This window comes from Aulostomus chinensis, chromosome 20, assembly GCF_037954235.1.
Source record: "Aulostomus chinensis isolate RoL2024-O1b breed Wild chromosome 20, RoL_Achi_v1.0, whole genome shotgun sequence".
Lineage (NCBI taxonomy): Eukaryota > Metazoa > Chordata > Actinopteri > Syngnathiformes > Aulostomidae > Aulostomus > Aulostomus chinensis.
In genome coordinates this window covers 14515934-14660112 of record NC_141339.1, presented here as the reverse complement: position 1 = coordinate 14660112, position 144179 = coordinate 14515934, and the positions used below count along the sequence as shown (strand labels likewise).

The window sequence follows — 144179 nt, the reverse complement described above, 5'->3', positions numbered from 1 at the left end:
CACACACACACACACACACACAAACACAAGCAATGTCAAAAACTTACACACACACAATCAGGCATACACATAAAAATGCATATTGCAGCTCTAATTAGAAAAGCTTCTGTCAGCATTGTGTCACACCGGGATACGCAAACGCACGTTCAAACAAATCAGAAAAACAGTCAACCAAAAAAAAAAAGCTTCATCCAAAAACAACAACAACAACAACAACAAAATAACAAGAATTCAAGGGCAAGTATGTCAACAGTGATTTGCATAAAGCAATTATCTTTTTTGTTTAAGAACGTGAAATCCATTCTGTTTTGTTTTTGTGTTGCAGTTATATAAGCCCTGAAGAAACAAGCCCCCGTGAGCGTCCACTTACCAATTAAGACTTTTTCTATTCGGCAAAAAAAAAAAAAGACTGAGGCGAGAAAAATAATGCAATGTTCCTGAGTTATGAAGGTATTCTGCCGTGAAGAGTTAGACAAGAGAAAAGTTATGACATATTGAGGGCATGAGATGAAAAGTCAAGTAGTCAAGTCTCATCTATCCATGTTCACATTCACTGCTAGCAAAGAAACTTGAAGTTCTTTCTCTAGAGATGATTGATGATTGCGCCCATTATGACAGAAATCCGTCCAATGATTTGACATTTTTCGGCGGAGAAGAGACCTCTTGCTTTACAATTGAATCCCAACAAAATCACACATCCAAATTTTTGCTGGGCATGACTTTACTGTACAAAAGAAACTGACCGACAAGTTTGTACAGTCAGGATTTACTTGAGAGGCAGACATATCACTGGGAAGGTATCATCTAAAGTTAATGCATATAAAGTATATTCCTGGGAATTCAATCAATTTAAATGAATCGGCCACCCATGGAAGGCAGGCTTCTGTCTTAATGCTAGCCTGTTGCTAGTACAGAAAGTACTAACAAGTACTTTTTGAATAGATCGCCATTTTCTTCCCACATGTTGAGCGGCTCTATTTCACGTTATTTCCAAGTAATTCCAGGTGTGCAGTCAGTTTGAGCCCCGCCCAATCTCGCAAACACTTTGCAATATTTGTAGAGCGGATGACATAAGCGTGTTAAATTGCTTTTTTTTTCTTTTTCCTGCCAGGCCCAACCTCATCAGACAACTTTTCCAAGTGACTATATTATTAAAGTTTCACAATTAACCTTTGCATTGCACACATCTCCCTCGGAGAACGATGCGCGAGGGGGAAGCCAGTCATGCAGAAAAAGAAAGTATGCAGCATTGTCTGTGGGTTTTCTGAGCAGGCACACACTCACCAGTAGCTTTTTAAGCAAGACAGCAGATAGTGGAGGATTTCTATGAGACACGTCTGTATCTTATTACTGACGGAGCCGGAACTGATCGCGGCTACATCACTCAAGCACACCGAAAAGGACATAAAGTAACCCTGCACTGTACATGTGTACACATGGTATAAACAAGAGAAAATGACAAAATCAGCAGAATCTGAGCAAGACCAGGTGGCCAAATCATGTCTGAAACATTGCCAGGGGGAACTGCAGCTGTGCAGAAGATGGATGTGATCTGCAAAGTTGCTGTGAGACGATGCAGCCGCACCTGGTGGAAAGTCCGCGTAAGACTCCTCACCTACAGCAGAAAGGCAACTAGAAGGCCAACATGGGTTTTTACGAATAATTTTGTAACAAAATCATGAATTGTTAAAAGTTGGCTCAAATCAAACAAATCTGACTGAAGTGATATTTGTCTCAGGAAATCTGGGATAACAGGCTAGCGCAACACACTGCCGTTTCCAACTCACTAGGTCCTGCTGGCTTGTGCAGAAAAAAGCCTCACATGTGCAACTGATTACACTGGAACTGTATTCCTAAAAATGTGTGCCTTGTTGCTCGCTCACCAACAAAGACAACTGCTCTCATCTGCACTGTTGATAGATTTCGACCGAATTTTGTGCCACTCAAGCCAACCAATCTGGCCCCCAAATGTTCAATAAAAGAGCAGTGCAAAGAGTAGCGGCCTCTCTGAGACTGACAATCACATTTCAAATATTCTATCCAATAATGGACGTTGCACCAGACTTGCCAAATGACTCATCAGCTATGAATATTACAGTTGTCCGTCTGTATTATTCTCAACAGGTCTTAGGGGTGTGGTGAGTTTGCTGTTTAGAGTTTGATAAATCTTTTCTTTAATTTTCTTTGACGACCGGATGGAAAAAGGATTTCTTACACAAGGACAAATCTGACGGAGAGCTGTCTGTCAAAAAAGATTCAAACAAGAACTTTCTAATGTCTGTATCTATATCTCTATGTTCAAATGTATATCCACCCAAAATTTGCTCATGGCAAACAAAAAATTCTCCACGGTCACAAACACATTTTTGGCAGTTACTGTTGGGCTTCAATAATGGCTCTAAAAATTGCAGTATGCTCTGATGCTAATACAAGCAGTCATTCTGAACTGTTATTACAAGCGACTGTCAATGCTAGTTTTGCCGGTGTAAAACTGGGGATGAACGTCGTGCAAACTTTGAAAACAAAAAAAACCCTTGTTTCATTATCACAATTTGATGCATGTGGTCTGATAACATTCGGAAACACCATATTCAAGTTAGCAGATGGCTAACAAATCACTTATTTGGAACAAGCAATTTTAATGGGATGAAATTAAAAAAAACAACAAAACATTTAATTCATGCATTGATGATGCAAGTAAGTCAGTAGGAAGGAAGGGAGGTGGAAGAACTCCAGATCAGATTCAACAGATATCCTTCCCCACGCTGGACTATGTGTTGAGTCACACCGAGGAGATTGGAGGAGGGTCAGGGTTGCTCTCTCTGGCTAGCGCTCAGTGAAAACCCACACTGCTGATAAACAGCTAATGACACACAATCCACTGAAAGACGGAGTGGAAGGTATACTCTCCCAGCTTCTCTGGAGCTTGTAAGTTTAATCGGCTTTGCAGTTTGTCTTAACTCTCTCTGAAATAGTGTTGTTGTCTGGAAGCTAGGTTTAACTACCTCACTTGCTGATACTGCAATGGACTCTGACATCAGCTACATTCACATCAGATGCACCTGAACAGAGTCATGCAACCTGTTGTGAATTCTTACATTTTATTCATTTTGTTGGCGCTGTCACAATACTCTTGGTATGCACATCCTGACACATTTCAGTTAATAACATCCAGACTGCACTTCAGTCAATTCAATTAGCTTTGGCTGCAGTTCCAACCATAACAATAATATTAGAGAAGTCATGCTGTAATGGTTACAGCATCCCACTGGTGATGCAGCACAGCAGCTGCACACAATAACTGCCCTCAGTGTCCTTGCAAGGCTGGTCTGGGGCCAAATTAAAGATATGTGACTACAGGAGGCCTCTGGATGTAATGGCCATGGGAGATGTGGGGGTAGGGGCGGGGTTGGGGGGTAACCCCAAGACATTCCTAAAGAAAGAACATTTCTGTCTTTCGGGCTCTTTCACTTTGTCAGCGTAAATGATAGCGAGCAATTTGAGAAAGCGGAAGTTCCCCCCTTACACTCTTTCCTAAGCCCCTTCCCTCCAGTCCCCCGAGAGATGTAACTGAAGGGGTTAGGAGAGAAAAGACGAGCTCCCTCGGAGGGGATTCAATACTAGAGATTGTAATGCCCCGGGAGCAGTGGGAGGATATTAGCTTATCTGAGAGAAGGCATGAGAGAGAGAGAAAGAGAGAAAGATCTCTACATACGACACATACTAAATCCGGCCTGTTTTTGGCGTCTATGTAGTCCTCGGTGTTATCGCAGCAAGCTGGCAGTATCGCAGCTATGCCAAAGAGGTGACCCCATGTTACAATAATCTCATTATCTTAAACAGGCAGTTTAGCTCTGTGTCGAAGTATTACAACACTGTTGAATGTCCATGTTGAGTGTGTCAATATTTCAGTTGAAACGGCATTTAGAGAGCTGAACTGGGATGTATGGCTGAACTGGGATGTATGTCCCAGTGCAAACGGAAAGCCGTTGGGAGGAATTTAACTCTCCCTCCACTATTATCAAGAATTTCTATCATTTGTGAGACAATACTTTCCTGGCATTGATGGAATTGGTTTGGGCAAACAGTACAACGCTGTATGTCAAGGTCCATAAACTAGCTAAGAAGACGTGGACGGGTCGATGCTTCAGGTTCGGTAGCGGACTTGTTGCGCAACTTTGGAACGCCTTCCTCAGGTATTCTGGGCTTCTTGAAAGTTTAGTGGAAATGTTCAAAATAGTTGGTGGAGGAAGGATTAACTGAAACACAGTGTGTAACAGTCATGGGATACAGTGATGGGACAGCAGTATCCATCAGGGGAGGAGAAATTAATTTGAATACCTTTGAGTCCCAAGGCCCGTAACTGCGGTACAACCTGGAAAAACAGTGTTTAAGATGTATGTATGTGTCTTAGCTTGCAGCAAATAATTGAAACTTCATTGGGGGGTGGATTTCGTGATGCGCGCATGCGTAAGCACGCCTCATTTCCTGCTATACGTGCGTGAAACAAAAGTTGGAAATTGATACAAAAATGCAAAGAAATAAGATTCTTTTCATACTAAAAATCTCAAGTGCTGCGAGTGCTCAAGCTGTAAATGAGCACCCATCAATAGAATAACAGACTACGGGAAGCCGGCTGAAGCAGAAGCACGTCTCAGTTGAATACAGACCTGAGATTTTTTTTCAATATTCTACTGGGAAAACCTCTGTTAAGAGAAAAGCTCACAACCGTATGATCACTGACAAAAATGCAAAAACAATCTGAGTACAGCAAAAGACGATTCAGTAACAGCTTAGGAGACGAATTATGGGTTTCATATGTATAGAAGAGTGCAGGTTTAACACGTGCCAAGTCCAGAGGGCACCCTGGACTGTCTAACACAGTTTCTCTTTTTTATTGTTGTGTCTTCTTTTATTTATAGACATACCCTATTGCCTGCAGGGAAGCCAATAAAACCACATGACTGAGTGCTTTAGAGAGGAGGAGCTTTTACAAAATGATGTTGCAGTTTTTACAACAATAATACTGAAACCCTGCAGCCACCGAGTTCTACTGCATGAATCCAAGAATTGTTAAAACATCCAAGTGTGGTTTCTCATGATGTGAGAATCCTTTATTATTCAAGCTGGGACAGCAGTTGTAGCCAAACAGACACAATCCCCCCCCCCCCCCCCCCAAGTTTTGTGAAGTGACTCACATGTCAGACAAGAAGCAAACTATTTTTGATGCGATTTTCAGCTGAATAGCACAAAATCCAGCGTGCGCTACAGCCACTGTGAAACTCCCTGCGAGCAAACCCAATTTTCAGCTTAATCATCATTAAACAACACATTAAGAGCTGCTCCGTCCCGTGAAGACGGATCTGTCACCCGCTGCCCTTCTGAGATGAAACAGGAAGTAAAAAGTCATATTCCATCCCAGTCAGCAGTCTTTTTGTACAATCATCAGTTTTAAAACTCAAATGAGGAGACTTTTTTGGACACACGCACTCTCGCACAGATTGGGGTTGCTCTGAGAGTAAACTAACACACATACTGTACTATACGCACACAGCTGTATACAGTTCATTTGTTCATGAATATGTGATTTCATTTGCAGCTTCTGTATTAAAAGATACCGTGTTGATGTGAGGAGGAGGAGGGGGAAGAGGAGCAGGAGGAGGAATGACTGAAAGCTATTAGAGAGGAAGGGGAAACAGGGGAAAGATTTGCCTACCTCATCATAAGTGTAGCGATAGTCGGCCTTCTTTGATTTCAGATCCCACAGGACCACGATCCCGGACTCAAATCCAATTATAAGCTGGAGAGGGAGAGCAAGTCAGTGAGATAGGTAGCAGAGATGACAGAATAGCGCCCGCGACGGCTGCTAGGGGAAAAAAAAAAAGTAATACAGTTGACATTCACGCACGGCATAAAGGAGAGGAGAGGTGAGAGCTGACGGCTAGCGGCTCAGGAAGAAACATGTCTGCTGAGGTTCACAGGAGATTATTTTTAGAACATTTGAAGTCTGGATTATAAAATGTTTGAAGACTTATTTATAGAAACAATTTCTGCTTCTTGGACATCGTGGGATCTATTTTAACTGTGAAGATAAGTTTTCAAACATGTGTGTCAGAACAATGACGTTCTACTATTCCAGAGGCTTTTTTTTTTTCAATTATAGACACGGTTTATTCTCAAACTGTGAGCTAGGGACAAAAAGAGAAAACCAACCAGCAACTGTAGGAAAATACTACTGAGATAATGACAAAAATAATCCACTAATTTTAGATTCACTGAAACATGATGTTCAGTACAATGATGGTCAGTTCGTAGTGTTACTTCATTCGAGAAATGTCATCATTTGTCAGGAATGTCCGATGTTGTTTCATTAACAATGAAACTGCCAGCTATTATCTTCATCAGTTAATCTGGAGATCATTATTTTAGTCTAGGAACTGTCACCAAATTCTGAAGAAAAAAAAAAGCTCGAACACTCACAATCTCTTATGACCCAAAACAAGTAGACTCAAGATACCGGTTGTTTATTATATCACAAAGTGTACGCAACAATAACGATCATGGCTTGTGCAGCACCACTCTAGATGTGAAAACGTGTGTGTTTGGTGTCCTTTACCTTTCCCTCGTCCATGGGGTTGTCACTTATGTGGACGACAGGTCCAGGGTGAGCCTTGGACGACCTTATGACAGACAAAGAGACAAATAGAGATACTTTATCCAGTCCATCTATGATGCGGTGATCATACCAAGGCCGGGGATGTATAGGTGAGCTGCGTGGCGTAGCGTATGAGAAGGTTAACGCGGGGAGCAAGTGTTCTGAGCCTATGGAGGAGGACAGAGCTGCCAATCACTCCAAGACTCTTCAAGGCTGTTCAAAGAGTCACGTAAGCTTGTGATGGATGTGTCTGTCAGTCCCAGCAGTCCCTCGTGGTCATGTGCGTGTATGGTGTGCGTGTGTATATGTGTGAGTGTTAGGATTTGCATATCAGTGAAAAAGGACAGCAAAAAAGAAAAATAAATAAAATAATCTTGCCTTGCCTTCCCTCCCTCTCTCCCTCTCTACCATTTGTGCTTTACCCTCCAGACAGCCTTATGTCAAACCTCCTCTCCCTGAGCCACGTGGCAGCAGATTTTTACTTAACCTGCCCTGCCTGTGAGACACGATGCGTGCTTGAGGAGCACCGGGGAAGGTCACGGCTGAAAAGGAGTGACTGTTAGAGCCTGAGACGTAACCCGAATACCAGTAGTGAACAAGGGCAGAGATGCCTAAAAAGCAGAGGGGGTGGGTGGGGGCAGGGCAAGGAGCTGCAACCAAATGCAAGTAATGCAAAAGGGAAGTGAGGCCAAGTACTGCTGGGGTTTTTAAGTACTCTGACGATCTCACTCTGAAGGACGGGCCATGGAAACTATAAATATTCTACTCCCTCTAAGCAGGGGACGAGCAGCCTTGCATCTCTGAATGGATCTATATTGGAAAGCATCGACAGAGTGTGTGTGTGTGTGTGTGTGTGTGTGTGTGTGTGTGTGTGTGTGTGTGTTAGAAGGTAGTGGGCAGACAATCAGTCAGTGGTCTCTATATTTAGTCTGTTAGTGTCGGAGCCTTATTACCTAAGCTCTGCTGCAGCTGGAGCTGTTGATTTATCAACCCCCCCCCCCCCGACTGTCTCCCAGCTAACAGCCGTCCACAGCACACACACACACACCCTGATAAGGTTTGTGTTTACACTAGAAAAGGTCTCCAATAGCCAACCAAAACCAGGTACGCACGCACGCACACACATGCACGCGCACACACACACACACACTTGCATATCAGCACAGTCATGACACATTTTGTTTATAAACCCAAAATAAACAATAAGCCTTTTTTACCGAGCACAAAACACAATTGGCCCTCTCGTCCTGCCTGATTTATGCCCTTTTTTCTTTGTTTTAAGAAGTTCTCCGTGTTCTCTATCGTGAATTTGTTGTTATTTTGTGTATAAATCCTACATGTGTCATATTACACACAAATAACACACTCAGGTTGGAGATAAATGAATCACCATGGCAACAAGAGGCAGGATGGGCAGGCGTGTTAGACAACCTCCCCACCCCCCCCCCCCAAAAAAAATCATCTGCCACAAACACACAAAAATAAAAAAATCCTCCGAAACACACGCACACACACAAACAACACACACACACACAAAACGCCTGCTTAACTACTTCAACACGCTCCTGTAACCACACATTTTGCCGGTGCTCTGCTAATGACTCTATGTGTTTGGAATACAGAGCAAAAAGGGCTTCAGGGACAAACAAGTTTGGGTGAGTGTGTGCACGTGTGTGGGTGTGCACATGTGTGTGTGTGTGTGTATGTGATAGTGCTTAATGTTCACACAAATATATGTTTTACTGAGCATGCATTTTCATGGGTGTGATATTGTTTTTCTTCAGCCACTGAAACAAACAAACAAACAAACACACACACACACGCACGCACGCACGCACGCACGCACACATACTCACACAACTTATAGAACTAAACTAAACACCCCTTGACAAATTTGGTCCACGATCCATTTCTTTACCCCTCGGCGTCCTCTGATCATATGTTCTTGACTGCACCAGGCTCTTCTCTGTCCATCATCTACTCCTCCCACCCAGTGATGCTTCCCGTGCATTACAGAAGATGGAGAATGACTGTGATGTAATGTAATCTATGTACTCGAGCACACACAAAGACCTGAGCGCGCACATATGCACCATAAAGCAATTGTCTCAGGGTGTGTAGCCGTCAAGGGGGGGATGTTAAACCGATAGGAAGAGTACCACTTCATTAAATTTGAAAGCAGCACTTCAGAGTGGGGACTCCTACATGGCTGACACACACACACAAACACACACACACACACACACGGATAATAAAAAACATAATCATAACAGGAAAGGCATGTGTGTTGAAATGATGGCTGTATGCATGAAAGCATGGGTGTTCATTCAGCATGCCTATAAGAAGGATTAACTGCGCACGCACACACACACACACATACACACACACACACACACATGTTCTGAACATATAATGTCAACACTCTTTCGGGAACAAATACAGTCACAGACATTCTGGCCCTCAATTCACCTTAGTAGACAGTCTATAGGCCTGTTACCACGACTATTCCTACTTCTAATAATAATAATCATAATAATAATAGTGACAATGATAATAATACTAATGATAATAATAATAATCATAATAATAACAGTGACAATGATAATACCACGAACGATAATAATAATAACAAAGTATATTCAGACACTGGAATGCTGCAAGAATGTTTGAACTCATTTGAGCTTGACAACATACTTGTAGTGGCAAAGTAAAAAAAAAATAAAGAGGTCTTTCATCCTTCAAAATGCCTCTTGATGTTGGCAGGAATGCAGTCTGGGAGATGTATGTTTTTTTACGGCTTGTCACACATTAACAGGATATTTTTAAATGCAGAGATGGTTTTAACATGGAGCCTCTGACAGTTGACCACATGATTTATATTTTGATGTCTCATGTTCGAAAAAAGGGCTGCACGGTGGTGCAGTGGTCAGCACTGTGGCCTCACAGCAAGAAGGTTCCGGGTTCGAGTCCCGGCTCGGGCGCAGGATCTTTCAGTGTGGAGTCTCCATGTTCTCCCTGTTCCTGTGTGGGTTCTCTCTGGTACTCCAGCTTCCTCCCACCGTCCAAAGACATGCAATTTGGGGACGAGGCTGATTGATACTCTAAATTGACCGTAGGTGTGACTGTGAGTGTGAATGGTTGTCTGTCTCTATGTGTTGGCCCTGTGATGAACTGGTGACCATCCAGGGTGAACCCCGTTGCTTGCCCGTAGATGCTGGGATAGGCTCCAGCCCCCCTGTGACCCTTACTAGTAAGGAATAAGTGGAAGACAACGATAGAACGATGTTCGAAAAAAGTGAAGATAAATGAAAAAAACCTCACACTCACGTGATGCGGTTTTCACCTTTTTTGGGGAACAATGGATGCAGATTTATCAAGGATGGGAACAGATTTTGCAAATAAGTTTTGATCCTGTGGCCTTGAACTCACATTATAATACATAAAAAACAACAACAACAAAAACCACTTCATTAAAAAAGTACCAATTGCAGTTTTTCTTGGCAGATTCTGACTTACCCATTTGAATTTTGGCTGATCCTGATTGCTTTCCTGCCAAATAAATCTATTTTACAGCATTAACAACTTTTCCGTAATGGAGCAGGACCTTACTCTCCCAACGCTCACCAAAACAAATCTCAAAAACGAAGTGTTCTAGGTTACTGGACAAAGCTTGTTGCTAACAAAATACATTTTAATATATCTGACTTTGAATAACACCAGCATTCGCTCACAAACTTCAGAGTCAGCTGTCAGTGCAGGCTTCTGGAAGTTGGCTCAGTTACGCAACCGGATTAATTGTGTTGTTACAGAGGTTTAGTGTCTTCTTCACTTCCATACAGCGGACTGTACCGCCCACAAAATACATCACCCCTGTGGCATTCTATGTTACATTCTTCCAGGTAATATGTTAAGGATGTGTTAAGAGAATTGTGAAATTCGGTACAAACAGTACTTTAAAATCTGAAACAGTCAAAAGGATTTGAGTCAGCAAATGACCCGTAATTAGCACCTCTAAGTCCATGAGGCATTGAAAGGTCAAAACTTGGACCCAGTGGCCCGGGGGACGGTGCTGCGGACAGCTTTGAGGCTACTGAACGCGTAAGCCACCAGCTGAGAACCTAACACATGCATAAACATGAGGTATGCGGGAACATACGGAAAAGCATGAAAGATTCAAGCATGTATTTACACTAGCTTCAGGGGTCCTGAGTGGGAGAGCGGTAGGAAGAGAAGCAGGACAGAACAGGAGAGGCCCGAGGCCAACATGTTCATGTGAACTATGTGTCATCAGAAGCTGTTTTTGTCACTCCTGTCCCACTTCTGCACTCCTCTCGCTCTCTTTCGCTCTCTCTCTCTCTATCCAGTGACCATCTAATTGAGTCAAATCAGAAACAAATGCATAAAAAAAAAACATTTTATCACACATGCACTGCATATATGCAGATGTGAACACACTCGATGATGCCCATAGCGTTGGTTGAACTTTATTGCCAGTTGGTTATGTTCTGTGAGATATGTGTTTGTCCAAAGTCTTTCCAGTACAGTAGCTTGGGAACAGAGGTGTGAGTCATACAAACACACACACACACACACACACACATATATACACGGCCAGGCCTGGCCCGGGGCCACTGGCTCAGCTAATGCCGCTTGCCTCCAAATAGCAGGGCCCAAGGGATGATGACCCCAGTATAAACTATATCCTAGCCTCATTACGGCCATCACAATGGAGGAGGGGTTGCAGCGGGACAACTCTTCAATAAACCGCTTCAATACTAGGTTGATAAATGTCCCAGCAGGTCACTAATGATACGATCAGGTAGTGTCAAAATCAGCCAGGCTGTACCACAAAATGTCAAACTATTATGATCGCTATTTACTTTTTCTACGGGCGGCAGCTGTACCGTCTCAAAATAACCGAAAGATGCAGCAGGTATGACAACTGCACCGTTTCTGACACTGCAACTACTAACTTTCAGCGCATTCAGGGAGTTGATTTTCAGTCACTGTTCTGTTGTTCATCGGAACACAACATCAGCTGCTCTTGTGCCTCGACAGCAACCCAACAAATGCATCAGCAGGTATTAACATGCATCCCTTCCAGTCTTGAGTGACCGCTTGTGTCCAAATCTCACTCTTTGAATAGAAACCAACAAACACGCTGCCTTGCTTTCTTCAAAACAAATTGTATTTGCTTTTTATATCCTATACGTCAACATTTCCAAAGAACGTCACCACTGAGGTTAAAAGAAAAAAGTGACAGGGAGTAAAAACATTTCATTTATTGAAAGCATAATTTGAAATACGGTAAGTATTAATCCCTTGCATTTAGTGATCGTATATATAAACAAAGTATATTTGGAATTTGCAGACCGCATGTATTCTATCTGAATGTTATCAGGCCCAGGGTCACATTTGCCTTCACACTCTTACGTGAACATGGATACGTGACGAGCAGATCCCAATGAGTGTTTTCACACGTGTATTCCATCGTGTCTGCTTTGATTGGATCACTCAGAACTCACGCACGTTCACACCAGACAGGAACAGAACCAGTGAGACACAATAAAGGAAAACAAGAACTTTACACCTCCCTGATCTGCATCAAAGAAAACCAACACACACACACAAAAACACACACACACACACACACACACACACACACACTCAAACAGATATGCAAACTGCGAGCATCTGCAACAAATCAAAGAAATGATTCTTGGCATTGCTTCCATCTTCAAGACATAATAACCCAAAGAATGTCTGTATGAGTGATTGAGGCCCGAAGCAAAGATATGAAATTTAATTTGCTCAAACTAATCACGCACGGCAACAGTCGTTCGTTAGAAACAACATGCCAAAGAAAACTTTTTGCAGCACAACAAGAATGTTTTTTAGCAGTTAAACTTAAACTGTCTTTGTCTTTGACATGATGGAAAAGTTGCTAAAGAGAGACCTGTGACATTTGAGATAATCATCAGGAACTAGCAAACATTAGCTTGAACTGATAACTGCTAGTGAAAGCCAGCAAACATCCATCCATCCATCCATTTTCAACAGCTTATCCTGTTTAGGGTGGCGGGGCAGTGTTGTTTTCGTCACGCTGGACTAAAACGAAAATGACGACGTCAGACCCCTTTTTTCCATGACGAAAATGAGACGATGACGAACGTCACCATAGCCTTGTAAAGACAAAAATGTGACGAAACATCAGAATGGAGCCAGCTGTAGCTGTTGGTCCTAATGGTCACGCCCCCATAATCAGTACACACGCACTCGAAGCCTCTCGCGCGCGCGCACACACATGCACACACAGGGACAAGTCTGGGCCTGTCTGCAGCGGACGAGACACACACCACGGCAGCAGCAGCGGTGTCGGGTGGTCGTAAAAAGAGGGATGATTAAAACATAGCTTTAGTCTATGTTAGGCCGGCCCTGTGATGCATTTTCTTTTTGTATTAAGGCTTAAGTTTTGTGGTAGTGGTGGTGGTTCCACCTCCACCGTGGTGCAGAGACCGCTTCCTAGTGCTACATGCTAAAGCTAGAATGAATGGGGCTGCCAGGGGCCCCGCTAATGTTGGCTCATTTAAACCAGCCCTTCTATTAATTTAGCATGTTATGAATAAAACCCCTGTCCATTTGTGGACGGGTGGCAAGTGAAATGCTTTGACCCATGTTTGTGGGACTGGGGAACACGGTAGTCTTCAGACCTGTTGCTGTTCCCTATCGTAAGCAACACACGTGGATGCTTTAACCAATAACAGCAGCTAAAGCCAATATGGAGGACATATGGTCCTTCATATGGAAGTCAAGTGTGCTTTTATTTTTTGTTTAATCATATTTCATTGTGATGCAATACTCATATTGTGTGCCAGTGTGTTGTCTGCATCTGCAACAAAATCATAAAAGTAAAAGGTAGAGAAAGAAAGAGAGGGGAAAAAAACTCACCTTTGAAAGTTAGATCGGTCTCAGTGTGCTTCATTCTAACACCTGTATTGGCCTATTAAGTACATACACATATATCTTTTATTTATAGGTATCTTTGATATTTGACTAAAACCTTTGAGTTTTCGTCGACTAAAACTAGACGAAAACTACCAAGGATAGAAATGACTCAAATGTGACTAAAACTAAGAAGCATTTAGTCCAAAAGACTACGACTAAAACTAAATCTAAAATGCCTGACAAAAAAAACACTGTGGCGGGGGGGATGGAGTCTATCCCAGCAGCCTTCATGAGTGAGGTGGGGTTCACCCTGGACGGGTCACCAGACCATCACATATAGACGGACAACCATTCACACTCACAGTCACACCTACAGTCAATTTAGAGTATCAATCAGCCTCGTCCCCTCTTGATGTCTTTGGACTGTGGGAGGAAGCTGGAGTACCAGAGAGAACCCACACAGGAACAGGGAGAACATGCAGACTCCACACAGAAAGATCTTGTGCTCGAGCCGGGGCTCGACCCGGAACCTTCTTGCTGTGAGGCGACAGTGCTGACCACTGCACCACCGTGCAGCCCAGCTAGTAAACAGCAATTGTTAATTATTGCTAGGCCTAAGAGTAATGTCTAAGTTAGTTAAATACATGTAGAGATGCTCTGTTTAGTAAATTTGTGTATTTGAAACTTTCAGAGGCCACATTGACTCCAGCAGTCTATATCCAGCTGTCAAACTTCTAAAATCAATACGGTAATTCTGTTTGATTCCAAATAGTGACGTAATACCAAGAAGGCAGAAACATAGTTTGAACTAAAACCAGTATGCATCTTTACTTCTACAGTTGGTAGGTTTAACGACAACACAAGTTTTTCCATAAGCGATACAAAAGTAAAAGTGGATTAACATGATCTATCTGGACAAAAGGTGACGAAAATTATCCACTTCAACCAACTTCATATCAAAGGCACTTTTTCATGAGACCACACGTTGCTGTTGAGCAGAAATTATTCTACAAACTGAAACATGTTAATACCCAGGAGGAAAAATTGTGATATTTGCATAAAACAAGAACTATGAAAGTTACTGTCTGTAAGAGAGAAGTAGTACCAAAGAAAACTTTAAGTTATTGCTCGTCCTTCGATCAAGCAGTACATCTCCCCTCTAGCTCATCATTAGCTCTCCATACTTTTGCCCCTTTTTCTTTAATTGGACACCTTTGCTAACTCTCTCGATCCTCACATATCCAAGCACTTGCATCCTCCCAGGATATTCTAGCTCCCTCTATACTGGGATAGGTCGGACTTGTCTCACATCCGGCTTGTCCAACATGCGACAGACCAAAATTGATCCGACCCCAAAAGAGATCCAGTAGTCTTGGTCCAGATCATGATGAACCATGCTTTGGTCTGTTTAAAGTGGGAAAACAGTTGTTTTTTTTAAGTTTTGGACTTAGTCAAAACCAGCCTCGGTGTCATGGAGAGGAATATCCAACTGAATGGATCGCTTCATTCACATCTCTCCATTCAGAAAGGCTCCACTAACTTGATGAACCTCCGATGAAAAATGCCGGCCAATCGATGCCACGTGCAACAAGACGCAGTGGTGATGACGACAGGAAGCCTGCTTGCAAAATTGAAATGTGGAACCAAATTAGCTGCAATAAATTGATAAGCACTTCCACAGACTGTCAGGTGCTTTTGCCGTCACGCACACCAGGACTGCCATATTTTTTGACTCCTCCAAGGCTCAAAATATTCCACCTCAGCCTTCTGCTTTTCCCTGTGATCATCAATAACCTGCTTGACTCCCGCACACATATTTTTTTGCCTTTCCTACTCTTAGCGTTGATGTTAAATTTTGTTCTGATTTTATTTATTGATTGTGATGCTGCGCTCTGGTTTTTAAACATGCTCTATAAATAAATCTGATTTGATCAAGGCAACTCCTTCAGTCGGGATCATCTGCTGCTCTGCCCTCTGTTACCTGCATTCATCCCTCTGTCATCAGTCCATCCTCTCCTCCATTATTCTTCCTCTCTGCATGTCCTTTCCCTCAGGCAGAAGCCCTGTCTCATCCATTCTAGTCCCGTCTCCTCTCTGTCATACACTCCCCCTCCCCTCCCCTCCTCTCCCTCTCTCCCACCACTCACTCTCGCCTCCCCTCCGCCTACAGCCCTGTCGGCGAGACGTCTATGTGTACCATACACTGATCTTGGCAGACACCTGTTCCACCCCCTGTCTCCTGCCTCTCCGCTTCCCACTCTCTCTCAGCGCACATATACATGCATAGAAGAGGGGAGGATGAGGACGGGGAGGGGGGGGGGATGTGTGAAGCAAAACGCTCCGGTGAATAATTTAAGTCTCTACAGCAGGGAACCAAAATGGAGCCTGTCAAGCTGACGGATCCTGTGAAACAGCAAAGAGACAGTTGGCTCACTACCTGGAGTCCGATACTCCTGCCTGGAAATGATAGACTGACTAATCATGCTTTCGAATCTCATCACATTTAAACCACAATAACCTTTGGAAAGGTAAAATGCTGATTACACAGCAGCCTTGCTTTATGTGCTATAAGGTGGGTCAATATAGGCCCTGAGTTCTGGGCCGGAGTGCAGCCAATGAGAGTTCCTATAGAGATCAAATATTAATTCTCTGTTGGATGCACATGAAATCTTTATAGCTGCATGTTAAACCGTAGGCTTGTCGCCAAAAGTATTAAATGGTCATTATTATTACCATTATTGTCATTTTAAGACTATTTGCTGCCACTGCTACAATGATTATATAATATCATGTTCACGCAAGTTAATTAGTCAAATACATCTTGTTTCTCTGTTTGGAGTCACGGGCTGTTTACATGGTGCAGGTTTTGGCATTTCATTCACTTCACAATGGCGTTTCGGCGGCCGGAAAACGTTTGAAACCTGGTCCCAGAGTGAAATCTTTTGCAAACGCAACCGTCACTGACCTCCAATGTGTTCACAACATTTATTTTCCCGCTCTCTTGAGTGCAACGCCACAAACCTAATTTTATCTGGTATTTTAGATAAGCGGAAGCACAATCCTGGCAAAAAGCAAGTTGCGTTTCTGCGTCCGTCCTTGTTGCCCTAAACTCCGGCAACAGAATTAAAAATCATAAAAGATGTTGGATGTCACTGTGGATTTACTGTGCAGAAACTCAGAAAACACACCAAAGTTTCAAGCTGAATTATGAAGCTTCTGAGAGGGATATATTCACTGCGGACCGGCTTGAAATTGAGGGTAATGTTTGTACGATGTGCGTGTTTGTTAAGTACAGTGCTAGCACGGGTTACAAACAGAGGAGTGGAATTAGAGACGCAGGAGTGGAGCGGTGAAACGTGTCTCTTCTTACATCATGAATACACGACTATCGCTGCAATTATGCGATCTCGACAGCTCAGTTAACCCTTCCTCTGCCTGCGAAATTCCGATGTATTTTAAGAAGACAAGAGGAAACGCAAAGGTCTCTGCAGGGGCAGTGAGGGTGGGTGGCACGTGGGCTGCAACACTCACAGTTCAATGGCTTTGTTCCACATGATGACGTAGCCTGAGAGCATAAAGGACTCCACGTTGACGATGTGGATGTTCCCTCGTTCTGTGCCGATGTACAACCATTTACTCTGGAAGGGCAGGTGGCAGAAAGTTATCCTGCGGAGGAAAAAGGAAAAAAAAGTTCAAAGAGCAAAGAAGAGACGGGGGACAGGGAGGCGTTCACCATTCCGTCAGAGATTTCATTCATTCAACATTTCGCCGCAGACCTACAGGACACACGCGGGTATCATCACCCCACCCTCCTCCATCGTCTCCTCCTTTCATCCATCCATCCATCAGACTTAGGTTTAATGAGAGGTCATAAACCCTTCCCTCTTTAACTGGGGCTATCCATTCATCTTCTCATCCCTTTTTTCATCATTTTGTTCTTTCATCCATCCTCCCGGTTTAACCTCCGCTCTGTCTGAGGAATAATAATGTGTAACCTTGGTAATCCGCCTTGCTAATATTTCAAGGTTGTCCTGTGCTGTTAGTGATCCTCCTGTATCTTTGTAGTGGTTTAAACTTCATCTCCTGCTGTTGAAAAATCATCCAGATGGAAAACAAATACAGTTCTGTTTTCTTTTGACAGCTTCTTTGTGCATTATTTCCACAAAAAAACAAGGTACACTGGAGTATTTCCAATGTGATCCTGACAGATGAGCTCGTATTTATTGACGGAAACACTTCAAGTTTGCTGTCAAAGGGCGATTAAAAAGATATAAGACATCATAAAATATGACACAACTGGGATAAAATAAAGAATGTTCCCTCTTACAATCAGATTAAATGTTATCTTGACAAACTTGACGAAATAAATCTTACGCCAAAGCACTGTACTTGGTATTCTCAGACTGAGCATCAGACCTACCAAGAATGTAATTAAACTCTATCTCTCTATCACCGGGATGAGAGAGAGAGACAGAGAGAGTGTGTGTGTGTGTGTGTGTGTGGTATAGTCCCTAAATATCGAAAAAGGCTGAACGTAATCCTGGAAGTAATTATATTTCTTTTAATACTTGGAAAAGCAATTAAATAATAAAAAAAAACCTGCACTACGTAGACGTGTAGTAAATCACAAATCTGTGTAAATAAATGTGTACTGACTAAGTACATGTGCTGTGTTCGTGCAGAGAAACTTTCTCTCTTAATGTAAAACTGTTGCTGTAGGGCTGTTTTAAGAGCAGGGGTACCTACTGTAACACACACACACACACACACAATATCCCTCTCTGGCCCATTGCTTTGCTCTAACACATGAATATATTCATATTTTGGGAGAGCTGTCAGACTACTTGATATGAATCTAATCCGTTCAGTCCAAAGTGTCCACAGTGATGCGCGAATAACAGCAGCAGGAATTTCAGTGAGTTTCATCAAACATGGGTCTGCACACATTAAACTGTCAAGGTGACAGAGAGAAAATGGACACTGCCAGATTCTTCACCAAACTCTGGGAACTGTGATGTCGTTACACTACCAAAGGTGCCATTGCAGATGTTTCAAACTAAGAGCCCATCGGCTATGTCTGACGACCGGACATCCGATTCAAGACTTCCTTGTTCTGTCCTCCGCTCATTGTTTGTAGTCGGTCTCGCAAGTTGAGATGTTTGCACTGAGACGACAAACGCAAGCAGACTGGTTCAAAAGTCGCCAGTTTACACTCAGTTAACAGCTTAAAACCACTACTTTGTTCAGTTGTCTGACTACAACCAATTACACCACCTTCCATTACGTCCAGTGTGTTCTGTTTCTTTTACACACAACCGAGGCCAGCTCCTATGTGATTGGTCAACGCTACTCAAACGGAAACCAGAAGCTACCCTGCCCAAATAGTAGGTTCTGTATTTACATGCACGATCTGTTCATAGAGATTAAGTGAATCCCAATGATGGTTAAAAACTTAAGAAATTTCCTGTGTCAAGTCAGAGGTGATTTGTATTGATTGCCTGGTTAACTAAAAGGAGTTGTTTATCCCAGCAAGAAAACCAAGAGGTGACAAAGAGGCCCCTGATGTGTATTCAGTAGGCAGATCGGAGCGTGGCGTTGGTTCACATTCTTACTACATCAGCTGATCATCAGCTGTTCCAAGCCAGCCCACGACCCACTTATCTCCTTCCTCACATCCAATTATCCAGCTGATTCCCTCCCGTGCACTCTAATGGCAAATGTCAAGGCACTATATTTAAGCTGTCTACTTCTTCTTGATTCCCACCTTACAACCCACCTCCACCCCACTTCCGAATCCTTAAGTCCTGCTTAAATCTCCTTTTCCATCTGCACAAACAAAGTAACACAGTCTCATGTCACTCCCACAACAAAACTCATGCCCTAAAACTATGACAAAATAAGAAAAAAAAAAACCCTCACCCCCAATCCCAAAATGCAATAATTTCCGATATGATCTTCTTGCCACTCGTTCTTAATTCTCACATTTGGCAACTCCTGCCCTGACTTTTAATTCTGCAATGTCCCAGTTACACCTGATGACTCATTTTATTGACTCCCATCTTGCAGGAATGCAATAGAAACCGACAAATTGTCAGTCTCCAGTGTGTGTGTGTGTGTGTGTGTGTGCGCGCGTGTGTGCAAAGCTCACTGGTTAAATATTCAATACGACTGAATAAGAGGCATAATTAAAGATAATTATACAATTTTACTTGCAGTTTTTAAAACAAGTGTGTTTGTGCGTCCATACAAGCTTGAACCCAAGCGTCACTTGGTTCACACTTGTCGTGCAAGTAGGCGAGTCTCCTGGTAAAATCTCCAGATTCAAGTGGTCACGACACACAAAGGAAGGCAGTTGGCAGCTTGCTGACTTGGGGCCAAACACACACTGCCGCGGAGATGACCGACGCTGGCCTGCCCACCCCCCCCCCCCCCCCACACACACACACACGCAAACACATACACACGCAAACACATACACACACATCTCTGTGGCTAACTATGCTTTCGGCTAGGTGTTCAAGAGCATGGCTGACTGCAAATTAATGAGGGAGAGGGAATACTTTGAAAAGTGCTGATATGTAAAGCCTCATTTTATGTGATGTTTCTACTAAATGAGCATCATTGGTACACATGGAGTGATCTGTGCTTGTGTGTCAATACACACTCATCTGAATTTACCATCTGTCTCCCAATCAACCTCAGTTAAACTGATACCCACGACGCAGTGAAGTTTGGCAAGAACAAGGATTCTGTCCCTCTCAATGAGTTGTGTCATGGCTGCAGCAAAAGATACAAAAAGCCTACTTGATGCACCATGTGGAAACGGCACGCTTGGAAATATATTGCAGTATAATTCTAGATTCATGCTGATGTGTTCAATCGCACAAGTAGAACATGTAGATAGTTTGAAGGTTGATCTGGATTCTGTACATGAACTGGTATGCATCTGGCTAAACAAAGTTTTCATTATTTCTACTACTTTTGCACTTTAACAGATTTTTTTCCCCAATCCTTATAAAGGATTAATAAATTGAGATAAGTGAGTTATTAATTGTATTGTAAATGCTTAATAAACCATTTATTAACCGTTGCAAACTTAATTTCCAATAAATCAAGGGTTAGTATTTAGCAGGATGGAAGAACGCTACATTGCTGCATTTGTATTCATCGAGGTAGCAGGAGCTGAGGAAAAATGCAGTGGTGTAGCAGATCTTCAACTTGCCAAATAATGACCCAGCACTGATGTACGGGAAATTAGGTTCTAATCATTCACAACGATTAGTTAATGTCTTATAAAGTTTACAATGCAAGTAATAACACACATTTAACTATTTTTTTGGAATTATTTATATTATTGTCCTACAGGCCAATGTATTTGTAGAAGTACAACTCATATACATAAATATATATTCTTCCTTGTGATCTTATCCATCCTCAACTCCACTGACCCCACTAGGACAAATTATGTAATTCCTGATCCGTAATCCGATCTGAGATTGTAGATATCCCTTGCTGTATTGCTTGGATTTTGTAACAGGGATCCAGATAATTTATAGATAGATGATTGACATTGTTCCTGGAAACATTTCCCATTACTGTTGAAATAAGACAGAACTAATCAAATAGCAGTCAGTGATATATAGTATCCCAGGCCCCAGACTGGAAGGGGGAGTCTGTTTTAATCTGAAAGGCCACAGACCCCAATCTGCCCACAGGGTCTCAATTAAGAAGAATTCAATCTGATAACAGATTGTGCCTACGCACACACATGCACATGCATGAATGGTGTCCCCTGCCAAAATAACTGAAAAAGACAGATCTAATCACAGATGTAGCAGCCAATCTCTCAACTAAATAATTGAATTGTTTAGGAGCTTTTTTTGTTGATGCACAACTAAGATCAACAAACAACATTTAACAGTTTAAAGGCATCCGTCCTGAAGCACTTGGCCCACGAGTCCTGCAGCGAGTAACCCGGAGGTTCTGGCATTTGTCTGGAAATCTTCAAGAGGCTCATTTAGCAGCGGAACTCAAATATATCAAGGACATAATGAGTTGTTTTTTTGCTGGGATATTGTGTGTTTGTGTGTGTGTGTGTGTGTGTGTGTGTGTGTGCGCGCGCGCGCACTGACCCCAATCCCCCCTCCGTATTTATTATCTCCTATCATATCACCCTGCATTGACGATAGCATCTGCATCTGCAGTGCATTCCTGTGAGGCCAGGAGGTGACGAGAGCATCCTACGCCAGAATGACTCGGCAGGATTTCTTTTGTGCTCCCTCCATCCCCACACTCCAACCCACAGACTGACTCACTGCTCCCTGGCTGAGGCCCAGTCTGTCTCAGCTCCTCCTCTCCTCTCCTCCCTTCTCTCCTCTCCCTCTACCAGTGCCTGTGATCTCATATGAATGGATGCCAACGCTGGAGGGTTTTCTGCAACACTGCTTTCACCCATCTACTCAAATTCTGATCACAAGAAAACAGCACAGGAGTGAGAGGGAGGGAATGCTCTGCCTGCGGTAGAGGAAGGGTACGCACTCGACGTCATAGAAGAAGGAAGTTAAAGTGGTTACACACGCTGAGTGGCAAAAAGATGGAATACCAAACACTAGCTACTTACTGAGAGGCTAGGTTAGCATCCAGGTTAAATTCAGCTTGAATGTCACGACAACAATAAAATCATCTCCAGCAGGAAAGATCGTTTATGAAATTGACTGTAATGGACACATTTACATCTAGAGATCACACATTCACAACTGGGAGGAGGGGCTGATGCTGGTCTAATTGGAAGTAAAAGGGAACACGTAGTGCCTTTTTCATAGTTTAATGTGTGCATTTTGGGGGGTGTATTTACCAAAAGTACCATTTATTTAAGTTCAAAAAGCTCAAAGTTACAGCTCTACAGGTCATAACTATGCACACTTTTGTCACACCGTTAGAAACAAATTTTTTGGGGGGGCTCCTCCAAACTCTGAGAAGTCCACTATGTTGTCACTGGCAAGCTGCTTAGAGTGTGTCGGATACTTCGCCCCCCTTACCATCCACAAAGTTCCCCTCCCGAGGTAAACTACAATGGAAACATACTAAAGGCTGGATGATGCACAAGAAAAAAAAATACAGGGTTAATTATAATTCCAGTGAAGCCCCTTGTGATGCGTTAAGTGGCGTCAAATCTGAACAGCTGGTTGACTCGCAAGACTACAGGGAAAGCCAGCCTTGACTGAAATGGCTGGGTTCTCCTGTATCACAGTTGGTGTGTCAGTAAACACATCAGAGGCTTAAATCTACGTCCAAAAACACAGACAAAGTGACTTCTCCTCATACGGCCCCTACAATGTTAGCTAGCTTTCAAATAGTGACATCATTGGGAATTACATCAGACGACTTTAGCAAGCACCCAAGCAATGACACATGGTTTCCTCAGCAGTGAAAGCGCTGATGTTTGAGGGGATATCTCCAAACTGCCATTATGAGAGTAAACTGCTATTGGCTGCTTTCACTACGAGATGATGGTCCTCTCTTCCCATGATTACCTACAGTTTGCTTTGGGTTTTTTAGAAGACCAAACAGACGTCAGAGACCGAGCAGCAACCTAAGCCCACTGTTGTAGCAGAGTGGTTCTTTGGGAAGTTCTAAGAATCATTGTTGAGCTCAGTTGCCTTTCATCAAAGGAGCAGTAAAATCAGTGCCTTCAGATGATAGGCAGTGTAGACATTCACACAATGAATTAGGATTACACGAAGAGAAAAAAAACACAGCCTTTTTGATTGGTACTGATTCAGTACATAACACAAAGCATTTAAGAGGTGTTAAAAGGCATTTTTTTAGCTCTAGAAAAAAGAAAGGGGACCAGTTTCTCCTCTGCCTCCAATCACTGTGAGAAGTTTAACACCTCCGTGCTCTTACTTACTTACGTAAACAGCTACCAGAGTGGTGTCTCCTCATTTTAGTATCGCCAAGAGATCAAAATTGAAAAGAATATATTATTGCTGCTGAATATCAAATAATATCACGCAACTCTACAAGAATTTGTGGGGGAAAAAAAAAACAGATTTCTAAAAAAAAAACAAAAACAAAAAAAAACAAAGCGACAACAATTCTCAGTGCCTGGATTTATTTTTGGCGTTAAAGTAGGAGGGTCTCATTTGGTTTGTGATACCCTGTTGTCTCCTTTGATTATGTTGCACCCTGCCAGCGCCAGTCTGTCATGGCTGGGTGACTGTCCTTTTGTTGACAGAGGTAATGGCTGTCTTGTCCTCTACGCCCTGACAAGCTAAAGTCAAGCTCTGAACAAACAAAGAGAGGAAATAGTGAGGAGTAAATGCAAAAATTGGGAAGGTGGGACTGAGTGGCAGCCGGTGATGAATTACCACCCATTTTCGTCCATCTCGAAAACCACAAACATTGTTTCTTTGGGTCTCTTTGACACCCTCATTTCAGCTGTGCTCTTCTGGATTGTAATCGTTTGTTTACTATATTTGGGGCTAATAGCCATGTATCACTGCTAGAATGTCACACGCTAACAGGAAACCCACTGGAATAACACTTGGGGTCACGCTATCAAACCTCATAGTTTGATGCCGTGTAGGATCATGGTCATTGATGAGGAGGTGATTTCGCATTTTATTCCCTCTAGTCCCCTTTAACCATGGGAAGCTTTAGCTTAAATAACATGACCTTTGCTAACTCACTATTAGGCGAGTACACAACAGCGAGTGCAGCTCATGGTATGAATGAAATTCAACTGCGGAATAGCCCAGGACATTTCTCTGTGGCCCAAATGATCAAACTAAACATAACTTGTTGAATACCCAAGTGGAAAGCATTTAAAACAACTCGATGAGGTAACAGGGATAGAACACCACTGACAGGTGACTTAATGAAACACACCTTTACCTCTGACTTGGGTTTAAAAATGACAGGACATTTTTAAGATATTGTGAGTGCGCTACAATTGATTTAAAAACTTCAATCTAAAACAAAGTCACCATCATTAGCACTTTTCACAAACATGCCAGGTGTAATTGATCAAATCAACTGTGGTCCGATTTATTTACTGTCACAGGCATTCAAGTGAACAAGCACGCACAATTCCAAAGGTGTCTCCTCCCCAAATGGAACAGGGCCATCACTAACGCTCTTAACTACACCTGTGTTACCTGCAATGACAAATCAAAACAGCTGCTGTGAGAAGGGTCTGCCGAGTATCTGGTTTATGCCGTTTATTCAGTGGAATTCAGTGGACAATTGAATTTCCAGGTCATGTACTGCACGTCTCTTTGCGGGGAAACCAGAGGTAATGACTGAAACGAATATGAAAATATGCAAAACTTCCTAATAATGAGTTGAGTAATTCTAAGCGGCCATATGCATAATATATGCATTGTGCAAGGATTAATATTCTTTGGGACTGAAAAGCCCTCAGGTGAAATTGTTGTAAGGGACAGCTAGACTAATGTCTGATGCCAAAGTCAATTAGTATGAATGTCTTACTCATACAGCTCATGTATTTGCATTTCATTCCCCCCCGAAAGTCCATATCATACATGTATAGATGAGCATTGAAAGCCGCGCTCTTCCTCTTGAATTCTAAACAGGCAGAAAATGAGCAGCGGTATATGTACATGGTTCTTGAAGCTTATCCTCCTCAGAAGAACAAGCGGAGAGGTTATGGATACAAGTGGTGAAACAGACTGATCGTCTACTGTCTACTACAGTGCAGGATACTCATGTTTGCTACTGAGTGGGGAAAAGTCGGTGTACGGAGGTGGAGGGAGCAGAGGAATTGATAGTTAGGAAACGGCAGTGAAACTCATGTGTAGTGGAGCGAAGTGTTTCAGTGATTGCTGCTGTTTTGTGGCTGTTCTGACCGGATATGAGGATGTATATGCTGATATGAATGGTGCACATTTGATCCAGACCAAGATCTTTTCCTAAACCTCCATCGTTGTTTTTGTGCCTAAACCTATCCAGACAATGCAAAAAAAAAGTGTAATATTGGGTCAGACCCGATGACTTTTATAGGTTGGAGGACTTGTTGAGTCCTGAAACAGAACTCCTTTCCTTCTCCTTCCCTCCATCCCCCCTCCCCGATATTCTTAACTCTTCTCCTCCACAAGTCTTCTTTCCTGCTCCGTCCATTTGCTCTCATTACTTCAGTTAGACTTTCTTCTCCACCAACAACAAATGTCTCAAGTGACTTTGCATCTTCTCTTTCAACTTGACATGTCTTGCGATGCGGTAACTGCGTTCCTCTCTGCCACTGTGTCTCCGGGTGGTTTCGCTGCATGGACGGCGGTGCTTACTAAATGTCAGAGGCGGTCAAGCGCCTCCGCAAGAACACAACCCGCCCTAAAAGCCGCTACTGGCCACCTGTCCATCATATCAACACCGTGTGAGATCATTGGCTCTGACATTTAACCCATTCACCGCATTTTACAGCAACAGATCACGGGCCTGATATGATTGGCTCTGATGGGTAATCACTGAGATAATCGGGGAGAGCGGACACTCACTTCCTGGAGGTGAAGGGATCTCGCACTAGGACAGAGTTTCCAAATCATCCGGTTATCTAATCCATGTTGCTTATGTGCTGTGATGTTACTGTTGTTTTCTCCATGAGGTAAATTATGCCAACATTCTTTTAAGCTCACATTTTAAATTTTCTTTTTAAATCTTTGTTTGTTTTAAAAAATACACTCCAACAATGACTCTGTATGATTTTGTTGTGAGAAAGATTCAGTATTGTAGTTTTTTTTAATTCATATAATTAAAAGAGGACAATATATATTATATAAAATATATTGTCCATCTCTAATAGTCAGCAAACACCTGAGCTTCAAACATGCAGTTTTCATCTCTCAAGTATTATGTGAACTCTCCGTCAGTTCTTGGATGCTGGAATATCTCTGGTGTACAATCAGGAAGAGCTTCGGAGAGTTTTGTTGCGAGTCTCTGGTGCCAACTGGATTATGTAATGAATTTATTTTTAAAGTAAATTCTCCACTTATTTCTTGGAGAGTAGAACAGTACGAGTGTGAGAAGGAATCAGTGGAACCAAGGCTCCTGGAAGCCTCCTGCTAGCTCATGGATGGAAACTACAGCTAGCTAGCATAGCTTCGAGAATGGCTGCTGGGCCAACAGGACAACAACAGCAGTCAAGCCCTCGGTTTATTGGAAAATACTTTGACTGTAATGGCTACAAGTAAATTAACTTTGATGCTGTTATGCCTAAAACACAGTGCTATTAATATCATTTCTAATATCAGATCATTTTGTCGGTTTTAAAAGTCTGATCTAAAGAGAAACAAAGGTTTTAGTCTGGTATTTCTCTTCTTTTATAGTACACAATGCTGTCAATTTTTTCTAGTAGTATTGAAAATAGTATAAGTCAGTTTGGTAAATTTGTCATTTTGTTTGACGAACTAAAAACCGCATGCTCTCAATAAAGTTGGAGTTAATATCACAAACCATCCACCATGTAAATAAAGGCTTTTGTACATTTGTGCACATTTACAAATGTTGACAGCTTTGTATATTTTTTGGGTGTGTTTTTCAATTTTACTTGTTTGTGTGTGTGTTTGTTACACACACACACACACACACACACACACACACACACACAATCTGTTGGTATAAAGCTTCAGGTGTTAGGGTAAGCTCACACCTGTGGCCCAGTGATGGCACTACCTCAAAGGTGAAATACGGCTCCTAAATTTGTTTTGCTTGCAACCAACAAAAACAAACCAGAGCATCAGATCTTCTGACACCTCCTTTTGCCCTGTGCACAACTTGACTAGTGCACAGACCTCATGTTTGCATACAGTACGACACTGAAAACTAACAGTTCACACAGGCAGCAAACTGTGACACTGCCCCCTGCTCAGAGAGAGAGCCACAGTCCGTGCTGCACCAGAGTGAGTGTGAAGGCTCATGAGGGAGAATACAAACTGAGAACAGGAAAGTGCCGGTTAGCAGACGTTATGTCTCATGAGTATGAGAGTGTGTGAGTGTGTGTGTGTGTGTGTGTGTGTGTGTGTGTGTGTGTGTGTGTGTGTGTGTGTGTGTGTGTGGCGGGGGGGGGGGCCTTACCTCTCTCTGTTGAATTTGAGGGAGTGGAGGATGGCGGGTCTCTTCTGTCTCAGGTTCCACAGGTGGACACTATCGTCGGCCAGAGCACTCACAAGTGCTCCCTGTCATAAGAGCAAGGGAGATGTGTGTTATATTGAAAATGACATGAAAGTTTCATAATTAACACACACACACACACACACACACACACACACACTCTGTTATGACTAGAAATGTCTGTAAAAATATCCACAGACTGCCCATTTTCCTCCATCAGCATGACATGCATGAGTAAAACTGTCTTGCCTGGCAGCCTCCTCCCAGGTAACAACAGTGACTCAAAACATGTATATAGAGTGTGTATGTGTTTGTGTGAAGGACGCAGTATAAAAATCCTTCCCATCATCCCGCAGGTTTGTTTAATCTGCCGAGTCACACAGTGAAAAACATGCAAGAACACTTACGGCAATCTAATTTAACTGAAACTGTCCATCAAAATTCTCATAATGTGAAGAAAACCAAAGCGATTATGCAGTTTATCCATAAAGGACCGGAGAGGACTGAGGGTTTTCAATGCTACAATTGATTAAATGTCTTTTCATTTTTGCTGTGCCTCATGGGTTTGGTGCTGTCGGTGGTTCAACATGTCATGCTGATAGACCTGCCTGTTTTGAATGAACAATTGCTTAATAAGGGGTTAGATGAGCTGGGGTTGAGTCACGTTTGTAACTGAAAAATGTCAGGTATGTCAAAAACTGTGACCCTGAAAGAAAACACACACACACACACACACACACACACACACACACACACACACACACACACACACACTGTTTTTAATGTTGTCAGTGCTTCACCAGGTAAAATTCAGGAGTGAAATTAATCAAATAAAAGGTCAATGTTACAAAATTTCAATTAGCACAAATGATTGACAGTTTGTTGGCGCTCTCATGTCTCTCACAGGGAAGCTGCCAATAAAATCCGGAAAGTGCGACGCTACATTTTTTCATGTCCAATACCGCTGCCACAACCTTGAGGATCTGCCAATACCCATATCAATCTGATAGCACCTTTTTCCTCTCTCTGAAACACCTTAGCATATAACTGGCCTGAGAAAAAAACACACTCAAACTGTGTAAATCATCTTCTCTTACAGAGAAACGACATGACTCAGCTGGTTCTGTTTACACAAATTCTGTTTCCATGCAATTGGGGAGCAAATTTTAAGCCACCTTTAGTCATGTCACAAAAAAAAAAGGGGGGAGGGGGAGCGCTTTAGGTGTATTTGCATCACCTGGTTGGGAGTGAATAAAATAGACCAGTAATGCTAGCAGAAGATGGGGGTAAAGGTAGCGTTTCACACGGCTTTAACAGAGTAGAGGAAGTGTTTTCTATCAGCGGTAATGAAGAGAAATTGAGGAATTCCTATCGGTTGGACAAGTTGCAACTGTGCCAGCAAGTGAGTGCTATCCGTTGACCACTTTTGGGTATTTGCACTGACAACTGCAACGGTTAAAATTTCGCAGCGTCAGAAAGTGTTTGCAAAAGCAGCTTCCCTCTCCGATTTTGCATAATTAACCTTTTTCGAAAACACGTCGGCCAACAGTCAACCTTTTCTAACGCAGTTCCTAAAGAAAGTGCATAAAAATCCGTTGATGAAAGCTGACATTTTTTGATGGGTCTGCACACCATTCAACCATTTAAAAATTCATGTGACGACATTGTGCAAAAGCTGCTGGATGCGCCTCAGCACTCAGTGGAGCCTGTGCTACAATGCCACAGCACACGTAAGTTGCCATGCATACCCCAAATCTTCTGATTCTGACGAGATTCAGACCCTAACAAGTATCAAATGATCTCCTTTCAATCTTTTCCAATTGCACCTTCTAAGTGTAAAAACTGTTCGATGTTTTCGGACAAGCAACTGCCTGGAAGTAGCAGAGATGCAGGTTTATCTGTTTATTCGCTGAGATATCGGATTACAAGGGTTAACAGGACAAAATCTGTTCAGGTTTTGAGCTCCTAAGTTTAGGTTTTTGGAAGTTTGCCACACTTTCAACAGACATGCATGCATGAGTCTAAACGTAATTGGGCTACTTCTATTTTTTTTTGGCAAGGTTTAGGAGTGGAGCTTAATGTGTTAAAACATGGAGTGGAGAGAGGAGAGGAGATATGGTAGCAGAGGTTATTTTCACACCACCAACATGCTCGTTCTCACTCCCTTCTTTCTACTTGTAGTACATTTTAAGGGATGAAATGCGATTACCAGGGATGAGCATTCATGATTCAGCCCCCAAGTCTTCTTAAACGACATACAGAACAGCAAGGAAGAATATTTTACTGTCTAAACTGGAATATGGGGCAGGGTATTATGTAATATACTTTTTTATCCACGCAGTTACTTGTCTTTGGATTTGTATTACAGCGCCGCTCTGAGAGACACCTCACCGGAGTAATTAAGCGATGTGATGACTTGACTGGTTCATTCATGTTTTCGGTTCCTACCTCATTGATGAGAAACTGCAGCTGGATGACAGCCGCTCCGCTCTCGTGCTGACAGTAACACTCCACACCTGGGCGACCGAACCTGGAGGATTTCAGTCAAGGAAACATCTTAAAAAAAGCGGAGCCATTAACCACCAAATCACCAGTGTTTGTGGAACCAGACCAGAATCTATTGTAGCTGCATGGGGTGTCACCTTTCATGAAAACAAATGTAACATTTGCACACCTTTAATAGTTGGGGGATGTTGCATTAAAAGAGACTTGTTGCGAGGAATAGACAAAAAAAAAAAAATTACAAAAACTAAATGTGGTAATAATTGGCATAGCAGGGGAGGAGGAGCAGAACTATCCCCAGTATTGAAGGTGAGAAAATTGGAGGAGGGAGAGAATTCAGATATTCACAGAATTATATATAAATGAATCAGAAGAGAGGAAGTGGATATTATGAGAGCGGATGAGAAAATAATAGGAGCGAGTGAGAAAGGGAGAGTTAAACAGAGATCAACAACTCAGATGAAAGCAGGCCGAGAGGTGTGAAAGGATGGAGGTAAGAAAAGACGAGACCGACAGAGAATAATTAGCTTTTCCCTCCAGATGAATGGATGAGCTTAGAACCATTCATTATCCCTATGACTCCAGCAGACCAGGGGGGGGCATAACTTTTCATACTGGGGCACATAAAGGGGTAAAACCCTGGGGACGACTCTATAACTCATTATTAAGCTAGTGGGGTACTTTCCGCATCCGTCTACCTCCACCGTGTAAAACCAGCTTTGGCATGCCGGTGTACATGTGTGTGTGCGTGTGTGCGTGTTCTATAAATTGCATGCAGCGTTCTCTAACTAAAAACAGTCTGACATGCAGCGACTCATCAATACACATTGATCTGACGGATCATGAGAGGATCATTCATGCAGCATACAGAAAACAGAGAGAATGAGAGAAGGAATGAGGGAAAAATGTTAATTGACCATGAAGAAGAACAAACGACGTCAATTCCTGGTTGTTCTCATCCACAGAGCCCCTTCACACCTCAGACGGGCACTGGCGATACCTACAATCATTCCTGGGGTCCAGTTAATAACGCCATCAGGTCAGAGCTGGAGAAAGACACCTCCACAGCCAAGAGATACATTGAATTTTCCTTGATACTTTCCATCGGAGGGTAACTTTACAGAACTATTTGTATTCTTCCATGCAGTTCACTCATTCAGGTCAGTTTTAAACTTCATTCATCACCCATCTTTGCAGTTTCCCATAAGCTCCGCAAAATAATTCAGTCCCTTTCTTGGGGGGGAAAAAAAGCAGCTTTTATTTGGTTCCCCGCAGCTTTGCTATCTTGGTTCATTCTCATGGCTCTCATTGATGCTGCTTTCAAATACAGCAGAAAGTTCTTTTCAGAGAATTTAAATACATACATATATATATATATATATATATATATATATATATATATATATATATATATATATATATATATATATATATATGTATATATGTGTGTGTGTGTGTATATATATATATATATATATATATATGTATATATATATATATATATACACACACACACACACACACACACACACACATATCCAACAGCACATTACACGCTGGACACCAAATGGCAGACAGTTAGCTGCTAGCAGGGGAATCATTTGGCAGCTGAAGAGCTACACTTTGTTTGGCAGTTGTGGGATAACAAATCTAAAAAGGAGGGTGGATTTGCATCATCAGTTGGACTGAAACATGGTTCGTCATATCTGCTGGATATAAATAGTCAAGTGCTGCCTTGTAAGTTTTTCTATAAAAGTTAGCAACATGTCATTGTTCGGCTTGTTGTCTATTCGTCTTCCAAACTGAATAAAAACCCTCTGTAAATAGCAGTACCCTGTGAACATGTAGTGTTGCAGTCAATACCATCTTAACCAAAACCAAGACAGGAGAGTTGAGACCAAGCCAAGACCCAGACTAAGGTGGAGCAAGATCCAAGTCAAGGAGAAGAAGACTAAGGCGAGAGCTTAGAGAGAGTCTCGGTAATTGCAGTACTTACAGAATTCAAAGAGCTTTCTTTTTCAAAGTTTGTTTGCATATGAAATCTTAAAAGTTTGTGTTGGAAAAATGTATACTATAAATTATTAACTATCTTATTATTATGAATTTTAAATTAACTGGGTCAAGTCTTTGGTCATAAGCCGGCAGTTTTTATATCCAATCAAATTTAGCGAGACCTTAAAAAAAAACGGGTTTTGAGTACGACTGCACTGGCAAACACAAAAACCCATGCTGGTGATCACATGAGCCTACCTAGAGGTCTACTGCTAGTTTCTGCGTAATCATCAGAGCAAACATTAATTCATTGGTTGAGGTAAAAAGAAGTACCAACTAGTACTGTTAATCCCTTTGTGAGGCCTAACTGAGATAGTCAAGACTAAATTTTACAGACAAGTGTAAATGTTGGAGTCAATCCAACAGACAGTCCTCTACTTAAAGCTTTTGTGGTGGAAATGTTGGCGACCGCCCAATCAGATATCAGTCTCTGCCTGCTGGACTCATCACGTGGATTAAGCTTTGCCCTCTCCTTCCTGAACAGTCAATTAAAGGACCACAGATCCCAGCCACTGATGCCCCGACCACAACAAATCCACCAGTTCCACTGGATTTCAGCTAGCGAGGAGATTGAAAAGACCTAAAGTATGATTTACAGTGAGAGAAACCAAGTCATTGCTAAACTCCTCCTCCAAAACAAACACAGCTCAGTGTCTGTGACTCTGATGGGTAGCAGGCCTGAATGCGTCATATCTCTGTCCCTGCTGTTATCTTTGAGCAAGCAGGAAAAAATAGTTCTAGTTTGGTGAGGGCAGCTCTGAAGATGTGTTTAGCCTTGTGTGCTAGCAAGGCTAACAGAGCAGCATATAAAGACTTTGCTTATCTGTAAATCCATCCATCCATCCATTTTCTGTGGCACTTATCCTGTTGAGGGTCGTGGGTGGGGGCTGGAGCCTATCCCAGCTGACATTGGGCGAGAGGCGGGGTCCTCCCTGGACGGGTCGCCAGTCCGTCACAGGGCCATCAGGAGCAATTAGTGGTTCATCATCTTGCTCAAGGATACTTTGACATGGTCACCGGGGGAACTGAGGATGAACCAGGGACCCTTTGGTTGCTAGACGGCCACTCCACCTCTGAGCCACGCCGCCCCCGCTTATCTGTATGATTATGTTTAATTTATGTGTGTTTTAAATGTTGTTTGTAAAGGTTTTAGAAATGTTTCATATGCTGAACTAGATCAGGAATGCATGATAATATCAGTGTATCATCCGGATTAGCGGATACTGGTCATTTCTTATGGCCCAGTTTTGTGCTCGTCTTCTTTTGTCAGCATCAATAACGAAGAAACAACAAATATATTATTCGTGGTGTCTTCCATATGTTTTGTGGAAAAAAAATACATTTTCAAATTGTCATTCTTGTGTTTGTAAGTACAAAAGGGGATTTTTATCTACACTTGTTAATATGCAGGTAATATCAACATTGGTAAATATGAGGTAAAATATTGGAATATCAACCAAAAATTCATTATCAAGCATCCCTTTACTTGTTATCTAGCAAAGTATTAGCATTAAGTTGTCATTACGTGTGTCTAATTGTTTCATGTGGTAAGATAAGCCTTCAAAAAACACAAGTAAACAAGCAATACAAATGTAAGCAAATGTGAGAGAATAGAAATAGGACAAAACTGAAATGATATATAGAAGAAATATAAAATATCAACAATGTATACGAGTGACAACCGAGCAAAAACAATATCCCACCGCCCTTTTTTTTTTTCCACATTCCGTTTCGATGCGTTCCGCTTTGTTGTTGTGTACAAATAAAATTGGACATTTTGTTAATAATAATTGTTATTCCTCCTCTGCCTTTGCTATGCCAAGAATGATCAAAGCCTGACCTCCTGTGCGTGACGGGGGTGCAGCTGTAATGTTGCTCTGGACGAGCTTCCCTGCCAACATTAGCAGAGCTCCACGCCAGCATCGCCAGATTCAGTTTGGGTGCATTCAAAAAAAAAAAAAAAAACAAACCTGCAGGTTTTTTTGGCCAGAGTTTCTTTGACATGAATGTTTTTCCATCTTTCGTTTTACAACACTGCGTCACGGGGAGCTTTTCTTATCCTTACGTCACACAAAAAGGTATTAACACCGAGTAATGTTCCCTTTACCTCTGGTCTCAGCTCTGTTCTACATACGCGCGACAAAAAAACAAAGTGTAGAAAAAGACATTTAAAAGTAAATGGCAGCAAAACACAGTAAAGTCTCTCAAAGTGAACATGAAATAGTTAAAAAACGTATATTTTCTTTTGTTTACAGGGTCTTTCAGTGGTCCTTAATTACTATTTTAATAGGAAAAGAAGCCTTCGTTTTTAAAAAGTAATTCTACAGGCATGTCCGTTTCTATTTGAATGACCTTTCTGCTGCTCTCAATATCTGGTGGTAATTCAATCTCCTCAGTAAATGAAAGCTTCTATATTTGTTTTCGTAAACCCTGATACTGGGATTGACCCTTGTTGTATCAAAATGTGTTTTTGTAAATGCATGTTTCCTCTGGCAGCGTGCCTTTGCCTCAATTTCACGCCGTGGAGGGAAATAGCATAATTTAGGTTTCTGTGGGCTGTCTTCCCATCACTGGCTTTACACATAGTCCAACAGTGTTTACAAAGACTTCCCAATATCTCAGAGAGGGAAAGCCAGATGATTATGAGCATGATTGCGGGGTTTTTTTTTTAATCAAATTTTAAGTAGCTGATTAAATGCCTTTTAACATCAAAAATGTTTTATTTGCAGGAGTTGCACATGATTTATTTTCTCAGTTCCCAGCAGATCGTGAATGTGTGCAACAACTCTTCGCTGTGGTGGCGTCAGTCTGCATGCTCCGCCCCCTTTTGCTTTTTATCAGCTGACACTGCTAGCTCGCTGTTAGCAGCCTACACATCGTCACCTTCTTAAATTAACTGCCTGCGTCATTTTTTGACAATTTTTTGTTTTTGCTTAAAATTAACTCCTTATGATGTTTTTTTTTTTCTTTCATTTTTTTGTGTTTTCTGAAATACTTGAAAAAATGACTTGGGTAATTATTTTGCCTGCTGCAAGTCAGATTCTTCCTCTGTGCTATTATTGCAATGCTAAACAGTGCCTCAAGGTGATACCATCGCCTTTATTTTGGCTAATGTGTTCACTATTGTACATTCCCCCTCCTAATCTCATTCTATATGTGATACAATGACAATAAAGATCAGTTTCAGCTATGCTACAAGCTATGTGCTCCTCAGACTGACAGCCACAACAGAAAACTCTCCTCAGCAACAATATACATCAAACTGCTGAATGAATAAAGTGGTACGGAGACCTGATTTTGGATGGTCGATGTGAGATTGGTAAAATAAAGTGGCAGCATGGAATCCCAGTTATATCATTTGGACCATCTGAGCTAACCGATGCTAACGGTTAGCATGCACAGCTAGCCTCTCGACCTACACTGACCCATGTTACACCAGGACAAGTATGACTGGCTTACAGAAGTACAAGATTGACCCTTTGCCTTCAATAGGTGCCCTAACTGACCAGAGGGGGAGCTAGTGCTTAAACCATACAATGACAGCAACAAGATACACAACTATACTACCCAGGTACGATGTCATGCGAACGTTAAGTTACTAAAAATGAAAAGATGGAAATAATAATGGAACCATGTCACAATTTTTGTCACAATGTCATCAAAGATGGAATATCAAAGAGCAACATTTCCCCAGAAACACAAATGCAAGCAACAAAAGCAGAAAACCTGACAAAAACGAAAAACAAAAACCCTGACTCCTCAAATGATTTTTAGAGAGAAAAGTTCCTCGACATTTCAGTTGTCACAGTTTCTTCCAGCCTTTTAACAAACATGACCTAAAGCTACCCCAAAGTGCCTCTTTTCCACCCACATGGGACAGACTCAGGAGATGTGTCACAGTTGCTGACAAGAGTATTCCTCTTTCCATTTCAGCCCAGCGAGGTCTCAATCTCGTTCCTGAAACCCCCTTCTCACTGCTTTGCGTGGATGCTAAAAGCGGACGGATGGACTGAATGACTGACTGACCGCAGGCAGCCGACAGGAAGTGAGAGGAAGAGCCAAAAGTGGGTCATCTTCACGTCTTGCTCAATGAATTTTTCCCATGGAAGTCAAAAGCGGACTGATAATTCTCTTTTGTATCATCTCTCCCTTGTATTTATTTTTGCCAAAGCCTGCAGGCAAGTTTCCTGACGAATAAAGGTGAGTCACTGGGCATCTGGCAAAGCACAGTTGTCATAGAGAGAATTGGCTGGGTGCGGGGGGGGGGGGGGGGGGGGGGGCATTGGGTTGGACACAGGCTGGGAGGATTTATGAAACCACGTTACCCAGGAATAGAGTTGATCTTGATATGTGTAACTGAATAGACATGCGCCTGTATTTCAGATGGGAGAACTTGAAACATGTTTTTGTATATGTGTGTGTATGGTTGTGTGTGTGTGTGTGTGTGTGTGTGTGTGTGTGTGTGTGTGTGTGTGTATGGTGTTGTGTGTGTGCGTGTGTATGTGTGTGTAATGAACGGAAATATAAAGAATGCAGCTTACGATGGAAAGCTCCAGAAGGCGACACAGTGAGACAGAAGGCAGACAAAGAAGAGAGACATTATGTTTTAACGTGAGGCAAAGGGGTGATAAATCCAAATATATAATGAAGCAGCAGGGCGGAGGAAAGAAGAGAGAAGAGAAAGACAGACAGAGAGAGCGAGAGGCGATTAATGAAGGAAAATAGAACAAAAGAATAGAAGGAATAAGGGAGTGAAGGAAAGAAGCAAGCCTGGGAGAGTTGCTGTGATGTTGGGCCTAAAGTGACGTCAAAGCGAGCCACTCATACATCACCCTGCCATGGAGGGAGGCGGGGCCATGAAGCAGAGCCTGCACTGCACTCCACTCAGAGACGGGAGTGAGGGATGAAAGCTGGGAGGAATAAAACACAGAAGGGAGGCAGTGCTCACAGAAATGAAAGACACAAATAAAAATAAGCCCAGATATGTAATGAGCTGCTCTTATTTGGGTACTGCAAATCATCCATAATGCGGCAACCCCTACCATGACCTAAACCTACCTCCGAACTCCCATGTCGCCCATCTCCTTCCTTCCCTCCCTGCAGCTGTTTACAGCAAATTTAAAGGCTGCTGAGGGAGCCGCATTTCCATTCCTGCGGGCCATGAAACCGCTTTCACCGCGGACTATAACCAGGCACTCCTGAAGTCAGCCTTTTTTTTCAGCGCTGCACCCTGACTTGGCACATTTCATGGCTTTGTTTTTAGGGGGTTATTTTCTAAATGCTTTTCATGTAGCATTTAATGATTCGTGCAGCCTCTATATTTAAATATATTTCGGTCTTTCTGGAGTGTCCGCCTGGGATCTCTTATTATGCTGACTTACAGTATTCTTTTTTTTTTTTTTCTAAATGTTCTGGACAGCAAGGTTGAGGTTATTTTCATTGCTGAGCAGCACACCGGTCAGAAACTTGAAAATGTTGCAACTTGAGCTTTAAACAAGGTTTCAGCTGTCGCTTAGCAACAGCAGGAACAATGACTATAGCATCCCACTAAGATACTGGTGTGCACTGCAAGCAGAAAATGCTCTCCAGACGCAGGTCTTCACCCTTTGAGCTGTTGAGATTTACACATTGTAGCTCTAAGGGGGCCAATAGGACTTGTTTGTGTTAATTTGTTTTCCTTCCTTCCTCCGTGAGAGCATTCAGGTAGCACCAAATACATCAATGACAGCAAGGAAGCTACAAGCTCCCTCATGAATATCTGAGTCACACATGGAAACAAGAGAGAGAGAAAGACACACACACACACACACACACACACACACACAGGCGTTTTCATGTAGTCAGAGTGAAATGCAAACAAATAAGTAAACACAAAAACTCGATCCGCAGGCGCACGGCGAAAATGATGATTCATTTGGTTAACACAGTTCTTGTTTGGATAATCTCCCTTGACACATTTGATTTATCATGCCGACAAACAATTAAACAGCGATGGGATGCTGAGTATTTGCCTAAAATTGCGCGCGCGCACACACAAATACAAACACACACCGACACACATACATCTATCTGAGCTGCTCAGATTCATGTCAGGTGCACAATTCAACATCGCAGTAATCCGTATTAACCTAAAAAATGAGGCATGTTGGGAGAGTTTGCATGTAAAAGAAGCTTAAGGCAAAGCAAAGTGGTGGCTCGATATGTCTAATCTGAGATTACTAACAGGCGTGTGCATGATCTCAGTGACTCGGCAGACTCACTTTTTAGTGAGTATTTTTTTTTTCTGACATAAACAAACTAGTCTTGGAGTCTTTAAGCCTCTATGTGGCTTTGTGGTCCTTTGCTAGACTCACAACTCCATTAAGAAATACTTTCCATGAATTAGTCTGGGCCCGAGACAGCACAGGCAAGATGGCAACAGTGTTAATGTACAGTGGTGGAATACATTTTTAAAAAGAAGGGACACTGTAGGGATAATATTTGATTGTTGGTTCCTGGATGATAGCCAGGTCTGTCCAGCAGTAGGGTGTTAATAAACCAGAGTGTCATCTAATTTTGGCCAGACAACTCAGCAGTGAACGGCGGCACAGCAACTCCAAAGCAAATACCTGTAAAAAGATGAGGGAGGCAAAGGAAGGGAATGAAATCGTGCAACGAGGTTTGGAAATTCACTGGCTGCGGGGATGGAGAGGGGGATGGAGGGAGGGGGGTGGGAGTGGAGCAGGAGCAAGGATGGGATGGAAGGAAAGAAGAAGGGAGTACGGGAGTAAATGAAGAGGGAGCAAACGTTGAGTCAGCAGAACAGCCTGTGGTTGAACCCTTCTGCAAACGTGTGCATAGTGTCGGTGAGAAAATGAGACGTATAAAAATAGCAGAAGAAAAGTTGAGAAAATATAAAAGGACATATAATATGCACGTAAAATAAAGATACAAGAATATTCATTTTTAGCTCAGCAGTGCCCTACTGCAACTGTCAAACTCTTTAATGGTGGAATACTCTTTTTTACATGAGTGTGAGAGGCAGCAGCTTAACTAAAATCAGTTCTGCTGTTGTGATAGCAATGCAAAGCCTGTTAAAGGATTATACCAGCGTATATTATATCATAATCCAACAGGCAGCGGTGCTAAACACAACAGGAAGCTACAACAATGTCTCTGCAAGTGACAAGTGCCTGGCAAGTGGTTTTAACTGTTGCTGCAGTCTGTTGTGAAGCCAAGAATTAGAACGTTAGCAACTTAGCATGTTTGCTGCAAAGAACTCGTGGAGACAATCTGTTACCAAACTGAAATAAATGTTGCTTTTGAAGTCATATGATCATAGGACACGGTCAAAAAATGTAAATTGACGAAGTCAGACCGTTCATCCAAACTGATGTAACAGTAAATCTTGTAGTTCGCGTTAACAAACTGCAGTGAGTGGCACTAACGTTAGCTTGCTGCTCCCAGTTTCCATTTACTACACTGCTCCTGGTTACAGCTTTGTTGTGGTGCTGTCTGACTGACATTTTCCAATAACATTGGCCTTTTGTGGACAATATAATTGATATTAATGTTACATAATTTAAGTCGCTGCAGATATACTTAGAGAATTATAAAAATACATTTACCAATACTAACACATAGTATAATGCACTTACAAATAGGCCCTACTATATAGTATGATATAATTGTAGTGAAATATATATTACATAACAAAATACATATAATCAGTCACATCACTTTCATTATATTAAAAAACAAATAGTTTGAAAATCTTGTCCCTGCAGAAATTCTGAATGAAAGAGTTCGATTTGCATGTTTATGTACAAGTGAAAGCATTTGAAATTGGGTTATGACTCATGATTCATAGGAATAGCAATTTTTGCATTTTCTTTTCTCAGGAAAAATATCACAATGATGCTTGCAGAGGTCTTTATCATACAAGCATGCTCCCTGGGGAATATGATTAATAGGCCGGAGCATCTCTGAAGCGCCACAATGCTTCATCTATAATGTATGTTCATATCTATGTTGAGACGCATTTCAAATTCATTAAAAAAAAATGCAGCTCCTGCATTTTAGTTGGTGCTTTTGAAAATATTGCTATTTCATTAATATTTACATTAATTGTGCAGCCCGACTGTGAACCTCCCTTGCATGCAATTACAACACAAGCAGAAACACTCAGCTCGTTCTGCAATTTGCATCAAATCTGCCATCTGCAATTTCTAACTTTGCTGTAGTTTCAAGCTTTATCTACATCGACTGGTGACTCGTACATTTGCTGAGTGGAGTCGAGCCTAGTCCCGGCTCCGGCAAAGCTACGAGTGCGTGTCTGTCAGACTGAAGAAGAAAGAAGTGCATAAGTTGGTAACACAACAAGACACATGGGTGCTGTGTGCTTGGAACCATAACAGAGATCATCTGTCAGTTCACCTGAAGTCCTAGGATTAAATTGGAGTTTCTTATTCGAGGATGCTGGGAAGATAAAATACTATATTTATGTGTGTGTGTGTGTGTGTGTGTGTGTGGTTTTGTTTTGTTAAAAGTACATTGCTGTTGAGTAAAAATAGAAAACTGTGGATGAAAACAAGCTGTCGGATAGACCAAAAACGAGGCTGACTGTCATGTCTAAATTTTCTTATAAAAAGCATCGATGACAACAGCAAGAAACTTCATTTTAGGGAAAGGAAAACCCTTCTTTCCTTTAAATGATGTGGTTATTCTTCAGAAGACAATGAAGATGGCTGCAAATCATTGGAAAAAGAAAGGGAGTCATTAATCTTCTCTCTCTAAAACCTTCTCAGAACCCTTCAACTCACCGGACACGCTACTCTTAAATTGTCCAAAACATGCCCTCGGATTTTCTTCCCCCCATTAACCTGTTCCACCTTCCCTCTTAGCTCCTCTGCACTTATACTGATCCCCTTCCCCTAAATGTCACTGCCAGATCGTCGATGTTTCTCCAGTTCACTGGGTTCCAGCCAATTTTAATTGTTACCAGTTCCAGCCTGCTTCTTCAGATTTTCTTCTTTCTCTGTTTGAACATGCTCCGTTAAGCATTGTAAATGGTTAATGGTAGATAAACTTAATTTATGTAGCACGTTTCCACCCTTATGGTGCTCAAGCAAGCTCCGTCACTCGTTTTCATGCACTGGTGCCCGCGGCTAACCTCTTCAGCATTTATAGGTTCAATATCTTGCTCAAGGACAGTTTGACGCTCAGGAGGGATTTGAACTAGCGAGTCTGAGCCACAACAGCCACACTTAAGATTCAGTTTTTTCTGTCTTTCTGGACTCATCATGATGCAGCGTAATCCCTGGCTTGAGCTGGTTCCTGCCTGTCACGGAGCCTGCATTTGTGTCTCTTGTTTCCTGTGACAATATAATAATAATAATTGCACTCTTTTCACAAGCTGGCTATGAAAACACAGTGTTCAATCCATACACAGACTATCCAAACAATGGAATATCTGACGCCGGCAGGGTCCAAAACTCTCCACGACTGATCAGTTTCAGCAAGTAAATATGAAGTCTTACAACGGCGCGAGCTCCTTATAATCAAGCATGGATGGGGGGGGCATTTCAAGGACGGATCGTTTTTAATTACAAATGAATCTATCTCTGAATCTATTTTTTTATGTGGTCAACATACAATTCCAAGTGGTATTTTTCAAGAATTTAAAAAGAAAAAGAAATGTACAAACGTTCTTGCACTATGGGAACGTGAACAATTCAGCACTATCAGGATACAAAATAACAGTGTCAGTTAGCTGCAAGAAGAAATACATATATATTTACAAAATCCTGTAACAGAAGAGATAGGACCATCATGTCAATATCTTATCAGGAATCTCATTTTTAGCTAAATGAAGTACTGTAATCAAGGATTTGTACTGCATTAACTCAACAGCCCTAATTTATTAGTGTGTATTTGGGATGTCAGTTTCAGTTAATTTTGATTTTGCTAGCCAAACACCCATTAATTCACAACTAACCAGTAAAGTATTTTAGGAAACTGATATAAGGGAGGTCCAGTTCCAGCCTGGACAGTAATTGAGCAGCAACAGTGCTTTAACATGATCAGGATGTGGGTGAATACAGGCACCAGGTTAGCCACAATGATGAAGTGACACCTAGCTTCGATGTAGCTTAAGTAGCAGCAGTCAGAGGTTAGAGCTAGCTTGTCTGCCCTGGCTAGCATGAATGTGACACTCTGTGTAAGGTTTTTGTTTCATATTTTTAGTCACAGCTGCTATCTGTAGCTTTGCATATTAAAGCTGCAGGTAGAGAATTAGCTCTTTAAATCAGTCTACCATGATGATTAGCATCATATTGCTTAAATGGCAATGCTACAAGCTAACTACACTTAAAGCTCTGCGCTTGTTTCCCATGTAGTCCAGCTGATTGTGAACATGACAATTAAACCAAAAAGTAGCATCAGACAATTAATGGAACAATGTGACTATCTTGTCTTCTTGAATGAAATTGTCCCACTTTGCTTTGTTTCTTTTTTTCTTTTTTTTTAAACCTCAGGCTGACTGGCTAGAAAATCCGTTACCAGAGTGTATGCAAATTATCCCACAGACCAACATGTACTCCACTCAATATTATGAGACTTGCATGATCGCACTGAGCAAAAAAAAAAAAAAAGACACAAAAAGATGAGTAAAAGTTTCAGAGACAAAATCCAAATGAGCATTTAAAGTGAGAATAAGAGTAGAAATATGGCTTGGCTGCAGAAAAGAGGGTAAGAGGAAGATGGAGAGAAAGGAATAAGTTTGCTAGTGGATTTCCTCCTTTCTATGAATAATGGATGTGGGGACTTGGAGCCAGCATATGCATTTAGATGGCTTTGTGTATTACCCTCTCAACATGGTAGGGAGCAAAATGTTTCATTAGATTGTAACTTCATGCCAAATTAACCTTTAACATACTCATATTGTGAGGCAGTGTGTCTTTGTACCAATATAAGTTCTAAAAGCTATGGAATACATTGATACTAAGGAGTTTTTTCATCAAGCACTTGCCTGAAACTAAAAGTCAAAGGGGCAGGTAGTACACTATACTCTGTTCTAACTGTGGTAGTACACTATACTCTGTTCTAACTGTGGTAGTACACTATACTCTGTTCTAACTGTGGTAGAATACTATACTCTGTTCTAACTGTGGTAGTACACTATACTCTGTTCTAACTGTGGTAGTACACTGTACTCCATTGTAATTGTGGTAGTACACTGTACTCTATTGTAATTGTGGTAGTACACTGTACTCTATTCTAACTGTGGTAGTACACTGTACTCTATTGTAATTGTGGTAGTACACTGTACTCTATTCTAACTGTGGTAGTACACTGTACTCTATTCTAACTGTGGTAGTACACTATACTCTGTTCTAACTGTGGTAGAATACTATACTCTGTTCTAACTGTGGTAGTACACTATACTCTGTTCTAACTGTGGTAGTACACTATACTCTGTTCTAACTGTGGTAGTACACTGTACTCTGTTCTAACTGTGGTAGTACACTGTACTCTATTGTAATTGTGGTAGTACTCTGTACTCTATTCTAACTGTGGTAGTACACTGTACTCTATTCTAACTGTGGTAGTACACTATACTCTATTCTAACTGTGGTAGTACACTATACTCTGTTCTAACTGTGGTAGTACACTGTACTCTATTCTAACTGTGGTAGTACACTGTACTCTATTCTAACTGTGGTAGTACACTGTACTCTATTCTAACTGTGGTAGTACACTGTACTCTATTCTAACTGTGGTAGTACACTGTACTCTATTCTAACTGTGATAGCACACTGTACTCTATTCTAACTGTGGTAGCACACTGTACTCTATTCTAACTGTGGTAGTACACTGTACTTTATTCTAACTGTGGTAGTACACTGTACTCTATTCTAACTGTGGTAGTACACTGTACTCTATTCTAACTGTGGTAGTACACTGTACTCTATTCTAACTGTGGTAGTACACTGTACTCTATTCTAACTGTGGTAGCACACTGTACTCTATTCTAACTGTGGTAGTACACTATACTCTATTCTAACTGTGGTAGCACACTGTACTCTATTCTAACTGTGGTAGTACACTGTACTCTGTTCTAACTGTGGTAGTACACTGTACTCTATTCTAACTGTGGTAGTACACTGTACTCTGTTCTAACTGTGGTATTACACTGTACTCTATTCTAACTGTGGTAGTACACTGTACTCTATTCTAACTGTGGTAGTACACTGTACTCTATTCTAGCTGTGGTAGTACACTGTACTCTATTCTAGCTGTGGTAGTACACTGTACTCTATTCTAACTGTGGTAGTACACTGTACTCTATTCTAACTGTTGTACTACACTGTACTCTATTCTAACTGTGGTAGTACACTGTACTCTATTTTAACTGTGGTAGTACACTGTACTCTATTCTAACTGTGGTAGTACACTGTACTCTATTCTAACTGTTGTACTACACTGTACTCTATTCTAACTGTGGTAGTACACTGTACTCTATTCTAACTGTGAGAGGAGACATTATTTACAAATGTGACCATGTTTTATGAGGGCTTGACAAAATATGGATTTACATAGAACACCATCAAACTGATATTGTATGCTGCAGTCAGATTTCTAACAAAATGAAATATTTATTAATGAAATCTTCAAAATATCCTGTGAAAATTAAAGTTTGAATTGGTTGTATAGCAGTCAACATTGCCTGACTGGATTACCTGACATGTGATTTTCCATATTTTAGTATTATATTCTGTGTTTGATCACCCAGGGATATTTTCAAGTCCATTTTGGCTTCTGTCGATTATACATTCCAGATCAGGATTGCATGATTTTTCTGAAGAAGTCATATTTCAAGTGTAACATTGGGAAAGCAATACAATAAATAGTCATGAGCCGGCTTGATTTTTTACCCCAAAAAAATGCACACATATTACTGATAATTTTGAAACTTGTATTTCTTAGCTCAAATATACAAACTTAAACTTACATAAAAACTGCATTTTACGTCAGTTTTTAAAATGTTTTACTCAATCAAATTAAAAGGTAATAAAAAAAAATGTTTGAAAAAAAAAATTCCCCCAAAATTACCTTTATCAGAATTCAAAACAGGTCTGACAATTGTCACGTACATTAATGAAAAGACACACAAAGAGAAAGCCCCATGTTGTTTAAAAAAAAAAAAAAAAAAGGAGGAATCCAAAGCGATCAAAGCCTGAGGACCTTTGCCAGACTTAAGAAGCCATCTTGCCTATAGGGTCGTCTATAGGGTCTTATCTGGGGGCCGGCACACAGGCAGGTGGGGTGAGGTCTCGGTCTCAGCAGCACGAGGACGGACCATAATGGGGACACTTCACTCAAAGGGAGCTGATTGAAATGGTCAAGCTATGGTCTCAAGTGGGAATAAAACTGAGCACACCAGCCTCTAAGACTGAACTCTGTTTTCTCCAGATCGAGGAAGAATAAAATGTCATTCTCCCCAGACGGGGGAGGACGGCTGTTGGGGTTTTCACAGAAGAAGAATCTACCCACGTGCACTCGAAGAGGATGGCTGTGCTAACAAATTCATCGGGAGTTATAACAAAAAAAAAGTGTGGACTGGCTGATATTCAAACCTAATATGTCAGGGAGAGACTGAAAAAAGGAAGCGATAAAGCAATTACCACGCTGTGTTAAGTTTCAGAGTTGTTCTCTTATTATATCTAAGTTGTTTTTTTAATCCATGCACATTTTTTTTAGTCACAGCAGTGCACTTTCGAACTTGAACAGCCAAAACTCACTAAGCCAGGCTGTGGCGTGTTCAGTTCAGCTCTGGCTACCAAGATGCGGTAAAACCAAATTCAGGTGCTTGAAATCAATGAATACAAATACTGCCAAAGATTTGTTTGTCATGTCAAAGACAATATGGCAAACATGACAATGGTGACCGCAACAATGACCAAAAATATTAGTGATGGCGTTGTGTTAAGCTCTCACACAGCCGAGAAGCTACATCGCGCTATAAAACCCCCTGAAGGGATCCCCGCCACATTCCCAACACTATCACAAAGCAATCAAAGTCTAGCGCTTTGTGTGCATTTGTGTGTGCGTGCGTGCATTTATGTGTGTACACTCGTGCTCCCTCCATCCTCACATGCACCCTCTGGCACTGGTATCAAACAAATCTTTTCAAAGGTAGGACCACAGCAGATTAGCTTCTGTTGGCCTCTACTATGTTTCATGTCGAGCCAACCAGTGCAGGGGCAGCCTTCGCTTTCAAGGACAGGTGTAAGGTGCCAGCGTGGTGCGAGTCAGTGTACTGCCAGCCATGCAGCAACCCTCGACTGAAACGTATGTGATCGCATTGCAGAAATGCACACACGCACAAGCAGGAAATCGACTTGAAACAACAAAAAGACGATGCAGAGAAATGACATGAATGGAACAGAGGGGTAGAATTTGTCTTTTTTTTCGAACTGGTCAGCACTGATTACACTGATTCTACACCATCTGTCACCTACACACACACACACACACACACACACACAAATCATTAGAAAGGTCATATGAAGGAGAAGCTCAAAAAAGATTTACCTAATAAAAAAAGCAGTCAGCAAAAAAAAAAAAACAACAACAACGTGAAAAATCACTGATGTATGCAAATACCTGAGATGAGACGAGCATGCCCACCTTCAACTCTACCTATACGCCAATTCCGACTGACCGAGTGTTATCTGCACAACACTCCCTGCTGCCATGGGGTCTGTTTTGCCCGGTTTAGCACTAATTAGACACACCATCGCTACATTGTATGGCTGTCACTTTGCCAATAGCACGCTGGAGAGGGCATCTTGCCAGAAGTGTCATGCAGCATATAAAATATTAATTGGAGTGCTGTCCTTTGCTCTTTGATTAATGTAAAACTGCAGGCCAAGCCTCTCAAACACACACACACACACACACACACACACACACACACACACACACACACACACAAGCATCTATATTTTTCAGCCTGATCTCTGACATACATCTGCAGTCTGAGGGCAGCAGAAGGCAGACGGAAAGACGTCCTTCATCAAAGGTGTGAGTCTATGTCCGCCCAGCTAAAGTGTCCTGCATGTCGCTGCTGTTTACTGGATTTTGGTCATTTTCAGCCTTCAGGTTTCAATGCAAAACGAGTGAGTATGAACATGCTGAGCTGGCAAATGGATTTTCCGAGACCTTCTCCTTCTTTATACTTTACCTGATGTATGCTTGTATTTGTGATGAGTACAGTAAATCTACCTTAAGCCTCGTAGAGATTGTGAGAATGTTTGTTTGTTTTCTGTTTTTTTTTTTCCCTTTCTTGTGCAAATCATTGGCTTCATGGAAAGGAAAGTGTCCGGTTCCACAGTGATGATGATGACACAACAATTTTGCTGCTTGTGCATAAGAGCTAAAGACAGAGGAATAATAGAAAAACCTGGACACGGTCAAATTAAGATGCTAATTTTGCAAAGAGGGGTAATTGTTAGCATACAGATCGTTAGCGTGCCTGTGCGGTCATGCTGTTCAGTGGGACGTTGCATCTCTACTGATTGGTTGGTTAAGGTATTGACAGTCAAACTGTGAGATGATCTTTTGCGATTTCTGTCACTGTCATGCATGTCCACCAGGATATCTTTGGTCAAAAGACTGTGACCACTCCGAGTGAGACAAAAGAGCACGACCGTAAGTGTTGCGACATTTGGTCTAGGGATGGGAACGTTAAAATTTTTAATCGTCGAAACGTCAGTGGCATTCATGAACAATTTATTTGTAGTTCTATGAAACAATGAATGTTTTAATTCATTAAAACTTCTCTATTACTCAAACCCTGAAAATCAACAAGGCCTGAGTTTATTGCTCTTGTTAGCTAGAAATTAAAAAAAATATTTTTTTTTTAGTAACAGCACATATCGGACAACATATACGCCAATGGGATATATCTGTGGTGATATGCCGATAATGGTAACCTATAACCGTATTATCAGTTGGGCACAAGACAAAGCCATAATAATGATACAAATGTGCTGCTGGTTGTGTTTTACAGGTACGATCATGGCCTCTGCAGTGATTTTGTAAGCAAACCATCCAGAAACAGTGACCAATTTATTACGGTACTTTTCCGACATCAGAATACGTCCAAAATAAACTGTTCAGTCAACAAATCGCCACATCCGCAGGTTGGTGATCTTTAGTTTGGGAGAGCCGAAAAAAGTCTGTACATTTAGACTGTAAACCATCAGGCAGCAGCACAGCTTGCAGCTTGATGGAGTGTTTGTGGATTAATGCAGGTGATGCATTAGATTAAGTGGCTCAGGCAATGTCACCCTTTCAAAAATGACAGAATTAATAAAAAGAGCAAAACTTCACACCACAGACAAACGTAATTAAACAACGGCGCACTGATGACTCATCAGTCCATCTGTGCAATAGAAGAAGTGTGTACTGACTGTGTGTGTCTGCAAGTGTTTGTATTTGTGTGTGTTACCTCACTTGTGTAGTCCCAGGGATTATAACAGTTAAGAATGAAGAAAGAGGATGTGGAGGAGAGGGAGAGAGATGCACATAATCACTTCAAACACCATATACAGACCCTCTGGGGGAGGAGGGGTCTGCATAGAGTGCATAGCGCTACAAAGACACTTACATAAGTCAAGAGGATTGTCCCTGCTTGTGAGTGTGTGTGTGGATGCGTACGTTCACAGACATGTGCTGTGCAGTGAAGAGGGGCATAGGCCAGGATGTATCCCGTTTCATCACTGCGTGTCAGGCGAAGGGCTAGGAAAAGAGCGAGAGTGAAAGAAGAAAAAGTATCTTCCTCGCTCCGCCGCTAATCCCCTCCGTCATCCCTCCGCCTCTCTCTCTCTCTCTCACACCATCTCTGTCATCTCTTTTGCATTTTTGTATCAAGATACACCTTCATCCCTGTGCTGCTGTTTCTGTTGGCGCTGGGAACACGTGACTGTCAATAAAATGATTAGTACTTTTAAGTAGAACTGAGCTGCATGAGGTTCTATAGAATCAAGTGTCTGTGTGTGTGTGTGTGTTTGTTTGTGTGTGTGTGTGTGTGTGTGTGTGTGTATGTGGATACTGTTTTATGCACTGCATCTCCTCACCTCCCTATATACAAACCTTCTCTCTCTGTGGTGGCAGTTTAATTTATCTGCCTTAAGTGTGAAAAGGGAGAACAAGTGAAGTCCTTTGTTCAGTTTTAGCCTACAACTGAAATACACACTGAGCTGAGTCAGCGAGAATGATTCCAAAAGGGGGTTGCATGGGATACAATTTTCTGCTGTGTTTGAGTTCCATCACATAGTTAATACCCTTTTAGATAAGACATTTGGCTCCTAGCTTTTAAATATTAACTCTTTCAAGGCTGTAGGAGGAAACTGCCTTCAGATCACCCCCCCCCCTCTCTCTCTTACTGTGATTAATATATTTCGCTTTCAAGGAGCGGAGTAAAATGAGGATTTAATAGATAATATTTAACAGCTAACACTTAAACACGGATTATTTAGAGCTGCCATATCTAGTGCATGCTCTTTACGATGGCGGTGGTGATGATGGAGCAGCTCCTGCATTGTTTCTGAAGATGCTGTGGTACGAGCAAATGACCAAGATGTTACTGATGATGAATTCATGTTCAGAACTAAGAATCCCAACAACTAATCAACAAAAGAACAATGACAAAATTACTTGCCAGTACATTTAGTTATCCAGTGTTAATCCACAATTTATTACGCAACTTTTCCACACTGCAGAGCTGACATTTTCCGGAGCTAATGTAGCTTAGCGTTTGGGGGGGGAATCATTTTTGAATTGTATTCCTATTCATTGTTGGTTGGTACATTGGTGAAAACATCCTCAAGCTAAATAAGAGTCACTGACTTGTGCTGACACATAATCAGATGAGTCGATGAATCCTTTCATTCATCGGCAGATTGATCAACACTGCAAACAGACACAGTCCTGTTACATGCTGCGTAACATCCCAGGAGGAGAAGTCTTATTCTTATATTCTGTTTTGCGCAATTCTGATTTCTCTTTGGCGGAGCATTAAATTGATTTGGTGGCAATACACAAGAGCTACGGTAGCACTCCGAGACCTCTGGGAATCTGAGTCCCGTAGACTTTATTCAAAATGATGCAGGGAGTGTGTCTGAGGCCCGATGCTGCCACATCACATTAGCGTCCAATCACTGTTAGCAAACAAAATGATGTACAAATATAAATGGAACCAGACATGCACATAGAAATGCACACATTATGCTGAGAGAGGCAAACACACACACACACACACACACACACACACACACACCAGAACTCCATCTACCTGAACACATGAACTGGACACACATGTAACTGCGCACACACAAACACACAGAACACTGCTTGCTACAATGGCTTAAGCCATTAAAAATTCATGCCACTGCAGCAACAGTTTCAAAAAATGAGCAGCAGGACCAGCTGCTGATCGGCGCGCTGAGAACTGGCTGCAGAGAGACGGATGTACATGGTACCGACACAACACAAAACCATCGTCCTCTAACGCCCACATATTATTGACATAGTCTGTGAAAGGATTAAGAGGGCACGCTGTCTCTCTGGATGCTAACATGGTCAGGTCTGAGGCGTTGCCAGCGAGGGTTAATGCGCTAGTCATTGTCCTCCTCCATTGTGTTATCAGCAATCACCGAAATCTGCTTCTAATGTGAAAGCAAAAGCTTTGCCAAGCGCCAGACAGGAAGAGAAATCAGGCCAATAGACCCCAATCAAGGCTTAATGGGGGCCTCGTGGCACAGCTAGCTGTGACCTCTCGTAGCGCCTGTTCATCATTCACTCCCGCTGTTGTCTGGAGACAAGGCGAGGGCTTATCAAACAAATTAGTTGCTTCATCACTGAAAATGAAAGCAGTGAAGCTGCAAGGTTGTTTTTTTTTTCCTTCAAAGGGTGTCCTTGTTGCCATGTTGGAGTCAAAGAAGCAACATACATGAAGACATGGGGGAGCTGGAGCCGGAGCTGTAGTGGCCTTGCATGCTGGGTGACAAATGATCATCACCGCAAGCAATCTGACACTTCGCTCTGCTCAAACGGGAAACTAACCATGGTTTAGTAGCTTTTGGTGACTTGATTACAGTTGGGTCAGGAGCCAATTGTTGCCCTTCCAATCTCTGCAAACCCCACCCACACACCGCCGGCGCTCTGAGTCACAGAGCTGAATGGCTGCAACCGCTCTTGGCTTCTCTCCATACAGTATATGCAGAAACTCCTACAGCACACTTTATCTCCCTCTAATTTCTCTTCCTCCTCTTCACTTTTTCTAAACTTAGATGCAACTTTGTCCATCTGCAGTGATTTCATCCCCTCCGTTCTTCCCGTTGCTTCCTGTCTGTGTGAGCAGCAGGGATTCAAGCCTGTGCTGCGGATATTGTGCTGCACTGAATGACAAACCAAGGACATATCTGCAGTACTTGTAGGTATTTGTATTTTTACAGCTTTGCACCTACAGCAGAGGTCTCAAAGTGTTGTAAAAAGATAAATAAATAAATTCCTCTATACATCCATCCTGCTGAGTCTGCCAACTCCCACTCTGACACTCAAACAGGCAATTTACCACGGGGCTTTGTCTCTGAGTAAACATAAACACAACTCCCCGGTCACTAACCTTCCGCACATGTCTCTTTAAGCCCCCACCCCCCCACTCCCACATTTCACAACATAATCCACATTCTGCTTCAATCAGACGGAAAACCACAAACAGCCCCTCGGCCAGTCACGTTCCACACACGCTGGACATATGCACTTAAATATAGGTGTATACCACACACACAGACACGCATACACCAACCGGCTGATGAGGGGGATGAGTGCATGGCAGCCATGTGTCAGGGTATTAAAGCCTGAGTCATCACGTCATGCAGCACAAGTGTGTGTCTTCCCTGCAGGCGCTCAGTGTGACAACATACTAAAGGGCAGCAACAGGGAGGTAAATATCATCGCGACTACCAGTAGGACCCACGTGAAAGACTGACGGGGGAAGAAGCCTGTGTGCCAACTCCTGAGCAGAGAATCACGCCCTCGGTGGGATAAAGTTAGTCTAGGCGGTCACTGGCTACACTCTAGCGACATTCATTACAAAATGCCATCTATTTAGGCTGGCAGCAGCAGCAGGGCTTAATTCACTGAGTGGATATTTACAGCTCTCTCTTGAGCACTTGTTAGTGAAGACACAGTCAGCAAGAGGGAGGAAAATCCAGGAAGAGCATCAGCGCACCATGGGTTGTCACTCAAGGAGGAAGAATTAAGAGCGAGTAACACACACACACACACACACACACACACACACACACACACACACACACACACACACACACACACTTCATCCTCAAAAACCACAGCGGTTGAGGTAAATTAAAGCATCGTGATGCACCATGTTTGTTTACAGGCACCAAGAGTATATAAACAAAGCGAGCGTTTACTCTGCTGCAGCTGTGAGTCTGGAATCATATTAAATGTACGGAATATTCAGAGGGACAGAAATGGTAAAACCTGAAGTTGTTGCACATTTATGGGAAAAATGTTCACAAATTTCACCCTTTTTTTTTTTTTAACTCACCTGTGTGCTGTAATAACCACTCAGGCGCTAGGGCCCTAAGCTTGTTAGTGATCATGCAAAATGATGATGCAGAAGAGTGTCACAAAATGGCAATTTATTGAAGAGTATAACACTTTGTGTCTAATATAAGGGGTAGTTAACATAGTGAAGTAGTGAGGGTTTTTCTACACAACATAAACTCTTTCCATAAAATATGAAGCAAATTTTTCAATGCTACGAAAGAACGAATGCAAATTACAGCTGCTTCCATCAAATGGTTCATGAAACGAATAAAGCAGTGTGCGTAGCGCACATTTCCATCAGGAGATGGCGGTATAGGAAGCATTACGATGGCAATGTAGGGGAAGAAGACCTGGATATGCAACAGGTCAAAGATATTTTGCGTGCTAATGTACTAAAAATTGAATGTTATTCCCTCCTTTTATTACAAAATATTCAGCAACTTAAACAAAATTTCGAACCCGGAACCTTCCTGCTGTGAGGCAACAGTGGTAACCACTGCACCACTGTGCCGCCCTCTTTTAGTTGTGTTTATGTCAATTATTGAGGTCCCTGGACCCAAAAGGGATGTACCATATCCAAGCAGAAAAAAAACTAACAGCAGTCTCTCTATCTTGCGCTTAGGAATTCATATTTGGCAGAATCACATTTACATGGTTGTGTTCAACGGGATTTACTAAAGCAAGGTACTTTCAAATTTCGCCAAGTTGCCCCGACCTGAGTACATAACCATAAAGTTACACAGGATTCAACTTTATTCTATAAACTAGCTCATCCAAGAGATGCTAACAAAGTTGTTAACTGCCCCCCCACAGGGCTAAATAAAGTTTTCGGAATCTGAATCTGAAAGAGGCAGGTACTTTGGTGAATGTACGGTGACACCCGGTAGTGACAATTCTATTGACTTTTTTTCCGGAGTAGGGGTTCAGGTTTTAAGAAGAACTGTCAGTGCCTCATGTCAAGTGTACTTTGTTAGGTGCAAAGGTAAAAAGAAAAAAAATTCTGTATCTTAGCATAAAACATCTTCTACAAGGCCAATAGAACCAGTCTTAATTGACTGCAGTTGAAAGCGTAACAAGTTAACTACCTAGTTGTAGTGTGTATTCTATAATGTGCCTGAAAGCAACATTAGCCACATGGCCGTGCTGGCTGTCTGGGCCTGTTCGCTACAGCTGACATGCTAATATTCTCCAGCTGGAGTTGTTTAGATGAGTACGTAGAAATGAACAAGTTAACCTTTAGCGAAAAAGGTTTACATTTAAAGAAAATAATAATTAAATTGAAGAGTCAGATTCAGACTCATCTTATGAAGCGATAAAATTGTAGTGTGTATGTGGGCAATACCAGATGGTTCAATTAACATGGACATACATATATAACCGCTGATGAGGATGCACACGTACTTTATGAATGAAGCTAAAATCAAGTACATCGTTGTCAATAAGCTCTGGCACACACACACAAAAACACACACACACACACACACACACACACACACACACAAACACATGATGACAGGCATTTCCTCAAGGTCTCGTACCTTGGGAACCAGGTGTGTGTGTGTGCGTGTGTGTGTGTGTGTGTGTGTGTGTGTAATAGAGACGGTGCGTCTAGATTCCAGTAAGGTCATAACCAATCATTTACACAACCTGTGGCTGTGTGGCGTTCACGGTTTGTGGCCTGTTTGCAAACACACCGCACCTCCCTTTCTCCCTCTTTCTCTCTCGTTTAAAAAAAAATACAGCTTATAACAGGGTTGTTACATTATTACAACCCTGAATTGGCATAATACACAGACTAACACGTTATGGAGTAGCATAACACAAACACTAGATGATAGTGGAGGGGAAAACACATGCTAATGAGTGTGACAAATGGTTCATTTCTAAAGTAATGGTGCAGATGGGTAGGCTAATGAAGCCTGTCACTAATTTGTGAGCCATTATGACTTAAGCTGGAATAATTACTCTTAATTGATTAGTTAATCAAAATTTGATAATATATTTATTTGTAGACATTTATTTAGAAACATGACTCAACATTTTGTTGTTCAAGGTCCTAAAATGTGAATAAATATGGTTTGATATCTTTGGGTTGTTGTCTGTCGGCAGGACAAGAAAAAAAACAATTGACGGATTATTACAGAAATGAAGAAAAACGTGATTTATGATCGGTTCTGTGACTTGCGTGGTTCATGATTTCTATTATTAAGGTTTCATATGTTAAAATGTTGTCTCAGATTCAACAGACATACATAAAACAGCTGATTTGCCTTACGGAACCGGATGACGTCACTATCCACAGAACTAAATCTATGGAAATCTGGGCGTATTTATGAACTGATTTATAAACTGCACACCAGCTAATATATGTTATCACTGCCAGGAAAAAAAAAAAAAAAAAAAAAAAGCCAATCAACAGGAGATCCTTTCTTAACTCTTCCATTCTGTCTACGTCAACCTGCTACAGTAGTTTTGCTGAGCTCCAGTCTGGTTTGAGTACGTCGCTCCCATTCAAGAGGGGAAATTAGGGCTGTGTCACGTGTGCAGTTCATTTGTTCGGATCAGTTGACGACCTAGTTGGTTAGGAGCCACTTGGTACAATTCTCAAACAGAAAGTGCAACAGAAGAATTAGGTGCACTATAATCTGGTTTGAGAGAGTTCTCTCAACTCCTTCTCTTCATCGGTCATACGCGTCCGAGAGTAGGTCCTGTGTTAGGGCGAGTGCATACGTTTCTGCTACTTCTTCTTTTGCACACATCTTCTACTTTTTGTCTGACGCATACTCTGACACTTCTGGTTGCGAGGACCGTTTAGGCTTAAACTTGCAGAACACACCGGTAGTTTGGTAGCACTGAGGTCGATGCGCGTTCTCACCACAAACTGACCGGACCAAAGTCAGTTTAGAAGCTTCCCAACACCCACGACCACCTCTTCAACAAGATGTCAGTCTGCTTTCTGTGGCCACATAATTGCTATGTTCACCCATGTAGAAACATAATGCACTGAGATGAAGCAGCTAAAAAAAAAGGGTGAATGCAAAGAAGAAGAAAAAGATGGAAACCGAGGCAAGTTCTCATGTCCTGGCTGAAAAAACAAAATCCCTTCCACTCTCTTTTTCTTGCTTGCGTAAAAGTGCGATGGAGTGAACTTTACTGACTGTTGCTCTGAAATGAGAAAAGCTGATGTAAAGAAGTCGTATGAGGTAAATTCACGTCAGACAAATGTATATTCTGCTGCTACAAGAGTCACATCAGTGGTGCCAAATATAAAAAAGATTTCTAATCAGGATCAAAGCAGGTAAAGCCCCTAACATACGAGGTATTGAAATTGGCAAATAATAGAGTGACATCGAGTGTAAGATAACCTTTGGTACTCATCCAAAACTGACTAAACAATTATATTCCAAGGAATGTGAATTATGGAAACAAGCAGGAGAAGGAATAGTAGATGAAGAAATACATCACGGTTATCTCAGCAGTGCAGCCCGATGAAGTCCTCGAAGTCACTTGAAGGACAAATAAAAAAGTGAGGCGATCAAATCTTCACGGCGTTCTGCAAGCCGCCGCCCCCCCCTCCTTTTACAAGCACCACAGGGGCCGTGCCAGCCTGACAACACAAGTAAGCCTCAACCCCGCCACACCTCCGCCCCTCAACGACAATGTCGAGCGTGTGTCAGCCAAAGACGCTGATGTTATAAACAAGCATCCGAAGAACATCCTTTTATTTTTAGCGCATTGCAGTGCAAACATGGGTTCTCCTTCAGATATGTAGCGGTGGTGTCATGATGAGAAAACTCGCATTAGTAAATTCGCAATGCATTTTCATTTTTTTCAGGAGACAACAAAGCTTCAAGTCCCAAGCCAGCAGATGAACAAGTTCTGTTTCTTGAACAGATGTCACTTCTAAACCGACGCTGAGCCCACACTGAGGATACTGACGGTAATTGAAAGGCATCAAATTCTAATTCAACCTCAAAACGGCATTTAAATTGATCTCGTACAGCCGGTTCTCTGTCGTTGTCATGTACAATTTCCTATAAGACAGTGACATTTCACCTTGACGTGAGGTTTGGAGCATGTCATATCATGGAGGTTATCTATATCACCAGACAGACAAACGCAGAACATGACAAGCTGCTCGGGGCTAACCACAACTTGTACTTAGCAGTCCTGCTTTATTTATAGATATAGCACGTCTTGGATTGCGTGTTATAGTTTTGACAGTTGAAAAAGAAATTGCTGTAAGTATGTTGTGAGATGTATTACAAGCGTTTTAACTTCTGGGGTTTCAGGGAAGTCCCGTGACAATGGAAGGTTTAGACTTACAAATCAACCACAATTTGAAATCAATAAAAGGCCTTGAGTTTCCGCGTTCAAATAAATCCAGAATGAACACCTTCCATTATGACGAAACTTGACTCTTGCTGATGAGGGACCTTTGCGGTATGGGGAGGTGTGTGTGTGTGTGTGTGTGTGTGTGGGGGGGGGGGGGGGGGGGGGGGGCTGACAATGGACAGGCCTCTTTGGTCATGAGAGTCCTGCTACTGTGGAGAACCGTATTGAGCAGGAATATTATGTGAATCTATACAGCAGGTACACGGTCCACACAAGCGGTCCCATCAGAACCGCTCGAAAGCTTTGAAAGCAGTAGTCATAAATCATGAGCTGCTAACAGTAGTACTTAGAGTACAAATAGAGTTAGAGGGCTTCAAAATCCCAAATCAATTTAAACTAAAGTTGGATCTTTACTCGCTTTCATAACTTTGACCATCCCGGTCCGTGTGTCTGACTGTTAGCAAGTTCAACAAAAACTGCTGGGCTGAGGAGGAGCTGCTTGTTGATTGGCTTGTTTTAATGTCAAAATTGCTGTTGCCTCAACTAGTATTAATTGCATCTATGGGGAATATCTTACAAACGGTTGGGCCTTATACAATTAGTAAATTTACGTGGTTGCGTTGATCCTAGAAGAGATGCAGGCAAAGTTGTTTCGTTCCTATGTTGATGCAGGACAAACTGTTTTCACCATTAACCAACAAAAACAACATTAAGTGCAGTTCTTTTCCTGCAATTTAAAAATTCAAATTGCGCAGGGCTCAGATAGTTCATGTGCTGACTACTAAGGCAGCATGGCTCAGAGGTAGAGTGGCCGTCTAGGAACCGATGGGTTGCTGGTTTGATTCTCACTTCCCCCAGTGACCATACCAAAGTGTCCTTGAGCAAGATACTGAACCCTTAATTGTTAGACATGGCCCTGTGATGGACTGGTGGCCCGTCCAGGGTGAACCCTGCCTCTTGCCAAATGTTAGCTGGAAAAGGCTCCAGCCCGCGCTGCGACGGATTAGCGGTATCGAAACTGGATCGATGGATGGATATCCCGCGATTTGAAAATTGCAGTGTCATATCTTGATTAAATTTCAATTAATTACAAAGCCCGACAGCCTACAGACGGATGCACAATGTACTAATACTCCATTTGTGACAGAAAAATTTCAATCAGGAGGATCATTTTTGCGCAAAGCATGCCTGCTTCTCCAACTTTAGTGGATTCCTGCTGCTTCCATAGATAGTCGACACCCCCCCCCCCCCCCCCCCCCCGCCGCACCCCAGACCCTATTGGATGCACAGTATGAGCACAGCAATCATGTGTATTTCTCTGGCTGAAACAGGCAAAAACAAACAAACACACCGTGTCAATCTACCCCCGAATGATGACGCCTACACATCTGCAGCACCCGTCTTTGGGTTTAATGTAAAGTTTGAAAGTTATGCGAGTAATTTTACTTTCAAAAGAGTGTGCAGTAATTAATGCATCAAAACAGTATGACGAGCAATAGTTGAGCTGCAAACACTGTATAATTTACCAGGTCAAAACAATGTAGCTTCAGCCATTCACCAGCAGTCGGGAGTCAGCCGGTGCAGTAGGGCCGCCCTCTTAGTGGATGTGTACAAATCTGTAGCCATTTATTCTCTCCAGCCCACATGACACACACTATTTACGATGAGCCACTCAAGCGTTGTCTGCCGTCTGTTGGGAATAATTAGTGCACAGGTTGGCGACCTCTCAGGCATTACGTTTCTGTCTCTCATACACACACGAACGCACGCACGCACACACACATACTACACACGCATGCAAAAGGATATCCACACACTCCCCAGCTCTGCTTTTTACATAGAATTCTATTGGACAAATGCTGCTCAGGGTTGTTTTTTCAGATGAATTCTTTTAAAACTGGAATATTAACATCTTTATATTTGAACACACACACACACACACACACACACACAAACACAAAAACTTAACCCAGTTCTGAACAACACTTGTGGTCCCTCAATGTTATCCCTTCATCAGGTCACAATCTTGTTTTTTTTACCACTATCAACTCAACTTCATCTGATGTTGGAGTACTTTGAGTCTTCATAGATGTCTTGCCTCAATTTTACAACCTTTTTTCTCCCCTTTTGTTGGATGTGTTAAAGTGGCCACAACTGTGATTTTTGTTGAAATGGTTTGCATCAAGCAATACAAAAGAACATTTGGTTCACGGTTTAAGTCAAGAACCAAAATAGACGTAGCAGTTATGTTACAGTGAGGTTGTAGAGGCAGATGTGGTCAGCGTTTTCCACGCGGACTCGGGAGCAGCGGCAGCCATGTAACGTAGCCTTTCACAAAGACAGCATATTTTGTCCATCAAATGTAAGTCAACCGCTGCAAAAACGTTACAAATCTACTGTATATGTGTACAGCTATGGATCTTTTCATTCAGATGGGCATTTATTTGGTGCATTAAATACCTTCTTCTGCAGACCCCGTCCTTGGAAATGCAATACTGCCTCTGGCTTTCAGCACAGAATATGCACTGACCCACATCGCCTACAGGTAAGATCTGTGCTATGGACGACTACCTCATACAAACCCAATTCCATGAATCCAAATTATCATTTTAATGTTCTGCATCAGTTTGTCAAAGAGGTTAATCAGATGGTAACACCTTGGTGAAATATGAGGAGGGTTTAAAGGGGTCAAAAATTGCACACTGCCCAAATCTAGTATATGTTTTGTGCATGTCCTCAGAATTTTATTACGTTTTCCATCAGTGAACTTGTAAAACACATCAACCTTCAAACTACCCAACATGCAGACACACACACACACACACACACACACACACGCACGCACGCACGCACATATACACACACCACTATCAGTCCTGTCCAGCAGAGGTAAGGGAGTATGAGGCTTAAAAGCCGAACTTAAATGTGCAGTAAAATATTGAGAAGAAGCAATACGGCAGCATAAATTTAATCATCCTAAACCTGGATTCCATTTGGTGCTTGTCAAGGCTAAAGGACTTAGGCAGGATTCTTGGTCAGGATACTGGAGTGAGAGGCAGCTACTGCATTGTTGCAGTGCTGCTGGAACAGAGGACACTGAGTGCTTTTGGAGAGCATGAAAGATGAAACCTCGTACACAAGGGGTCTTTGATTAAGGGTACTTCAGTACAGTGCACAAAAAACACACAGACACACGCGCGCACACACACGCACACACACACTCTTTGTTCCAGTAGAGGTGCAATGTTTGTGTGCACTGGACTGACATGAAAAGCCACATCTCAGCGGTTCTCTGACGACCGCTCACGGCACACTTGTAACCATTTTTAAAATCTCATCCGGCAAACACACTCGTCATTAAATTCCCTCATCAGATGCAATAGGGTGAATTAATTTCAAGCTAGTCTGTCTTCTTTCTTCTCCCCAAACCCGCTTGTATGTAAAGTAAAATGAGGTCAACCGGGATGAGATACTAATCCCTCTTGATTTTGTGTGATACCTCTTCCCCTTCCCGATCCCCCCCCCCCCCCCCCCCCATATGCTACAAGCTAGCTAACCCACTGAACACTGACAGAGGAACGAGACTAATGAATTTTCCTCGAAATCTCTACAGGAGCCTGGAGGCAAGATTACTACAGTAGCTGTATGAGAAGGAGGACATGTATGTTTGCATATTAAAAGAAGGATTAAGCAATTCTAATCCAAGACGTTTTTGTTTGTTTGTTTTGCTGAAATTCAGCAAAAATTACCTCATAGTCTACTAGGTGTCTTTTCTGTGTTAAAGGGGTGGGAGAGTCCAAAAACTGTGACACAAAGTCTCTCACCATTATTCCTGTGAATTCTGGGACTCACATGCTGCGTCACAAACAATTTTGAAACATACCTTCCAAGTTAATTGTTTTACTCTTTTAAATGTTACTCTACTCTGAGATCATGGTGGAGCAAAGACACGGCGGGGTGCTGTTACCTGAGAAGTTCTTAATTACTGTTTGTGTTCTATTATCTGGGAACTGACGAGACAGCTGAACTGGAGGCTACAAGCTAAGCTAAAGGCTACACAATTGTATGATGGCTTAGTGTGACAAAACTGTTGTGATTTTGACCAATTATGGGAGCTAGCAGCACACTAGCAGCACTGCCGATGCAAATCTCATAAAATCCATCCATCCATTTGCTATATCTCTTCTCCTATTAAGGGTCACGGGGGGCTGGAGCCTAACCCAGTGGCCTTCAGGCGAGAGTCAGGATTCACCCTGGACAGGTCACCAGTGCATCGCAGGACCAACACATAGAGACAGACAACCATTCACACTCACAGTCACACCTACGGTCAATTTAGAGTATCAATCAGCCTCGTCCCCTCTTGATGTCTTTGGACTGTGGGAGGAAGCTGGAGTACCAGAGAGAACCCACACAGGCACAGGGAGAACATGGAGACTCCACACAGAAAGACCCTGCACTCTAGCTGGGGCTCGAACCTGGAACATTCTTGCTGTGAGGCAACAGCGCTGACCACTGCACCATCGTGCCGCCGTAAAAAGAAGCAGACTGACTTTGAGCACTACGCAATATGCTTTCACTGCACCACTGTGTTGCTAAATGTATAAAAGCTACTTGTTGACCAGACTGCCATTTAGGGTGGCATAATTTAGAATAATTATCTAACTCAAATTGTTTTAAACTGACATTGTGATACAATTTGGGATACAAATTTTTTTTTACAATATTTTCGTGTGATTTTTATTGAATATTGATGACTGTGCAGCCCTTTGAGTACTGCAGTTATTTCTTTGGCATTTTTTGGTATTGTTTTATCCATTGCCATTGTAATTTTATGGTTTTGTTGTCATATGGGGGGTGGTTCTGGCTCAGACATGTAGCACGTGACAGCAGCAGCTTCGACACACAGCAAAACTGAACATTCACACCAACACTGACAGCACCTCAGGCCTGCTCTGCACTATGAGGAGCCATATTGATGAATCAGCTTGCAACTGGCATCGCTAATGAGAGATGAGCAAAAAGAACTGAAGAAAGAAGAGAAAATGACAAAGTAAATGATCTGTGACCCAAAAAGAAGCTTTCACACACTTTAGGCTGTAAACTGGAAAGGGGGTTTGACACTTTTTCACATCCTAAATACATTCAGGACATGCAGGGCGAAAAATATGACCACTTCGATCAAAATTAATTACAATCATCATAAAGTAAATAAAGGCAGTGTGCGTTAGCGTGAATCTGTGAGCCTATCTCACATTAGGATCAAACGGGAATCCACTACAAACATGAAAGGATGATGCCAACTTTATAAGGAATAAAAACAAAAAACAGGCTAACTGCTTAGATAGCGCAATGAGTGAGAGTGGGAGGGAAGCTTTAACGCAGCTCCGTCAATTGCCTTTAACTAGATAAGGTCCAGGGAGAAGTAATCATCCTTATCCTCTTTTAAAACGTCAGCCATGTTAAGTTGTAGCAGTACTCTAGCTATGATAACCTTCGACATCGAATAACATCCATTGCGCTAAGCTAACTGGCTATAAGTCCCACAGTCTCTGCAGGACTCCAATGCAAACACGGAGGAGAGGGGTTTCCATCTTCTTGCCTGTTTCTCAAGATGATAGCAAATATGCGCATTTTCCAAAAAGTTGGTGTGTTCCTTTGTAGACACGAACTAAAGTTGTGCCTGATATAACAAAAGGAAAGCCCATCTTTACTGCTGAGCTATTTCTGTTTCAGCTCCATTCAGGAGAACTCGTCCTGGCTCAGTAAGGTTGGAGGGGTGGTGCAGTTACCGAGTGAATCACAAGGAAGATTAATGATGAAGATAGGTCAAAGACAATCTGTGCTACAACCCAAAGCTGCAAACCAGTCACGGTGATGTGTGTGTGTGTGTGTGTGTTTGTGTGTGTGTTGGCGAATGTGTGTGTTCAAAGCAGTCTCTGTGTCCACCTGTATGTACAAACTGTTTTCCCTGATGTCAGTACACATGCAGGAGACTCACCTACATTTATAAGCTTGTGTGTTTATATGTGACTGCCTGTTTGCACACTGCCACTTCTCTGTCACATCTGAAAAAATAAATCTGTGCGCCAGTGTGTGTCTGCCCCAATTTGTATGTGTGAGTCCAATGATGTCCTGTGCCTGCCGATGAGATAATCTGGCAGAGCATGGGAGTGTCAATTTGATCTATTGATCTGCATCTTGCTGGCTCACAGGGAGTCTCTGAGTTATAGCGCTGCCATCTTTTCAGCAGTCAAGAGTCGTCTCTCCGGAGAGGTGAGCCGCCACCGTGGCACACACACACAAATATATGCATATGCTTCAGTCTGATGGCATTAAATGACCATAATCAACAAAGGACAAACCAGAACAAGGTCCTCTCTGGGATGGTGGCTCGTAGGAAACTCATCAGTTCTGTGTTATGAATGTTATTTTGAAAAACGTCTTTATTCCTACTCACATGATGCGTGCCTTCATGGCACAAACTGAAACCAGTAGCATTGGAGGCTGTTTTCAACACCACATGTAACTTACAGAGCAAATTTAGAAAAAAAAAAAAAGTAGCACAATTTAGAAAAGACATGAACCAGATTAACTGGTTTTACCTTGATGGAATTTGGAATAATTTTACTATTTGGGCGTTATTTAGACAAAATATTCATGTAAATTTAATTTCACAATACTTGACTCCACCAGTGCCTCTCCTGAAAGTTACTTTCCATGTGGGGACTAAATTAACTTCATGTTTAACTCGACGGTTCGGAATATCATTGGATTACATGGCTGGTACACAGGGTTTAGCCAATACAGTGTTTTGATTTTTAGTTTTGCTCCGAATACCAATGTCAACAACCTGATGCTGCTGTAACAACAGCACCATTCAACCAAAGAGCGTTACATAAGCAATATTAACTGATGACAGGCAGCAGCGCAACAAATTAAAGATTCCCCCTCACACGCGTGTAATAAGGCTTATAAAAACTAATGAACTATAATATGTCTGACAGCATAATTGTCGAGAGGAAAAAAAGCTAATTTACAACAATAAAATCCTTAAAACAACCACCTACTCCCTCTTTCTCATTAGAAAACTCCAGATTTAATGAATGTGCAAATATTTTTCATTTTACAAGTTTCACTGCTGGATCGCTCCCACTTCAAAAACAAAGTTAATTCTACTTGCCACGTGATAAAGTAGTGTCACTGTGCTTTAGTACTGAAAATCACAGCAGTTCATATAATCATACTGGTTATGAAAAATCAAGTCAAACTGTCGCTTTCACCTGATATTTCAAACAATTCAATCTTAATCACTTCCTGCTTTGTGGCACTGATTTAAACAGAAATACTGCTTATCAATGTTATTGATATCAAATAAATCAATGACACAATAACAGAAGATGATGACGTTGATGTCATAACCAGATCTACCTCATCTTACCCATTATTCTGCTTTATTTGACCAGGATTGACTTCATTACCATTTGTAATGTCTAAAAATCCTGTCGTAGCCCCACTTCTGAAATTCGAATGTCCAATAAAGACAGAAAATTTATCCTTCTGGGGGACAAAAAAAATCAAGATTTTTGTGATTTTTTCCCTTAAAAAATGCCTTTTTTTTGTGTTTCAATCCATTTTTTTATGCATATCTATCTAGTATTGCATTTTTGACTTTTGCCAAATTTCTACCAAAAAAAAGCCCTTAAACTTATACAATTGATGAGATGAGAAACTGACAACAGGTTAGGTGTCATGGACTCAAGATGATTATTCTCACCCACATGAACATCTGTATCCTAGTTTTCATACTCTATATAAATACTTTTCAGTAAATTGACCAATATAAATGTTAATATTTATTCATTTTAGTTTTTGTTTGTTTCTTATTTCATAAATTTTTTTCTTTCTTTTAATTTATATTATCTTTTCTTCTTCCCTTTGTAAATGCTGATGAAACTGCCTAAATAACCCCAGTGTGGGATTAATAAAGTATTCTTATTCTTCTCGTGTCTTCAGAAATCAGAAAACAGCATATATCATGAGCTTGAAGCTAATGGAGGCTACTAACGGCTAATCTGTTCAGATTACAAACTCTAACATACATCATCTGCTATACTTCATGCCTTCTTCATCCAGCCATATACTTGTTAATCCGCACTTTGATTTGAGTTATAAACAAACAATCCCCATTTGGTGGACAAGGTTTGACAGTTTGTAAATAGATGACTTGAGCAGTTTCACTGTTGTTTATTCCCGGTCTCCATTAGCTTCAAGCTAAGAGAAATATGTGGCTGCCATTTTCTGACTTCTAAAGTCATTACAAAGTCATGCAAAGGGGGAAAAAAAGACATTTGGAAGTTGAAGACACCAGTGAGTCATTAAAAGCCAAAGTGCAATTTTTGGGTGAAGTATCGCTTTAAGCTCTTAGCTCTGGCTGGACAAGAAACATAAAGAAGGTTCTTTCTTGTCCAGCCAGAGCTAAGAGCTTAAAAAAGCTTTTAAAAGAAACACTTTGTCTCATTACCCCAAACCAAACTGCTTTTTTTTTTTTTTCTTTTTTCATTGGGCATTTAAAAATAAGGTGTTTCTATGTTTCTCAACTACGTAGCTCATCTAGTGGACACCTAATGAGCACGGTGAAATCCTTTAAATATTTGTGACTTCTTTTGAAAAAGCTGTTGCCCACAGAGATGTTGCAGAAAACAATTGAGAGCAGTGTGTGTGTGTGTGTGTGTGTGTGTGTGTGTGTGTGTGTGTGTGTCCACTTGGGCATATCTGTCTCAGAGCATTACCACACACAGATCAATAAGGATTCTATTCTTGGCCATTAGATTCTGAAGCAGGGGGATAGCCTGTCTCTCACTCTTTCCTATCTCTTCCCTTTCTCCACTCGACAGTCTGTCCTCTCTGTTGCTGGTTCTCCCGCCAACTTCTCTCTCCAGTCCCTCTTTCACTCCCCCAGACAGCACCAAAAGGACATTGTCATCCTCCCAGCTGGACAGTTGAAGCAGAAGCAAAGTCAGAAGCAAGCATCAAACATCAGACAGTTTTTTTGGGGGGGGAAATCACAGAAGTGATGGGCTTTATGGCTTGAGGGGATCAGCCATCTTCTCTCTCTCTCACACACACACACACACACACACACACACACACACACACACACGTCTACACACACTGACTCACATACATCCACATATCCCCACACACACCTCCTGTCCCTGCTGTAATTCTCAGTCCTCTGCCATGCTGCCAGGCTGAGGCCCTTGATCTGCCACTTCCTGTAATTCTCTACAGGAGGAAAAGGGTACAGCCAAATATTCTGGCAGTCCAACCAGGCAAACAAACACGCATAGAGTCTATTTACTGAGAGCGTCTACTAAATGTGAAAATAAACACCTCCAGGACAAAGATGAGTATCAGTGCAGGAGAATTTCTTTCCTCTAAACCAACCTGTGCGTTTCCAAAACTTGAATGAAAAAAAACCCCACACCCTTCAGCACAGAAACTTCAAAAAAAAAAAAAAATCATAATCGTTAAATCTCCATTATTCTCTATTCATCTGTACTGAGCTGGTATCACTGCCATCAGATAAGGAGACAAGAATGACTAAACAGCAAATGACAGGAGAGGAGAACGGTACCAAAGAAGAGATGAATCACTCCCTATTCTGTCTCCCTTGTTTTTGATAAGACTTGGTCAGATCTGCGTCGCTCAAACTGCAGAGAGAGAGAGAGAGAGAGAGAGAGAGAGACCAAGACAGAGACAGAGACAGAGACAGAAACCGAGAGAGAGATTTTTGTCTTGGACAAGAACACAAAGGGTCCGAAGTCCTCTGGTCAGTTTCAAAGCGACCAGTCTCACGCAACAGGAAGCGTCTGAAAAGATGGTTCCAAACTCAGGATGTGTGGCGATGATGATGGCAACGATGATGATGATGATGATGATGGTGTAATGATGTATTTAGGTATCAGAGTTGATTGGTAATGAGCTGGTTTCCTGCCACAACTACAGTCTTTTCTAACTGAGGTCCCTTTATTCTCTCTGACCCAAAAACCTGCAAACATCAGGCTTTTGTCTGCAGCGACAACAGGTTTAATCAGCACCCGGCAGCAAACATGGGTTTTTTAATGGACTATGGTATGGATGTAAACACGAAGTCTGGATGAAAGCAGTTAAATGCAGCCTGTTCCTTCCAGTCAGGCCCACATGTACATGTACAACAAGTGGTGGGGGCTCCACTAGCAACACTATATTAGCCACTTTCAGCCTTTTTCCCAACAATTGGGCGCAGTTTTTAAACCACAGCAGTTCAAGGTTACCTGACCCTTGGTTTTATCTACTGAACCGAATAGCGATCCCAACAACGTCGCACAACGAAAGCGGCACGTCTTGCAGAGGAGTCCCACCAGGACGTGGCCTCAGTTCTGTCTCGTTTTCTCTTTCCCGTCTTGTTTTCATTTCTCTCGCTGCCACTCGCGTAAAACTGTGGTATAAAAACTAAAAAAGGTGGAGGGTGGTTGATCAAATTCAGTCCCCACGTACAGACACGCACCACTGAGACAACTGAATCCCAATCAAGGTTTCAAGGAGGGGCCAATGATGAGTTCCCATGGTGTGCGAGTGTTTTGGGGTTGGGAGTGGGGGCTTAGGACAAATTAGTTGATGGTCAGAATGCGCCGAAGTGTTAAAAAATGGGGTTTGTGAAGCCTTTTTCCCTGTGAGACAGGAAAATTTGCAGCCCATTTTTGTTCCAATTGCGATTCAACACTGTTCAGTCATCGAAACAGCGTCGCTCCCCTCCGTGCTGCTCTCTACTACATCAAAGATTCTCCAGAAGCCCGTAGGAGGGCTGATCAGTGCTGTTTTGACAACGCCTTCTACTCCTTTAGGATTGTGCTGTTGAGACGCCAGGAGAAAAGAAACAAACAGAAATGCAACTTTTTTTCTATTTGAAATCAGTAGGTGTAGACGGGTTAACAAAAACCTGCATCGAGGCAGGTATGCGGGGCGCTCAAGGGTGGGAGTTTACCTGGTCTGGAGCTCCAGCTAGCAAACCTGCATCAACCCTAAGATAGTATTTCAAGCCGTGCCCTCTAATAAACCACGTGTTCCACTGAATCTGCTCCTTTGGATGAAAAAAATCCTGTTCCTGTGGCGGATAATTATTCTCCATCTCCGTCAGTGAATTGAAGAAAAGACAGAAAGGTACTGGACCACCCACGACCATCTTTTTATGTGTCTCTATGCTCATCCTCCTCTCTGTGAATGGTTGTTTATATCATCACCTTTCCAGCGCAGGTGAACCAGTCTGAGTCACACAGCCGTAGCTGCCAGCAGGTGGGTACGACGGACGGCCAAGCGGACAGCTCTTCATCACACTAATGAGCTGGCAAACGCAGTCGGACAGGCAAGAGAACACATGGAGGACCTGTAAAAGCAGCCCGACACAGGCGAGCTCGCGGGCGTTCTCTGAAGCTATACGACTCCCCGCGGTGCCGTTTCATCGCAAGCTGTTGTCCCTCTTAATGCCCTCATACTGCAAGGAAACCCATGCAAACTTAGTTCTGCGGCTCGACTCAGGTGGGTGCTTTAACATCGTGGACTTTTCTTGTGATGCAACCGTCTTTGCTAAGCATCTAATAAAGCTTGATCGTGTGAAATTCTGTTCATCTACTTATTCTACAAGAAAGCGCTCACAGGGACCTTGCAACACCCCCCTCCCCCCCCAACCCCATGAAAATCTACTTAAGACTTCAGCAGCATCTGTTCACTTACCTGCTGTTACCTCCCAGTGATGCAGGGACCCAAGGGAGCTGCTACAAGCTATGGTAGCCTACTATAGCTCAGGTAAAAGGATACAATCTCAGAGCTCCACTCTGGGTGCCGACGGCCAGAATCTTCTGCACGGGGTCAAAAGCCATCGACGATGGCTGGTACGGGAAGCCATGACGGACAGTCTGGTAGAAACACAGAGAGGATGAGAAACGTTAGAGAGGATGTTGAATTTGCATATCACAGCACGGGGGTGTTGATTTGTCAAATGATGTCACACACCTGATTTTGGTAAGCAAATGGCACGGATGGGTGTGCTACGAAACAGAAATATAAAGCCTGGAATTGTGTTTGCAGGAGAACATAAATCCTGCATGGCTACTCTGTTCTCCTTGATAGGCTTAGGAATATAATCACGGCCTTATTTTCTTTTGGTCTTGTTTTTACTTCTCTCCATGCCACCCACGTGAAGTCGTGATTACACTGAAAGTCTGGGAATAAAAATACAGAAAGCACAACATTAATGTGACTTGCGGTGGGAGGATCTTCCACACTGGTTCCTGTGACTGCAGCTTTATGGCATCAGTCAGCTGGTGGTGGGCTGTTAGGTTTGTTTGCTCAGTGGCAGTCGGCTAAAGGGTGTTACGTAAGAAGCACTCAGTGCAGCAGAGACACCTGCCTTCCTCGCCGAGAAACACAAGAGCCAGTCACCTCCACATAAACAGAGCGGGTACCCGGAGCGAGGCGTGCCATACATCTGACTGCTGTTGTCTTTCCACTCGTTAAAATATCCACAATTCATTCAGCCGTCCGACAGCTTCTCAGGATTATTGAAGCTAAATACCGAGTTAGAGCAACTTTACCCCGCACCGCTACGTGACGGGTTCGGGACTGTCAGCAGGATTAGGTAAAAACTACAAGAGTGATTCTCACCAAACTTGTAGTGGAGGGTTGTAGAGTGAGCCAGAGAAGAACCAGCTCATTATGGGGTGGCTGTATGAAAAATAAATGGTTGTAAAAGACAAGAACAGCTCTGTATTTACTCCTGATTCCCCCTAAAGTAGAATATTAGTCTTTAAGGTGGCAAAAGGGCAGAAAGGGTACAATGCGAGTGGTGGGAGTATAGAGGGAAAAAAATATCTGAAACATTTGGAGTTTGGTCTGTCTGTGGTGGAGGAACTCTGAGGGCCCCCGGTTATGCTTCAGCTGGCCCAAGCGTGACGTATCGCTGTATTTCCTTGACCCTCTTACATCAGCGAGATGCTCAAAAATCACCAAATCCACACACACACACACACACACACACACACACACACACACACACACACTCATAAGAAGCTTGCAGATTCAATAAATGGCAGGGATCTATATGTTCACGGTGTCTGCATTAGGAGCCCACTTGAGGAAATCCTGAGGGTCAAGATGAGGTGCATGTAAATTGCATGAGCGGATTATTAACCCTATCTGTTGTGGTGGCCGATACATAGATTAAAGGGGCAAACCTTCCTTCAAACAGCCACCCCCCCTTTCCACTCAATTCAGGCGCCATCAGGGCCCAACGGATCAATGATCTGGAGGTAAAGTGTGTGTGTGTGTACGTGTGAGAGGGGGAGAGAGCGAGAGAGCGAGAGAGAGAGGAAGAGAGGGAGGGAGAAAGACGCTGCAAAGAAAAGACAATGCAAAGGGGAATAACACACACTGACACACACATAAACATCAAGCAGAAAGCACCGTTTCACTAATCCAAACCAAGCTGATTATGCAAGAGAGGATGAGTTTGGCCCAACCCCTCGTTATGACAGTTCATGCCACATACGCACGGAGGCTGATGCCTTCTATATCATCCTGGCATCGATGCATCTACGACAGAGCCTGGATTCATATCAGGGGAACTTAGATGGTCCTGAGAGCACCAGAGGAACCTTTCTGCCATGATCCTTCTAAATGAGGTTGAGACAAATAAATAAAGCTTCCTTCCCCCCAGCAGGTGCTCATTACAGTTTGGAGGAAGAGAGTAAAAAATATTATTTGTATTTTTTTTTTTTTTAAAAAAGGCATTGCCCATCAATTGATGTGTAGTGGTGAGCTCACTTTGCTGCGTCCTGAGATGGGATAAGCGCAGTGGAAATAGGAATATGAGTGTAGCGTGTAAAAAAAAAGATTTTTAAATAATAATAAAAGATATTATACATAAAAAGATCAGTCTCGCCCACCTTGCAGAGCTGGAAATGCTCGGACTGGAGGGTCTCCTGGATCAGATGGTTCTCCTGTGGCCCCACTTGGACAGACGGGGTGGAGGAGGACACCTCTTTTAAACCGTCCAGCACCTTCCTGATGTTGAACTTCTTCATTTTCAGACTGCAGAGCACACAACTGAGATCGCCCGCAAAAGACAGAGGGGGGTAGCCACTTTCTCTCTCACACACACGCGCTTTCTACTAATTCCTTCTGTAAATCTCACATTTTACTGCTTGGTTTTTTAGCGCAGTGTCCACGCCGGGAGGCTCTGGAGCGCATCGCACAGGGTCGCTTCTTTGGCGTGTGGACGAGACGTGTGGCGCGTCGGTGTATCTCGCTCGGACTCCTCGTTTGCTGTGCCCCCACTGCGTCTCCGTGGCTCCGTTCCCCTCCTCTCGGTTACTCCCCCCCTCCCCCCTCACCTCCCTCCCTCCCTCCCTTCTCGACTGTGAGCCGCTCAGACAAGGCGGAAACGCAGCGCAGCAGCGGTGGTGGTGCTGCTGCTCTTGCGCATGTCTGACGGTGAAGAGACTCCAGCACACATCCCGCCACCTTGCCTACTCTCTCTCTCTCTCTCTCTCTCTCCTCCTTTCACTTGCCCCCAGCGACAACGCCCCTCCCTCTCTCTTTACACACTCGCACACACGCACATACAGTTTTGCTCCACTGCACCTGGTGATGCTCGGGATGTTGCGGCGTTGTCGATGAAAGAGTAAAATAACCACTCAATCCTCCCGCCTTTTTGTGCATGTGTGTGTGCACCCATGCTAAAGACCATGCTAAACCAGAGTAGACAGAACACTAAAAAAAATGTAGAATAGAAGAAGCCAGACTTAATATATGTGCTACATTTTAGGAGGAAAATTCAAGTTCTGTGGAGTAAAAACAGATTTAAGACATTTTCATGCTAATCCATCATGACTCAGCGGCTAAAGCGTTTGGTGAATCCTTCTGAGCATCGTACCATCCCATGCAAACTGTTGCAGTTTGATATATTTGATCTGATCAAATTTGAAATGTTATAAGAATGAGAGTAAATAAAAATGTGTAGATTGCTTCGCCACATTTAAGTTAGCAGTGAGCTAACTTAAATATGCTAAATGCTACCATCTTGGCCTACCTTGCTGTTTAATGGTGGTAAGAATCACACAACACCCGCTAGGTGATTAAATTCATTATTAGAATTTGAATCAATAACATTCAGGAACCCTGTAAAAGCCACACTGATCAATGACTTATCCCTATTCAGGTTAGCAGAGGGCTAACCGGAAACGGTGGCCTACGCCTCTGCTCCTGTTTTTGGCTGTTAAAATATGGATAAATTGTATTCGGCACTGCACTGCCCCCTATCATGACTTGGTACAATACTGAAATTTAATTAATTTGTTCCATGATGTTCATGTCTGTGAGAGCCACATGATAAAATTTACTTATCAAAATTCGAGCCGGCTAACCAGGAGTCGTCGTCCAGGTTGAGGCCTGCTTCACTGTTAGCGTTTTAGCTGTCAAAACAGCAGATATGTTGTGTTGAGCGTCACACAGCTGCCACTCAGAGATATAATTCACTGTCAGCAATGAAATCAATTTGATTTAGGAACACTTGGCAAATCCATAAGAGCCACACGATAACATTGTTTTTCCATATTCAAGTTAGTGGAGGGCTAACAGGCAGTAGCTTCCGCTTCCTCCCAGGGACGGGTATAGCACAAGCTACGTGAGCGATACTTACCTGGAAGCAATGAGCTTCAGAACTGTTTTCGGAGTCATTTGAAGCTTTGAATGTGACATTGATTCATATCAAAATATGCACCTGCACTATAGCTTTGAAATAAAAGAGACTTTTCCCAGAAACTGCTTTGACAATGACGCGTATGTGCTCATTTTTTAGAAGGAGCGCCAGGCTCATTGCTGATGTGCCGTCACTGTTAAGGGATGATCTGTATTGACACATAAAATGACACATGCAATAAGCTGACAGCTGAGTAAGCATTGCATCAGTCAATATCTGCTGAAGGCTGTTTCCTGCTTATGGTGGAGTCCCACAGTTCACCTGTTATTTATACTCCCCCTCTTAAGATGCAGACCCCTCCGCCGCGGTGTGCAGGTATAATACTTGAATGTGTTGAGCCAGTGAGGAGGGTTAGTTGTAGAGAAGGTCGGTGTCGGCCAACTAGGTGACCTTACATGTTCGTACTGACCTTAATTGTTTTAAACGACTAAAAGACAGTCCTCAAACAAGGTCATAACATCGACAACCATCACGTCTTTATTTCAAATCCAATATTCAGGTTTGCTATTCGTTGTGAACGTTGACCAAATGGATGCAGGAAGAAGAAATAAGGTTGCTCTTCCAGTTGCGTTGCGTTCGGGTCGCGTGGGAAAGTTGACGGCCGGACAGATACCTGTTCCAGTTGTTGTCTTCTCTCTCACGGGTTCTTGCTGACTCATTTCAGGTGTCTGTCAATTTCATCTGTGCTAATGGTCGACCTAATATTGTCCTTTTGGTATTGTTATGACTCTTGATTGTATCCAAATTGAGTCTGAGGACAGAAGATGTCTTCAGAGCCGTAGAAGAGCACCTCAAGGCAGCACCGTCAGGATTTGTCATTTTGGGTGATAAGAAATAAAAGTGACTTCCTAACTGGCTTGACTTCACTAATGTCAGTCATCGGAAAGGTCACGATGGCAATTACGCAGTTTACTTCTGATTAAAACTGTTCCCATCAAGACAGCCATTTAATTATAGCAGCGATGTGTTCGGGTGACTTTAAAACTCAGTGTATGAGTGGTCTCACAGCAGACGTTTGACTTTCCAGAGCTGGAGAAGCACAGTTGGAATTAATCATATTAACGATGGCTGCATTCAGTTTAGGTGAGTCAGACCCAGGGCTCTGTCATTGGGCCTGCTTACTCTCTGACACGGCTTCACGGAACGGAGCCGTCGTGAATGTCATTGTTTACACCTGTGAGCGTGTGACTGCAGCTGGGGGAGGAGTCAGCGAATCGGACGCTTGTGTTTTGCCAGGTCGCCTCGCCTCATCCCGCTGCCGCAAGCGGATTTCGTTTGCCAAAGCTCAAATATTTACTGTCTGAAAGGAGGGAACTTAACTTGCCCTGCTAAAGACACCACAATTAAGTATAAACTACGACGCAAACAGGAAAATGATGACACCTGATACAAGACGCAGTCAGTGAAGTGGATGAACAAGTGCAGAGAAATAAGCAGCAGTTCACATAGTTCATGTCGCGTGTAGGTAAGACAGCACATGTGAATAGTTCTTTGTTATTATGGGAACAGCTGAAAATAGCACTCAAATGTAAGTGAATCAATTTAATAATGATGATACAATCGGATACAGTTTCTTCCAGATGTTTCCTTATACTTAACTGTTGTTTCTCTATAAATGGTAAGATGGCAGTAGGAAAACAATCATACAGTGCACAGAGAGTAAAGTCACAAAAAAACAGTATAATAACATCGACAAGCTAAAAGCATTCAAAGCAAAAGCCGTGACTTCTAAAAGCAAAGCTGATATCCCATAAAAGCTGATTTGAACATATTTCTCATCATTGCCATAATTAATATTCCTGTAAAGACAGAAATCTACCAGGAGCAGCTGCAGCACAATCATCTTCATCCCTGCTTACGCTGGAGAGCTGGAGTGAGAGGCGCCTCGGTACAGCTGTGTGTGTGTGTGTGTGTGTGTGTTTGTTTGTAAGGTCACAGGTGGAAGTAAAAGCCTGGACAAGCTCAGCTGAGGCTGCTGCTCATGCTTGAGTGACACTGACGTTACCACCTGTTTGGGCTGTTTGCTAACACACTCATCTTCAGCCGGTGCCCGCCAGCAGTGGGGACAGGAGCGCAGCGGCGGAAGTAATAGCTATGTTTGCATTCTTGTTAATAACACCTGATGCCAAACTCCTGTTCTCAACCGGGGAAAGTTTAAAGGAAAAAGAAAAAAAAAAAGGGGGGGGGTGTTCAGATGTGATGGATGAATCAGGCAAAGACGCCTGTTGAATAAAACTCTGCTAATTAATAATTCAGGGTGTCTAGAAATCAATTGTTGCAACACTGATTTGCATGATGAACTGAAACGGAGCCTTCGCATCCTCAAGCCTTCCTGATATGGCCTTGTTCTATAATACATTACACAGGCAAACAAAGAGGTCCTTATTAGTCCATCCTTGCATGTGTGCGAGTGAGTGATGTGGGAGGAGACGGCTTTTGGCGAATCTGACATCAGTGATTTAATTTAGCACCATTGTGTCGCGGCCAGGCCATTCATCTAGTTGTATTGTGAGTATGTGTGTGTGTTGTGGTTAGAGTCTGACTGCTGTGTTTGTACTCTTTGATAAGGCTCTCTGCAGAGGCTGCACTGTTAGCTTTTAGCTTCCCCCTTCTTTGTGTGTGTGTGTGTGTGTGTGTGTGTGTGTGTGTGTGTGTGTGTGTGTGTGTGTGTGTGTGTGTATATATATATAAAGGGCCGAAGTGCAATAAGAGCAGGATGGAAAGAAAAAAAGTGATAACAGGAGAATCACATCAAGTCAAGATGGGGTTAAAAGATTCAGGTGATTATTTGTGGTTGACTAATACTTGGTTCTTACCCATAATTCACAAAAAGAAAGAAAAAACAAAATCTAATATAGCTGGTGTACTTTGTTGCATGTAAGAATAAGGTTCTACCCACAGCCATAAAGAACCTTCAAGAGGACCTGAAGCATTTTCCTCTGCTGGACTTTTTAAGTCCCATCTAATATATTTGAACATTTTGCATTTTTCAACATTCAGGAAGTCAAAAATCCCCTCAAGTTGGCGTAAAAACATTTTTGCTTTTTTTTTTTTTTTCCCTCCCCAAATTGCGCCGCTTCCATCGACCGTCTCTAAAGTGGTACTTCAAAATACACTGATAGCAACGTAACTAATCTCCCCAGAGTTCACACAGCCACGTAGGGTGATAAGTACTCTCTCATGTTTTGTGCAACATTTCCTGACAGTTACATTCATCCAGCATTCTTTTTTTTTGTACAAAATGTAGCTCATATTGTCTGGCGGGACAAAGTATATCCTACAACGTAGAAATCATTCCAGATAAAGATCTATAACGTCAGTGCAGAGTGCCTTTCCTCCGCAGCTCCTCTGCTATCACGGATTAGCATTTGACACAAGAACCCTTGGAAATATGCAAATACAGAACTATTAGCTAATATGCACATGAGCAGAGAGCTAATCCAGAGCTAATCCTAGGTCAGAGGTGAGGGGGGATGAATCTGGACATGAGCCACGTCAGCTGTAGCAGACAGTATAAAGCAGCAAGTGCATTAGCTTTATGTCGCCTGGCTTCGATTAAATGACTTTAACATACAGTACAGATCGTTGGGTTGAGCTACTTAACCCAGAATCATCTTTATTTTTATATTTTGTGAATACAAAAATGTGTATTTTCTTCTATCTTATAAAAAAAATGTTGCTTAAGTGGTGGGTGAAGTGTGTTGTTGCAGTTTGCAGGGAGAAAATAAAACGCCTACTTACAGCTGATTTGCATAAATTACACAGATGTTTGTATGGAGATTATGAATATGTATTGACATACAATATGCACACATACAGAACATACAGACACTGTAAGTGATTGCCGTCAATTTATAATATCAAAATCGCAGGATGTGCACATTTGCCAAAGGCATGCAAATCATATTCTGTAGGCTGAGGAAAGCATCTTTGTTTTCTGCAAATCCCTGAATAGAAATCTTCACTTTAATATGGTTTTCAATTAAATTTGACTAATGATGAAATAATGACAATTCACTGTGACACTGTGAATCATATTTGAAATTTCAAGTCAAAAAATATTCACATTTTGATTTTTTTTCAAAAACATGAAGCAGAAAATTTTATCAGTCTTGAGCTTGTTTCCTCCTACTTGTTTGTTGTAGAGTGAATAGTTCAGATTTATTTCTTTTTTTTGTATTGGTTCTGATTGCTTCCTGGCACTTTTACAACGCTTCCACGTCTGTCCTATTAGGGGTTTTCAAACCTGTATGTAGGCTAACCTGCAAGTTAGCAACAACATAGGTTCCCTCAAATTAAAATTTTGTATTTTTGCAGAAAAACAACAAGCTCCGTAGTAAACAAATGTTTATGAAGCGTTTTATTCAGCTAGATAATCTCAACAAATGAACAGTTCTTAAAAGATTTTCAAAGAGTGAATGCAAGTGCTAACGACTAAGCTAACGTTTGACGATCAAAACACAACACCAACTTCCCTTTCACAACTAAGCTTTTCGTTTCTTCCTTCTTACCTTCTCGTTTCTTCCTTCTTACCTTCTCATGTTCAATCAGAAGTGTTTTGTTTTGTTTTGTTTTGTTTTTTTTACATTTTTTTAATTCCTGCCAAAGAAGCCAGATTAAGAACAACGGAGAAAAAAACAATGTAATAAAAAGAGAAAAGCGAGTGAAGCAAAGGTTAAAAGTTGTTTGCTTCTTAAAACCTCACCATCAAAATTTAAAACAAGAAACAGTAGAACAAAAGCAATAAAACATATTCACATATAATCTGCAAAAAGAGTCAAAAAAGTAATTTAATGTCCTTGACCTCTGCAGTCTAGAGGGGCCATTAGCAAGCAATTTAAGGAATGTATAAAAGCCTCTAAATGCAGAAAAGAGGTATTTATTGATGTATTTTATGCCATAGAACAAAACATAAAACCATCTTTAGCTCTTCTTATTTCAATTAAACCACAAACACATTAAAAAATCCATTAACTTGGAGGTGAGGCGAAGAGGTTCAACAATGCTAGCTTATTTCAGTGGTCAGACTGAAAGACTAAACAGGAGTAATCGTCTCAGTGGTAACATATTTGCAGGACCTTTGTGGAAATATTAACATGAAAATGATTTCACAGTAAAAGCTGACTGTTGGTCCTTGTAATGTTTCAATTGTAAACAAGTCACGCTAAAACGCTGCATCAAGAACAAGTGTCCTCGCCCACAAGCTCATCACCTCCAGTGGATTAGAACCACTCAAAATGGCACAGATGACCTCACATTCATGGAGCTGGTCACCCTTTAAAAAGCAAGCCTGCACCATCCGAATCAGGGCTCAGAATCACAGTCAGCCCTGTTTGACCCCGATAGCAACAAAGTCCCTGCGCTGTCTGGAAAAAGTGAAAAACCAGGGTGTCACAGGGGACAATGGCGGTCTACAGAGAGTTGGGGTTGTCTGGCTGTCACGCAGACGGAACGCAGGGACAAGGAACTTCTGGCCTGGCTGACAGCTGTAGTTAATCAAGCAGATCATAGCACACCTGAGTTTAGAGCTCACGACCTCCAGCTCCCCTGCAGGGTTCAACCGCTTGTTAGCACCAGCGGGAGGACAAGTATTTACGATATACACACAGAAAAAAAACAGTTTGAACTCAACAACAACAACAAAAAATAAGTCAAGAAGAAATCCACTTCAACAGATATACACAGCGGTCTTGGAGCGACTGAGAGTTAATGAGTCACTGCCCTTGAGCGAAGCGTTGATAGTCTCTGCCTGGGTGTAGGGGAGCATAACACCTTCCCTGCAAACACACACACACACACACACAAATGTGTTGCACGACAAATGTAAAAAATAGAAGAGGATCTGTAAATATCCCTTCATGTATGCCGCCCTCCCCCATCACCCATTGTGGTTACAGAGGGGTTTATGAATACAGATGCGAGGATAAAAGAGATGAGGACACGGAGGGGGAGAAAATTGAAAACATCATAATGGCTTCATCACGTCCATAGTGTCACAATCATTATCAAGAGAACAGAGATGTAGGTCCAGATCACAGGGGTAAGAGTTCACAGGCTGGGGTCATAGAGGAGGAGGAAAGAGTGAGACAGGAGAGGAGAGGAGAGGAGAGGAGAGGAGAGGAGAGGAAACAGTTATTTCTTATTGTTTCATTAAGCTTTCAAGGTCACAAGGTCACACATTCCTCACAAATGACAGATGACTAAATTTGTGATGTGTGTGTGTGTGTGTGTGTGTGTGTGTGTTTGTGTGTGTGTGTGTGTGTGGGCAAACAGCCCAGGGGATGGCGGTGACACGTTGGTTTGACTGCACTCGGGGCGCCACAGCTGGTATCAATTCCAATAATCAAGCGCTGCGATAAGCTGATCATCAACACACACTCACACAGTGGAGCAGATGGATGCCACTATTTAAGGAGATGGCATTGCCAATGTTACCATTGCTGCGACGGGGTGGGGATATGTGTGTGTGTGTGTGTGTGTGTGTGTGTGTGTGTGTGTGTGTGTGGTTGGGGGGGCTGTTCTGATGGAGCAGCAGCCAACAGCATTCACCAGAAATAATGTTTGTGAAAACTACACATCCAGAGATTGAAGCGTATTGCTGTAAGTCTTAAAAAAAAATGAAAAAAATAAACCTTATAGTAAGCATTAATTGATTGTTAATAAGGCCCATCATATAAAATGCTTGTTAATTAGATAAATGATTATTAATCATGGCACCATAAACATAGTAATTGATGGTTTATAGGACACAAGATAAGCACAAAAACGCCTATCATCAAGGTTTCACTTAACTTTTTGTTGCTTTATTTAGATAAATACAAATTATTATTATTGTTATCATTATTATTATTATTATTGTTATTTTTATATGCATTTATTAGCATTTAACTGCATGCCTACTTATAATAAACCAAACTTGATATGTTAGTGGCTCTAAAGCTATAATTGTCTTATTAAGGTTAATAAATGATTTATTATGCACTTATTACCTTAAAACAAACAGTTTTAATCATATTGAAGTTGTAAATTTTGGCACAGTTGCAAAATATTGATGTTTTATACAATAATATTCAGAAGGTTTTTTTTAACATTCACGTTATTCTAAAGTGACATATTATTTAACTTCATATTACAGTAAATATTCTTATTTACACATAACATCTAATATTACATATTAATGAATGCTTCTTTAACGGGATTCATTCATTCACTTGCACTGGACACCCAGAGTAGCATTAAACATCCAAATGCACACACGTACATCTTTTCATAGATGGAAAATGGGGCAAAAAGAGCTGTCTGTGTGTGTGCAAGATAGAGAGAGAGGTCTGTTGCCCTGTTATAGGAGATAGCAATAATCAATGGTGAGCACAGGACAGGTTATCGATGACTGCTGTGTACAGCGAGCCCCTGTTGAATCAATTCACAGTTTATCAAATCAGCACTTCACCATGACCGTGCCTGTGTGTGTTCGTGCGCGTGTGTGTGTGTGTGTGTGTGTGTGTGTTTGTGTGTGGTTGAACTGTTGTTTGGCATCACAGCCAAGGTCCTTTCTCCCCACAAATTAGGGGTGAGCGTCTGTCAAGAATCATTAGACTGTTTTATACGTACCACATGTTTGGAGTTGTGATCATGGTACTCAACGTCTATATCTTGACATTATAAAATAAAAAGAAATCTGACGCTGTGGAATTCAGCAGCTCTCTCCTTCAGCAGCCTCTGATGGTAAATTTAGCTGTAGGTCTGTGATTGACAGAGGCTCTTGCACAATCCAATAAAGTGGGATGAAACTTGGACTCCTGTTTTATTGGCAACCTGATACCTTCCCCGTCTCCGCTCCGCTGAATTAACGCCGTCATCTCCATCACAATTCAAGTATGCTATCGCTATTTAAGGAAATCGTGTGTATCCTCCTCCTCTACATCCATCTCTCTATCAGATTACCCTTCATCTGTGGAGAATAAACCACTTTATCTTTGCATACAGGGACAAAGAAATAAAGGAGTGCGTCTGGGGTAATCTAAAACGCTTTTGAAAGATCTTTTGAAATAAATACTCTGGACAGACTGTGTCACAAGAGGAATTTGCATCAGCTGCATGCTGACAACCATGATGTCTTCGCTATGATCACGGCAGACGTGTGCAACAAGCAGCAGCAGCAGCCACTGAAAGACAGAATTACTTCACAAAAAGCGTTTTAGTGTGACAAAGAAAAGTACATTTTGCAGTCGATGGGCAGAATGAGAAGTCTGTCTTAAAAACAACCTCCTTTATCTTATCGAGGTGCTACAAACTATTGTGAGTGACTTTTACACTTCCATGAACGAACCCTCATATTCAAGCCCTCCACAAACACACAATGCTTACTAAGCTTATCAAGTGGAACTCTCCGCTTTTCACATTGCATTGAGTTTTTACATTTAAGGTAACGTGCCTTCACTGACGTACAATAGCGATGGAGGAGCAGTCACGATGAATGCAGCTGGGAAAAACCTGCAGAGAAGTGACAAAGAAAGGCTCCCGGGGTGTTTAAAAGGTAGCGCTAACACAGTGTAGGGCAGACAAACATGGCATCTTTTCTCCTGGAGAGGCTGGTATGAGAAAAATATTTAGAGAAGCCAATGAAGCAGTTATTTGTATATAATGGTCTTACGTCTTGAACTGTGGAAATCCTCTGTTTTTGGGACAATCTCTGAACATGAACCATGGGACATGGGGTCAGCAGTGTCGCTAGCATATTTGTTAGCAAGCTCGTTAGCAAGCTAGTTAGCATGCTAGAAGTTGGACAAAACCATTTTGAGAAAATAGGCAATTGTTATGTGCATAAGTGTTCTGCATTCACCTGGGGGCGGGGTGTCTACATTTTTTCTGAATTAATGAAGTAAGTTGTCAGAATTGACTTTTTTTTTCCATTTGCAAAAAACAAACAAAACAAAAACCCAGGCTGATATCAACTAATAACTATAACTTTTTTGGTATTATTTTTGAAAAACTTTCTTGTTGATTCAGAAAAACAACATGACAAAAAATTCAAGAAAATGTATACCAAATCAGATTTTAAATGTGAATTTTGAAATATGCTTCTGCCATGTTGGCCCTCTGAAAGAGAACAAAAAAGTCAAAAGAGAAAAAAGAACACCAACTCTGTAACAGCTTCAACAAAATTTCACAACAAATGGGATCATAATAACACACTACATCCTTGTTGAGACGACTTTCAATTCCACAGGGAGGAGATAAAACTTACGTTCTACCTTCAAGTTTAAGGAAGGAGAAATAGACAAATATATACATACATACATACTTATAGATAGATAGATAGATAGATAGATAGATAGATAGATAGATAGATAGATAGATAGACAGATAGATAGATGATGGATGGATAGATAGATAGATAGATAGATAGATAGACAGTTAGATGATAGATAGATAGACAGATAGATAGATAGATAGATAGATAGATAGATAGATAGATGATAGATAGATAGATAGATAGATAGATAGATAGATAGATAGATGATGGATGGATAGATGATAGATAGATAGATAGATAGATAGATAGATAGATAGATAGACAGACAGATAGATAGATAGACAGACAGATAGATGGATAGATAGACAGATGTATAGATAGATGATAGATGGATGGATAGATAGATAGACAGACAGATAGATGGATAGATAGAAAGATGGATAGATAGACAGATAGATAGATAGATAGACAGACAGATAGATGGATAGATAGAAAGATGGATAGATAGACAGATAGATAGATAGATAGATAGAAAGATGGATAGATATCATGTACATGTATGTTTGTCAGCGCAGTAGTAGTTAGTATAACTGCCAGGGAGTCTAAAATGTCCCAGAAGGCATCTCAGATACTGAAACAAACTTTAGATAAGTAGGCGTCCATCCTCTCATCCACCCAATCCCTTGATCCGTCCGTCACAGAAGTCGTGTAATGATGTTCTGAGTGAGGGACAGCTGTCAACCCAGGCTTGTACTTTGAATAGCAACTTGTCTTTCTCGCCTGTCACTTTTCAAATCTTCAAGTGTATACACACACACACACACACACACACACACACACACACACACACACACACACACACACACACACACACACACACACTGCTGGACCAAAGAGAGTTCATCCACATTTCTCCAGCACTCCTCAAATATTGACTCAATTTGACCTTCACATCAGAATAGACTTATCTCCTCTGTGTATTAGCAGGTAGACGAGGGAGGATCTAGTGACAATGATAACTGGAGACCCTAGGGAAATAGGCTAGATAAGAAAGCTAATCTGTACAATAGAACAAACAGGATTCCTGAAGCTATAGGTCTCATCACCTCACCTGATGACAGCTACTGTGTTTGACTCGGACATCATGACCTTGTGATCATCTCCCTCCTACACCCATACACCTTAAGTGTTGCAGTTATTTTGTGCAGCACTCCCATCTCATTATTTGATTTTTTTCTTCCAACATCCTGGGTCTGCAGAACTAAGCTGTGTTGGCTGAAGATAGAGGTGGTGTAGCTGGAGGTGGGCCAGACAACAGTGAGAAGGAGGAGGAGGAGGAGGCGAGAGAGACAGAGAGAGAGAGAGAGAGAGAGAGAGAGAGAGAGAGAGAGAGAGAGAGAGGTGGAACTCGCTGCAAGGTGAGGCAGGGGGGAGAAATAGTTGAGAATGAGGTTGCAATCAAGTCAGCATTTCTACATCTGCAAGTCTGGGGATCAGCTAAGCCTACAGCTGTGTGTGTGTGTGTGTGTGTGTGTGTGTGTGTGTGTGTGTGTGTGTGTGTGTGTGTGTGTGTGTGTGTGTGTGTGTGCATTGCAGAGAGAGTTATAGAGAGGTTGGGATTACTACAACGAGTTTGAGTATCAATCTGTTTGCCTCACCGGCTCTGGAGCTGTACTATCCGTCTATCACCATAAAGTCTAGGCCTTTTGTGCCTTATCATCTAAGAGGAGTCGAAGCCACGGCAGCTCAGGCTTCTCTCTTTCCAAGTCTTGCTCCTTCGTCTCTATTATCAGTGTAGCAGGTTCAGAGGAAAGACCTACAGAGACTCCCAGCAGGAGACAACAATGGGACAATACGACAGCATGTTGAGCCAATAAGCCAAATGACCCTGTGTTTACCCCATGTCAGCTGAAGTGTGGGTTTGTTTCTCTGTTGGTGTGCAAGGTAGTCAAAGCTGAATGAAAAAGGAAAAGAGCATAAGACTCTTGACTCAAAGGGCACTGAATATCATTTACAGAATTATACGCTGAGAGCAATCTACTATTTACTGTGGAGGAAACGTACTTCAAAGAGATGTATTAAAGGGAAGTACACAGACACTGTTGTAGTTGTACACATCCTCAATGTGCGTCTGTCACTGTGACCTTGACCTTTGACCACTAACATTGTTTCAGCTCATCCGTGAGTCCCAGTGGTTTTTAAGAGCACCCCCCCCCCCCCGAAAGCCCTCAACCTGAATTGAAGAGATTTTGGATGTCAAAAGGTCAAGGTCGCAGTGACAACAGTGGCATAAAACCAATGTGCTGTGTTTCTAGTTAGTTATAAACATCAGATTTTAGTTTCATCTGCAAGCAAAACACGCTTTTCAAAAACCGCTTTAATATGTTTTGCATTGACTCTTGTGCTGGATGCATCTCGTCATTACAAAGCAATTTCTTGTGTGTGATGGATACCATAGCTCACTGAACGATGTCATTACTGAAAGTTAGATTGTCCTTTGGCATTCAAAAAAAAACTTGAATTCCTTACTCGAAAAATGGAAAACAAATTGAAGAGCCACCACAATCCACCAACCACCCGCCCACTCACACACACACAGACACAGACACACACACACAGACACACACACACACACACACACCGCTCAGGGAGTTTCACTTAATTTCATCATCCCACTATGTGGGTCCATTCAAGAATCAAATATTGTTTTATGACTTGTGGGAAGGCGAGTGCACACACATACACGCATTGCAGACCTACGTATTATAAGTGTCCCCTCGCTTTCAAGGTTACCCTCATGTTCTCCTGTCTCTCACAACATATTTACATCAAACCACCCGCCAACAGCTGCCAATTAACACACAGCCTCTCCGTTAATACACACACGTCGCTGCCAATTACGGTGTAGGGTGATCTCTTTCTCTAACACACGCCTCATGACCATGCACGCTGGGGAAGGCAGTTTTATTTAGCAAATAAGAGCTAATGTTTAGGGAGGAATGATAGAGGGAACAGTGCAGAGACAAGAGGGAATGTTCTGTGCCAGAAACAAGGCTTTCAGGATTAACGCCGTTATGCAGTTACAAGGGTAGAACTAGTGGTGGACTAGATGAGGCTTGACAGACTGGATGGAACACACACAGAAAGCAGCAGCATGCCTGTGTGAGCCACAGAAATGTGTGCAATGCACCCATGCAAAACATTGTCGAAAGATTTTTTTTTTGCAGAGCTCAGCTACACTTAATGGACACATTTATATTTAACATGGACACAGGATTCACAAAGACAAATTACGAGTTTGAGTCGGTATCACTCAAGACTGAGGACTTGTTCATGTGTTGTGTATCCTCTTTGGAGACTCTTTTCGATAAAATTCCCAGAGGCAGGATACAAAAGGCTTTCATGCACAAGGGGATTGCTGCAGGATGACTTAGCACACACATACAAGCAGGCATTAAAAAAAAAAAAAAACTGTGTCATCCTGCTATCTTCTCTACACACATCCATGAATACACGCACACATATACACACACACTCACCCACACACACACACCGGTAGCATAATGATAATTTTCGTCATGCTGCAGCAGCAAAATTGAACTATTCATTATTGTCAACTTTGAAAACAGCAGAGTGCCAGGGATGATAATGAAAATGTATTAACAGCCACTAGATGGCACCCTCTCCCCTTTCATTTTCAATTTAGCTTTCCATTCTTCAGGTGATCAGCTGACTCACTCTGTGGGATGAAGCCCAGATTACTGCATTAGATTAAACCATCAAAAACGGGCACTTGATAAACAATAGCAGTATTTGTGGATTAATCAGATAACTTAGATCTTTTAATTATTTAGGAACTATGATTATTATTATTATGATTATTACCTCTGTTAGTTTTTTGTTTTCGTGCTTGTAAAATTGCATTACTGTTAGCTTATATCGGCAATGTCAATTCACCAATCAATCATCACCGTAGGAGGTTGCCTTCAGTCACGCAGTCGATACAGTGACCTTCAAGACAGCAAAAGATTTGTATAATATAATCAGCGTACTGAGTATTGAATGAAAATAGGGTTTGAAATACAATATGAATATGTCTGTGCAAATGTCAAACAGCACTGCGAGAGATGAACATAAACCTGTGGATCACGTGTAGCAATAATCACTGATTAAACTTCTGTTTCAGGTTCTGATCTTGTGACTCGAGCGCCGTTCAAATAATTTAAAAGATTTAATAAAGGGCTACTTTATGACAGAACAGGAAAACTTTATGTATCGAGCAATTTTAAGGACAATGTGAGGAGTTTGTTTCGTTCTTGCAGTTTATGTAGAGACGGATTAGCTTCCAACCTACAAACCTTCTGGAACCTTCAGGTTCCCTAGCAGTGGCTCTTTAATGGTCCCTGTGTTGGTCTGCGTCTGTGAAACAACCAGCTGTAGGACCTGAGGGCAGCAAACCTACTGTAAGCCTTAACTTTTTCATCTACAGCTTTGAGTTATTATTATTAGTTATTATATAATTATTTTACTCATCTCTATAGGTTTTGAATTGTACTCTTTCACCTGTTTTATTCCAATTTTAAAATGTGTTCTCCAGACACTCCTCTTTTTAAAATAACTTTTATTTCTAGTTTTAATCCATTGTTTTAATTGAGGTAATAATTTTACCCTACCCTTCCTGACCTTTATTGATTCTTCCCTTACATCTATTTTCAGTCTTGCATCCTTCTTTTTATTATTCCTTTGCTATTTATTATTTTATCTTCAGAACACTCAATTTTTTACTTGCTCATGTTGAAAAAACATTCACTTTTAACTCTCTTTTAGTATTTTATGGCATTGTTTTCTTTAGCCTCTGTCTCTTGTGATGAATCATTAGAAACATTTCCTCGGGTAGCTGAAAACGATGGCTTGGAATGATCTATTATGAACAGCCTTTGAAAGCGGCTGTTCAATTACATGAGGTCACCTTGGATTCACCCTTTAACCTTCATTCTTTATTCTTTTTAATTTTTTTTCCCTCTATTCTGCAACCAAACACATCATCCAGCTTTGCTTTACCAGCCCTCCCATCTTTTTTCAAACATACTTATTGAAAGGTGAGGTGCTGATGCCCATCACTTCTTCTTGCCAGAGCTCTTGCCACGTTTGTTGGGCTGCTGGGAGGTCGATTTTTCTAGATCCGCCTGCTTGGCATCTTCCAGAGCTTGCTTACTTTCTTGCTCCTTTTTCATCCCCTCCACTTGACGGGTAACAAAAGCTTTGCGAGCTTCGAGGAATCTCTCACGATGCTGCTCCACGGCAGCCTAATCAGAGAGACATATCACAGAATGATGCAAACTGACACTTAACTGCTGTTTTTTTTAGAGCAGCTCAACTGACCTGCATGTCTTCATACATCTCCAACTGGTGGCTCACCAGCTTCCTCCTACTGAGCTCCTCCTGTTTCCGGTGCTCCAGCACATTATCTCGGACCAACTGGTAGGCCTGGATCTTTTCTAAACGCTCCTTCTGCTGGATCATCTTTGTCTCTGAGTCCATCAGTGTTGGAAAATCTTTTTGGCGTCTGCAGAGAAACACAAGGACGTGACACAAGGCTCCAAATATACACTAGTCTACTTCACATGACCTCTACATAATCTTGTTTTAAACCAGATAGTTCATGTCTTTGCTCATGATGTGTTCCATATGTTCCATGCGGAAGGAAATATGTTTTTTTTTTCAGCTTAAATCGTCAAAAATCCCATCAAATTTTACATTGTGAGATAAGACAACCGAGGATGGAGACGGGCGGGACAAATATAAATGGAAATGCGATGATACATGAGGAGATAAGCGGAGGAAAAAGATGGACACAAACTGTTTACCTTATCTCACAACCCAAGTGACACATCCACTATCAGAAATAACATCTGGTAGCAAACTTATAGTAACCAACGTACTACATATCTACATTAAGAAGGCATTATGTCAGTACAATACTAAACTTTTGTATGTGCTGAGCAAAGAAGAGCAAAAAGACAGCAAAGAGAAACAGTTGGTTTGTTTGCTAAAAGACTAGAAGACCATCTGAGGTGCAAACACAAAGAAAAGAATTCACCAAGAGATTAAAAGTGCTAAATATGTCTGCCTATTTTCCTTCCAATGAAGAGGGGAGGCCAGAGGAGGTGGTGAGCAAGTTCAGTCGGTTAATGAGCACTGCCCTATTCAACCTCTTTCACTGCGTGAAATAACCTGTGTGCAAATGCTAGAAAGATGGCCTGAAACGGCCCCCCCCCCCCCCCCCCACACACACACACACACATCAACACATGCGCAGTGTGTCTTTGTGAAACAGAGGTATACTGCGGACTAATCAGACTCCCTTAATAGACTACTCCTCAGGATCTCTCTCCTTCTCGACTCCAACTGCAGGCCGATGTCAGCAGCCATTAGCAGCTGGACACGGACACAGTCGAGGGCGCACACGCGCGCACGCGCGCACACACACACACACACACACACACACACACACAGCAGGAGAGGATGGTGGGAGAGGGGCAAGCTTACTGGGGTCCTGAAATAGCTCCCTGATTAAAAGACCCAAATATCATCTCATTTATCACACGGAGGGATGGACAGAGGGACAGACGGAGGGAAGGACGGTGGGAGAGGACAAGACAAATGGGAGCCCAGACCCGTCTGAGCACTTTCTGACAGGTCAAGAGTTGGCAGAGAACTCCAGGATGTCTGAAACTAACTACGAGTCTTATTCTAAAAACTTAATAAATTTACTACCAAAAACACAGGAGGCGCTGGAGCTACTAAAAGAAACTAATATAGCTGAAGTCATAGAAGGTAAAATGCGTTACATCATCAAAGCATTTAAAAGACTGTAGTGCTACTATGACCATGGTCTACAAATTATACTCTAGTGACATTAAGGGGACACATGTCTGGTGGGCAGCACCATTTTGACTAAAAATACATAATTACAATTTGAATGATACGACAATTGCTATATGACAGGGAGGGCTGCTTTTTATGTCATCAGTTTAAGTTTGAAATGCATTCAGTGATTATGGTGTAATTTGTGTTGGTATCTCTATCAATCAAAGATGTTTCCTCAAGTCTGTAGAATATGATTGGTTGCTGGGACATCTCTAAAGAACCATCCATCCATCCATCCCTGTATCCCTGTTAAGGGTTGCGGGGGGGCTGGAGCCTATCCCAGCGGCTACAGGCGAGAGGTGGGGTTCACTTTGGACAGGTCGCAAGTCTCTGAAGAACCACAACGTTTCATTTAAAATTTTGACATGCATTCTGGGAACACACACACACAAACTAAATTTTTTAAAAAAATTCACATCTTTACCAGAACGTTGTATATAATAAAATATCCTCTGAACATTTTCAGAACTATAAATTAAAAAGCAGTTGGGTAAATGCATCACTATGTTTTTTTAAACGTTTGTTTTTGTTTTGTTTATTTTTTCTGCACTTGTGTAGCTACACATTACTGTCATCTGCAGTTGAAGATTTACGGTCTTGAAACATTTCTGTTTGCAGCACTGAGGGGAGCAAAGGTCATGAACACAGACAAACACTAACAATGTCCTGCAGATATGCATGAAAATCATCTGCAGGCAAGGGTAAGGATACAAATGTAACCACACGCATACACACAAAGATATATACATTCAGACACATTTGCACACATGCAAAAAAATTCTCTTATGTATTCAGGCCTTGTAATAAAAGCTTATTCCAAGTTCACAATGCTAGGAAACCGAGAGATCCAAGCTGTACATGAGGTGTCAAGGACCACATACTGGATATTCTGGAAACAGCCTGCTGGAAAGACACATTTGGATGATGAGGTTTTTCAAGGCTAATATCATGGAGGAAATTACTGAATGTAATGGACAATAAACTTAGAAATTCAGCTTGGCCATCCAGACTTCTGCAAACATGTTATTCCAATCACATTTCATATGTTTAAAATCTACGTGGGTACAATCCGGACAAGCTAAATGTCCGATTTGGGCCTATAATAAGCGGTGGTCATGATACTGACTTTGTCGAATGAGTAAATCAGCAGAGCACCTGATGAAGGGAGTGTAGTCCATGTGAGGACATGCAGTATCACTCATCTGTTGATCGGACAGGCTGAGGGAGGCACCAGGAGCAGGTGTGGATGCAGCTATAAAGACAACCAACCAGACAAATCCTCATTACTTCGTGTATGCTAGTAGAAGGGTTCAAGTATCTACGGACAGCTATCCGATGTACCAGGTTCGGTGCTTTCATCACTCTTTTGATATTGAGTCAGAAACTTGAGGCGTGACTGCAGAGCCTAAAAAAAAACAGCAAAACTAGAATCAAGACATATTTTCTAAATCTTTCAAAATATTTTAAACTCTCTATGCAAAGCAGCTGAAGAGCTAAGTGGCTAATAAAAAATCATCCACATGGATACAGCTTCTGGTTTACTTTGGCATGGCGGCCCGGCTCTGCGGCTTCCCAGGCGTTTTTAATGGCCTTAATTTGGTCCACTCTTTCCGTGTTCTTCTTCACCACGATACTCCCAGCCTTGTCCTTGTCTACGACCACACGCAGCGTCCAGTTAGGCTTGGTCAGGTCAATGCTCTGCACAAACACACACAAAAACACACACAGGAAAACACTAATGCTCATAAGCACAATAAGACTCAAACTGAAGGTCACATCCCCCCAAATGCATTATGAGTTTGTCTCTTTCAATGAGCAGACAGTCTGGAACATCGCCAGCATTTTAATATCTTCATTACAAATAATTTCCACTTTTTTTTTTTACTTCAAAAAAACAACTTATTGAGGAGGAACAGAATCCTGAAAATCTGCCATTCTAATGTAGCTGCACTGAAGATTTGATGTGTAGAGAATAAAAGGCACTTATTAAATAGACTTTTATTCAATGACTGTGCTTCTCGTTACCAAACAAAGACCTGTAGCCAGAAAATTCTAAACAACATGTGAGTTGTGTAAGTTGTGTGATTCGGCAGAAGCTTCCTTAATGATTCAGCTGACTTCAGAAAAGCTGAAGCTGAAATAGAAAAAATACTGTCGAAAAATGTCAGGATTAAGTTCATTTGTACACATGGTTTGGATGGGAATTGATTAGGTTACTGTAAGTGTGTAGTCCATTCAAGAGCCTTGAAAAGGTTACTATTTTTGCTTCGTGCAAACGTGGGCCTAATTATGTCAATGCATTTTGGTAAATGTGATGCTTTTCAGCAGCATCCTCGCCTGCAACGTATCTGCTGGTCAATAAAAAGCTTATCTTTCAGAAAGCTATCACTTAATTTATGAAAATCACGTCATAGCATTGCAGGGGATATGATCATAGGGTTAAAGTACTGTGGTGATGTATTACCGCTCCAAGCTTGGAGGAAGATTTCAAGCTACCAGTGGACCTCCTGTCACCGTCACGTCTACGGCTGGATTTGGACTTGGACCCATTGCTGCTTGTTGCGGGTGAGTTCTTTGAATCTCCATACACTACATTTGGCAAAAAAAAAAAAAAAAAAAATTAAGGTTGTGTCACATTTTCTTTTATCAAATACAAAGTTCACTGAATTGTAATAAATACCCCCCCAAAAATATATATATATATATTTTATATATTTATATATATATATAAAATCTTTTCATGTTCAGAGTGGAATTTATGGCAACATGTGGAGGAATTCTACTTGAGATAATTCGAGCAAAATTCTCTAAACTTATAATACATCGCTGTTTAAACTAAACCAATCTCAATTTGCAGATTAATTCATCTTCAAATCAGCTGTTCATATAGTGATCGGAGTATGCTGTGTGGTTAAATACCTGCTAGATGGCACTGTTGCACTTTGCAGATAAAATGGGCCCAAACAACATCAGCTTGGATGAAACATCAACTATGAGTCTCTGATACAGACATCCACAATAATTCATCATTTAGTTGACACCCTGCCATTCTCCCTAAGCCGCTTTGCTCATTCAGTTATCTCCAGTCAAACTGGATCTTAATATCAGTACATGGTGTTTTAACAGGATATACTAATATTCATCTGGAAAGAATTCACCTGAAAGCATGAAGGCAACTTTTTTTTTTTACATGTTAAAAACGTGTTCTCTTATCAAAACATTGAGGTGGATGTTGGCATAAGAGTAAAAACTGACAGCTGTCTGCTTATACAAGAACTCAAAGTGCAGATGAGTAAATGTGTATGCATTAAACATGTGCAGTACAGTAGTTAGACTGCAGCTTGTTACATAGCTTGTTAAAGGGGTTTCAAAGCCTGGCGTGGCCATGTCATTGCGTGTGTATCCATGTAGCATGTAGGGAGCATGATCAAGGGCACAGCCTCACCAGTGAGACAGAGTTAACTGGCTGAAATTAATTCACTTTCCTGCGGAGATATTTCCCAGGGCACCAGGGGGCAAGAGCCAACTTCATTTGACTTCCCATTGACCCACTTTCACAAGCTTATTGGAAAAACCACAGGAGGTTTATGTGGACATTCTCCTATGCAAACATACATATATGGACAAACCCGAGCAAAACCTTATCATGCTAACATAAAAAAAACAGCAAAATAATGTTAAGTCCACGCACTGTCATTGCTGCAGTAGATAAAAGGATGTGTTTCTCTGTAGCCAAAACACATGATATCTGGGTATCTGGCCAATTAATTTACAAATGCCTACCACCCACCCACCCACACACACACACACACCACGCCATGCAAACTGAATGGGTAAATACAGAGGCTATTGTGTCCTTCACATCCAAATCCACCTGTGTAGTAATGAATTCATCCTCTCAGAATTTTTAAGACACATTGCAAATTTCAAAGCCCCTAATTTTTTTCAATCCAACCAAGAATGATTAAAGACCGAGGAGCAGAGAAGGGGGGCAGAGGACAGGAATATTGCTTCAGCTAATGACCAGTGGGCACAAGAGATCACACTCTGTGATCTGCAAACGCAAGTTGTATATTCATTTGGCTTCATTAGGCTTGTGATTATGAGCTCTTGGCTTGTGGGAGCAAAGAATAGCATCTGCGTTGGGCCTTGATGGTGCCTGGTGAGTATCTGACACATTTGACACAAATGAACAATTAAATAAACTGTGCAAAAAAAAAAAAGGCATATTAGAAAAACAGTCTCATCGTGTGAAAGAGGTCAACTGGAAATACATGGACCAAGCAAACTGGCGCTAAACCTGCTGTTTGTCAGGTGTATTCAGGACATTGCATAAGGGTGGTATGTGGCGCTGCAAATGTCTAGATGCAGCTGTTGTGTGGAAGTTTTCAGGTATTTATATCAATACTGTTGCTAGCTGGTGGCTAGTCCTTTCAAATGACCATCAAAGGTCTGGGTGGAGCTGAGTGCAGCAGTGGAGCTGTCTGCCTCATCACACACCAAACACAATCAATAGTGTCAGGCTAGCAAGAATGTGCACCTTATGCTCAAGTAACCTATTGGAATTGCTTTGGTTAAGGGGGTTACATGTAAAAGCAGTGCAATAGACTCTTGTAGACAGCAAACCGGATGTCATGTAAGTGGGCAAGAGTTGGATGGCGTAATTAAATGAGGGAATTCACATTCGAAGTCAAAATATTTAAATAAGTTGCCGTCCTCCAACAAGGAATTTACGACTGGTTGCGATGCAGCAGTAAAAATCTTGAAATCCTACTAAGAGATTATAATAAGGCTGACACTTGGCAGGTGGTCAGCTGAAAACTCTGGTGGCCAACTTCATGTTTAACACTGTATTGGCTTAGCAAGCTAACAAATGTAATGCAATACATCCATTGTTTTGCTGTTCCTCTATTCTATCCATAAGTGTGTTTGTTTTTCCTGTGCTATCCGGATAATATGTGAACACAGAATTAGGCTCATAATGAAAATAATGCAGTACAGGTTCTCATAAATACATGTACCGGTAATTCATTTCTGTTTTAATATGAATTACATACATACAACATGAAGCCTATTGGCTTTTTATATTTACATTCAAGGTTGCTTTGCTAAAGTAAGCAACCCTATTGTCCGCATGCTGATTGTCCTTCCTGGCTCTCCTCTGTGTGATGGGGTGACTGTAATTGTCTTACCTACCTTTCATTTCATTCTTCTCATTCTCTCGGAGAGTACTGACAAACGCCAGCTGAGATTCATCTAAATCCCAGTTCTGATTAAGAACCTCTGCCTTCACCAAATATTTATGATCCTGTGGAGCAAAGACAAGTAAAGTCAGTGTACAACACCCACACCAAAGTTTAAACACACACACGCGCGCACACACACAACTAGAGAGATCGATGGGAGTACAGGGCATGTAGCATGTTCAAAGACAACCGACATACATTCTATTTCTCTGATCACAGCGCTATAAACTGCAGATGATTCATTGCGATAACTGTTGTTTTTTGTTTTGTTTTGTTCTCTCTCCTCTCTGATAGAAACACTTGTTTGAAACAAAGGAAGAGAGGAGGCAGAGGCTTTTTAGCCAAGATTACATCAATGGTGGTGACTCCCACAGCCATCACACTCAACACAATTTAGATAAAATTCCCTCTGACACTATCACGTTTATATTCTTATCCTGCACCTGACCTGGAACGGGTTAGGTAGAAACAATACCACCCCTCTGAATTAATACTAATATGTAATGGGTAATTATTAATTACATATACACAGTAATTTGTCAAGTTATTATAGTGTAAAATGAACCAAATTTGAAACATGTCTTTTTCGTTCCCAAAGAGATTACGCTGAGGTGCTTCTGTTGCGATGCTAACAATAGTAAATATCAATATGTCTGCTAGGCTCTTCAGAGCAACACATCCCAGAAATCATTGAGTCTTGTTCAATGTCCTACATCCTGACTAATAGCTGCTGATTTATTGGATCTGTCACCATCTGTCTCTATAGTTACTGATGCTACTTCACTACACTGTTTCAGGAATGACATATATTTGTAGACGAACTTGGAAGGAAGTTAGCATCGCCATGGTTTCTCTTGACTAATGGGATTTTTTTTCAGATTATTATCACAAAAAAAAAACCATTTTATTTTATAAGGTCATCTTCACAAGTGAACATAATTTTTATGATTCTTAAATTGTGCATGCAATTGTTAGATGTGCAAGGCTAATGTTACAGTAGAAAAAAGCATCACTTCAACACCAACACAATTAAGTTTCATACTTCTTTAGTTTTCAGTCTGACGACATTGAATCCAGCCACATATTAGTGATTGCCTTATTCTAATTGAAATTAATATATGCAGTATTTATATCTAGAGCTCATATTATATACTCTAGAACAGAACCTTTACCTTTGTCCTGCTCAAAGTGATTTATTTTATTTTATCTCATTTTGTGATCATCATTTCATTTTTGTTTCCTCATTCTCCCATTCTCACACGCGCACACACACACACACACACACACACACACACACACACACACACACGCACACACGCACAGATGGTGGAGGCTGCCAAGCAAGATGCCAAACCAACTCAAGAGGCGCGGTTACGGGTTCAGTATCTTGCTCAAGGATACTTCAACACGGTCACTGTGGGAAGTGAGGATCAAACTCGAGACCCTTCCATTGCTAGACGGCCGCTCTCCCACCGAGTCCTCTACAACATCACCCTGAACCCAAATTATCCTGCTAGCAGTCAAAACAACCTCCTTGGTGGAGCTAATAAAACAATATATATTACACTATTAACAGAATTTAAAAGGTGTTATGTACTTCTGTGGAATTAATTATCCACAGCCGTTACCATGGGAACAATACAATGATTGGCTCTTCACCAGTGTCAATGACAATAATCACAGCAAACTAAAGTACATTGATTTTCCCAGTTTTATGGATTTGTGGACACAACACAATTGGTCCTTGGTGTTTTTTACTGCATGATCGTACAAACGCATACTAAAATATATATAGCGATTAATAATATATTATAAAATATAAAATAGCATCTTCATACATCATGTACCAATAACTCCTCTTTGACTGCTAAGTGACAATACTTAATACCCCCACCACACACACACACACACACACACGCCACCCCTCTACAGTTTCAGCTGGTCTCCTCTTGTGCATTTTGTCTGTGTGAGAATGTGTGTGTGGGGGTGTGTGTAAATTGTGTGTATTGCCATGTGTATCTGGCAGAGAAAAGTTGATATGAACACAGGCAAAAAAGCAAGTGGGTGCGAAAGACAGAGAGAGAGAGAGAGAGCGAGAGAGAGAGAGAGAGCGAGAGAGAGAGAGAGTAAATTGAGATCAGTGAAGTGTTTGAGCAACAGCAGATACCACACAGTCAGTTGTCAGTGATACCATCGTCTCCGTGGGAGGCTGGTGCTGCTTCGATGAAGAGTCTGATTTCCCAGAAGCACTCTGGTCCCCATCTCTTTGCTCTGAAGTGTCTACCACCTTGACTCTCTTGTCCTTACTGGGGGAACTGGTCTGGTTCTCCTCAGCAGTGAGACTGGGGGCTATGAGAGAGAGTGAGAGAGAGAGAGAGAGAGAGAGAGAGAGAGAGAGAGAGAGTGAGAGAGAGAGAGAGAGAGAAAAACCAGGACCAAGACAGAGAGAGACAGAGAGAGAGATTTTTGTCTTGGACAAGAACACAAAGGGTCAGAAGTCTATACTGCAATTAAAATTTTTATTTCTGCAATTTTGTCACTGTTGATATCACACGCCAAGGGTCAGTTCCCTCTAATGACAAACAAACTATATTTTCTCATAGATTTATTAAACACTACTTAACACTAGGATGAAAGAGTATCATCAGTTTTACGGACAAAAGAGTCTTGATATGGTCACAGACATATGACTGTTTCAAACATAAATATTCTGGACAAAAAGAGGTGAGATTCTGACGTTACATTCTCACTGACCTCAGAAAATGGGTTTCAATGGTGCTATGTATTTGTATTTACCGTCGTACTAGTCTATGTCTTTGTTGAAATCTCACATCCAGGTAAGATTCCAAGAAGTGAAGGTGAAAGTGAAGGTAGAAATAGAGCAGTGCAACTAAACAAATTAAACAGTCTAACAGGCAAAAAATAAACAAACAAACAAGCAGCAAGAAGACAAAGTGTAAGGACCGGGACAAATAGGGACAACTATAAAGTGGAACCAAAATTGATGTCTGTCATGCACAACATTGCTCAATATTTGAGTTTTCAGCACAAAACAGGAATATCTACCAAAGTGTTTACCCCATCTATTGTCCAGCAGCCAGCAGAAATACAGGTAAGATGTGAAAACTTCTTACCTGTAAAGCTACTAAAAATAACTAAAACAGTGGGGACAGGGTCATTGTGTGACATCACACAGACAGACAGATGTAAGCAAAGCTATCCAGAATCCTCTCTTCTATCTCAATCCACCCATCAATTGTCTGTACTACTTGTCCTGTACAGGGTAGCTGAGGGCTGGAGCCTATCCCAGCTGTCACAGGGCAAAAGGATGGGTGCACATAGATCGCCAGTTCATCACAGGGCCAACACATTTACCAGCTAAATTGCATGTTTTTGGTCTGTGGAAGGATGCCAGAGCACCCAGAAGAAACCCACGCAGGTATGGGGGCAACATACAAACTCTGCAGAGACAGGCCCCAGCTGGTGGGTGCACTCAAACCCGCCTCATATCTCATCTGAAAACCTCTGATATCAAAGATTAGCTAAGATTCACATATGTTATGAAGGTGATAAATCTTCTACCGTGCCGCAGGAAGATTTTGGTCATCGAAATAACAAATGTTTACCTTTGTTGGCCAGGAAGTAGTAGGCAGGTATGACAACGTGACCTCTCCCAGTGTTGCTGACCACCTCCTTATCCTGATCCAGAATGGACAGACGTATCTGTACATCTGGGCTGGATGTCTCAACCTGAACTGTTCCTTGGACCTCCGCAGTAACCTGCACAGAGTAACTGGGAGAGGGGATTTGGGATAATATTAGTCTCTGGACTTGTTGTCCAGACTGTTTTACCATTTACTTTAGCAGCTCATGTCAAATATATCAACATTGTCATATTATATATCATCTGAAATTTTTGTTTTAAAGTTTTCATTACTGGAGTAATGTAATTTTCTGAAATTTTCAATAGATATGGAGGTAGTTTCACAAAAATATGGTAACAAATGATCCATATCGCCCAGATCTACAATAAGGTATGTAGTAATATCTGAATGAGGAGAGGTTTGATCACCACTGGATTATTCTGTCTTTGCCTAATTCCACATCATAAACACTGTGATTTTGATAGAACATTCCCTTACCAACATATAATGTTTTCGTCATTGGGAATGTAATAATCCTGAAATTCCTTCACTGTGAATGTGTTGAGTGGAGTCTCGTGCAGCAGTTGAGGAAGAGGTTCCTTTAAGCCAATCAAGCGCATCCTCCACTTTGAGCCAGCAGGGGGCGCTTCAGGGATGAGCGCCTCCGCTACGAATGTATAACCAAGCTGGACCAGGAGACAAAGAGGTTTAGTATCTTAATCCTTATAAAGTGTTTTGATAATAATCTATAACTCATTTTTGAAGCAGCCTGACAACAGTGAAGAGATGAAGTTATGCATGAGGCACTCCTTAAGTTGATAAATTCATCAGGGCAATAACATAGCTATTACATAACTATTTAAAACATAGCTATTGAATTCTTACCATGTGAAGCTTTGAAGCATTTATGCCTCCCACTGACCTTATTGGGCTGATAAACATGGGGATGGACTTTGTTGAAGATCATGTCTAGCTCCTCTCCTGTGTCATTATTTATGACATGCAGTAAACATTGTGGGAATGGGGAGTAGACTTTTGGTACAAGCAACATCTCCTCTGGAACGTCAAACACTCCTCTACATGTATGGAAAAAAAAGAGGTTATTGTCAGGTAGTTGAAATATGATGACATCAAATTGTGAAAATTTGTATAGTTTGTAGCATCGGTCAACTTGTATTACACTGATATATCAATCATTTACACCTAGTCTTCTCCAAAGTCGGACTGGGAACCCTGCCTGATAAACCTTCAGTTATAACATTTTCTAACCTAAAGACCAAGGCCCAAGAGTTGCATGTGTCAGGAAGGGAGGCAGAGTATTCAGCAAATGCAATGGTGGTCCCATCATCCTGCTGACAGGGGTAGAACTCAACTCTCTGCTCACAGTGGTCAATGGTATGCCTGGAAACACAGACGGAGAGAGCACCTCGGAACACTGTAACACTTTACAATAACAGTACACTAATAATGATTACTTAATGCTTTGTTAACTGCTAATAATGCTTGGTTAACTGTTAGTTAATGGTTAACTAATGATGTTAATGCTAATTTTATGGGTTGCAAAAAAAGATTGGATGGGAAAACTGAAGGAGTGTGGTGGTTAGGGGACACACACACAACATCAGAATGTCACAAAGAGCATTAATACATAGTCAAAAGTGCTTAAGAAACGCTTATTCAGCACTATCACATGTAACTGAGTATTAGCTAACAATTATTAAGTAGTAATGAATGTCAATTTAAAATGAAGTATTAAAATCACGATGCTATTCTCTGAAAATAATTGACAGGAGCCACAAATGGGTTAACCTGATCATTTTATCTGGAATAAACTATAAAAAAAAAAATAATAATTGAAAAGGAAAAAAATAGATTGATTTCACATCTCTGATTCAACTGAGGGGGCTGTCTCATCAAACCCCCATCCTCCATGCACACATGAACAAAGCTCTCAACACTCATGCACCAACATACTTCCCCAGGCAGCGGGTCATGCTAGCCTATTGGAACGAGGTACGCATAAACAGCAGATGGTACCACTGGGAAAAGATGGAACACAATGTGGAAAATGCTCCCTGCCTGGCCGCCACAGGCCACCACAACCAGGAGAGGGAGCCAATTCTGGGCATGCGGCATAACAGAGAGGCTAAAAGGATGCCATACTCTTTACAGTTCATAGTACTGGCACAGGCAATGTAGTTGGAGAGCTCTCATGTTCTCATAGGTTTGAGATAATTAAGAATACTGCAATTATCTCGCCTTCATTTACCGTAGCAACAAGGCGGCATGTTTGCTTTCATCTGACATGACCTTCTTCCACATGTCTGAAAGGATTGAAGATGCGTTGGTGTTCTTCTTCGTACCTGCATGCACACAAAGTAAAACAAGAGCCGCGATCAAAAATGAAAGACAATCCATGTTGTTGCACATGTAACCTTATTGCAACTGACCTCATTCCAAGAGGGAGGCAGACATTCCCACTTACCACGGGTAGAAACAGATCATTTTTCTAAGAGTTGTAGTGCCATGTATACATAGATACATGTGTGTATCCATAAGTGTGTACTGAGATGCGGTGAAGAGGCACTTGAATGATGGATGCTGTTAAGTCAGTCAAGAGGCACAGGTGTCTTCGCCTCCTCTCACCCTCCTTATTTTTGCCTCCCTACATAACCACTCAGTCTCCCTTTTCAAATAGCCTCTTCTCCAAATTCCATCCATTCATTTACTACTGCTTATTCCTGTTAAGGGTCGTGGGGGGGCTGGAGCCTATCCCAGCAGCCTTCAGGCGAGAGGCAGGATTCACCCTGGACGGATCGCCAGTCCATCACTGGGCCAAAAAATAGAGACAGACAACCATTCACACTCACAGTCACACCTACGGTCAATTTAGAGTATCAATCAGCCTCGTCCCCTCTTGATGTCTTTGGACTGTGGGAGGAAGCTGGAGTACCAGAGAGAACCCACACAAGAACAGGGAGAACATGCAGACTCCACACAGAAAGATCCGGTGCTGAGTCAGGGCTCGAACCTGGAACCTTCTTGCTGTTAGGCAACAGTGCTGACCACTGCACCACTGTGCCACCCTGTTCTCCACATATATGCAGCCATTAATATTAGGGCCGAGACAGGGGACTGAGAGATGAGCACCTACTGTCATTTTTAATCCAACAGAGGCAAATAAAGCGGGAATGATGAGTGGGATAAAGCGAGAACTGGGTTCAAAATCAGTTGTTCTGTTGCGAAAATAATAATAATAATCGAACAACATTAAAAAAGGCTTATGTTTTTTATTCTATATAGCTTCATATCAGAAGTTAAATTGACTGATGTTTTGCCTTTGACATTTTATTGTTTATTTCAGTGTCCTCAGAAGTTTTAGTCTCATTAATGACAGTTTGATTATTGCTGATTTTAGTGTACCAGTACTTCTAGTTTGGTACATCTGAATAAAGGTACCCAACAAACATATTTAGACTCATGTTTCATTGACAAAATTAATTGAGCAATGGAAAAAAAATTGATAGAAGGTGAAACCACGACAGTCCTGTTTCAGAGGACAAGCTGTTCCACCCGTGTGTTTGCTGATGCTAAAGCATTTGTAAAAATGAGCAGCTGTTAAAATCTTTTATTTCCCACTGCAGACAGATGAGTTCTACAATAATGTCATCCACAAAAGTGATATTACTATAGTTTATTGCATGCAAATGCTCCATTAATGAGACCGTGTGCTACTCCCATATGTGTGAGTTATTCCGAGGGTGACGGCGTCATGCGCTGTGCCCAGAGAAGACATATTCAGCTTATGGCCTTGGCAATAAATAGAAACGGTCTCGGCAAAGTGTCACTCTTAGTGTTTCTTCTGGAATCAGCAAACAGTGGAAGACAAATAAAACCCATTCTGGAGAAAATTCTGAATCAAACTTTCATCATTTCAGAGGGCTTTGTACCTTATATGATTCTAAAAATGGATCTAATATCTTTCTCCATACAACCTGCAAAGAGGCATTCATGCGACTCCATACAGTAATGCATAAATGTATAGGAGAGCGTTCAACATATCTGCTTTTGATGCAGGGATGTGGGAATGTGTGTGTGTGTGTGTGTGTGTGTGTGTGTGTGTGTGTTTTTCTATACGTGAGTGTGTATGCATCCCCTCCTTTGGTGGCGACCTCCCATCTGTCAGGGTACATTACTGAGAGAGGCAGTCTCATCAATACATATTTGTGCCTCAGCTCAGAGGCTCAACATATGTCACCAGGCTTATGAATACAAGAAGCAGAAGGTCATTGGTGTGTGATTTTGTGTTTTTGGAAGCTAAATAATAATCTATACATAGAAATGTGTGTGTGTGTGTGTGTGTGTGTGTGTTTTCCTCTGCTAATTTTGTGACTTTACTCCATCCAGTGATATAAATGTTTCACCCAACAGCATTGGGGAATCAAATTAAGGACAAGCAATATAAACCATTATGAAACAATGTGTAGGTATGGGTGTGGGTACCAGGTTGTGAGGCCTTCAGAATCTCTCGCTTCAAGTGTCTTCTGAATCCTGCCTGCAAAATGATGACAGCCTTGACCTCCTTGTCCGTCGGCCGCCTGCTGCTCCAGCTTTCTGGAGATATTGACTGTGCAGCCACTTAAGAGAGCAAAAACACAAAACAACAACATGCATAATGAGCATCCCTATGTAAGGAAGCAAGAGACTTTTTAAAATCAAAGTTTATTTTGTGCTAATCTTCATGTCATTTACCATTTGGATAAGGTTACTATTTTTGTACTCTGATTTCTCTGTCCATGACAGCATCAAGTTAACACAAATACAAATGGATGACCTACATGCAGGAGAGCGGTCTTCACTGGTCAAGACTGAAGGGTCACCGGTGAGGGCCAGTAGAGCAAACCACTCCTCTGCTGTCAACTTCCTGCCAAGGGCCTTAGGCAGCATGTGATAGACTGCCTGGTTAAACGCCTATGGATCCAAGCACATACAGTACACATGCAGGAGGAAGAGGCCAGATGTGAGGTGTGTTGATAAGGCTACCTTGCGGAACTGCAATTTTTCCAGGCTGGTCTGGATGTTTTGGGGATTGTAGGCCTCTTCCAGGGCCCTCCTTGCTGCTTGCTGTTCCAGCTGGTCATTAAAGGAACACACCAGTCTGGACAGGGCCCGCATGATGGACAAGGACTGCTCAATAAAGCGAGCACTTTCCTTTCCCAAACAAGAGAACACAGGGTGAATAGAACAGGAGTACACAGTTTTTGGATTTTAGTGGCAGATGGCACAAAGATTGTTTACACCAAATTTGCAAAAAGGTAAAATTAAACATGCTACATTGTAGATGAAAGATAAGATAACACATTTGATTTCTATGATAGCTATGATAAACTTTTATACGTCTCCACCAAGTTCAGCAAGAACTGGCGGTGAAGACCGGTGGAACTCATCAATATTTCTTACTCAAATCCAAAAAGATTTTGTATGTAAGGCGATTGAAATAACAACTAGAAGCCTGTGTCACCTTGGTGAAGTTAGACATAACAGTTTCCTCATCTCCAAACATGAAAGGCGTCTCACTGCAAAGGTGGACATGATAGCCTAGCGCAGCGTTTGGATGGAGGGACAAAATATGGCGCCTGGAAGAGAAAAAGGACACAGTAAACACAACATACCATAGCTGTCTTCTGAAGAGAAACAACATATTTTAATGTCTTTTTAATGTGTGTAATCATGAGGAGGAGGTAAAGAATTAGGAAGAGCCACCATCACCCTACTGCTTGAAGAGTTTGGAGTTCAGTGACCGTATTTGGAAGAGAGGGCAACAGAGATATTTACATTTTCACTGCAATTATCCAGTTGCAAAATTTTAAGCAATAATAATTAAGCTTCTAAAATTGATCGGTGCATGGGTGTACCTTCACCTAACGGGCCTCATAGTATTTGGTAATAAAGAGGAATTACATGAGACTAAAGAGCATTCGTGGCCACAGAAAAATACCCTTCTTGTCGATCTTGTCGCTGTATGTTTCTGTCAAGTAACCCTGAGTGGGTCACCCTGTCAGAGAGTGTTGCAACCTGATGTCCACAACACTCAGCTGAGTTCACAGCCTGGTCACTGTTGAGAAGTCAAAGAGAAACCCACCTCCATGGCCCCCATTAGCTTTACATAATTCAACCATCACAGACCAATATCTACTGTAGGAAGTGAGGCAGAGCTGGGAAAGAGCTACTGTATATGTATAAGAAGAAGACAGTATGCAGCATTGGAATGATAGGAGCGGGAGAGAAGCCAGAAAGACAAGAGATAAAGAGATTAATTTGTAAACGGGGAAAGACATGTTAAAAATAAAAGATAAGCAAAGGAAAAATAAAAGGGACAGGAGGATTGACACAAGGCAAAAATTACATTTTTAAAAATACTATAGCACACAGGACGGGGGGGGGGGGGGGTCCAAAGCTCCACAAAAGCATTGTACTATTGGGCATTTGGACATAATGTGTTGAGTGGTTTGTGTGTGATTATGGCTCAGGGGTAATTGCACTGCTCCATACCTGCAGCTGACCCCAGAAACTAGGCCCTCTGCTTCTAGGCCAAGTAGCACCCATTAATAGAGACTAGGACAGACGCTTTTTTACTGCTTTTCAGAGCATCTGAGGTAGGCAGATATCCTCTGCTCGTTTAATGATAGCTTTAAGTAGATCCCTGCATAGCTGTAGAAAATCACAACAAGAGCAAAAGGCTTCTATATTTCTCTTCATCAAAAGTTCCCAAGTGTGCTCTTGGCAAGGCAGACAATTTAAAACAGGTTCCCATGATTGGATTTAATTTGAGCAGCTGCTGATGTAATGCAGGGTCATAACTGTATGAACACATGAAGAAAAGTAAGAAAAAATGAATGATGATGAATTAATCATTTTTATTGTCATTAATATTACACTTGTATTTTCTGCCTCATGGTATGCATTCTTGTTTTATTCACTTTTCAATATCGTCTTTTAACATGACTTTAATGCTTTTATCATGTTTTCAATGTTGTTCTCTTTGTTGTAAAGCAATTTGAGCTGCAATATTTGTATGAAAGGTTCTGTACAACATATCTAATTAGCACTGCATGGAAAAATAAAGAAAACAGCAAACTAAATGTTCTGTGCTATGAATGATTACGAGGCATTTTCAAGATTCTTCGTTATAAATGCATTGTAAAAGAAAGCAGTCTGGGACAAAAGAATAAACCATCAATACTGCCTTACCCCGGGGGTAAGTTAAGCATGGCTGCCTTTGTGGAGGTGGTCTTGATAGTCAGAATGGGCAGCTGACACTGAAGGCTGATCCAGGAGTGTGGATGGGCGAGGAGAAGTGCAGGCCCGCGTGATGCCAACATTTCCTTTTCTATGAGGCATGGCAGAGCAGAGAGAATTAAAGCCATAGAAGCCATAGGAAAAAAAATAAAAATTAAAACCCTTTTTCCTTTCTCGTACTCCCAAATAGGTGTCTTCAGTACCCATACTTTTTCTTTGTGACTTCAGAATACATAAAGAACTCTATTTAGCTTGAAGCAAACAGCCACCAACTCCGAACAACAGCAAAACTGAACAAAATGTCCATTCATAACCTCAAGTGTTGAGTCATGCACCATCCATGTCTTCTTTATCCATTTGTCTGCTGAGTGATCCACAAACACTTCGATTTGAGCTACAAATTAACGATAACATTCCTAGCTTAGTGCTACCATGAATGAGCATGTGCAAGGTGGTTCAACTTAGGGTGCCAGCTAACCTTTCTCACGTGCAAGAGCCCAACTGGAAGGGTTATACTCCTGTGTGTTTTAAGCTCAAATCAAAGAGGAAGAGTTTGTAAACTGGTGTCTTTGGGCAGTTACACTCTTGCTGTATGTTGTTGGTGGCAATGGGGCACTATTTGTGTTGAGTTAAATATACATTGCTGACTATTTCTGCATTTTGGAGTCACAAGGAATTGTTGTAATGTTAAAAAGAAAAAAGTCTTTTTGAACTCAAGATACATATTTACAGTATGAGTGAACTAAAAAAAGTTAAGTACCCTTTTTGAGTGAGGTATCACTTTGACGTTAGGCGCACCTGTGTGCATCCGTGTCGATAAACACTTACTATTCTCTGTTTCTCCCCAGAGAATCAGAGCAGAGAAACTGATGAGGATCTGAGAAGGTTGCAGGCTGTCCACACACAAGTAGTGAGTTCCCCTCACCTCTGAACACTGGGAAACACACACACACACACGCATGCACGCACGCGCGCACGCACACACACACACGCACACACACACAGAAACCATGCATCAGTATGAAAGCAGACAAGAAAAAGAAAGAGAGGAGGAAAGCCGCAGGGATGTCATGATAAACTGATAAACTGGAGAATGGCCTAGCGGAAGAGAGGTTGGAGAAGGGTTGGTAAGTGGAGTAAAAGAACAAGGTAGAAAATGCAGCCAGCAAGACAAACAGAAGAAGGGCAGAGACGAGGGAGATTACAAACAAGGCAAGAGGGAGATAATGTGTTGATAAGCAGATGTGCAAAAACAGATCACATAAAAAACAATCAGGTTGGAGAGAGAAGCATCATGTTTAGAGTTAGAACTGAAATTCCTCCTCATTGGGGATAAAATTCTGCACAGCTTGCCACCACTATATATCCATAAAATGCTGAGCCCAGAAAGGAAGTGACACACAATTGTACGCTAGGGTGTGTTGGTCTGCATGTATGTGTGTTTACTTCAGGGCTTGCCACAGCTGATGAAGCGGGGAGGGATCCAGCAGCAAGAGAGTGTGTGGATGATGCAGTGCAGTTACTGCTGTTTGCGGTTTTGGACAAGACAATGCTCTGCAGAGAACAACAGCAAAATGTAGAAAAAATATTGAACATCTGTACTTAAATGAAAGTACTATTTCCCCTTGACAGAGGGTATGAGAGTTGGAGAAGTGAGACAATGGCCAAAAAGTTAAGATAGTATTCGCTCACCATTTCAGCTGGTGATGGACAGTCAAGAGTTAAGAAAACTGTTGTAATGCAGCGTTGTATTAGCTTAAAAATATCACATTTATAAATGTTCATTTTTTTGAAAAAAGCACACCTTGCACATCTATTAGATGAGACAAGTGCGTAGGAGAAGAGTGCTGGTCCAAAAAGGCGCAAAAAAGGACTCCTGCACACTAACTTGCGATATAATATTTATTTAAAACATCTGGCACCAGACCTTTTACCTGATGAAGGGCTCATATGGAAACATTACAAATAAATATTATTTGCTGTTAGAGAGTGTGTGAGAGTCATTTTTTTATGGTAAGTTTATAATACTTTTTTTAAACACTGTACCAAAATGTGGCAATGGGTGATTTTAAGTAAAACAGATGTCTCATTTTAAATGTAACGCATGAAGTTAAAGGTAAAATCACAGCTTAGCTATCAAGTATAGATAATAAAAATGCATTTGAGTACATTACAGGTTATAAAATGTATAATAAAGCATTGAAAAAGCGATAAGTCTAAGCAGAAAATGAAACAGCTCGAGGCCAGTGCTTTGACACATAATATTAGCAAACTTTTTGATGACGCTAATGTTGCGCTAAGTCCTGCTAGCTGCACTCAGCACTCAAAGCATTAACAGTTCAACTCTCTCTAGATCAAATGAAGAGGAGGAAAAGGGAAGATTAAAACTGAACTGAGGACTAAGATAATGAAAAACGCCTCCAGACACTTTCTGCACAAACAGAGATAAGGCATTTGAATATTTTTATGCTCCACACCAAAATTACCAGGTCCAACTTCTATTCAGATTCCGACCCTGCTGCCCAAACCTTCAATACAGAGAATCAGAGGCATGCAAAACTAATCAGTTACATTAGTTGTTGAGTTATTTAAGTGGGGTTTGCTCAGTTGTGACTGAAATGCTGAGGAAGCAACTAGTTGGAGTAGGCATACCTTTGTAGCATTAAAATTAGTTCATTGGGTTTTGCAAAAGCTGAGTATTTCCCTGCACAGCAAGTCAGGATGTCATCTGTAATTGAACCTGAATGCGCTGACCAGATTTGCAGGAGAAGGTCTGGTTGTCCAAGAGCTTAAATTTAACACCAGTCTCCAGCCAAATGCTGGTAAAAATATGCGAGCGGCTGGTAGAAGAGCTTTAATCACCAGCCAAAAAACGTAAAAGTAGTCTATTGACTGGTGGCTAAAATGTGAATGGTGGACAAACGATACAATTTTATATCCTGGCTTTGCAATAATGAAAACTCTGGGCTAAATTGGATATTTAGAATCAGTGCTGTAACACATGGAAAGCTTACCAGGTACTAGCACTGTGGACATAAATCCATAAATTGATTCTCGATAGATACGGTACCTTAAAATGAGAGCTCTGGAAATGGTGTGGGTATTGTTGTGGAATATGGAACACCAAAAGAGTCCTAGAAGAAACACACATGTAATTTTGATGGAGATTAGTGAATAATAGTTAGGGGTGACCATTTTTGAGGACCTGCTTAATTTTTGAGACATGAGACAAAATATAAATTGTTACCAGTGTGTGTTTACAAATGTGTATTTTTTTTGTAGTTGTAGATGTTATGAAGGATTAATAATTCTATTCAATATAATCATTCCCTTTTGATTCAATTACTCATCAATAAATAAATACTGCATGTCTCTGTGTTCACACTACATTGAAAGATGTGTCCAAAGAAATATTTATTCAAACACAAGAATTTGTTTTGAAATTGAAGAAAAAATCTAAATTGATGCTGAAGCTAAATCAAATTAAAACACATTAGACGGATGGAAATCTTCATATAAGTATACTGATATTTGTGCATGCACGTGTACTTTTGCATCTCACTGGAAGCATTTAGCAAAGTCATCAAGGTCAACCCAGGTCTCCTGCAGCACGGGTCTGAGAGGAGATGAAGGTTCCTCAAGTACATGTTCCTCTGAAGCAGATCTGGGCTGACCTGTGAGGAAGACCACATTACTTTTTTGTTTTTTTTTACTTAAATAAGGCAACGTGATGACTCTTCCTATAATAAATGTATGATGAAATCAAATAATCCCCTATCAGTCAGTCTCAGCAACTCTCAGTTCCTCAGTAAAAGTTGGTCTAAACAGGTTTGTGATTAGGCCCAAAGAGGACAATCTTAGCTAAGAAGATTAAATAAAATGTTTTGTGAATATGGGCGGAGACTGATAAGCTGAATCAATAACAGCATTGTTATGAATAAATTCCTTTCTTAGTGTGGCGTCCAAGTAAACTTTCATGTCACAAATGGGTGTTGGGTTGACGGTGAAATCTCCAATTTCAAAATACCGCAAGTAGCAAAATACTTTTCCTCTAGTGACTCATAGCAAGTTATCCTCAACTCAAATCATTATCTTAAACACAGTGAGGCGAATTGGCCAAACTCCCACATAATGGCATAGTGTAAGCACACATGCACATCCACACTCCCACTCACTGACTCCTACTATTTCAATGCATGTGGTGCAAACACAGACATATGCACACAGACACAATCTCCACCCAAACACACACACACACACACACACACACACACACACACACACACACACACACTCTCTTGTTCTGCCCCAAAGCACTACTCAAAGCGAGAGTCTGATCAGAAAACTGAGGTGGTGGGGGGCGTGCGCGTCTCTGCTGCTGAGCAATGGTGGTCCGTTCACTCAAAGTGAAGGTGTTACTAAGCAACTAAACGAGGGCAGAGACAATCGGCTGGTTGTCATAACGCATAATTTCAGTTCCATCTTCTTCAAAGTGTCTTGGCCAACTAATGAAGGCTTGGAGAGAAAAGATGGAGGGAGTAAACACCAGAGACATGAACTGAGGGCTGTACTGTGCGCAAGTGGTTCAAACCAACCAATAATAAAGACCTCCGATCTCCAATAATCCTCAATTACTGAGCGTCCACCTATTGCAGTAGTCCTTTTATTTGACCTCAGGTAAGACTATCTTGTGTGTTGACGTGGTATGGTTTGAAAATAAATGTGGGTGCGGTCATTGCAAAGGAATACCAACGGAGATGTCATCATCGTCCTTCCACACGTCCTCTGCAGTAACCTAGAGGGAAAGAGAGAAAAGGAGAGACAGAGGCATGAATGGTGGGCTGCTGACAGAGTAAAAGGAACAGAGTTATGCTTCCACCCTCTAGTGATTCCATGCCAGCTGTGGTGTTGTGCCATTCTCACTGGACATCACAGGACACAGTTTAATATGACAAGTGGTGCTCTTCCCCAGCTAAAAACGACACCAGGGGACACCAGCTCTAATTTCCTGTCAGTGACAGATGAGAAGTTGCTGTTAAGTGTGTTCACCATCTCTCTCAGAGGCAGATTACTCAACAGCTCTGATTTCATGCACATTTATTCAGCAGATAAAGAAATGGCGATGAACAAAATCAGCATTTCCCTCAGAAAAATGCAATGAGAAGCTGTGAGTAGAGTATTTTAAACAGTAGAACAGGCAGAGGGGAGCTCAGCACAACATGGCAATCAATGAAGCTTTGGATGTTCACACTGTGGACGCCGTTCAATCAAAAAGTCCTGTAAAAATTAGGAGTTCACTGAAAACACCTGTTATTTTCAAGTGTATTATTAGTCTATAAATGTTGGAAATGTGCGACTTACAGATCTTTTTAATAAGTTTAAATTTCTGGGACTGTCTTTGAGAGTGGGAGTGATACCACATGCAATCTAACATGAGTTTGCAAACAGATTGCAAACACAGACGAAAAACATGGATATAGTTTAATAAGATATAGTTTAAAAGGTAGAAATCTGACAAGTGAGAACCAAAATGCCACTTTAAGACCTACATGTAATAAATCTTTATTTCTCCACCTCTGTAGCACATACAAACATAAAATAAAACCAAAAAAATCTTTTTAAATGTAAGGTGGCTTGCCTATGTCCTATGTCCAGTCAATATTTTTTTAAATCAATAACCAAAAAAAATAGGATAAAACGTGTGGACAGTTTAGAGTTGAACAGTCCGATATTTGAATGGTTTTGTATGAAAGAGGCAGCAGTCGGCACAAGAAAAAGAATAAAGTTTACAATCTCAGTCATGTGAGGGCGTCATAAAATCGCTTATCAGAAATGATGTAAGCTACAAAGCTAGAAGTACAAGTCGTGCCAGACCAGTCTAGCTCGCTGAACTTTCTTCAAAGCCCCTTCATGTCAATTTTTTTCCCCCAAAAAAATTGGACAGTGAGGAGCAATCCTGGTGAACATCCAACAGTTTACTCAGCTCCCAGTGACAACTAAAGCTTTGCGTTGTGTAACATCAAACCAACCCCAGCCAAGACTGATGAGTCAGAGTGTATGTGTGAGTTTTTGTGTGTGTGTGTGTGTGTGTGTGTGTGTGTGTGAGTCACCCCTTATCTGAATAAGTACCTAGAGACCTAGACAGACGGAAAAGAGGCATTGTTATTGGGAGTCACACTTGACCTCCTCTGTATTCCCACGCCACTTTTCCTGCAACAAAAATATAAATGTGTGTGTGTGTGTGTGTGTGTGTGTCTGTGTTCACAAGAGTAAATAGAACTTTGCGCAAGGCTCTAATGCATGGTATGTCCTGCCCACCCACACTATGCCCTTTTATTAGATTGCTTGTCTTACTTGAATACAGTAAGAGGACACTGATAGAGCTTCCCCACAAGACTCCTGGGATTTCAAGCTTTTCTTTTTTTGTGATCAAATCACAGTCATGGGTTGATGGCTGAGGAGTAGGATGTTTATTTAATCCCACACATGGTGGATCTTATTTGAAATAGCCAGACTTAAGATGTTTTCTCTCCAAGTGACTTTCTCTGTATTTCAAATTTTCTCCTGAGGTGTCTCGTGATGCACACATGAAAAATAAAAAAAACTATCTAGAAACAGTCTTATTGTGGTTGCACGGGCAACCTTGAAGGGACCACACAACACGAGGAAATTCATGGACATCTGAAGCGAGAAATAGAAGCTCTTTCTGGAATTTCAGTGATCATCCACATCCCAAGAATATAAGGAGGTTAAAACAGAACACTTATGCGAGGGCCTAATTCTTTATCCAGACTAAATCAGGAGGACAAAGCCGTTGAGGGTATTAAGAAGATCATGTGACACCACCATCTTTATGGAGCTCAGCGCAGTTGTTAGCCAGAGTTGTAAAACCGGAAAAAAAACTAGAGTGTAGCAGAGGCATGTGAGGCGTATGAAGGCAAATGTGTAACTATATGACTGGCCCATGTCAAATGTCCATGCAGCCCTGTCCTAACTGCTCTATAACTGGTCATAGTTACACAAGAGGGCGATTAATATGAACTCTATTTTTCTCTGTATGCTAAGAGTGAAGTGTAATAATGAACCCCCCTCAGGAGACACAGACACTGATGGCTCACCATCTAATTGCACTGCTTTTTTCATCAGCACAGTACACGACCTCTCCCTGTATGAAACTCACACGCCCCCTTCACCACCACATGCACGCGCACACACACACACACACACACTCAGACACTCTTTTCCCATCTTGCTCTGCTGTCACTTTCTTTCCATTTTTCATATGCATGCTTGTCTCCCCTTTATTCCCTTCTATCTTTGTATCCACCCTCATTACTTTGTCTGTCTGTTTCTCTCGGCTGCTGCTCTGAACCCCCCCCAACAAACGCGCGCGCACACACACACACACACACACACACACACACACACACACACACACACACACACACACACACACACACACACACACACACACACACACACACACACACCCCCATCTCCCTTCTCTTGCTGGTTCTCTGTTTAGTGCAGATGTGGCCCCTGGTCAGTTAGCGGCCTGGCTGCCAGACAACAGAAGTGACTTTGAGACTGCAGTTGGCAGCCTTGTCGTCAGCGCCACACAAAGATACCCCAATGAACCTTCAAGTCTATACTTAGAAAGTGCAAGAAATAAGAAGAGGCCCTTTTGCATAGGTTTTATTATCTTTTATTTTACTGTAGGATAATTTATCATTACTGTTTAACTTTTTTTTTTTAAAAGGCCCTTTTAATAAATGGCTCTGTAAACTGTTAAATATGTGCATGTGTGATGTATAAAATAACTTAATGCTGACAGAGACATCAATTCGAAGTACCTCTATTTTGTCAGTAACGTTTCCTGCATTAGCGCTGTGTTCAGCTGGATCAGGGTCAAGCTGGGCCTGGCCTTCAGTCTCCTCGCTCTCAGCGATGGACACCAGAGGGTCTCCATAGAACAACTCCCCCTCAGCATTCTGTTTGGCCTCTCTGACACACAAAGAGACACATATTCATGTAATATGTTATTTGCGCATGTATATGGCATCATATAATCGAGTCATGAATGCATATCATGCTAACATGATATGCCTGATATGCACAATGTAACATGATACCGCCTAATATGGGCGGCATGGCTCGGGGGTAGAGTGGCCGTCTAGCAACCAAAGGGTCGCTGGTTCAATCCTCAACCCCGGTGACCATGTCAAAGTGTCCTTGAGCAAGATACTGAACCCATAATTGCTCCTGATGAGTAGGTTGGCGCCTTGCATGGCAGCCTCCACCATCAGTGTGTGAGTGTGTGTGTGTGAATGGGTGAATGAGATGACACTGTAGAGCGCTTTGAGTGCCGCTAAGGTAGAAAAGCGCTGTATAAAATTGAGTCCATAACAGATTTAGATGAGTCATGCGAGACACATAAAAGGCATCAAACGACATGAGAACAGGATTTTTGCCATAACACTGCTTTGGTATCTGATATGTTCTCACCGCGAAAGTGTAGCAGAGTGTTAATGCTCAGTGGGAACGAACTCATATTACATGCACAAGAGCATAAAAAACATAGACCTGTTTCATATTGGAAAAAAGAAAGTGATGGAAATGCAGTAAGACAGTGAATAAAAATAATCTTAATTCTCAATTAGAGGCTGTTTTTATCTTTCCTTCCTCCATGCGGAGGTCAAAGCACAAGGCAGCTATAGAAAAGTAAAAATACTCTATAATCAGTACAATAAAGCTGAATGAGCAGAAGAATAGGACAGCAGATGAGATTAATCTTATTGAATTTCTCCATTTTAGATCTTTTACGCACAGATCTGGACCAGTGCAGCTCTCAACACGATGAGAAAAAAAAGTGCTGGCAACCTCGATGAACTGAACTGGTTTTGACGAAGAGATCTCTGTGAAAAAAAGAAGAAAAAGAAAAAAAAAATCACACATCACGCCAGCATTGCTTTTTCACACTCTGACTCGATTTACTGCATTTCTCATGCAGAGATCAGCTGATGTCAGATATGCCCGAGCCAGCATCTATTCACAACTCAAACATGCCGCACTGAATACTCTCTGTACTGGTGCTTCTAAAATCTCCGGAATTAGAACTTACTTTGCTTTCTAGCCATATTTATTTATGACATTCACCTACACTCGATAAGAGAATTTGTGCTTTTCAAGTTGTTTGATATCCTCCCATGCATCCTCCTCCTGCTCCACGACGTGTTCAATCCAAACTCTGTTTTACCGTCTTTTATTTCCTGCCTCCTTCACTCACTTTGTGTTTCATCGGGGACCGTAATCTTCTTGCGAGGGCGGATGAGTTTCCATCTGGGCACAGGTGGTGGTTTAGGGGGCAACTCTAGCGGGCATGCACGAGTTCTGGTGAGCAGAACGATGTGGCTGGAGAGCAAAGAGAGGCCGTATTGATGTAGACACTCTGAGGAGTTAGCCTGCACAAAGACAAATGCACAGAAATAAATACAGTAATCCGCTGTGACATAACTGCAAACAAAGTCAAACAATCAAAAACAGGAGAATGAAGTTGATGCAAGAACTTCACCAGACTGAAATGCTGAAAACTGTCAATGATAAATCAGGGAGAGATCACAAGCAGTTATGTTCCATCTCCTCCACCCACTGTCACTATGCAGCTTCAGAACAATTTCAAATGTGTTATATAACAGGGGTGACAAAGATGTGTTTAGGTTTATCAAGTAACATTTTATTAATTACCCTCTCTTAATATGAATTGGAATCCTTTTTTTTTGGCATGCATATGAAGGATTCTCATCCAAATCTCCACTGAATATCAGCCAGCAGTAGATTGATATGGTGAAATCTAATATTCATGGATGGAAATGTCTCAGCGGTTACAAGACACACTCAGACATTTGAATCCATGAAAATGTTTCATTTTCACACTAGAAAAAATGCACTGAAGGAGTACGTGTAGCCAGCAAAAGAGGAAATTACATACCGTTTGACCGAACACAAAGGATTTGTTACACGGCTGAGAGGGGTAGTAGCCGGCACACACTACTATCTTGGGGTTACCTTGGAGATATGCACACAAATGACGGACGTTAGCTCACTAAGACAGAAAAATGTAGTCACAGACATTCATGAAAGTGCCCTGGAACAAAGTTTGATTTCCAACAACTAAGAACAAAATCATAAGTTGTATTGTAGCTCTGCCTCCACAGGTATAAAAAAGGTGACAAGACATGTCAGTATATAGGTTATTGGCTGGCCCCTCCCCCACAAGTGCATCCCAGAGTATATCACATCAGGAGCAAATGAGCCTGGAGGCATGGAAAATCAATTTGAAGGACCACAGTGGTGAGGGGTGATAGGAGCACTGCCAGGCGACTATAGCAGTTAGATATTAACAATTGAACACAGGAGTGGAGTCATTTATGCATTTCAATTTATGCATCTTCAATAGAAGATAACAGTGAGCACTTAAACAGTGAGTGTTTCTTGCTCCCCAACTGAAATGAATACTGCTGTGTGTACTACAGTAGGACACAGCTCCATCTACGTATGCATAAGGTCCTATTCATCACCACTCAGGGAACAGTTTTGGAGAATCTCACTGTCATGAGCTCAACCTCACTTTATTTGGGAGGTTCTGCGTTTCTGCTGCTGCTGCTGCTGCTGCTCCCTCTACTGGTTTATTTATAGTCATCCATACAAGGATTAACCCACCCTGCACTCCATAATACATGAGTTTAGGAAAACAGGAAGTGATGCTTTAAACAAGCGGAAAGAAGCGGCAGGGGTACTAGCATCACGGCTCAGATGTTTAAGTATTTTGGAGTATCACACCAGTGGGTTTGAGTCTTTGCTGTACTGCAGTTCATCTCAATCATGAAGGCTGCAAATGTTATCAGGATCAGGATCACCACCACTGCTGAAAAAGCATGTAGTCATTCATTGCTGAATGAAATATTTATTGTCATACTCCATACTGGCTGAATTATGGATGCTGAGGGATGAGAATACACATTTATACACACTGTGTATTCAAACTCTTATCAACAGATTAAGTTTACAGTCACACAATTATACATTGCCATTTTATGTGTGTGTGTGGTGTGTCCCACACCTTTACTATCGTCTGGGTCTGGCAGCTGACTCCTGTTGTTCTCCAGGCTGGAATCCAGTCCAGCAGCCTGATCTGAAGTCTGAGGCTTCGTCTCTGGAATATTCTCATCCGGGTGTGTAAATTCAGGAATGTTGTCTTGTAAGAAATGCCAGATTTTATTCAGATGGTTGGACCTGAAATAATATTGAATACAGTGTTATTGGTCACAGTCTACAAGTGGGGGCACCGCTTTGTTTTATGAATGAATTTTTGAGTCCAGAATTTGTTTATCGATAAAACACTAAGACGAGCACTATTTCTGTTGTTACAATATCTTGATATCATTTGATGTCGGTGATGAGGACAAAAACGAGAAAAAGAAAAAAAATTACAAGGGCTAATGTGTTCTGTAAATGTCAGAATAAAAAAACAACCCAAGATTTCCTCTTGTCTTGAGCAGCAACATTTAGCATATCATGCTAAAAAAGAGAGATGAACTGTTCAAGTAGTAGATGATGGGAGCTCAAGGATCATCTTAAAACATCGTCATCAGGTGGACTCTGAAGCAGAATCATCAGTCATCGTTGAATTATCAGTGACTGCCAGCATCAAATAAAGACATTCTAACATGAACCCTGAGCGCCTGTCACCTCCTGTTACTCTTGCCCTCATCTCTAAAACGTGTTTAGTGCCTGGACACTTGCAGATGTGATATGAAGAGTTATTTCTTTTATACTGCTGTAATTTCTCTTTCCTAATTAATAAGACAGGAAAGACACTTCAAAATAAATTTGTTGCATACATAAATGGGATATATCTGGGTATGCTGGACTGTGCACTATGTGTTAAGAATCAATTTGAAAGCACAGTCACGCTCAAACTCTGTACAAGCTGATAGATTCCCCCGGCGACTCACTAGCCGACACGGTCAGTTGTCTTCAGCTAGCAGGGGATCTGCCAAATGCTCACACCATTATTCAATCGCCCCTCCCTGCTCGCCCGTAAAACAATAACATGTCATTGCACACATAATCCATCAAAACATATAAGATGAATTCAATATTTTGTAAAAAAAAAAAAAAAAACTATTCTAAGAACAAAGAAAGAAATGGACAAAATAAAGAGATCACATGTATCAATGAGAAAGACTGGGGGATGAAGAACTTACTGTATGGGACTGATTTCTGGGGTCCACCCAGTGAGGATGTGGATAAAGGTGAAGTCGCCCATTTCTCCACGGTCCTCTGACAACAAACTGAGAACAAACACAAAAGAATCTGCTTAAATCTGATCTGAGATGTCAGATGTTCAGTGTGAGGGACTGAGTTTGCAGATTACTGGGCAGTGGTTTAATTCATGAAAACAATGTTACTAAGCAACCATCAACATAAAAACGCATTAATTTGCAAAACACAATGGCTGACTGTGTGTTTTTCCTCCTCATTTCATCATGTCATCCTGACATCGGCAAAAACAAAAAAGCTACCCAAAACATCCATCAAACATCTGTGTTGATCAGCACGAATAATCTCCAAATTTCTACTCTTATAAATTCAGTGCACACAATAATTGTTTTAGACTGAATTACAAGCATCAAAGTACCCAACTTATGTTCTTCATCTTGAAGTTCACCATGTGTGGAAAATCTTAGTATGTGCCTGCCCCTCGCACACTTTGTTGAGTAAAAATAGATGACTACAACATTTCAGAATGGTCATCTGTAGTCAATAATGCTGTACGATTCAGTGTGAAGTCATATTGCAATTACTGTGTACATAAATGGTGATATAAACAAAAGGTGTGGTGAGGGTATTTGCTTGGTTATCAAGAGAAATGCACGTAAATAATGAACTAATCATTTTCAAGTGTGTATTTTTCAACTCAATGTAAAAAATATAGAAAAATATTAAAATTAAAGCAGTATTGGTTTTGAAAATAACATTGTTTTACTTAATTAAACAGCAGTTACTGAAAAAATAATTATAATAATAAATTCTACTGTTCAACATTATATTTTAAATTGGTATATAATTGCACAGGCTGATGTCATGAAAGGATTTGGTTAATTATGCAGCACTAGTGGCCAACTTATTTTGTCCACGATACTGGAGGAAGTGAAATCAGCGCAGGGTTGTTCACTATCACTAAGGCCACAGTCCGTAACAGGGCACACACTGCAAGTTGCCCAGCACCTAAGTCAAGGCCCCCTGCGGCCCCCCAGCAGACACCTGGGCAAAGTTAGGTGCCAGTTCACTCCAAAGAACTCTAACTAAGGCTCATAAAAGATTTACTAGGAGGGAGGCTCCTTTGTTTCCTGACTAGGATGAAACATTTATATCACGACCTTCTGAGGACCCTGGAGCAGCCACCTTTACGCACGCCATATTGTCCCATCACAGACAGGGACTTTTGTCAACTAATTCATTACAGCCCGAGTCTCCGTGGTTCTTGTAAGGGGTTTTAAAAAGCCACCTAGTAACTATAAAGATAAAGAGGTCAAAAATTTACAGTAAAAGAAAAAAGGATTATTAACTCTTATTTTAACTGAGAACCATCTATATGAAAGCTACAGGCATACTGAGTATCATCTTGCCAAGATTTTAAAGCAAATCTCTTTAAACTGCTTAAAAAAATCTTTTTTTTTTAAAAATCTAAGTAATGCAGATGAATCAAGACAGAGTAATTATGTACTGAAAGAAAGCAGTTCAAATCAGACAGTTTCCCCACACTCTGTTCTGCTGTACGTAATCAGTAGTATAAAAGGTTAGTTTACATACTTGGCATTTTTATCATATCAGCATAGACATGCTGAATAAGCCTTTCGTAAGCTGCCTTACATTAAGACTCTAACAACCGTTTCCCAACTCCTTATGGCAATGCTTAGATGCTTGTGGATAGAACAGTAACTCACTTTGTGTTGGAGACTTTAATGAGAGCCTTAGCCAACAACATTGGCCACAGCTCAGACTGACAGGAGGAAGCTGGGACAAGCAGCTTATTTCCTTCATCAAAAGGCATGGAATCATCTACCATTATTTTCCTCCATGAACCCTAAAAGATCAGAGAGTTGACACAATTAGAGGGACAGGATATGAGATCAGACATGAGGAAGACAACAATTAAACGCCCAACTGATTGAAAGAAAATTAAATACATTTTCAGGTAGTCGATTCGTCATTTATGATCTTTTTCAGACAAAAAAGTAAAACATCTGCTGGTTTCAGATTCTATTATAGGGCTTTGATGTTATTTTCCCTTGTCTATTGACTTTTAAATGAGTAAAAGAAGCAATTTGAACACCCTTTGGCCTATCAGAAATTGTGATGCACTTTTTTCTCATATTTTGGCTTTTCTTTTCAACTACATGATTATGAAGCGATTATTTTTCACAATTAAAGAAAGGTGGAAATAACAGCTCGTTACAGCCCAAGTATCAATTCATACCTCATTAAATATCAACTGGCACTGGTACTTCTCCTGGTATTTGCAAGCTTATGCTTATGTCCCGGAGTCCTGTGTGAGCTGTCAGTGTCTGTTTTGTCAGTGTCTGTCTTATTCTGTCTGTGGTGTGGTGCATCTACTGGACATCTGGGAGAGTTCCACACTTTCATGTAGCAGTGATCATCTGTCAGTCTGTTTGCAGCTTTGGCCCTCTTTTGTCTATCAGAGCAGTGCATGCACATGTATGCCGTCTTCCAGTTTCTAGTCAAACCATTGCCTAAGGGAAGAGCTCGAAGTGCTCATAGATGGGGTAAAATTTAGAGCTAAAGTTCAAAAGATCAAGAAGGAAAAAAAGCTGGGAAGAAGTTATAGGATTGTGGAAAACGGGGCGAGAGATTAAGAACGGGATGGAAATTCACAGCAGCGTCAAATAGGAAACGGTGTGAGCAAGATTGGGAGTAAAGGATCAGATTTGGGAGGAAAGCTGGTGGGAAAGAAAAACAGCCTATGGGGGGGGCAGCTGGGTACTATCTCAACAACCATCTGTTAGTGTGCTATGGCTGGCACAGGTGCTGCTGCCAATACAAGCGTGTCGGGGTTTGTATGTCAAAGCAAAAGTCACAGTGGTGAAGAAATCCATCATTCTGTATTTTTCACAATCTCTGGCTGAGGAAATGTCCTTGACCTGGCAGGCTGGGCAGGGTTGAAAATAAAAGGAGACATTGTGTTTGGGTTTAGGTTGGGTTCTGATAAATACAGTAAATATAGTCTGAGCTGCACTGTCATCTCTGGATGAAACTAACTAAAAATACCAGATTGTGGTTGGATGTCTGTCATGGTGACCTTTGACCTTTGACCACCAAAATCTGTTCAGTTCATCCTTGAGTCCCAGTGGACGTCTGTGACAAATTTGGAGAAATGCCCCCACAAAAGATAATACATTTCCCACTCTCATATCTCTCCACCTGATTTAGTAGTCAACGTCTCAGTCTATCATTGACCTTCATCAGACCCAAGAGTCTGGAATGGTGATGCAGCTTTCTTTTGCACACCAGTAAACAGTTGTGATTGGATAATTGAAAATGGACAGGAAGTGACATCATGGCATATCATGTACGACAAAAAGGAGGTTCGGGGGAAATGAGGATGAGGAAGAAAAAAAACTCATGAATTAATTAACATACATTTTTTCAGTCAATTAACAGAGTAGAAAAAGATGAATTGATGAATAAAATAAAATTAAAAATGAATCAATAAATTAGATAAAATGGAAAAATAAATGAATTAATTAAATAAAAAAACAATTACTTAAATTGAATATGTATTAGTGTACATTCTCAGTCTTCCAGGTCATCGTAATTCTCAAAAATAGTCGATTTAGGCAACTGGACTCACCTCTTGTAAGTGAAACTGGACTCACCTCTTGTAAGACTCCAGTTGCCTTTATTGATTATTATTGAGAAATTAAATTAAACAGAAAAAAAAATTTAACTGATTTAAATGGAGGGGAAAAGGAATTTAGTTGATGAAGGTCATTGATTGACTCAAACTTCGGCCACGAAAGAAGAAACGTGAGTGCTGGAGTATTTATTTTACTTGTTGAGGAACATTTGAAAAGAAAGGAATGCACTCGCGGCACCTCAGAGATCTGGGAGTGTAAATGTGTTTCCTCACAATAAAATTTTGAAAAATTCCCTCAAAGCATTCCAGAGATATTGCATTCCAGAGGATGACACAGATGAAAAAAATAAAAACATCGGTGTAAAAGGCTACTTTCAACATGGTCTTAGAAAGGTACAACTGATTCTAAACCTGGTTAAGAAGATGAATAATTTCACCAGAAAACAGATAAGCAATTTCTCATACAGTGTGAATACGAATGCCAAAATATAAAATCACCATTGGTCTGCTTGTACATAACATGATTTGGTTTGTGGGGCACATTGTGGCATTTGCCCTTCAGTGGTTATGGTTTTCTCATCCCTCCTCCCTTCCACTCTCCAGCCCCTCCCCTCTCGCCATCCGTTACCTCAAGTTTACCTTTATGATTAACAAAGAAGACAAGGGATGTTTATTAGTCTGTGTTCAACTCACCATCCAGTAGAGTCGAACCACGTATTTCCCATAGCTGTTGTAAAGTGGCAGGTGACCTTTCACCACCTTGCAGAGCGAGTAGATGTGCTCCCAAGGTCTCCAGCGCTCTTGTGCTTCAGATGTTCTGTTGTGACACAGTGTCCAAACAATATAGATCTCACTGATGATCCACCTCATCAGCTAGAAGAGGAGAGGGGCGAAGTTTATTGACGACCAACCAACATGTAAAATCTATCGTTTGAATCTTCATCTGAAGTACCAATCCATTAATCAATAAGATGTTGCATTTCCCTGGTGTTATTCATTTCTCACAATCAACCATCTTCCCTGTCGGTCATCTAAATGACACCATCTGAGAGGTGAATCGTTACTGAAAGGTACAAAAATCAGTGGGATCTCAAATAAAAGGCACTAACCTCACTGCAAAGCAGGTGCTCATTGGAGGAGATCAGGTCAAAGGTCATTTCATTCTCCACGACAGTGGGACTCTTTAACAGACACATATTGATACATTCGCATCTGACTTCTCAAACATTTACATCGAAGCATCGACACAAATCAAAATCCTTTTTCAGAGACCTGTTTCAAGTAGACATGAATATAGGTCTTACTTTTTATCTTCTCTACATAACCCAGGGACTCAACTCAACTAACCTCACCATGATACTCCCAAGTCTGCCATGAATATTTGAAAACCAACTTAATAGCCTCTACTATATAGTGCTAATTAAATATGAACTAGAGGGCACTCGGAGGACATCTCAGCCTGGTTGAGGCCAACTACAAAAAGCACATAACAAAAAACCCTCCCGGGTAATTTCCCTCTGTCACAAGGTGGCGCTGTGAACAAATCTGCACCAAACTCTTAAGGGGTTCAGTCCTTGCTCGTTTCACACCAAAGGGATGCAAGATATTGGATTTTTTTTATTTTTTTTTTACATGCTGCTATTTTTACAAGTGATTTGACCAACATCTGATATTTACTGACGTCGATATCACCTTTACAAAAACACGTTTATATGATATTTTATAAGTGGGGCGGCATGGTGGTGCAGTGATTAGCACTGTCACCTCACAGCAAGAAGGTTCCGGGCTCAAGCCCCAGCTGAAGCCCATACATTTTATCCACCGCTTATCTGTTAAGGGTCCCAGGGGGGCTGGAGCCTATCCCAGCTGACATTGGGCGAGAGGCGGGTTCACCCTGGACGGGTTGTCAGTCTGTCGCAGGACCATCAGAAGCAATTAAGGGCTCAATATCTTGCTCAAAGGTACTTCGACATGATCACCGGGGGAAGTGAGGATCAAACCAGCAACCCTGTGGCAACTCCATGCGTTTTATAATTATCGCATTGTTCCTCATCATAAACAACAGACAACGCGCGTCCCTGGGACACCCTTCTGCCAAGTCCGTTTTTTTTTTTCAAAATCGGAAAAAAACATGACCACTTTGGCAGTGGTCCTCCTGGGTGAAGTTTCTTTACCCACACCAAGTAAAAGACAAACTTAATAAAGATCATTTACAGACTACAGCCTGATGCAGAGACACATAAGAGCTGTTGCTTGCATTTGCACGCCTGATTGCTGTTGTGATTAGCCCGTCATCCTCTTCGTACATTAATTAAATGCTTTTGACATCTTGAGTGAAAAGGCAGATGGTGACCTAGCAATTAAAAAAACAAAACATCCAAACAGGGAGCTTCCAGTAATTGTTTAATCCTGCACTGAGGGGAGTGTTACAGAAAAGTAAAGTGATGCAATCAGACTTCCTTGGAACAGACTAGAGGGCACATTTTCTTGTCCATATTCGGGTGAGTGCTCCTTTTAGTTTTATTGAAATTAAATGTCATATAATTAATTATTTTGTCAATTTACAATATAAAAAGGAACACAGGAAAATATTTCCATCCATTCCTCCATTTTCTTCCGCTTATCCTGTTAAGGGTGGCGGGGGGCTGGAGCCTATCCTTGCAGTTTTCAGGCATGACACGGGGTTCACCCTGGACAGGTCACCAGTCCATCACAGGGCCAACACATAGAGACAGACAACCATTCACACTCACAGTCACACCTACAGTCAATTTAGAGTATCAATCAGCCTCGTCCCCTCTTGATGTCTTTGGACTGTGGGAGGAAGCCGGAGTATCCGAGAGAACCCACACAGGTACAGGGAGAACATGCAGACTCCACACAGAAAGATCCCGTGCCCGAGCCGGGGCTCAAACCTGGAACCTTCTTGCTTTGAGGTGATAGATAGTTCTAACCACTGCACCACCGTGCCACATGAAAATATATCCAGTAAATATGAATTTTTCCTTGATTACAAAAAGGTTTAAATCCTCAAACTACGATTCAAAATTAGTTGGAAAAAAAAGAATAATCAAATAATTACATAATTGACTTGTGTAAACCGAGACAGGTGGACACATTTTCCATCCTAGGTAAGAGAGTGGAGTGATTACCTTGTTTCCCATAAACTGTGTCGGGCGCTTCCAGGAGTGCACCTTCAAAGATGGAGGCAGGCAAATTTTACCCTCTGGATCTTCAAAGAATGACTGGAGACACACACAAAAAAACAACAACATAATATGAGAATGAAATGCAGAAAATATAATGTGATGGACATCATTGAAGTCACTTTTTAAAGTCAATACAAATTCTACATGTTGCAGTTAACTGTTTCTTTTAATTATTTTTTAATTTTCAACTTTCAATTTACAGGATTTGAGCTCCTTGTCGTTTTTCCATCGTCAGAGCTTCTGCTCCAGTCCCATCTCTCCTTGTTGACTTCTGCATCATTCCACTCAGGCCAAATAGGGAATTTGAAGGTGAGTGAGTCATTCTCTGAGGAAGCAGTGACTCTGAAATGATAAGACATACAGTTACTGTTCACTGAATTTGTTCTTGTAAACATAACAAATTACACAATGCTCGAATTTACAGGACATGCTAAAGCACACACATACACACACACACACATGTGTACATACACACACATATATCGAGATAGATATAGATATATTTGTGTATGTGTGTGTGTGTGTGCGTGCGTGTGTGTGTTTGTGCGTGTGTGTGTCCCTCTCCCCCTTGTAGGGTGGTTCTGTGTCATCCTCTAGCTTGGGTCCTCTACCAGAGGCCTTGGAGCCTGAGGGTTCTACACAGTATCTTAGCTGTTCCAAGGACTGCACTCTTCTGGACTGAGTGTTGGTCCTAGAATCTGTTGGAGCCTCTCTACCAGTTTGGGGGTCACCACCCCGAGTGCTCCTACTACCACAGGGACCACACCACCCTTGAACTTCCACATTTGTTCAGCTGTTCTTAAACCCCTGGTACTTCTCAGCCTTCTCGTGCCCCTTCTTCTTCCTGATGTTGGTGTCAGCTGATATTCCCACATCTATCACCACTGCCCTCACCAGCTGTTTGTCCACCACTACTATGTCCACTTAGTTCGCCAGTAGCTATTTGTCAGTCTGGAAGCTGAAGTCCCACAGCACCTTAGCCCTGTTGTTCTCAACCACTTTGGTGGTATGTCCCATTGGGATTTGGGTACTTGTAGTTCATATTTGGTACAGACGTTTCTATACACTATCCCTGCCACTTGGTTGTACCTCTCCATGTGCACTTTTGCAGCTAACATCTTACACCCTGCAACTATGTGTTGGACTGTCTCAGGGGCATCCTTACAGCCTGCTGTAGATCCTGGTGGTGTGGATCAGTGAGTCAATTTCTTGCTCATTCCAGGCATACAGCTTGATGTCATCTATGTAGAGCAGGTGGCTGATTGTTGTCCTGCTTTAGAATTGGTATTTGTAACCATTCTTTGTGATGATGTGACTGAGGGGGTTTGGGCCGACGCATAACAGTAGCGGTGACAGTGTATCTCCTTGGTGTATTCCGCACTTGATGTTAACTTAGGCTATTGGCTTTGAGTCCTCTAGGGTCGTCTTTCACATCCCCATTGAGTTTCTGATGAAGGCTCTCAGTTTACTGTTGATGTTTTACAGTTCCAGACATTCTAGTATGTGGCACTGAGTCATAGGTTTTCTTGTAATCAATCCAGGTGGTGCACAGGTTGGTCTGTCTGCTCTTACAGTTTCCAGCAGATGTTCTGTCAACCAGTGGCTGGTGCTTGGCTCCTCGAGTGTTAGTGCCATTTCCTTTCTGAACTCCATTCATGTATTGACCCATGTGCTGACTTATCTTAGCTGCAGTGATACCTGACAGGAGCTTCCATGTTGTGAAGTGGAAAGTTATTTTTTGGTAGTTGGATAGGATGGGTCTCTTCTGAGGGTCCCTCATGATCAGGACTGTCCTGCCCTGGGTTAGCCTGTCTGGGTGTGTCCCATCCCTTAGCAGCTGGTTCATCTGTGCTGCAAGGCATCAATGGAGTGCAGTCAGCTTTTTCAGCCAGTATGTGTGGATCATATCGGGGCCTGGTGCTGTCCAGTTCTTCATCTTTGACACTCTGTCTTGGATGTCTGCCACTTAGATGGTTACTGGTTCTTGTGCTGGGAGGTTTCTGTGGTCAGTTCTCAGATCCACCAGCCACTGTGCATCAGTGTTGTGTGATGCTTCTCTTTCCCATATGCCCTTCCAGTACTCATAAGCTCTTGGTGGGCCTGGTTATTACCCTGCCACTGAGAGTACACTTTGACTGGGCCGGTGAAGAACATGTTGTTTATTCTCCTGGCCTCTACCTCCTTGGTGTATCTCTTCAGTCAGGGGCTAGAGCTGTTAGCCTTTGTTTGGCAGTTTCAAGTGCCTCTGGTATGGATAGCTTGGTGAATTTCTGAGGTACACCATCATTCACCATATTTCCTCACTGCAGTTGCTAGTTGGTTAACTTCTCTCTTTGTTGCCGTTATTTTGGCTCTAACCTTCTCTTCCATGGAGGGTATTGTTTCCTATGCTCCGTGTCCATGCCCAGCTTGTAACTCCAGTATTACTGTTGCTGTACTGTGCATCATATATGTATATACATACATATATGTGTGTATATATATTTATGTACACACATATATCTTCATATACATTCTATACCCTCATATATATATATATATATATATATATATATATATATATACACACACACACACACACACACATACATACACATATAGTATTGATTTGGATTCCCCATGTCAGCAACTTGGAAGCCACTGTACATCTCATAATTTGGAACATTTTAAGAGATTAAAATGCTGAATTTTTGATGAACATGAAAAGAATGAAACTGGTACGAAAATGTTCATATAAAACAAAAACGAAATGAAATAAAAAGAAGTGTGTCCTACATTTCCAGTCTATTACTAATAATTTGTGTCAGTTTGGAGTCTCTTGGTCTCTAAACTATTCATACAAAATATCTAACACCACGAAGGCCTACATTTCCTGTCCAGTCCTTCTATCTGGTGCCAGCGTGCACTCCCTATTCCACTAAAACACGACCGAGGCAAAGAGAGATTGTCAGAGCGTATCCATGAATATTGGACACACAGTACTTGTATTTATAAGACGTATGGGTGGACTGTTGACCCGTCCAGCAGGATAAGTGGAAGAAAATGGATGGATGGATGGGTGGCTAATGCTAACGCAGACCTTTTCAAACGCATTTTACCAAACTCACTCTTCGCTGGAATGGCACTCTTTTTTCATTTAAATGTGTCCTGAACATCATATCTAATATTGAATGTAGGACTGCGTTAACGTCGCTGATTCGCTTCTGGTGTATAGCCGTTGGTGGAACTAAAAGCTCGAGACACATGTTGCTCACGTATGAGGCTGCGTTTTGTATACAGCTGCCATCTCCAATTTTATTAGATTTATGTAATTTTGAAGAATGGAATCTCTAATTTAGATTCTTAATATGGTGCTGTTTAAAAGAAGCCATGACTGATATTTGTATTTAACCAACAGGGAGGACGACAACGTTTTTTACAAGCTAATTTTTATTTTAAATAATACAATTCAGAGTTTACAAGCTTCACGGGAACACACCATAAAGTTTGGCTCATGTAGCATTAGCGCTCAGCTAACAGCCGCGAGCAGTTAGTAGAGAGACACGGTAGCCCCAAACATAGGCAGGTTGGTTGGTGGGTTACAGTACTGTGAGCAGCGGATGTACTTAATATAAACGTTTGTTTGAATGCCAAACTTTATTTTTTGTAAGTTAACACTTTCCTAAACATTTTGTGGTTAACGTCACTCACCTTACACAGCTGCCTGCTGGCGTCTTAGCATCCATGACAACAGTGCGTGCATGCGCGTGTGCGCGTATGTGTGTGTGGGTGTGTTTTCCTGCTCTAGCAGTAAAAAACAAGGAACGGAGTATTAAAAACTGTAAGGGTTGCCTAGCAACAGAGTTAGGCGGTGACCTGAGCTGCTGCATCACTAGTTACTATAGAGAGACTTTTCCTGAGCAAATCTGAAAAGAAACTTCAACATTTATAGACATGAAACCCCCATATAAACCTTCTGATCATTCTTATGTTTAAATTATAAGCAGCTATAGGAAATATTTAAGCTATAGATTATAATGAAAAACAATACCACCATGACGAAGATTTAAAAATCTACATGTATTATATCATTTTGATTGTCCAGATTTTGCTCATGTGTGTCACTTTGTGATGTCGGCATGCATTTTTCACTCAAGAAAACTGTACTGACTTCTCACTACAGACAAAACTGAGCGTTGTATTTGTTGTATTGTGGATGCAGTACTGGTATTCAGAGTTGCTTTGACTGGTACAACTGGCATGGTCCCATTGCATTCTTGCTCTGGTAAGGTGCGTGGAGGAGTTCAGGCTACGAGTGGTGGGCATGTCTGATGACTATCACACTGCTGCTTGAGAGAAGTCACATGGTTCTTTATCTATCTCTCTGTTGCACACACACAGACACACACAGTCTTGCACATACAGTTTTATCCATGATCATTTTTTGAGTTGACTCAACAGAAACCTAAAACTATACTACAGCTGCTTCCTGAACACTTCATTCATGTACAGATTCAGTTGTATACTTAGACATGTAGTAAACTACAATTTGCATTACTTTGACATTTAATTTTTTCCTTCCTGAAATTACTTGACTCTTATGTTAAATTGTCATTTGACGCTTTTCAACTTGCTACCATTTTATAAGAAGTCTCAAGTCCTAGCAGTCACCTGTTTTAGGCACTTTTACTTGTAAAATATGCTAATACGGAATGCTAATAAGAGAATAATCCCAGCTCAGCTGTCGTGATCCAATATGTGTAAGAAGCATTTAATTTCATAATCTGAAAAAATTGCTCTGGACCATAAATCATTAAGCCCATGCACAGAAATAACAAACTCATGTTTTCTTTTAACTAAATACTATATTTTTTCATAATACCTGTTTATCATCATTATGTTACATGATACAGATTATTACTCTAAATTTTTTTAATAAAATGAATGCATTTTAAAGCTCACAGGGAATAAATGAGACAGTCTGGAAAGATGTAACCACTCGTAGCCAATACACATCAGTTAAAATGTTTATTCTTTTTAGATTTTGCAGATTTAAAGTATTTTCACATGTAAACCTAACATCAACTTCATGTTAAAAAAAAATCCTTCACACTTTTACACTTAAACAGATTACGGTCCGTATGTACAAGAAGAGTGTCGTTCTCTGTGTGACTCGCCAGATGTGTAACCAACACACACTGTTAGAATACACACTCTAAATCAGATCTTCATGGGTTGAACCCATGCGTTGGTCAATTCTAATGGAGTTAGCGTTAGCAGCAGCCTGACTTGCTCTCAGCAGCCACAGTCTGCTGGTCCAGTTTGACTCGGTCTTCATTGCTCTCCTCGTAAGGCAAACCCTTGTCGATAGCCAAGATGTTCTCTACCAGGAAATGTGCCGCCTCATCCACATTGATGTTGTCCTGTGGAGAGAACACGTGATTAATGGCAACTGTTTTTGTCACACACACACACACACACACACACACACACACACACACACACACACACACACACACACACACTCATTAAAATTAAGCTTCACTCCCCAAAAAAGTATTTTACCTTTCAAGTACTCCAAAATTGAAGATATTTACCTCCTGTTTTATTTCTATATGTGACTCAGGAATAGCAAAGAAGTTAGCCACATTCACAAGTTAGCTTGATGTTAAGGTAACGAAAGCACATATACTGAGCAGACATCGATTGTGCCTGTTGAGAATTCATAATGTTTTTGAGCAGTTTCTCTGCTGTTTTGTTGCTGTTGTTAGCAGTCAGTCAGCTTCAAGCTAACTATATGTGGCCGCCTCTTCGTGCATTCTAGAGTCACGAGGAAGGGATACAGGTCAAGACACCAATTCGTGTGTACTTTACACACACACACAAAAACAAAAAAACAGAAAGCCATAAACTACTGTATGTATTTGTCTTTATAGACATGAAGCTTCCTATGAGAATAGCTTTAGAGGTCCCCTATAACTCTTAATTTAGACCCGGCCGTCATGAGAACAGCTGGGAAATGAATTTCAGACAACGGATACAAAATAAAAAAACACCCATTTGTTTGTGTCCTTCACACTGTGGCTAAAAGCTGTCATCCCACGGGTTGAAGAGGTAATGAATATTAATGGCCTTTCTCCAGGCTCTGCAGTAATAAGATATTTACAAATGGGACTGGGCATCTTTGGTGAAGACAAACAAAGAGGCAGTTCATTATCAAACAAAACAAAACAAAACAAAAAAAAAAGGAGGCATAAAAAAATGAGCCAATAAAATTATTGTTCCAACTCTAATTACTGAGTTGCTCAAGTCAACCTATTTTTATTGCCATTGGGAGTCCAATTACATCTAGCAAGGAGGTAATAGGATCACAGCATGTGGGTGCCTATTTAGTAGCAGGATATCTAAAAAAACTGAAGGATTGATCTTGACTACATTTGGTGGAAAGGTGGGTAATACGACACAGAACAAGCCATTCATGTTTAGAGGGGATCAGTATCACATTGATCAAATTGATATTGATGATACAATGTTTGTATTCTGTCCTCGTGGACGCACATGCACGCTCTGAGTGCTTTCTGGTTGCTTCTCATTTTAAACGGAATTTATAATGTGGTGAGAGTAAAAGGTCAGTTATTTATTTACCCAAATCTAATGTTCAAAACTGGTAGGGCATATGAATATACCTTTACAACTTTGATTACGGTTTACTATTGGATTTCGTCGGTACATCGCGGGTGTGCTCCGGTGGTGTGTATTTTTTCCATACGTTCCTGGCATTTCACCGTACGCTATGACCAAAAACAAACAGAAAAAAAAAAAAAAAAAAACCTGAGCTTCTATTGATAGAAACATCATATATAACATTTTCTAGCTCAAAACACTGTGCAGCCAACATGCAGTTAGCACACTCTTATTGTATATGGAGTAATGCATGGTTCCTCTGCAGGTTCTCGCTGGAGGGCCAGGTGACACCATGTGCTGCAGCAGAAACCAACATATCAGTGAATGGAAGTGTGCACTGGTTCCCCCAGTACGAGACTGTAGTATCTGTTGGTGGTGGTTGACAGGAGGTAGGGAGGGGGATGGGTGGGGGGTTGTTTGACACACAACACCACATGCAGAGACTAATTCAGACTGATTGTAAAACTGTTGGACTCTGCTTGTTTTGTGTGTGGTTGCAGCGACTGTAGGGATTTTGCTGCAATTAATTTATTTCTGCAGCCTTATTTATTGCCCTTTGCACCTGCCGCAGCATGGAAACGACCATGTTTATTGATTTTTTTTCCTGTTTTAGCCTTTATAAAGAGTGCACGGCCGTAGGCTTGTTTCACATGTGCTTCCATACTATCTAATGGCCAGGTTCACAGATGCGCAGTACAAAATTACAGCCCACCCCAACTCGAGCTGGCTAGGGCTGAGACTCAACTTGTCCAGTCGCTACTGGCTGATTCTACAATGTAGTACTTGCCACCCGCTTCAAAAGTCAACCACCTGCAATTAAAAGAAAAGCTAGCGGTGAGAATGGAAGTACAGAGAGTTGTTGCTATGGAAACGATACTCTGTCTCTTGTATTTCCAGTGTGAACTGGCAGGTTTCTGAGAGTACTTTCATCTCAGCTTGTCATGAGTCATCAAACTGACCTTAAGTTTATGCAATATGCATGTGCTTCTATAATAAAATAAGATTGAACTTAGTTAATATGTAGCAGTCACTATTGAGGAACGCCGTGTCTGTCAGTCTGACTGTACTGAAAATCATTCCTTGGGAATTCTAAATATTAGGATATACTTCGATACTGAACGGAGAGAGAAAAGAATATTTGAGATGATTTCACAGAATTCCAATCACAGGTTGTGTTGCGACGCACACAGATCAACACACACTGAGTGGAAATGGCCAGCAGAGAGGCTTTACTCAGTTCACATTCCCACACAGTTCACATGACACGACACGTGACGCAGCTGAGGGACCTGAATGAGTTAATATGGTTAACTGTGGCTGTGTAGCAAAGGCCATGATGGGGTGTGTCATCAGGCTTCTCGACGTGTTCAACTTTCCTAAAAAATGCTGAGTGAAAGAAGGACCCCAAGCTTTCAAGATTACCACAACAGCTCCCATGTGACAGGAAAAGGAAGTGAGCAGCAAGAAGAGGAACTTTTGACTTTTTTTGTGGTTGAGATTAGCATCGGACAAAACAGCATCTTTTCAAAAAGTGAATTTTGTTGAAGTTTGTGATGCAAATATTAGACAAAATAAACTTGACAAAACAGATGAGTGAAGTCAAGTCATATGCTTTAAGTACTTGAGGTGTCCTTGTATATCCTACTACTGAGGCTCAAGAACAAGGCGCGCGTACGCGCACACGCACACGCACACACACACACACACACACTTTAACTCCCAGCCTGTGACACCATGACCAAAATTGAGGAGAACCACTCCAGTAGCTTATCTCTCAGAGCCCTGTCTCGTAAACCCTAACAGCCCTGAACTGCGTTATCAATCACCGCCATGTGATACCATATCACACACCAGCGGTCCAGAACATCTTTTGGTTGGTCGGAAAGATAAATGTTCACAGATTATAAATGCATGCATGACTGAAAAAAGAAAACGAAAAACAGGCAAGAAAAAGAAAGACAGAAAGAAAAAAAACCTAGCCAAATAATTTGTTTCTTTTTATCAGGAAGATGCAAATAAAAGGCTGAATTTCAGTAAACTCGATGGAGGGGTTGAGAGAGAACCCTTTACATTTTAGGGAAAATCCATTTAAAAAAAAAAAAAGGAAGTGGTTTTTTTTTTCCATTGGGTTTGGTTGAGGCTTGAGCTCCGAGTGCCTTCTAGTTTCCTTAAATGTTACAGGGCTTGTTTAATAGTTTTCACGTCTATTCTTAACATTTTAGCTCCAAATTAGCATGGCTACATTCTGAGTGGAAAGTGCACATCTACAGTCTACGAGCGTCTAATAAACCCGTGTGGCTCCGCAACAATCAGTGCATTGTGACGGGTGTGAGTACACCATTCAGAGGAGGCCTGATTTCCCCAGAGGATAATTTTTGAGGATTTCCCGTCCGCTATGGAGGGGAGAGAAGATGCCATTGAGTAAAAGTGTCTTCTTTTATTCTTGTATGCATCTTCGAGCTCTTATCATATTTGATTGATGCCACGCCTTTCTATGTCAAATTAGATTTTAACCCGTTACTAAATCTTGTTTTAAAGGCAATATTTATTGCCTATGATACGCGATACTTCAGCCATCATTAATATGAACCCTAACTTTTGTCTGACAAACACCTTGCTAACGGCTTTATCCTGCCAACGGGTTAGAAAGGTCGTCAGACCCCAGGGTCAAATATTCATCCTCCTAACTTTCCTCCAAATTTCATCAAAATCCCTTTATTAGTTTTCTGATGTTTGCTAACACACAAGCAAGGGGTCCGATTACATCCTTGGCAAAAGTAGGAACCAGAAATAAACACAAAAAAAAAAAAGACTCAGTAAGAAGAGAATGTTTGACTAAAGGGCCTGTCGAATCAATACAGGCGGTAAAATTACTTTATGCATACTTGCATCAAATAGCCTCCCCATCAGATGTATTGAGCTCTCACCTTAGCCGATGTTTCAAACCAGCCCAGAAAGCCTGTTTCTTTGCAGAAATTGTCCATTATGGCCATGTTGTTGGAGCCCTCTTTCTTCTGGTCGCATTTATTGGCGAGCAGCACAGAGGGGATGGGGTTGCCATTAGCCAGCTTCACCTTGCTGTCCAGGTCGTGCTTCCACTTCGACACAACCTCAAACGTGGAGCCTCTGGTGACATCGAACACCACAAACGCCCCCACGGCTTCTTTGTAGTACACCCGCGTCATGTTACCAAATCGTTCTTGACCTGAGGGGGACAGAAAAAAAGAATTTAGGCGGATTTTTCCATTTTCACAAGTAAGCTTGGTGAGTAATCAGACTTTATGAAAGATTTTTTTAAACCAAATGTCTTGCCGTGCACATGGTTGCATTTGATTCTCCATTTTGTCAGATCGCTACTATTTTCTCTCCTCTGTGGTGGCAAAACAATGAGGATAGAGATGGTTCTTATTTGACCTACTTTCCCTATTTTGCCATGGGCCTAATCCGCACAGAGAATGGCACAAGTAATCTGCCGTAATAATAAGCCCATTCTCTCTGGTCTTTCTCAGAGAAAATATGAGGTGATACTTCACAAGGCGAAGCGAGATGAATAACATGAGGATAGAAGGCGTCATCAAACTGAGAGGGTTTCTTCTCTAACACAACCAGGCGACTTCTGCATTTTGTTCCATGTATCTCCCGAACTCTGCAGTCGTCCCACACCAAGAGGGTTGATAAGTATTTGAAATCCTGATAGGATGATGCCAACAAAGGTTCCACGCCTTCATTTAACTAACTTACACATGAAGCAAAATATGAGCCAGTCTACCTTTAAGACCTTTACGTCGAGGCTAAAGCTCTAAATTTATCGAATTACTTATCATGAATGTTGCTGGTTACAGTTTCAAAAAAGCAAAGAAATAAAAAAAAGGTTTTACATGAGCGTCAACAAAGCAATCCTATCAACAAAACTTAGGGGTTATTCACAAAAGTTTCAGACTTTTTTTGAGCATTGTTAAGTCTAAATCAGTTACATCGGGTATTTATTAACATTTAAAAAAAAACACATTTGGTGGTTTTAATCCAGAAATATGATATATTCATATTCATTCTTATTATGATTTCTAGCTCTGTTTTATTACGTGAACTATTGTGTCTGAGGACAACAGATGAAAATCAGCAATATTGCTAAATCTGTTGTGATATCTGCATGTACACTGTCGCCGGTCCAAATAAACCATCCAATATCCAAAATTTCAACCTCCTGCAGTCTGGCAGTTACCTCAAACACAAGAAAAGTGATGATTCTCATCTCCAATCATCCTCTGTAGAGAAAAAAAAACAGAAACTAAGCGTATTTCTATATCCTTGGTACAAAAAGCCCTGAACGATAAACCTTGAAGGGGGTTTCCTTCGTGATTAAGAATGGGCCCGTAGTTTTCACAGGTACTGACTATTACAGTACATAGCTGCACGTTCCTCCATTGCTCTGTGTCATCAAATGACATCCATCCGGCTCAAAATGTTAGCATTCTGTAACAATAGATTAAAAAAAAAAACATAAAAAATCAGGCTTGATTTTATCTCTGTAAATCGTAATCGTTCGTGTAAAGCCCTGTGTGAAGCGACGGCACCTTTGCAAAATAACCTCAAGGGGACGTTTTATGCTGGAAACTTGTTTACACGTTGAATGATTGTAAAACTTCACCGAAGAAACTGAACAAACAAATTCCACGACGCAAGTCTCCATCAAAACCTGCTATTTTCTGTGTTTGCGTTGCTATCAGCTAGCTACTTAGCGAGGACGTTGTTGTTGTTTCACAGATGAAGCAGAAGTTGCGGAGAATGATGACCCCAGTCTCTGTGAACGAAGCTTGTCTAATTTAATTCTAATTTTATTATATTTCCGCTAAACTGCTCCCAGATGAAGACATCATAGAGGGGAAGAATAAACGCACAGGAGACGGTGAACAGCCTCCACTCGAGCAACAGAGAGTCACACACTAAAAAAGACTAATCATGAATGGCATCGAGGAACTGTGAGCACAGCTTCTCCGAGCACACTCGCACTTCAGGTACTTACCCAAACACACCAAGAGTGGTGTGGTGCAGTGCGGGTGTGAGTAGTGAGAGAGTGAATACACTGTGGGGCCTACAGGCCTGACGGTAATTGCTCATAATTGAGAGTCTAATTTTAGCCAATGTAACCCCAGGTGAATACACCAGAGACGCGACACAGTGGGATAAAGAGCTGCAGTAAGGCCTTCCTTTCCAGGCCTTGCTGAGCTCTTACGTCCAGTGTGGGAACGTCAGCATATGGACAGAAATAACAGGCTTGATCATTTCCAAGGCGCTTGTCCGACTTTTATTCTATTGGTCGGTAGATGATCCCTGGAAACATTAGTGGTCAGTATAAGGTCATATATTTCAGTATCTTGGGTCTGTTGAGGTGCCCCCAGATGTTTCCAGCTGTTTTACACTAATTTTACTCAGCTAAATGAAAGAAAAAGGAACGTAAAGTCAAATATTTGCATATTCTGAGGGTCAGTAACGTTCATAATGATGGAAAGGACAACCCATTCTGTAAACTTTTTTTTTTTAAAGACAGCATGATAGCATGTGTGAGTATTCAACACTTCACTTGATTTTCTGGCACATCCAGTCCTTATCTGTGGATCGATACCAAGCAGAGCCAGTCTCTAAGAGTGTCCTTCCAAAGAGAACTGGCTGGATGGAAAAGACTTGTATTGAGTGATTATATTGACACACACACACACACACACACACACACACACACACGACTGTCACAGTTATTTGAAGTATTGATATGTTTGCTGTGGTTCCACGCAAAAGTCACTAACATTAAATGACAACAAATCCCATGATGCCTGACCCCATCACTAATTACTCTGCTGCTTTTATTAAACCAACCTGGGTCTCTGAAGACAAATAAAATTGTCACAAAATGCCTTAACCACAACTGCCAAGATTTATAACTTCCATTTTATCCACTTATCCTCTTTACCTCCCAACTACAACTGTCTTTGTTGAAACTGCTCATTAAAAATATACAGCAGACCAATATTACTCAGACAGGGTAGTCACGTATCTCATGATATACTGCAATACCTGTAGTAACGGTATCCCTAAAGTTTTGCTATAGATTGGTTGCTTGGTCTGGAACTCATTTTTAGCAGCAAAGACACAATATAAAATAAATATTATCAGAATAATGCCGGTATCCTTTTGTCTTCATGAGCAAATTCAAGGAACTTTTAGGTACCTGTCTGCTACTTCAGAACCACAGACAAGGCCGTGGGTTAGGTAGAGTATATTCTAAAGGCAAAGACTCAAAGCTGCACAACCCACAGTTAGATGAAGGATAAACTGGTCAGGCTTTCTGCCACTGGGTCAGCAGTTCCCAAGTTGGACTTGATTTAACTTGCAGGCCAAGTATGTGGAAAGATTGGGAACAAGGTGATGCACAAGGAGGGACTAAGGCTGCCAATTTCGACCAAAGCTTGTGGTGAAGTGTAAACTGAGCTGAAGAATCCATGAAAATATTTGTGAAGATCTTATTTAATACAGTTGGGGGGGGGGGGGTGGACAAGACAAAAATGAACGTTCTGTTTTCCTTCGCCACTTGCAGATCTCTAATGTTGACTATCCGTCTATTATTACTGCCAACAGTATGCGAGGGGTTTGGTTGCTTGTCTGTTAGCAGGATTTACGGTAAATAAATATCAAGAGTGGTCAAAATCTTAATCAGGACTCAAATTTTTTTTTATTTCAAAAGGAATTCTGTGTGATGTGGAAACATGAGACATTCTAATTCATATTAATTAAATGTGTCTGGAAATATTTCCTGGACCTTGATGGGGAAAAAATAAAAAGATTTTTGAAAGTCTTTTAATATAACTAGTCGGGCACACATACTTATAAAGATAGATCATAGGTAGATAAATATATACATACACACACTGCACCGCATATATCATTGATAGTATCCATGATAACGAGTGTTCTTTTTAATGTGTTTATAATTATCTCACAAAAATGTCACAATTCGATTTTTTGTTTCCATAAAAAAAAAAAAAAACAGCAAAAAAGAAAAATGAACAAATACGATCACACATGTTAAAACCATTCATGACTGTCATGTGCGTCTAACTCAATCAGCATAAACCACAGGATTGGAATAAGCAGTATTAACAATAGCGTATCAGTGAGTGCCAGAGAGGAGCATGACACTGCAGGAGCACGCTGAGCTCTACACGCCGCCGCCGCCTTCAATACACAACATGAGACAAACGCTTACAGTGGAATGACAAGGATGTCTGAACCGAAACAGTAGATATGTGAACTGCTGCCGAGATTCTAAAAGGCTAAACAAGGACAGAACTGTTCACCCCACTGACAAATATTACTGCGTGATCTCAAGTGCAATTACAGTAAACTCTCCGGTTGTGAACACGTTAAAAAAAAAAAAACACAAAAAAAACCCTGAAAACAACAGGATGAAAAAAAGGGAAGCAGTTGAGTTACAGCCACAACATCATCTCTTGTTTGTTGTGTGGGAGAAAGAAAGCAAAATCTCATCATTATCTACAGCCCTGGCAACTCCAGTTTCCTCTCTCTACGCTCGTACATTTTGCTATTCTGTGGGTGGGTTACCATAGAAACTGTCCAAGCCAGACACGGCAGTAGCAACAGCAGCAGTCTCTGTCTGTTGTTAGGAGGCAACTGGCTGTGAAAGCTACCCGCGCGCCCTCCTTACAACACTAAAATAATCAAGACAACACAAGGTCATGTCATGAAGGTAGTCTTCAGCACAAGCTTTCACCGGGAGAATGCGAACAACACATGACCGGCACGTTCAAATTCCACTGAGCAGCATGTGAGGGCTGACTTACTTAAGCCTACTACAGCCTTTAGCACCAAACTGAGGGGAAAATCCCTGAACTTGTCGTGGTACTACCCCTTTGCCTCTTACTCTCAGATCAATTACCATGCGTGACCGGTTTACGCTATTTGTCTACTACCTTGGGTGTTAAAATGGGGAGTTTCTGTAGTAACTACCATAAAATATAAACACGACATGCTCACACGATACTACAACTACTGCTGCGACCAACTAGCAGTTACAAAAGACACAATATGCACAAAGAGAAGGACAAAATCAGTCGCCAAGACTGACACTTCAGAAAAAGGGAGCTAAAGGATCTTTTCCTTGCCCTTTTAGAACAAACTAAATGATCAAAAAAATCCACCATTTTTCAAAACAAATTGCCCCTGTTATGAAATTAGCTTGCTTGAGATGTTTCACCTGTCATTCAAGAGGCTTCTTCAGCTCTAACTGTAGGAGGGTCCCGCGCATTTAACCTCTGCGATGGCTAAGAACGCTGAAGTTGCTGACTCTTCCAGCCATCACTCAAGTTAATAGGGTCACATGGGTCAAGGTGTGAATGGGTGTTGAACTGAATGGGGAGGGATCCATGGAAGACTCTCCACCAGTTAAGTAAAAGTGAAGATGTGAGGTGAATCGTCAAACATTAACTGGACTGACGAACCTAAAAAGGATTGATTCACTGACAGAAGCGCGTTCACCTCCCGAAGACTAGGTGGCTGACTAACTGCATCACGTACCAGGACTGTTAGCGAGTCCCTGTCAAACTGTGCTCTTGGATATTCCATCCATTTTCTACTCCTTATCCTGTTAAGGGCCGCAGGGGGGCTGGAGCCTATCCCAGCAGCCTTCAGGTGAGAGGCGGGGTTCACCCTTGACAGGTCAACAGTCCATCACAGGGCCAACACATAGAGACAGACAACCATCAACCAGTGTCAATCAGCCTCGTCCCCTCTTGATGTCTTTGGACTGTGGGAGGAAGCTGGAGTACCAGAGAGAACCCACACAGGAACAGGGAGAACATGGAGACTCCACACAGAAAGATCCCGTGCTGGAGCCGGGGCTCGAACCTGGAACCTTCTTGCTGTGAGGCAACAGTGCTGACCACTGCACCACCAGGCCACCCTTAGTCCAGAGGGCATCACGGTGGTTCAGTGGTGTGAGGAATTTTGCCTCCCAGCAAGACGGTTCTGGGTTTGAGTCCTTTCTGTGTTGAGTTTGCATTTTTTTCTCTGTGGGTTCTCTCTGGGTGCTCCTGCCTCCTCCCTCACACACCAAAAAGGTATGAATGTAAGTGCAGTTATCTGTCTAAGTGTGTCAGTCCTGTGATGGACTGGCAACCTTGTCCAGGGTCTACCACACCTATCACCCAATGGCAGCTGGGAAAGCCCCCGCCACCCTGAGAGGACAAGTGGTTGACTCGGCATGGCTGGATGGAGAGCAGCCGCTGCTTACTGCGTACTGGTAGAATTACTGGTTAAATACCCCAGCGGGACCTACAGTACATGCACAGAAGCATCAGCCCCCGCCGTTATCTAGCTTGCAAACGTCCGATCAGAACTGCAACAACAGGTAACAAAGTACAAGTCATAAGTTAAGTCTTAGGAGGGCCACCACCCAAATCGCCTGAGATACACCAAGTACTTGAATGAGTATCTTCACTCACGCAAAGCACTTTGATGAGAGCCACTGTACACATTTTTTAAGTACAACCTTCTGCTCCAACAGGTTTTTTTTTTTTTTTTTTTTTTAGTTCTCCAAGGTCCATTTTTTCCCCCCTCCTTTATGTCATGGTGATTATCACCCTGTCCAGCGGTTCAGACAAAGCCATGAGAGAGTAGCAATTTTGTGTGAAAAGGGGGTTGGAAATCCACCATTTTCAAGCTGACTTCGATCGTGCCCCCATCTTCTATAGGACGCTGATTACTATCATTCCTCCCAGACTGTAATCATTATTAAGGTTGGCAAAAGACAATTCTGAAGGTGCTCTCAGTGTTGCTGAGATAATACCTTCTCCTTTTCCACGCGATTAAATGGCTTAATGGTTGGTCTTAACGACTTGGCAAATATACCTCCAGCTTTCACACCCACGTCTCGTTACTTATTTTATCCTCAGAGTTTCCTCAGGCCAGACCTTGGTGTGGGTTTGAATAATGAGATTTCATATCTGTGTCATCTAACCTCAAACTTTCTCACTGGTCAGCGTGTGTGCGCACCTTTAAATTGTTACATTTCCCCAATATGTGCAAGCGTATTCCCTCGTCTCTATGAATGATATCAGTCCATCAATCTGTGAGTGTGTGTTGTGTCAGTGTTTTATTTACCCTCGCAGATTGTCTGATCGACTGTTGTCTGGCTGTGACAAGTAGACAGCCTTCCCCGGCACTCAGTCACAGATGCCCCTGCACACCCAGCCTGTGCTGGCAGGGTCCTGGGGATGGTGGCGGGGGGAGGCATAGCCCATACTGCCAGTCAGACGGTGACAGACACGCAAGTTGTGACGACAACCCCTAAACCCAACTGTCCGTCCTCTACTGCTGTAGGCAAAGGAATAAAAACAGCAGTCTTCTAACCATCTGTCCCGATCTGTCTCTTGTTTGATTGCGGCAAAGGATGGATAACCATGGTGGCGTGCAAAAATACACTACAGCATACGGGTTCACAATCTTTTCCAAGAAGTACTAACCAAACCCATAATCCTCAAGTGCAGCAGTAGTGGAGGGTGCTGGAACCATCTGAATGTTTACCTAACTGTTGGCCGTTGTGAGTTTTATGAGTTCCCGTGTAAGAGGAACCTGGCAGGGGAAGTACAATTTCCCTTTCTGACAAGAAATGTGGCAGATTTAGATAGTAGCAAGTGAGCTGGTAACAACAAAATGTGGGTCAGTTGGTCATGATTGTAGTTATTTTAAACAACACTGAGTTGAGTTTTGTTTTTGTTTTTTTGCAGTGTCCCATGAGGTGAGTGGTCCCTGAACTCTCCAGATGACTATCAACAGTCTTTGCCTTCCCTCGGTTCTCTTGTCATCTCTACGCCAAATGAAATATTTCATGGTCACAACTACTCTTGATTCCAGGTTTAAGACTCCTTGTTTAAAGATGAACTAAAATGTCCACACAGAAAATTTACAACTGGACCTGGAGCCGTTAAAAAAGGTGCGCCGTCACTGCTGACCTCAGTGAGAAAATATGAAAATAGCGGACTTTCAAATATACTGTAAATAGTAGATTAACAGTCGATGTATCATCTGTTTATGTAAAGGAGTTTTTGGAGCATTAAACAAACAACAAACTGAACTGTAAAAAAAATAAATAAATCAGAAAACGGTAAAGTGAACTAAGGATTTTCTCAAGTGTTTTACCACATGGTGTTAAACACGGAAAAAACAAAAAAGTATTAAATTTACATGCGCCAGTTAGCGCGGCCAACTCTTGAGTTTTTAGACTAACTTGTTTGGGTTGTCCATTTCTCACGTGTCTCTCTCACTTCCTCTAACATGTCCCTTCAAGCGTGTCCGTCCCTCTCTCCCTCTCCCTCTCTCAAACTCTAGGGTATAAATGGCGTGATGACATTTCTGTACAAGAAAGATGACAAACAGTGTGAGTTTGTGTAGGACTGCTGGAAAGGGATATTGTCTTATTTACACGTCTTGATTTCCTCTCTTTTGCTTACTCAAGCTGCAGGAATGTACCAGCTGAAGTGTGTGTGTGTGTGTGTGTGTGTGTGTGTGTGTGCCAGCCAAGTTCACCAGCTCCAGGAGGAAGTTCTTTAAACGCCCTCAGAAATATGAGCATCTTTTTGGATGCTGCACAGACGTTCTTAAAGAACAACTACCAGACTAATGGAACATGATAAAAGATAATGGTCCGTTAAGTGACTCAGATGACCATAAACACCTTTAAATCCATTGAGAGAATTCATGATGATGATGATGATGATAGGGAATGATAGAAGGGGGGCGGGGCTTTGTCGGTAATAACAACGTGACCTACATTCCACTGACAATTACGAGGTGCCGTGATCATAGAGTGGAAAAGACAACGGGCAGACGTGATGAACCGGTCTTTTGTCTTGTTACAACTTCCCTTCCTCCCTCCAGAGTTTCCCTTTAAATTATTTGATGGTTGTCAGAAAAAGAAAGAAAGAAAGAAAGAAAGAAAGAAAGAAAGAAAGAAAGAAAGAAAGAGAAGTCAGAAGCAACATGTGGTTATGTAACTTCACACGCACAACTTCATCTCAGCATTAATTGGCATCAATTTCATGAAGTTCTGCCACATAGTCGCGGACTGAGCGGGTTTCCTTACCTGCGATGTCCCACAGCTGTAACCGAACCAGCGTCTTGCTGTCCCAGTTGATGACTTTGAGGGCAAAGTCGACTCCGATGGTAGCCCGGTAGTGTTGGGAGAAAAGCTGGTGCACGTAGCGCTTGATGATGCTGGTTTTGCCGACTCCCAGCTCCCCGATCACCAGAACTTTGAACAAGTACTCTTTACACTCAGACACCGAGCCCCCGGCCATGCTGACGAGTCCTGCAACTTCACCCGGACAACTCTTGGCTCATATATATATGCGTGTGTGTGCGTGCGTATCCTCTGATGGTCTTCAGCCGTAGACTGCGCTTGTTTATAGGCTGGATGTCCAGATGCGGGAGAAATTACATTTGATTACCTCCACCACCACCCCCCCCCCCCCACACACACACACACACACACCCTTCCTTCTTTTCCCTCCCTTTCAAATTTCTCCTCCTCCTCCCCTCCGAAGGCGCTCAGCAACCACCTGATAAGTCACAGGACCCGGAAATGTCAGGAGAACTTTGATGTTTGAGCTGCCCCCTCGCTGCCACTCCACGATCTTCACACACACACACACACACACACACACACACACACACACACACACACACACACACACACACACACACACACACACACACACTCTAAGGTCTCATGATCGTCTATTTTTTTTGTCCACAAGAAGAAATAAATGTCATATGTACTTATTTATCCCCCCCAACTCACTCAAACGAGTTATGTAAAACGCGTCTATAAAAATATGGAAGCCCAACACTGCCAAGAAAAGAAAAAATATATGTTCATGTTCAA

General features: G+C 41.6%; 3 protein-coding genes and 1 long non-coding RNA gene across 8 annotated transcripts in view; 1 reads left to right on the top strand and 3 right to left on the bottom strand.

Annotated features, from left to right (window-relative positions):
* The window catches only part of stxbp5a (syntaxin binding protein 5a (tomosyn)), a 101913-nt gene extending 30280 nt beyond the window's left edge, over positions 1-71633 (bottom strand). For all 3 annotated transcript variants that reach the window (XM_086189337.1, XM_086189336.1, XM_086189338.1), the window contains exons 1-7: positions 71227-71633; positions 69101-69198; positions 30176-30257; positions 27692-27792; positions 17132-17266; positions 6617-6680; positions 5717-5800 (exon numbers count right to left, since the gene is read on the bottom strand). In XM_086189337.1, the coding sequence (XP_086045463.1) occupies positions 5717-5800; positions 6617-6680; positions 17132-17266; positions 27692-27792; positions 30176-30257; positions 69101-69198; positions 71227-71364 (702 nt within the window). In that variant the 5' untranslated portion in view covers positions 71365-71633. The remainder of the gene's footprint in view (positions 1-5716; positions 5801-6616; positions 6681-17131; positions 17267-27691; positions 27793-30175; positions 30258-69100; positions 69199-71226) is intronic.
* On the top strand, positions 32120-59733 carry LOC147242948 (uncharacterized). The gene is made up of 5 exons (XR_015110726.1): positions 32120-32208; positions 36215-36345; positions 36453-36481; positions 56742-56846; positions 59714-59733. It is a non-coding gene; the product is annotated as an uncharacterized LOC147242948 (long non-coding RNA).
* Positions 71634-76533: 4900 nt separating the features above from the next.
* adgb (androglobin) lies at positions 76534-128420 on the bottom strand. 3 transcript variants are annotated; one of them, XM_086189211.1, is made up of 36 exons: positions 127672-127784; positions 124765-124906; positions 124508-124600; positions 122465-122536; positions 122049-122228; positions 119425-119564; positions 117682-117768; positions 116535-116707; positions 115404-115480; positions 114702-114876; positions 114243-114330; positions 113269-113419; positions 110165-110210; positions 108978-109089; positions 108486-108549; positions 106862-106969; positions 106244-106349; positions 105368-105506; positions 103638-103752; positions 103160-103327; positions 102955-103087; positions 102620-102754; positions 100386-100479; positions 99386-99517; positions 99039-99192; positions 98615-98802; positions 98099-98265; positions 96664-96821; positions 94423-94534; positions 91691-91815; positions 90769-90924; positions 90568-90631; positions 90382-90478; positions 87679-87862; positions 87386-87602; positions 76534-78817 (listed from the first exon to the last, which is right to left on the bottom strand). In XM_086189211.1, exons 1-35 carry the CDS (start codon positions 127698-127700, stop codon positions 87414-87416), a joined length of 4353 nt encoding a protein of 1450 aa, XP_086045337.1. In that variant the 5' UTR covers positions 127701-127784; the 3' UTR covers positions 76534-78817; positions 87386-87413. The 3 variants fall into 3 exon arrangements, with proteins under 3 accessions (XP_086045337.1, XP_086045338.1, XP_086045336.1); XM_086189212.1 differs by having other exon boundaries at positions 127644-127672; XM_086189210.1 differs by lacking the exon at positions 127672-127784 and adding an exon at positions 128255-128420 and having other exon boundaries at positions 76535-78817.
* A 1136-nt stretch (positions 128421-129556) lies between these two features.
* On the bottom strand, positions 129557-143750 carry rab32a (RAB32a, member RAS oncogene family). Its single transcript, XM_086189213.1, has 3 exons — positions 143379-143750; positions 134155-134432; positions 129557-129966 (listed from the first exon to the last, which is right to left on the bottom strand). The coding sequence occupies exons 1-3, from the start codon at positions 143590-143592 to the stop codon at positions 129817-129819; spliced, it is 642 nt and encodes a 213-aa protein (XP_086045339.1). The 5' UTR covers positions 143593-143750; the 3' UTR covers positions 129557-129816.
* Between the last annotated feature and the right edge of the window lie 429 nt (positions 143751-144179).

What these genes read in the sequence shown, in the direction of transcription:
- adgb (XM_086189210.1), bottom strand. Translation starts at nt 128,289, where the DNA reads ATGGATGCTAAGACGCCAGCAGGCAGCTGTGTAAG. An exon ending in ATGCTTAACTTACCCCCGGG is followed by an intron (nt 103,753 to 105,367) that starts GTAAGGCAGTAT and finishes TTTCTCTTCCAG; the next exon opens with GCGCCATATTTTGTCCCTCC. An exon ending in TCTTGGGCCTTGGTCTTTAG is followed by an intron (nt 99,193 to 99,385) that starts GTTAGAAAATGT and finishes CCATACATGTAG; the next exon opens with AGGAGTGTTTGACGTTCCAG.
- rab32a (XM_086189213.1), bottom strand. Translation starts at nt 143,592, where the DNA reads ATGGCCGGGGGCTCGGTGTCTGAGTGTAAAGAGTACTTGTTCAAAGTT. An exon ending in ACAGCTGTGGGACATCGCAG is followed by an intron (nt 134,433 to 143,378) that starts GTAAGGAAACCC and finishes TGTCCCCCTCAG; the next exon opens with GTCAAGAACGATTTGGTAAC. An exon ending in GGTTTGAAACATCGGCTAAG is followed by an intron (nt 129,967 to 134,154) that starts GTGAGAGCTCAA and finishes TTCTCTCCACAG; the next exon opens with GACAACATCAATGTGGATGA.